At 44.0% G+C, this 105,151-nt stretch overlaps 12 protein-coding genes across 16 annotated transcripts in view; 6 read left to right on the top strand and 6 right to left on the bottom strand.

The window, feature by feature from the left end:
* Positions 1-327: 327 nt before the first annotated feature.
* On the bottom strand, positions 328-7,478 carry ostf1 (osteoclast stimulating factor 1). The gene is made up of 10 exons (XM_076149338.1): positions 7,320-7,478; positions 3,949-3,995; positions 3,539-3,589; positions 2,792-2,855; positions 2,637-2,690; positions 2,434-2,541; positions 1,992-2,041; positions 1,797-1,875; positions 1,568-1,666; positions 328-1,395 (listed from the first exon to the last, which is right to left on the bottom strand). Exons 1-10 carry the CDS (start codon positions 7,351-7,353, stop codon positions 1,337-1,339), a joined length of 645 nt encoding a protein of 214 aa, XP_076005453.1. The 5' UTR covers positions 7,354-7,478; the 3' UTR covers positions 328-1,336.
* Positions 7,479-7,758: 280 nt separating this feature from the next.
* Positions 7,759-10,666, top strand: nmrk1 (nicotinamide riboside kinase 1). Its single transcript, XM_076149360.1, has 7 exons — positions 7,759-7,928; positions 8,974-9,064; positions 9,227-9,275; positions 9,453-9,621; positions 9,872-9,943; positions 10,049-10,155; positions 10,377-10,666. Exons 1-7 carry the CDS (start codon positions 7,882-7,884, stop codon positions 10,664-10,666), a joined length of 825 nt encoding a protein of 274 aa, XP_076005475.1. The 5' UTR covers positions 7,759-7,881.
* A 730-nt stretch (positions 10,667-11,396) lies between these two features.
* Positions 11,397-14,813, top strand: LOC143000159 (gamma-glutamyl hydrolase). The gene is made up of 9 exons (XM_076149383.1): positions 11,397-11,810; positions 11,932-12,046; positions 12,293-12,343; positions 12,489-12,573; positions 12,679-12,817; positions 13,405-13,511; positions 13,679-13,772; positions 13,876-14,013; positions 14,441-14,813. Exons 1-9 carry the CDS (start codon positions 11,699-11,701, stop codon positions 14,557-14,559), a joined length of 960 nt encoding a protein of 319 aa, XP_076005498.1. The 5' UTR covers positions 11,397-11,698; the 3' UTR covers positions 14,560-14,813.
* A 656-nt stretch (positions 14,814-15,469) lies between these two features.
* On the top strand, positions 15,470-27,239 carry rnf122 (ring finger protein 122). Of its 2 annotated transcripts, none has more exons than XM_076149385.1 (6): positions 15,470-15,876; positions 19,796-19,952; positions 24,528-24,573; positions 24,671-24,712; positions 24,899-24,978; positions 25,440-27,239. In XM_076149385.1, the coding sequence occupies exons 1-6, from the start codon at positions 15,852-15,854 to the stop codon at positions 25,552-25,554; spliced, it is 465 nt and encodes a 154-aa protein (XP_076005500.1). In that variant the 5' UTR covers positions 15,470-15,851; the 3' UTR covers positions 25,555-27,239. The 2 variants fall into 2 exon arrangements, with proteins under 2 accessions (XP_076005500.1, XP_076005499.1); XM_076149384.1 differs by having other exon boundaries at positions 24,896-24,978.
* A 944-nt stretch (positions 27,240-28,183) lies between these two features.
* LOC143000262 (chondroitin sulfate N-acetylgalactosaminyltransferase 1-like) lies at positions 28,184-32,814 on the top strand. The gene is made up of 10 exons (XM_076149514.1): positions 28,184-28,292; positions 29,275-29,917; positions 30,057-30,157; positions 30,335-30,513; positions 30,598-30,814; positions 30,908-31,009; positions 31,266-31,447; positions 31,562-31,656; positions 31,743-31,824; positions 32,290-32,814. The coding sequence occupies exons 2-10, from the start codon at positions 29,555-29,557 to the stop codon at positions 32,547-32,549; spliced, it is 1,581 nt and encodes a 526-aa protein (XP_076005629.1). The 5' UTR covers positions 28,184-28,292; positions 29,275-29,554; the 3' UTR covers positions 32,550-32,814.
* Positions 32,815-33,998: 1,184 nt separating this feature from the next.
* Positions 33,999-37,806, top strand: LOC143000263 (phospholipid phosphatase 1-like). The gene is made up of 6 exons (XM_076149515.1): positions 33,999-34,487; positions 35,644-35,795; positions 35,895-36,175; positions 36,331-36,388; positions 36,645-36,821; positions 36,932-37,806. Exons 1-6 carry the CDS (start codon positions 34,430-34,432, stop codon positions 37,055-37,057), a joined length of 852 nt encoding a protein of 283 aa, XP_076005630.1. The 5' UTR covers positions 33,999-34,429; the 3' UTR covers positions 37,058-37,806.
* A 1,606-nt stretch (positions 37,807-39,412) lies between these two features.
* LOC143000214 (ATP synthase F(1) complex subunit alpha, mitochondrial-like) lies at positions 39,413-43,885 on the bottom strand. Its single transcript, XM_076149468.1, has 11 exons — positions 43,732-43,885; positions 43,191-43,266; positions 42,260-42,429; positions 41,852-42,025; positions 41,591-41,757; positions 41,157-41,457; positions 40,830-41,054; positions 40,616-40,723; positions 40,343-40,487; positions 40,071-40,221; positions 39,413-39,982 (listed from the first exon to the last, which is right to left on the bottom strand). The coding sequence occupies exons 1-11, from the start codon at positions 43,789-43,791 to the stop codon at positions 39,904-39,906; spliced, it is 1,656 nt and encodes a 551-aa protein (XP_076005583.1). The 5' UTR covers positions 43,792-43,885; the 3' UTR covers positions 39,413-39,903.
* A 1,837-nt stretch (positions 43,886-45,722) lies between these two features.
* ark2cb (arkadia (RNF111) C-terminal like ring finger ubiquitin ligase 2Cb) lies at positions 45,723-57,055 on the top strand. Of its 2 annotated transcripts, XM_076149418.1 has the most exons (8): positions 45,723-45,951; positions 49,577-49,910; positions 50,026-50,154; positions 50,312-50,441; positions 50,604-50,708; positions 51,245-51,340; positions 51,866-51,969; positions 53,647-57,055. In XM_076149418.1, exons 1-8 carry the CDS (start codon positions 45,891-45,893, stop codon positions 53,762-53,764), a joined length of 1,077 nt encoding a protein of 358 aa, XP_076005533.1. In that variant the 5' UTR covers positions 45,723-45,890; the 3' UTR covers positions 53,765-57,055. The 2 variants fall into 2 exon arrangements, with proteins under 2 accessions (XP_076005533.1, XP_076005534.1); XM_076149419.1 differs by lacking the exon at positions 50,604-50,708.
* Positions 57,056-58,593: 1,538 nt separating this feature from the next.
* loxhd1b (lipoxygenase homology PLAT domains 1b) lies at positions 58,594-77,650 on the bottom strand. Its single transcript, XM_076149496.1, has 43 exons — positions 76,987-77,650; positions 76,129-76,243; positions 76,011-76,022; positions 75,651-75,731; positions 75,317-75,501; positions 75,123-75,221; positions 74,833-74,981; positions 73,951-74,074; positions 73,402-73,511; positions 72,899-73,039; positions 72,675-72,810; positions 72,341-72,501; positions 72,173-72,259; positions 71,860-71,995; positions 71,612-71,766; positions 70,262-70,422; positions 70,072-70,148; positions 69,786-69,982; positions 69,410-69,602; positions 69,000-69,160; positions 68,576-68,894; positions 68,227-68,378; positions 67,055-67,188; positions 66,785-66,930; positions 66,535-66,639; positions 66,326-66,454; positions 66,075-66,239; positions 65,610-65,791; positions 65,386-65,502; positions 65,010-65,172; positions 62,709-62,863; positions 62,414-62,623; positions 62,167-62,293; positions 61,657-61,865; positions 61,280-61,465; positions 61,066-61,193; positions 60,840-60,957; positions 60,531-60,708; positions 60,190-60,375; positions 59,799-59,969; positions 59,545-59,677; positions 59,179-59,334; positions 58,594-59,074 (listed from the first exon to the last, which is right to left on the bottom strand). Exons 1-43 carry the CDS (start codon positions 77,648-77,650, stop codon positions 58,594-58,596), a joined length of 7,194 nt encoding a protein of 2,397 aa, XP_076005611.1.
* An 8,220-nt stretch (positions 77,651-85,870) lies between these two features.
* Positions 85,871-89,720, bottom strand: ptger4a (prostaglandin E receptor 4 (subtype EP4) a). The gene is made up of 2 exons (XM_076149544.1): positions 87,929-89,720; positions 85,871-87,722 (listed from the first exon to the last, which is right to left on the bottom strand). Exons 1-2 carry the CDS (start codon positions 88,709-88,711, stop codon positions 87,150-87,152), a joined length of 1,356 nt encoding a protein of 451 aa, XP_076005659.1. The 5' UTR covers positions 88,712-89,720; the 3' UTR covers positions 85,871-87,149.
* A 6,581-nt stretch (positions 89,721-96,301) lies between these two features.
* Positions 96,302-100,612, bottom strand: mrps27 (mitochondrial ribosomal protein S27). Its single transcript, XM_076149320.1, has 11 exons — positions 100,519-100,612; positions 100,228-100,305; positions 99,753-99,823; positions 99,597-99,655; positions 99,121-99,235; positions 98,844-98,922; positions 98,619-98,734; positions 98,371-98,473; positions 98,116-98,258; positions 97,031-97,207; positions 96,302-96,624 (listed from the first exon to the last, which is right to left on the bottom strand). Exons 1-11 carry the CDS (start codon positions 100,610-100,612, stop codon positions 96,373-96,375), a joined length of 1,287 nt encoding a protein of 428 aa, XP_076005435.1. The 3' UTR covers positions 96,302-96,372.
* A 3,243-nt stretch (positions 100,613-103,855) lies between these two features.
* The window catches only part of znf366 (zinc finger protein 366), a 6,004-nt gene continuing 4,708 nt past the window's right edge, over positions 103,856-105,151 (bottom strand). For 2 of the 3 annotated variants that reach the window (XM_076149456.1, XM_076149455.1), the window contains exons 6-7: positions 105,059-105,151; positions 103,856-104,973 (exon numbers count right to left, since the gene is read on the bottom strand). The exon at positions 105,059-105,151 is cut by the window's right edge and continues 82 nt beyond it. In XM_076149456.1, coding sequence (XP_076005571.1) covers positions 104,234-104,973; positions 105,059-105,151 — 833 coding nt within the window. In that variant the 3' untranslated portion in view covers positions 103,856-104,233. The remainder of the gene's footprint in view (positions 104,974-105,058) is intronic. The other variant, XM_076149457.1, reaches the window with a different exon arrangement.

Raw genomic sequence — 105,151 nt, 5'->3', positions numbered from 1 at the left:
CAGAGGAGAGGAAATCATTTCAAAAGTTTGTGGCCTTTTTCTACCTTTGCAGTCTTTTGTTTTTTCTCTGCTCGAGCAGATATGTAGCATGAACTTGAATCCATCATGAAAGACTCGCTGTATTTCTGTCAATGCATCTATTTTTGCCCTTTCTGCCTTCTTTGGAATGACATCCACATGCTGACTTTGTAATAAACAAATTCTTTGACTTTGGAATATGACGGGGGAAGTTTATTTTTGTTGTCTTGAGTGTTGAGAGTTTAAAGGAAGAATCAAACGGCTTCTTAAAGGTAAAACTCTTTTATTGCATAGTTTTAGGGACAAAGCAGCCTGATAGAAAAGTAGAACAAAATCCTCTTCAGAAATTGATCACATCAGGAGACGAAACATTTTCCACACTGATACAAAACCAGAGATGAGACTCACACTTCCTCTTTTACACATTTTTATAAGGCACTTATTCAGAATAGAATTGGAAATCAGTCATAACCCCCGAAACAAACAAACAAACAGGCTCCCAGGACGTAAATCAAACCCATAATGGACAAAGCAAGACGTAAAGTTCCTTCAGCACGGAGCAGTTGGAACATGATCAGTGCCGGTGGAAACATAAAAAAAACAGCTGTTAGGTGTTTAATCTCAAAAGCCTGAATGCAGAATAAGAAGAAGGGAGTTTCCTGAAAGAGAGTGTCTGCAGTCTGAGGTACTTTAGGAACCAGCGATTCTTTTGAGCACCATCACATCTACGCATGTTAGTGAAAATGTCTCAGCAGGTCCCTCGGCATTCCATTTGAAAGGGGGAAATATAAACAAAATAGATTATTTACATCATATCCCAATGAGTCTCCCATCTGTACAGCTATGGTAAGATTTAACACGTGATACATCAACTTCCCAATGTAAATAAATAGATCTGTCCGTTTATGATGGAGCTCCAGGCTGCAGAGCTGCTTTGTCGTTAAAATAGAGCTTGGAGCCTTTTTTCCAAATCTATTGAATCTATTTGAATGTACACTGGCACTTTAACGCACAGTGTAAACGGCTTAAATATAATCTGTACTTTTGGAATGTGTCGGTCCGAATCAAGGTCTCCCTGCGTGTATCTCATTCCTCGGCCCACAGTGTTACAACAGATGCTCCTTTTGTGTTAGAATGAGCTCGCAAACTCATTCGCTTCTTCTGAAATGGAGACTAAAGTAGCACAAATCACAGAAGTAGAATAGAGATACGGGAGCAGCGAATCGGCTGAAGGTCTTTACCAAAAAAAACACTGTGAGCTCTTGGCCCACCAGAACCCAATGGAAGATAGTGATGATGGTTCAGTGAGGCCCCGGGCTCAGTCCGAGTCCTCGTCGTCCAAATACTCTTCAGCGTTACTGTGTGAGCGGGTGATGTCTGAAACAGGAAGAGAGAAATTCATTTTATGGAGAAAATGCAATTGACACTGGTGCTTTGTGGATAGAATGCATTAAAGTCTAAGGAACAGGCCTGGACCCTGTGAGACTGGATGTCCTTCCTGTTATGTGTGAGTGTTGCAATGCTGCCCCCTAGTGTCCGCTAGACTTACTGCCTCCCTGTTTCCTCTTGAGGAGCGAGGCAGACTGGGCATTGGTGGCCATTTCCAGTGCCAGCTTCTTCTCCGTGTTCCTGATGTCTGTCCTGGCATCTGGAACACACACACACATTCACACACAAATACAGATTTATGCGTATGCGTGGACAGAGATAAACGGGCACTAAAACGTCTAAAATGGTCTAAAGAACATAACACAAAGAAAGAGAGGCTGGACACTCACTCTTATTCAGCAGCATCTCCACAATGTCAGAGTAACCTTTCCAGGCAGCAGCGTGCAGAGCAGTGTCTCCAAGTTTATTCTGTAACGTTTAAAGAAGAAACCATCACTCCTAATACACCAGCATAGGTATTAAGAAAAATACAATAGCATATCTAAACAATGAAAGTGATGAAATGACCACATTAAGCCTCTGACCTGCTGGTTGAGCTCCACGTTGGGCAGGCCCAGCAACAACTCCACCACATCTGGCGCGCGCACACACACACACACACACACACACACACACACACACACACACACACACACACACACACACACACACACACACACACACACACACACACACACACACACACACACACACACACACACACACACACACACACACACACACACACCAAACTGAACTTTGAATCGGACAAATATAACACAACAACCATTCAGGAACAGCAAGGGACTGAGAAATTCACAAGTTCCTGTTTTGTTTATGCGCTTCCCTTCACATTTCAATCCAAATGTAGCTTTAGGGCACAAACGCTGCAACTCTCATGTTTCTATTACGTTCAACTGAGCCTCCATAAGGATAATATTCACAATATTTACAATTTCTGACAATTCCCGGCAGGTGGTTTGTTACCTTTGTGTCCTCCGTGGCATCCCCAGTAGAGGGCAGTGTTTCCAGCCTTGTCCAGTCCGTTGATCCCCACCTTGTTTTCCACACATTCCCTCAACCAGGTAATATTGCCTGTTTTAAAAGCCAAACACACACCGTCAAATATAGTGAATAGTGGATTTTTAAACCTTACAAAGAGCGACAAAGGTCAAAAAATAACGTGGCACCTCGTTTGGCTGCTTCATGCATGGGATTGTCAATAGACTCTGCCTGCTCGGCAACTGGAAAAAAACAGTAAAGACGTGTTTGCATAAGCTCAGAGTGTTTCAGGACGCAGAGACGACACTGTTATGTTAAAACCTTCCGTGTTACTTCCACTCACCGTAGTTGCTCGGGATCAAACCTGTCCTCCCTCCGCATGTCCCCTTCCACCAGTTAGTGTCAGTCTGGAGGTGACAGACATTGTTTACTTCACTACAACCTGATCTGATACTGATAGTGATACTCATCTACAGTGCCCCTTAAAGGTCAGAGGTCACAGTGACTTTCTGCCAGCGTGTGTTCACTTGTAATAGTTTTGATTGATGACTCTGCTCCTTTAATTTGACGTGGGAGGTGCCCTACTGTGCAGTGTGGTGACAACATGAGTGTGGCTTAAGAAGTAAGGTTCTCTAATGAATGTGCAGTTTGAGGGGCGCTGTCATCTGCACGTTCATCCAAATATGAATAAGGAGCGACAAACAATAATGAGAGCAGGTCCAGAGCAGATTGGTGTGTGTGTAAGTGCTGAACTTTGGCCCGGTTTGGAAGAGAATGCAAATTGGCAACTTGAAACAACAAAATGCGTGGGAATGCAGAAGTTGTAAGAGGGAGTCAAAAGGTTTCCAAGGTGATAAATAAACATGACCTTGGAGGAGGAGGGGGGGGGGGGGGATTGGAGTTGTGCTGTGTAGCAAAAATTAAATAAAGAATGAGGAATGAAAAAGAAAAGTAATGAAACAGAAAGATGGGGAAGTGAAAGGGAGAGAGAATAAGCAGAAGGGGGGAAAAAGGCAAAAGTACAGAGCTGTGATTCTCAGAGGGAAAGAGAGAATCTGACCAGATTAGTCCTAAAACTTTGAGCTCTTACCGTGTCGGAGATGTACAGGATGTCTCCTTCTTCAAAGTACAGCTCGTCTGGCTGAAAAGACAAAACAAATCAAACTTACTCCGGGCCACGGTGGATCAGCGCCCGACTTCAAAGCTCCACCTCTGCGTCTGTGTGTGTGTGTTAGATTGTTGCTACCTAAGCTTCTCTTTCATATTCTGTTTATCTGCATAGTGGAATGGAAATGCTGGGGACGGACCAAAGCTTTGATGGAAAGGCTCCATCACGTCAAACTAGCCTGTGACATTGGTTGCCGCGGCGATATAGGCATAACAGGGAGTCCTCTACCAAAGCTTTGGTCCGGTCCTATGTCTGAACACCTGGATGACTGTGATGAAATCTTCCATTTGCATCTCTGTAGTTTGATTAATCAATACCAAAAAACAACTTACTGTTCTGGGGTCAAAGGTGAACAACGCTCTGAACACCTTGACTTGGCCTAGAGAGGACAGAGGACGGAGACGTAGGTTAGAGGGAGCGTGCTGTGGTGAGGCGGCTTCATCCCTGTGAGCAGGATGCTGAGCATGAACATGAACACAGACCGCACGTGCTTCAGCTTAGTTTCACAAGACTGAAGCTGCAGCTCAGTCCAGAATGGAACCTAAATAAGAGATTATAATAGTTTAATATAATTTTAACCCTCCAGTCAAGCGTCAGCAGCAATACAGGAAATGCAGTGAAGAGCAAAAAAAAGAAAAAAATCAAGCAAACACTTGTTGCTCATAGAAACAAGACGATTACCCTCAAGGACGACATCATCGCCCTGAAATGTAAATGATGTGTCAAAACATAGGCAAAGTACTGCAGAACTCTACCTCTATATATGTATATGTATGTGTGTGTGTGTGTGTGTGTGTGTGTGTGTGTGTGTGTGTGTGTGTTTGTGTGTGTGTGTGTGTGTGTGTGTGTGAGTGAGTGAGAGATCTTTATCATTAGTTTATCCCCCTTATCAAACCTGTGTGGGGCTTGTAGTCAAGGTTAATTCTGTCCGCTCATCAGATTCAAAACCTTTCTTCAGGTTAAACTTCAGTCCAGCTTTACAACAAAAGGCCTTATAGATGCAATAGAAGGACACAAAGCAGCTGAAGGTCACAGCCCTCAGGGCCTGAGGAACCCGACCATCAGTGCTTCTGGAATGTTACCAGAGAGGTTCAGGCTCCGGCTGGAAGCTAAACTGCTTCATGAGACCTGAAGAAGAGCCTGAAGAAGCTCGGGACTCTTTTACATTCACTCTCACTCTCACTCTCTTCAATAATACATTTACTGGAGCACAGAAACAACCAAAGGAGCAGGAAGGAATGAAGACTAGCTGTGACCATTTCTCCTGATTAAGCATGGGTCGTCTCTTAATAACAATAAGAATCATTTTGAGTTAAGTTTAAGGTAAGTTTCCATCTTGGCCTCTATAAGTGGACACAATGGATGGGCTCAAATATTTTCCAATTATTTATTTCTCAGTAATGATTCCTGATTGTAACAAAGAGTTTATGGATTAAGTTAAATTGATAGACAAATATTAAACAGCTGATCCAACACAATTCAGATTGTAAAATGCTGATTAGCTACTTTTAACACACACACACACACACACACACACACACACACACACACACACACACACACACACACACACACACACACACACACACACACACACACACACACACACACACACACACACACACACACACACACACACACACACACACACTTTCATCCTAGAAACCAAAGTGTGTGTGTGTGTAATCCCTCCTTTCTGCCCGTCTGCCTGCTTGTTGCTCTAGCCGACATGTTGTAACGCCCCTCAGCCGTTACTGTGGGTTCCTGTTAGATGGACACACACACAGTCCCAGTGTTTGAGAGGTGGAGGGGCTGAGCAGAGAGACAAAGTGGAGCAGTGTTGAGCTGAGCCCACCTCGTGTGCAGGCCCGGTCACGTCGCTGTACACACATGAAACCCTGTGCCGACTCGTTCGGGCTTCTGTCTGCATTCTAAAGCCTAGAGCACCATGACACCGATCCGTCTATCCTCACAAAGCGTCCACATGTGCAAAGCTCTCTGCGTGTGCTTTATGATGTTCACCTCACGTGGTAACACTGCAGTCATGACTCCAGCAGCACTGTTCTAAAAGAGTGTGAAGACCTGCCTGATCATGAAGACTCCTCTATTCCCCATTCCTGTTCAAAGCCCCGCCCCCCATCTCCACCTCCTACACCTCCCAAAGGCGTAGATAACACAGATCCAGACCTTTCACTCAAACATCTCAGCCAGCCCAAACACTAAAATGGTTTTGGTTATGTAAGAGCTAAAGCATGTGACTGATCTTATTCTGTAACAGAACTATAATGAGCTTTCTGTTAAGAAATGCTGACTGAAGGGGAAAAAGACGGAAGGATGGATAAACGTGAACTCACCCCCCCCCGCTGCTCTCTGTCTAAATATAAGGACATTGGTCAAAGTGATGTCATCCAGCAGCTGGACTCATTCTTTTCACCTTTTCCTTCCAAAATAACCTTTCAATAACAATAACAGTCATATTGATCTCCTCTGCAGGGGCGGTTTGTTTTGTTGTCGGCCTCAGAGGTCAGTTACATGATAGCATGCAATGCTGGCCGCCATGGCGACTGTATGAAGCACTGACTCCAGGCTCCAGCTGACCATCTGTCAGGACACAAACACACACACACACACACACACACACACACACACACACACACACACACACACACACACACCGGGCAACATAGCCAGGTGAGGTGGCTTCATGAGACTGAAGGTGACTCTTGAATAAACATGAATGATAATATGTCTATATGCTGAGCTCTGTGTTTATGTTTCCATAAGGACAAAGCCAGCAGATATATGATGATGTGAGCTCACAGCTTCACACTATGCAAATATTTAAAGTAACACAGCTAATTGTGTGCAGTTCATGGTCATATTTAGTCAAATGTGAACGTTTTTACTTGCCTTTCATTAACAATTGCCGGTTTATTAAGTGCTAAAGCCCAACAGAGACTGGGGAAGATAAAACATACAGAGTATATACTGTACATTTACACATCTTTAATTGACACAATGTATATGACAATACATGGCCAAATATGTCCCTTGTGAGTCTTTGTCAAATTCCTACATTCTCCTAAAAAGGCTTTGTGTCAGATTAAGGATGATGGCTGCAGGTATTTGCTTCCATTCATCCATAAGAGCATGAATGAGATGACATCAGAAGAAGAAGAGGGAACAGAGATGATGATGATGGGTGGGGATGAGGTGTGTGATCGGATGTGTCACCTTCACCAAAATGCTACCACAAAGTTGGAACTACAATATCACAGTGTGCTGTAGCAGAAGTCATGTTTATGTAGGGAGAGGTGCATGATGGGAGTGTGACCCCGAGCTGATCCATCGTGACCTCCACCGTGAAGAGGCTGGCAGCTCGGTCTGTCTGCCCCCCTAGAGTGCTGCTGGAAACGGGGAAGTGACAGCGCGCAGGCCCGCCGATCAAAGCTGGATCTGCTCGGTGGTCTGAGCCCCACAGCTCCGGTTCCCCCGCCCCAGCCACCCAAACACACTTGGTTCCAATTTCCTCGAACCGATTCCGACACAAATCAGTGAAGTCCTCTGAGTCAAAGCTCTCACCGCCCATCAGCTCACAACAAGCGAACCGACAAAGTGCGCTCCTCTCCCCGCAGCTGAGAGGCAGCCAGGGCACAAGTTTCAGCCGAAATACTACAACAAACCTCCGTGCAGCGCTTCTTACCTGGCTTGGCCGGCTTCGGAGGAGGCTTCGACATTTGTGAGTATCAACAATACACCACGATAAACCGGGCCGGGTCAGTATTCCACACAGAACCGAAGGTCGGTCGACTGTAAGGTACTTTTTTTTTATCAATGAGGAAGTTCAGCCTGAGCGCACTGCTTGTTATACGGAAAAGACACGCTGCGCATGCGCGAACTTCAACACGTCCCATTCTATACTAGTCTATTCTTTTGTAATGATGCCGAGTAGAATGTATCAATTTATCACAGACAGACAATTAAAGTAAAAAATAAATTAAAAGGACACTTTCTTTAATAATCAATAAGTTTATTTATTGCCACGCGTGTAGACTTTTAACTTATATTTGTCTTTTGTTTAGGTTTCTGTCGGCTTGCGTGACGTGAGTGACGTAACTGATCTAACAGCTAATCAGGTGCGGGGATTCGCGGACACGCGCACCAGTGGTCGAGGGGGACTTTGGCTGTTTCTTGGCAGTTACAAGTTACAACGGCGTGCAATTGTGTTTATGAACGTGTTATATGTCCTCCATATGTGAGAGCAGATGGCGCTACGGGCTGGAATGAAGACACTAGTTGTGGGATTAGGAGGGTAAGTGAAGAGGAGTGTTTGCCTCCATTTACAACTCATCTGTGCGGTTGTTGACCTCCTCCTTCTGCTTGCCAAATGCTTCGATATTTGACATGTTCAAGTCATATCCAAGAAAATACTGGAATAAAGGGGAAAATGTGATAATGTCTTTTTTTCTTTGTTTTTCAAATCTAACTTTCATATAAACAGCCCACATATTCATATTTTGCATCTCGTTAAGGGGTATTACAGTTGAGTGAAGTAGAAAACAGACGAAACAGTGAGGAAAGTGGGCAGAAAATAATTAGGAATAACTGAACTAATACTGATACCACAGACATATAAAAGCACAGGACATACTCAGGGACAGCAGCAGATCGATACGACATGTGACGTGCATGTGGCAGCACTGACTGATAAGTACACCTGTACACTGGTGCAATAGAGAAGAGACCGATCTGTGTGTCTGCAGTGGAGTCCAGGGCAAAGAGACAGAACTTTATATCTCACCAACTAGTCATTGGAGCGTCAAGACTTTCTTAAATGTTATCATACAATGCATACAGAGTCAACAAAGTGACTTCATTGCAACATACAGTATATACAATAATATACATACTGTCTATATAATACTGTTTTTACACTAAGAGAAAAAATGTATTAAAGTTAAAAAACTGCAAGTAAATAGATTATTAAATATTGATATTCCACATATTCTTATTCTCGAATGGTATGAAAGATAAATTATGGTTGTGCAAAGCTGATAGGTCAGTGATCGAGTCTTTCAAGGGGATCAGGTATGGGTGTTGTGATATCAGTTATTGGTTCTCAAAATGTGGTATCTGTACCACTGGTGCTACTTGAAGCGCCACCTTGTGGTCCACGAGAAGACTGCAGACAATAAAACAATAAGCTGAGTCATCAAACATACTTAGCAACTCATCCTACGTGTGCAGTTTGAAGTTAGAGAACCACTTATATACTTAACATAAACACTTTGAATCAAACTTTATAATTTAGGTAAGCAGGCTAATTTTTCTTGGTTCCTATTTGTATTTGTTTTCAGGTTGACCAATGGAGGGAAGTCTACACTTTCACACAGTCTGCACCAACAGATACCCAACAGCTGCATCATTGCACAGGATTATTTCTTTAAGGTACACAGCTCATATCACATGTGTTTTATTTTATTGTAGTAGTTTACTTGCACATTGATAACATTTCTGTAAATGTTATCAGTTAGCCAAACAGGCTATTGTGCAGAGTCATGATGGCTATCTGAAGGCCTGAGTGATCATGCTGGATGCTCTCTTTGTCAGGAGGATTCTCTGGTGCCTGTGAACAACAACGGGTTTAAGCAGTATGACGGTAAGGACTCTTTATTTACACATTTGTTTTTAAATAAGTAAGTTTCTGTAAACTGGCTTGATGGGAAGCTAAGATGGGTGATTTGAATCTGCATATTATATTTCTGTCAGTGTGATTGTTACTATAGTTGATGAAGGTCATCATTAATTTAAGGTCATTGTAATTGTACTGTTATAGTGATTGATGCTCTCCACATGGATGTGATGATGGGCGTGGTTGACTCATGGCGAAGGGATCCAGAGCGCTTCCTAGCAGAGCAAAGCCCGAGAGCAGAGCACACAGCAGCCTCAGACAAAGAGGACGTGTTTGTGCTGATAGTGGAGGGATTCCTCATTTTCAACTACAGGTAAACAAGGGCGGCTGCATTGATGATGTCAGCTGCAGGGATCATGGCCTGTATTTAGCTCATCACGAATGATGATACAATTATGTCACACACAGAATGAACTGAATGCAAAGGAATTCCATAACTTTGGAAAGCAGCAATGCATTTTTTATTTCTTGTATCTCTTGGATTTGGTACTTGTTTCTTATAGTTAAGTATTAGAGATATTGTATGTAATGTTTCTAAATTGGTCTGTTTTACCCTTTAACAGGCCTCTGATTGAGCTAATGGACAAAAGATATTTCATTGAAATCCCTTATGATGCCTGCAAGCAGAGACGAAGGTGGGGATGCATTTCACTTTGAGTTTTTCACCTCATTTTAATGGACGAACAATGAACAATGATAAACAGAAGAGTTTGTGTATTTGTTTCGTCTTTAACTGACAGCTCTAGAGTGTACACGCCTCCTGACCCACCAGGCTACTTTGACGGACATGTGTGGCCAATGTACCTAAAGAACCGCCAGGAGATGGAGAACATGGTGTCAGACATCGGTGAGCATGAACGCCTTCTGTGCCTTAGTCAGGTGAAGAAATTGATGACAATGATCAATGTTATCTTCATAACTGTGATTACACGCTGTGGGGGTTGTGATTTTAAAGTTGCTGATCGTATAAAGAGAGCAATAATAATGATACTGTTAATGCTGTTGCAAGAGTAAAAGCATCAAATAACAAAATTAAATGCTGTTATTTGTTGAATCTGTGTTTCCCAGTGTTTTTAGATGGACTAAAGTCAAAGGAGGAGCTGCTGGCTGCTGTCTATGCAGATGTTAGTCAGGAAATAAAGACACTCAAAGGTAAGACGCTGGAAACATTTCAGCCTTATGTCATTGTGATTAAGACAAATTCAGACCAAAGTTACAAGTCACAAAACCACACTGTCATTTATCCAGAATGTCATTCCGGTGTCGACACAAACATTACACAACACAAAGACGCTCTTTTTATAACAACATATTTTCCTTTTCCTATTTTGTCATCTTTTGAAGATGAAGACTGCTGATCCCACAGAAGTGGAAGCCAGGGAAGTGAAGAAGGGTCACATCATTTCTGAGAAATCAGAAATGATGTGACCTTTGTTTAAATGTTCAAATGTTCAAATGTTCAAATGTTCCTCTTTCTTCAGCTGCATACGTTCACATATGATTTGTGAAATCTGTGCTCTGAACATACGGAAGCTGTTTTCTGTTGAACAGTGCTATGAACTCATTTTATTGCACTAGTATTAATTGCTTCATGCTTTAACTACCTAATATGTGAAAGTGTATTCACATATTAAAGTAAATTTAAGACGTTATATAAACACACGTGTCATACATCAACATAAATCTCTGTGTGTCAGTGCCTCTTTCTTTTCTTCTCTACTCATGCTGGTTGCTGCGTTCTGAAAAGCAAAAGTTTTAATTTTTCTGTATTTTTATTTATATTCCTAACCAATTTGCTATGATTGGCTGTAGACATTGAGTGGGCGTGGCTAATACATCAAAAGTGCAGGTTTTCACTGAATTAATTAGTTTACTGATGGACTAGTGGCATAAAGAATCATGGACTCAGCGTGTTAGAATCTAAGGTTTATATGTTATAATTTAATCACTGATAGATTCTGAATTCGAGGGCTACTCGGCCTTGATGGAGGTCAAATATTGAACGATCAGATAGTTCAGTCCTGTGTTGTTGTCATGTAGACAGATACTCCTATGTCAGAGGCTCCTTCCTCTGCTGGACGAACCGGTTTGGCTGCTGTGAACCCATCTGACTGCATTTCCCTTCAGAATTACAAACGCTCAAACCACAAAGGACCCTTGAGACTATGATGCAAACGGTGGAAGATTTGACCAAAAGTCCGCGCAAGTCACCGGAAATCAGCGGATTTGTGGATCCGTCATGCGTATGGATAGACCACGATCACCTCATGTCAATCTGGGCTTTCCTCACTTCCCTGTCCTGCAAGTTTCTCCGCATATATAAACCCGTCCGTCACACTAACGCGAGAGCTTCATTACTCGCCGGGGATTGAACAGAAAACACGATCAACATGGGATCTGCTGCATTTTTGTGTTTGTTGGTTGTTGTCTGTTGTTGTTGTTGGAGCGACGCGTCACCGACTAAAGCCAGAGGAGAAGCTGTGAACGAGCGACCAATCATCGGTAAATCCAAATGCTCATTAGGCCACATTTGGTTCCATTCAAGAAGATGAACATGAAGGGAAAATGTCTTCTGCTTCTAAAACCAGATGGTGAACTTGTTGTTTTTTGTTTTGTTCTGTAGGAATTCTGACTCAGATAATTTCAGATAAACCCATGAAACCATTTGGATCGACCTACATACCTGCTTCCTATGTGAAGTACATCGAGTCTGGAGGGAGCAGAGTGATGCCTGTGCGGTAGGTTGGATGTGATGAAGATGCACAGAGACTGAAGGTTTCACACACTGCACAAGCTGATTAACACACTTTTAGTCTTCAAAGGAAAACACCATTTCAATATATCCTCTTTTTACAAATCCATTCTGTTCATTTTGTGGAGGAAGTTGAGTTTTTGTACCTTTTTTTTAAGAGTTACAGGAAGTTTTAAGAACATTGTGTCAACATGTATTATTGTTGTTTATTTGTTTGGTTGTTTTCTCTCAGGCTGACTCTTACAAATGCTGAGTATGCAAACATCTTCAGATCCATAAATGGGTGAGCTCTGCAACTGTAACGTCACACAAAACAATGTGACGCACAATACATGACGCACAACCTGTAAATGTAATAGTTTACATGCCAACCAAGTTCGATTTTAAATGTATTCTGTCCTCTCTGTGCGGTGTTTGTGTTTGTTCAGCCTCCTCCTCATCGGTGGCGCGGTGGATTTGGAGACATCAGACTTTGCTAGGGTGGCGAACATCTTCTACAGACTGGCCTTAAAGGTCAGTACAGCACAATGTGATTCATGTTTAGGTTTCTTTTCTTTCTATTGCAAGTACATTCCTCTTATCACAAACACCTTCTTTCTTTCCGTGTGTGTGTTTCAGGCCAATGAAGGGGGCGACTACTTCCCTATCTGGGGCACGTGCATGGGCATGCAGCTCCTGACTGTGATGGTAGCTGGTCAGAATCTGCTGACCAGCACCCCGGCACAGAACATCGCAATGCCCCTGAACCTCACTGCAGGTAACAGCTTCATGCCTCACTGTCTTTGTGTTGATATCTACCGTGTTTTCTTATATCTCACAGTGTCACTTAACATTTGATCAGTCAATCAAAGTGGATTCACATATTCATTTCCGTTCCTTCTGGGATTTTCTTCTGTTAAATGCATGTGCTACATTTTACCACTTGGTGACAGTAGAAGCAAGTCATAAAAAAGCAAGCGAGTCCCACCAACATCATTTCTACGCGGAAACCTTCAATCATTAATCATATACATCTGTTCAATCTTCAATGGTAGCATCGTCATCTAAAACTGTTATGATCCAAACATCTTGGATAGTGAAACTTTCCAATGTTCATTGTTCTGATTGATTTGGAGGCGTCTGCACACTGAAAGTACAGATTTTACTCACCGTGCTTTAACTCAGTTAGACCATCATGAGAGAGTCTGGAGTAGGTTGATCTCCCTTAAAGCTCATTCAGTGAATCCAGGAAATGGAGACTTTTGCATTCAGTCACTAGACTGTCACGTGTGTGTGTCTGATAGTGATACTCATATGTGTCTGTGTCAAAATATGGTTTGCATGATCAGACTTCTCTTCCCACAGGAGCTGTTTCTAGTCGGATGTTCGGGGGTTTCCCATCTGAGGTCATGACTGCTTTGACCCAAGAACCACTTACAGGCAATTTTCACCACTATGGGGTCCAAGTGGAGGTAAGTCCCTGTATCACTGTGTTTCACTTCCCCTGCAGAGGTTTCCTCCTGTTGTGCTTTAGACAATAGACGAAAACTAAACAGGGCTTCACTGAAACAAACAGCGGAGACATATATGTGTATGCATCAGGGCTCTAATATTGATAAATCCTAAAATTTCCTTATAGACGTTCCTGCAAAATGAGTATCTGAAGAGTTTCTACACCATCCTGTCTACAAACATTGCTGAGAATGGAGTACATTTCGTCTCAACCATTGAAGGTTACAAAGAGATTTGAATGAACTTGTTTTCAGGGAGAAATTCTTTTTAAAACTGAATATCTGCTAACAGAGTTGCACATGTACTGTATTTCCTCCGAGGCAGGCAGGACATACCCCTTCTACGGAGTCCAGTGGCACCCAGAGGTGAATCGCTTTCAGTGGGACAGCAAACTTCACTTCCCTCACTCCCGACACGCTGTCCAAGTGTCTTCACTGCTGGCTGATTTCTTTGGCAATGAAGGTAAACTGGTCAATAAACACATGAGGATGTTATTATTATTATTCAGTCTAATTATAGACCAAACATCCTCAAAATAATAGAGTCTTTGCTGTTTGACCGGTTTTCCCCATGGCAACATGAGTCAAGAGTCGATTGACAAGTTCTGAGCTTGACACATAAGGAAGTAATGTGCTTGTTGGCTGCTTCTTTACACACCTGATTTGCAGATTCACACCTAAACATGAATATGGTTTTTAGCAGGAATCTGTTTTACCTCAGTTGATGATGTGACATCAGCTGTGGAGAATTGCTTTGGACAGCTTAGGAAAGCGTGTCAAGTTAGATGTTTCCATGTTCAGGCTCAGAACTTATCAACCATTCCAACCAAACAATTCTATTCAGTTTGCTTCTTTTGTCCTCATCTATGCTCCTCCTCTGCTTTGTTTAGGAAGGAAAAGTTTACATCACTTTGACAATCCTGAGAAAGAGGCCTCAGCGCTGATTTACAACTACACGCCAATGTACGCTGGAAACTTCACAGGATATGAGCAGATCTATTTTTTCTGAGTTCTTCCAGACGCTCTTTGCATGAAGCTGCAGTCTGAGCTCAGAGAAGCACATCTGTTGTTTTTAACAAAGGCCTCGAACAACGGTTGATCTTAACCATGTGTGTGATTACTCAGAGAGCATATTTGTGACGTTGTGTCAACACTGAGAAGCTGTTTCTGCTCCAGTTTCTGTATTGTATTACACTTGCATACACTGTTACTGTACATGGTATTGATATTATTATTTAATATGAATAAATGTAGTTTGTTGTACTTCTCTCTCTGGTGGTTTGTTGTGCTTTATGTTGAACATATATATGGAGTTTCTCACTGATAGTCTCATCTGTGACCTATTCACTTCAAATGGCAAATGCCTGAACGACGTCTCTATGCTGCCTGAACTGACACAGTTCTGGTTTTGTTGTTGTGGAAATTGATTGACAGATATGATGCGTTTCAGTACCTCTGCCAAAGAGACGGTGTTCTTAGTCATTTGTCATACAATCAAAATGCTTGTGTGTAAAACATCTGAACCAAACTGGACAAAACTTAAATCTTTGTTTATTGATATCCCGCGTGGTTTTGTTATAATTGTTTTGTTGTAGTTTGTCATGAGATAACTGAGAGACAAAAGTAAGGAATGTCACTCTACTCTTTGGGTGTAAAAAGCACTATTTTCTTTGTTTACCTTGATGATGATCAAAATCACGACTGTCTTACTTTACAGGCCGTGCTTGTGTGTGTGTGTCTGTGGGGGGTGGGGTCGTTTTGTCACTTGAACAATCATCCCTCATGTGCATAAATAAACAGCAGCAGAAATACATGCAGTCCGTCATCGCAGCGGGGCTCTGAACTGATTGGCTCTCCCGGCTGTCAGTCACGGTGCGGGGGGGCGGGGCCAGTCAGATCCAGCCACTGCTCCACTTCTCGTCTTTGCACAGATGCTGCTGCTGGGTCACTGCTATTCCGTCTAACTGAGCGAGGAGGCGGAGGGAGACACACACAGACACACACGCATACACACCGCCGCTTCTCTAAGGATGATCCTGCTGGCGTGACGCGGCTTCAGCTCTCGACCTTTTTTGTTTTATTGTATTGTTTTTGTTTTTGTTGTTGTTGTTATTGCCTCCCGCAGCCTCACGCTGACAGCTAAACGTCACTGGCTTTACTTGTGCACTTTCCTGCCTGCGGTCATCGTCCCTGCGTCCGTCCGTCCGTCCTCCCGTCCTTCCGTCCCTCCGTGCAGACCGCCGCGGCGTGTTGGTAAACAGGATTCGGATCCCGGCGGTGAGGACCCCCTGTGGCGCATTGATGCACCCGTTTCAGTGGTGTAACGGTGAGAGCCCGTTTCTATTCCGCCTGTCAGGCCTCCTGCATGCGAGCAACAGCCTGTTTATACAACAGCGATGCTGAGAAAGAGCGTTTGCTGCAGCTAATACTAAAGGTCCTAAAAGTTGAAGGCTCTCAAGCTGTGGTACGAGGACCACTGGTGGTACATAAGGCTCCCCCTGGTGGTCCTCAAGATGACTGACGAAATTTCTGCAGAGAATCAAAACAATTTGGACTTTAACTGTGCCAATTTCCTAACTCGACTAAAGAAATACTGTAAAGATTGATTATTGACCTTAAGAACGACATGTTATTTAGTTGGACATTGCCTCACTTGTTACATTTGTACACTATGTGCTGTTCTTTGATACGAGTGGTTTAGTTTGCTCTGTTGCAAAACTTTGAGGACCTCTGATTCAGTACATGAAAGGTTGAAGGCCCAGTTCATGTGTGTGTGTGTGTGTGTGTGTGTGTGTGTGTGTGTGTGTGTGTGTGTGTGTGTGTGTGTGTGTGTGTGGCTCAGCACAAACTTAATTCCGCTGTGCTGAATGTGTTTATCTGTGTGATTCCATCATTAAATATGTAGTTCCAAACGTTCTGCACCTAAATGTACTTTGTAGATATTTAAAGAGAAAGGAACTATCATTGTATCTTTAGCGTCATCAAATGGTGAGCATTGTAAACTAAAGTCTACTCTTTCCTCTTTAGCGGGTCAGTGTGTTTACGAATTGATTGATTTACTAAGCAGACTAATTGATAGATTAGAACTTAGTCGCATTCTGGTTGGGCACAGCTCCGTTCAGTCTGCTCTACATTCTGCATGCCTAGCTGCTCTAGTTCAGACGCTCTATATCCTTGGAAGTTGTTCACGCACACACTGGGCCATAACCAATTATCTCCAAAAGGCAAACGGATGAACGACGTCTGCGCCATGCTGATTGAACTGCTGTTAGTGTCACTGTACACAAAACAAATCCCTTTCATTGCAATGTGTCTGTGTGTGTGTCAGTGTGTCAGTGTCAGGGTGAAACCTGGGGAGGATGATGGATTAGTGGCCTCTCCTCTGACTGGCCTGTATGAGTGCAGCAGCCTCCGTCTCCTCAGTGGACTGTTGGTGGTGCTCAGACAAGAACAATCGCTCCCTTTGTTCGAACACAACTCCCCGGCTATTCATAGGGGAAATAGTACACACACACACGCGTACATACACACTAAAGACCCACACATAGTATCAAGGAGCAACATTCTACTTAAAAAGCAAATGCAGAGTCAGCTTGCCTCAGTTTCGGCTCTATTTGTCCGTATATCTATGATCCGTCTGTGTGTTGCCGTGTTCTCTGCCTGACACATGCAACGCTTTGTGCATACGAGGAGGTGTTATGAGCTCAACCTACTTTCTTTGTGAAAAACAGCCGTCAGCGCTGGCTTGAGTGTTTCCCTCATGTGAACCGCTGAATATTTGATGGGATGCTCCGCCTGTAGTGCGAGCAGCTGCGTCGTCTTTGTGTGAAATATAGGACAAAACCCCACCAGGCATCTGATGGGAGCCGTCAGATGAGCTGCTGCAGTCACAGCCTTTTATAGCTGCGAGGGATTCTCCTGCTCGTAGGATAACAACATTACGCCCCGGCTGACTCAAATTAACTCTCAATAACTTATTCAGGGGTCTTTGCACAAAACTTTCATCCGTTTCTGCATCTGCTAGTGTTGGTGCCATGGCAACGGGGCGCCTCCTGAGCGTGCCAATATAGGTCAGTGGTCGCACAGGGGCTCCACAAAAGGCAAAATACAACATATAGGGTTGTATAGTATGAATGCTTTCTATGCATTCGGGGACGGGAGGGAGCGGATGTGAGGGACCGTCCTTAACATGAGCAGAGATAAACACACACACACACACCCACACACACACAAAGGCTTTCATGCATATGACCCAGATTGGGAGTCAGAGTCTGCATCAGCGTCACAGGTGATCTGTGCCATCAGCTGTGCACTGGCATGAATATGCAGACATGAGTGTGACGCATGCTGCCCCCATGATCTGGGATCTGAGTCGTGAGCTATTTGCGGAGAATGAAAATGATAATGGAGAAAATGAGGCTTGTGTTTCTGTTCAAATATCATTGTCAGAACCGTCTGCGTGGTATGTACACAGTGATATGCCTGCTCGTTTGCATATCCCTGCCGGTATGTTTATCTTTGACTTTACACTCCCATTGACAGTGTTGTTGTTGGAGGTTTAGCTGGACGTCCATGTGTCCGGCCATCGATCGCTTCTTGGGGAGTGAAGTCGTTTTGTGGTGGAATTGAACACGGATCACTTTACATTCACAAAGAATGGTGAGGCGGGAAAGTATTGATCCTCTCATAGAGCTGTTTCCACTCGGAGGTGGTCAAATGTCAAATAGAAATGTCAGCGGGTTACTTTTGCAGCAGAGAGTTACTAGAATCACAGGAATCAATAAGAAAATATGACCCAAGTGTACAATATTCATCACTGTGAGATGAATCTGTAAAGGTCTGAGCGCTGTCATTTAAATAGCTCTGTGTGTGTTTCTCTGACCGAGGGGAGGCTGTGAGTGAGGCTGTCTGAATTAAGTTGTTATGATCCCTGGAACCATTTTCTGCGGTGTGTGTGTGTGTGTGTGTGTGTGTGTGTGTGTGTGTGTGTGTGTGTGTGTGTGTGTGTGTGTGTGTGTGTGTGTGTGTGTGTGTGTGTGTGTGTGTGTGTGTGTGTGTGTGATCAAAATCTGCCTGTTCCCCTTCTTAATCTAGATAAGTTCATATTGGGACACTGTGGTGAATCCAGGTCCTTCTATAGCTGCGGTTCTTATTGGGTCAGTGTGACCCAGCTCTCTCACAATGCCTCCGCTCACAGGCAGACACTGACCTCACGTCACCCACACACCCACACACACACACACACACACAAACGCCTGTCTGCTGTCTTGCGTGCCTCCTTTTCCCTCCATCCTATTGCTGTTCAAACTGCCGCTATCGCATGTTTGATGTCAGTAATCTGAGAATTCACGAGTAATTTGAATGTTCCCAAAACAAACGCACACACACACAAACACACAGGCACACACACCTCGTCACATTCTTTTAACAGCAGCCTAAAGCGTAAACACAGCCTGTATTATTTTGACGGCATGTTGGTTTCTGACCCTCCCCCACCTCCCTGGCTGTGACCTTGACTGCAGACGGCGACGCTACACAGATTATCTATTTCGCGATAAAACAAACGCACAAAGGCAAGAATGAAGAGACAAAGAGGACTGGGGGGGTTGTGCAGCTTTGATAGGGAAACCATCTGTTTCAGTCAGCCAGAGTGCACTCCACTCCTCCATGCTCCGGCTCTGTGCATGTTTCATACAGTAAACACAAAGTAAAATGGGCTTTGAGATCTCTGAGAAATTTCAGATTTTGTCTCCGGATGAAACGGATTTTTTCAGCGCCTTCATCATTGTTTGTTAAGCAAATTCGACAGCTTTCTTCATCTGTGAGTGTTTCTTTCTCCTTCATCCATATAAATGGGGTTTAAACTAGAATATCCTGTTAGTAAACAAAGAGATGAGGATGTGGAAGCTCACAGTCATGTTACTCATACATTGGTGTCGCTCTGACATGTCTTTGTCTGCCTCCTTCCTCATCCTTTGCATTGCATTTGTGTTTGTGAAGCTCCAGTGTCCGACGCAGCTGCGGACTCGACCCCCCAGCTGAACACTGGAGTCTTTTCCCCCTCAAAACACGTGTCCAAGTTTTGCATTCGGTCGTGTGTCAGGGACAGATTCAGCCTCTGTATTGTGGATTGTCGGATCTCTTTTGTGCTTTTCCTGGCCTTCCTCTTCTGGCTATGCTCTCATATCCTCCTAATGGGTCCTCGCAGTGAGTGTGTTCTAAGGGTTCCCTCTGTCTCGACGCAGGGTGCTTCTGTGGTCTGGGCCTGGTTTACTCCAACAAGTCGTGCACCATGCCTCCCATCACCTTCCAGGACCTGCCCCTCAACATTTACATGGTCATCTTCGGCACGGGCATCTTCGTCTTCATCCTGAGCCTCATCTTCTGCTGTTACTTCATCAGGTGAGGTGCAAACTGGGTAACTGAAGGGGTGTGAGTGTTTCTGATTGTTGCCATTATATGATGCTCTGTTCAGACAACGGGGACATAGACACATAACATGTATTTAAGTGTGTGTGTGTTAAAGTGTGTGTGTGTGTGTGGGGAGGAGAACCACAGTGAGACAGGGAAGAGGCCAGGGGAAAAGAGGAAGAAGGTGACCTCTCCTTCTGTTGACTGTGAACTCCCTGATGAGCTGAGGGGACGTTCGTGTGTGAAGGTCAGGATATGAGGCAACAGGAAGTAGCCTGCCACAATGTGTGAGGACAGGCATCGTCACGTCAGCGCCCGAGGGAAGCTGCTGAGAAACACTGCTCACAATAGCACTGCCTGCTGAGAGCACACACACACACACACACACACACACACACACACACACACACATGGCCAATCTTGCAGGCAGGATTTTTGGATACCTCATGTCTCCTAAAAGCCTAAAATACAAACATCAGGAGCTTTTATTGGTGGGATTTAAGTGTCTGGAAGTCTGGAACGGATATTTGATGGTGTGGTTTGCTCTTATTTGTGTAACAGAAGCGTTTCAATCACAACATACAGAGACAAAGTCAGTCACACCACACACACACACACACACACACACACACAAACGCACAAACGCAAACCAGAACCCTCTTCCTGTGAGGGGACAGTTTATTATTACTCAACTGAACATCAAAATATATATTCAGCTTGTCAAGTTATTACCAATCATGTTCCTTCATGATAAATCCTTACATTTCATTTGACAGAACATTGCTATGGCAACCAAAACCTCTGTAGGTGGCATGATCCTGCACTTTGGTATTCATTTCCTGTTTTATTTTGTATTATCTCCTGTTCTTGTTTCCTTAACTTTTACTTCCTGCCCCTTCTGTTGGCTCATTGGTTTCACCTGCGTCTGATTAGCTCTCCTTTGTTCCAAGTTCCCTTCACCTCCTGGTCCTCACTCCCTCCTCATTCAAAGTCTATTTATACTCCTTGTGTTTGGGCGCTCTCCTCCTCATGTTAGGTCGTCATGTTCCTGTGTTCCCTTGTTGCCTTGTCGTCCCCTTGGCTCTTATTTCCATGTTTCCTGGACTTCCTGTCATGTTCCTTCTTCCCTGTGTCTCCCTGGTTTCTCATTTTTGCTCCTTGTTCCCTTAATGGATTCCTGATGCTCCTCTGTTGTGTTCCTCTTCTCCACGTTGGTTCTTGATGTTTCTCCAGTGTTTTGTGAGTACTTTTGTTTTTTTTTACCTTTTGGATTATTTGTTTAGACATTTTCTTTTAGTTTTAAACCATCTATGCCCCGCCGTTCGTATCTGATTGCTTATATTTTGCGTTACCTCCCTGGACAATTGTATTCTCTATTAATTCCTGCTTTTACTTTACGTTTGGTGGCCTGCAGTTGAGTCCTCACCTTTGCCCTCCCTGTCTCCATGACAGCAGGATCTACTTCACTCCTGTCATGTGTTTGGTGACGTTGGACACTTTGTAATCAGACTGTTTTGTGTCTTTTGGACTCATTGACCACTACGGGCCTCAGAGAAGCTTGAATCCTTTCCCGTCTCTCATGAGGCGCTTGGCTATGAATCATAACAATGACTCATTTCCTTCGGCCCCATTTAAATGCTGAAGATAGTCTTGGGTAGGAGGAGTGTGATTGTGAATACATTGAGGCAGCGCTGTGATTCATCAGACGAATGCTGAGTGATCAGTGTCCCTCTATGTTGGGGGCAGGTCACCGTGTCGTTCCCCTCAGATTGGCTCTCCGTGTTTGTTTGGATATGTATTTAAAAAGTACATGCCAGAAATAAACCTCTGTCTGTCTGTGTGTCTGTCTGGATGCACTTTAAGGGACAGATGAGCTCAGGGGGACATTTTGTCACAGTGGCAGATAATGGAGACCACTTGGGAAGGAACAGGAAGTTGACTCACTATGGATCAGGATGGAAGATGTGGGCGTGCTTTATAAATCTTATCAATACACACTTTGATATGTGATATAGGTTTGACGAGGCGGCCTAGAAGCCTTTGCAAATTACGTTAAATCACTCGATGTCAGGCTGGACTCGGATATCAGGCTGTGTCGCCATAAATCTGTCCAGAAATGAGTGGAGATCCGATCCAATGCAGAGTAAACAAACCTGCATCTCCTCTTTCTATCTAATTGGGCAAAGTGAAGTTTGACTGAGGCCATCTTCACCTGAAAACAAAGTCTGTTCAGTCATAATCTGTTTTTGTAGATCCATTACAAACTAGGAGGACACTGATCAGAGCTCGTACTGCGTCTGCCAACAGCCCTTTCCCCCCGTACACACAGTGCTTGTGCTGGTGCCGGTGCCTGGTAGCACAGATTTCCATAACAATGAGCCTGGCTCTCACTGGCTGCTGTATTGGCTTCAAGTAGCTTGTCTAGTACTAAGGAACCAAATCAAACACCACCTTGATTTGTTTAAGATCGCCTTTTACAAATCCGTAGGAGGCAAAATAGGATCAGACTTGTAATCGTTCCTTCAAAAACAAAATGAGTGAAACCAGCAGAGGAGACAAACAGGCTTTAGTGGGGTTTTTTTTTTTTTTCCATTGAGGGAAATTTGGATAAATGAGAAAAATCTTCCATATCCTGTTACGAAACCGTTCCACTCAAACTAGTGTAAATGTGATCTTATAAAGGTTCAGGGCTAGAACTTTCTTTCCTTCCTTCCTTCTGCTTACCACTCGTGTCTATGGAAAGAGATGACGAGAGGCTGAACAGTCAGTGTTCATCAGGAGTGTTTTTCAGTGTCACTGGAGAATGGAGGTTTTGGAGAAATGAGCTCATATCATGTAAGATGAGAGGAGCTGAGTGAGAGCAGAGACGTTCCAGAGACGTTCATACCGGCTCTAATGCTTCGTACTGTTAGTGTTCATACTGGCGTTGTCATATATGATTCACAGCTCCATGAAAGCGTGTGAATGATCATATAGATTCTATCACGGACGCTGGACAGGATCAGACGGAAGAGAAAGAGCTGCAGAGAGCGCAGTGACAGTTTATTCCCCAATGCTATAGAAAGCGATAAGGACAAGCTGGGGATCATCTTTAATATGTCAGACTTGGCAACAGAGCGGAGACGCTTATCAGGATAGAGACATCGATTACACTCGCTCCAGTCTGTGAAAATGTAATTCTGTCAGGAGGGAGACGAGCCGCTTCTGTTACTGGAGTGATGTCGGCAGTTTAACCGGAGAGCGTTTTGTCATTTAAAAACTGTGTGTGCGTGTGGGGAAATCATTGCCATCATCTAAATGTGTTCAGCTGCATTGTTTGTCTGTCCAGTTACTAGCAGCTATGTTAGGATTTGTTACAATAGCTGAATTCAATCAACAAACAGAATCTCATAGCATCATGGCACCTTTCACCCACTTCACATGCTCCTGCAGTGCGTGTGGAACCTTACACACATGCTAAACGTGTATCCTTACATTGTTCCACACGGGAGACCGTCTGCAGCAAACAATAAACCAAATGACAGAAACAAAGCTTACTGTCATTTCCCCACTTTAAGCAGTGACTCAGTGCCACGTGATTCTCCTCAGCTTCAGAAATGACACTCGGCTTTCAGCTCCGATGCTCCCGCTGCTGCATTTTGTGACAGACTGTGATTTGCCTTTAGAGTCTAGTCTATGTTTAGTCATGTAAGCAGGAGCAGGGGTCTGAAAATAACCCACCAACAGACAAAGATTAGGATCTGCGGGCCATTGTTGTGTTGTTGGGTGGTGCAGGGATCCAGAGAGGTAACAACATGCTCATTAGACGGAGCTGTGTGTGTGCTTGTGCATTCAAATGAAGTTACTGTGTATGTGTGTGTGTCTGCCTATAGAAGCACAATAAGATAAGGTGCGTTTTGTGATAAATGTGTGTATTTGTGCACATGTGGCTTAAAATTATCACCCCATGACCGACAATGACGCACAGTCACACAGTTCCATCATTTATTCATGAGAAATCTCCAGTCCAATTACCCGTTGTTGCATTCAGTTCAGAGTGTTTATACACACACACACACACACACACACATGCTGTATCTCACACACAGACAGGCCCCCATCAGATTTAATCCCCTTTTCCTGTTAGGTGACGGTGTTAACAAGCAGTGTTTGTCACAATTGTGTCAGAAATGTCTTCAGCTCATCACCGTTAACTTTCTGCTGGATGTCTCTGGTGAAATTGTGTGACGTCATTATGATCAGGGTCTGTCTGCCATTTTGCTGAATAATGAGTGAAGCACATAATTGTGGTCGGTGAAAGAGGCTCTGCGTTCTTTTTGGGTTATTTTCGGATTTCTCAAATTTATGGGTTTAATATTTGAATAGTTCAAAAGTTGGAACAGTTCTGCGAGTTTGAGTGGCAAAACTTTAACGTCGTATTCCTTAACAGGTCTGGCGGACAGATTGGACCTCACAATACTAAAGGTCACGATCTGTGGGCTGGTTTACAGATGAGCTAAACAGATGGGACTGAATGTAGAACTTCCAGTAAAATATGTGTGTGTGTTTGTGTGTGTTCATCCACAGCAAACTGCGGCACCAAGCCCAGAGTGAGCGCTTTGGATACAGAGAGGTGAGCAAGGACGGAATAGTTTGGTTTGTTTTGCACATTTTAAGCTCTCACATTGATCAGAAACATTGATCAGACATGTTTGATGTTTCTCTTACAGGTCATTCTAAAAGGGGATCCAAAGAAGTTGAATCTTTACGGGGTAAGAGAAGGATTTAACTGCACATTTGTTCCATTTTCTGTCCATATTATCTATAGGATCAACATTCTGCTTCCTGTTCCTGCTGCAGCCACGTTAAACAAATAATGTATGACGTGTTTATCTGATGCCCCCCTGCCTGTCACCTGTCTCTCACGCTGTCCTGTCTGTCTCACACACACACAGCAGACGTGTGCGGTCTGTCTGGAGGACTTCAAAGTGAAAGATGAGCTGGGAGTGTTGCCATGCCAACACGCGTTCCATAGGAAGTGAGTGCGCTCCTTCTGTTTTCACTCCTTCAGTCTGTTTACCAGATCAATAATGTGACTCTTACAGGTTGAGGTTCGTCTGACTGCAGCTTCATGTGTGCAACGTTCATTTTAACCCTTTAAAGTCTTTATAGGATTATATGTAAAGTTATAGCACAGAGCCCAAAGAGACCAACCTGTATGGGCATATTTGTGTTATTATGTCATAGATCACAGTTATACTACTTTGATATTTGTCGCTTCAGTCAAATGTTGGAGAAACGAGGTCCAGACTGTCAATTAGAATGTTTAATTGTCAAATCGAGACTCTGTGATGCTAAATGTCCAGATTAATATAGGAGCAGTTTCTCTCTGGTGACAGCTGTGTGGGGTGGGGTGACTGTGTGGGTGCTTTGGGAGTGAGTGTGTGTCTGAGTGTGATCCCTTTGATTCCTCTAACCTCTCTGCGTCTGCTTGAACAGGTGTTTGGTGAAGTGGCTGGAGGTTCGCTGCGTCTGCCCCATGTGCAACAAACCCATAAGTGGTCCGTCTGAGCAGCATCACAGCATAGGGACTCTACTGGATGAACTGGTGTAACCTAGCAACCCCCTGCCAGGCCGGGCGGGATGCTGCCTGGCCAAACCCGACTGGTTCAAGTTAGCAACCAGGAGGAAGAGGACACAGTTTTGGTCTGAGAATACAGCAAAGCGCCAACAGATGATAGTGAGTTGGGGTAACCTAGTTACCACCCGCAGGAAGACTCTGAAGGATGCTGTTGCCTAGCAACCTTCCATGAGAAGGCGACACGACACCTTGTGGTGTCTGAGGGATTATCTTCAGCCACCCACACATCGCACCACCACTCTTCTTTCAACATCCCCCTCTCCACCTGTCCCTCCACGTCATCCCTGTGTGCCTCCAGCGAGGTTAATGGCTCCACTGAAGAGGAGGACAAACAGCTGCATGCTTCAGAGTAAAGTAGACAAATGAGAGTGGAGGCAAGACACAGTGATCCTCTCTGAGCAATTATGTCTGATGATGCCGGTGGGCGTCAGAATGAAAATATTGTCTGAGGTTGCTCAGACATAATGTGGAACACGAATACAGACAAATTAAATCTCTTCCAACCTTTCTAGCAGGAAGGTTTGAGAGCGAGCAGACGAATCAAAGGGTTCCTGCTGAAGGGGCGGCACCCTGTCAGCCGTACTGTCAGAGAGAGAGAGATAGAGAGAGAGACGCAGGCAAATCAAAATGGCTGAAGCTGGCTAAATTGTAATGAAGGAGAGGGTTCATGTGAAGGCAAACGAGTCCTACGAGCTGACGAAAGGAACCAAAATCTAGAATGAACGCAGACAAATGACATCCAAACGATTCTCGCCCCAGATCAAAGCGACAGAAAGGAAGTTTCTCAGAGTCATGACTCATCAGCAGCAGATACTAAATTATTGATATTACTTTGACTTTGCCTCCGACTGTGTGTGACCACGTGTAGCAAGTTCTGTTAACCAGTGTGTCCATGGAACCGCAGCTTTCACCCCCACTGATTCCGAGTGGAGACTTGATCCTGGTCGGTGCCTCTAACGTCTTCTACGCTCTCACATGTTTGTCGGCTTTATCGTTCAGAGATGATCGTTCTTACAGTTGTAACCTAGATGGCAAGAACCTCACACCATAACCATTTAGTTCTTTGTTTGAAACGTGTTGAAAGGTTTTCATGTATTTGCACTTTTGAACTCACAACTTTTGTCATTCCTTGGTTTGTTTGAAGATGTTTGTCGTGGGTTTGGTTGTCGTCAGGGCCGGTAAATCTATTCTAGAGTCCGTCTGAGATGCTTCTTTGTGTGAAGAGCAGCAGAAGCGCCGATCTGCAATGTCGTCTTGTGAAATCACCCGGAAGCAACTTTTCATTTCACTTGGAAACTCAGCATTTGGTTGCGTTGTTGCCAGGGTTTCTGTTCTACATTCCTTGGTTGTAGGTTTATGTGATTTATAATTGAGAAAACTTAAGCGAAACACTGCCCACATTGAGCACAAAACTCACAAAGCACACTACCCTAGACACAGCAGCACCTGCACATTACTTCAGACCAGTCACACACACACACACACAGACACTCACACAAACAAACACATGAAGCTGCTGTGTCCACGTGCCAAGAAAAGGAAATGCTGATCTATTCCGCAAGAGAAATGTTTTCTCGGATTCTGGCCACATTCCACATTTTGTAATACAACAGATGTAAATATGTTGAAATCACAATAAATCCAGTTGTCTGTTTTGCGCAGCATCGCTTGTCTGTTTGCATGATCACGTATCTGGCGCCATCATCAGGTGTAAAAGTGTATGGAACTCTGTGTTTGATTATGATATGCAGCAGATGAACACCGTGTCTATTGATTTGGAAACTGATTGAAGTCTTGTTTTTAGGCGACAGTTTAATGTTTTATGTTTCACAATTAGTCAAACGTTTGCTTGATTGCATTGCTATTAGCATTTGAAGATCTGGATTTGGGGGTCTGAATCTGGCGCATCGCCGCATCTATTCAAGCTTTGAATGTCGACTGAATCAGTTTGATCTATTTAAAGTAAAGGTTTGTCTTTTCTTTGGAACACCATGGATCTAAAATAGCCACTGTGAAAGGTTAGAACATTCTCTGTTCTGCAGAGCTAAACAAAAGAGTGAGATACTTAAAAGATACGACTGAAACCTGATTCGCTGTTTGAGCCACAGATTTGTGTGATATTTGCCTGTTTAATCATTGTTGCCTGCAGCTTTTGATCCAAATTTTAGAACATAAAGCTTCACTTCACGTTGTGCTGTGAAGAAGTATTTATTCTAAATTTACAAGTTTCAATAAGCAAATTAAAACAAGATCCATCTGTATGGTGACTCATTAGATGCTGGTGGGATCCGTCTGGTACCTTGCTGTCTCCCCACAAGATTGCAGGTGGCAGAGCATCAGATTCTGAAGGCCATTTCCTACTCCCAGAGCCTTCTAATTAGACTTAAGGGTAAAAGCGGCGCCTCTGAGGACTTGGGAGGGAAGTCACGATTAAGGCAGATGGCCTGAAAACCTTGCAGGGATGTCGGCAAACACTGGCCCCTAATAGAGAGTGAGAGAGGGAGAGAGAGAGTGAAAGAGAGAGAGAGAGAGAGAGGGAGGTGCTGGGAAAAGGTGGAGACTGAGAGGAGAGGATGGGAGAGAGGACAACATTCCGAATGCTCCTGAAGGCCACCTCAGGTTTGTAGATGTCAGCAGGCAGCAGAGAAGAGTTTGTATAACATCAACACATCTCCACCAACAGAACTGTCCTGTGAGAGTCCCAGCTGCGGGTGAGTAGAATTTCTTGTTCTTGTATTGCTTTCGCTTAATTAGTGTGGCAGCGGGTAAAGTGCATGCTGGGAGATGACAATTGTTTGTTGCAGCTTAGTTTCATCATGTGAGCATGTACGTAGATCTGATGTTCTTGTTGCGAGGAACGCTGGGATGATGAAAGCTTTGCGAGGATTTCAAACAGAGCCAAAGTGTTTCAGTGAGGCTCAATTCTCCAAACACGAGTGTACGATTCAGTGTGAGAGCAGGAATCCTCGCTTAACGCCTCATTAGCATGCATGGTACAAAGACCTGATGGTTAAAAGGATTTAAATTACTTCAGTTAATGGTGGAATACTTTCCAAGCGTCTGCATGTTATGAACACATGCACACATGCATCTGAAATCACCAACACACACACACACACACACACACACACACACACACTCTGTCAGGGTGGACCTGGAAACATAAGCAAGTCTTTCATGAGATCAGCCTCTACCTGAGCAATAAAGAGCCAACTGTGCTGTGAATAAACTCTGACGATGGCAAAAACACACACACACACACGTACACACACACATGCACACACACAGTGGAGAGACGCACAGAGACATGCTTGTTTCTGTCACTTCCCACCTTCAGCATCGTGGCATTCAGAGTGAATGTGAGGTCAGGGTGCAGACCAACAGCTGTGTGGAGCCCCAGAGTGCTGCTACTGACGGTCTGAATGGTCTCAATACTGACTGATGGGGTACAAATCAGAAGAAGAAATGATTAATAAAGTAGTAAATACTGTACGTGACTGGACAGACAGTACATTAGATCATTGTGTTGGTTGCTTGTGGTTACAAATGGTGACAAACAGTAACCACAGGCAACCAAATGTAACTGTTTGAGATACAAAATGCTGTTTCTTTGATTATGTGTCGAGGTGTTTGTGATGTTTGTGGACTAAAATTGAATTTCTCATTTTAAATGTTATATTTTTGTCATCATAGGTGATTTCAGTGGTGAAGATTTCTGCAGCAATGTGAGACAAACCCATGGGTCCCTCATCTAAAGGACATTTGAGACACTTGTGGATGTGACTGAGGATTAGATATGGATCACATGAACAAGCAGGACCAACTTTACTTTCAAACCTATATTTTGTAAGTTATGGGATCAGATCCAGAATGGGTCACCTATCCATTTGTGGGTGCATCTCCACGTGACAGAAGCACAATAATGTTTTGATGATCTCTGAGTTTTTAAGAAGCCGTGAGTCCAGAAGAAAATATGTTCAAACGGTGGCTGCTGGCCATGGTGGCCCGCGTCGGCCTCATTCTGCTGGTCCTCTGCTGCTGTCTGTCTCTCCTCTACTTCTTGGCCTGTAAACCAGCCTCTCGCACCAGCCGGCACGCCCTGCTGTGGTCTGGAGGGGTCACCAGTAAGGAGGGATACATGGCCTTACTGCAGGAGAGGGAGGACACTCACAGACATTACATCAACAGCCTGACCAAGCAGATAGCACAGCTGAAGGAGGCTCTCCAGGAGAGGACGCAGCAGCTCCAACAGTCTCTAGGAAAGGCCAAGGACAAAGGGGTTCTGCCTCTGGGCCTGGACAGTCTGCACAAATCCCCAGCAGAGACAGACCTCAAGGTTGGACAACAGATTAAACACAAAGAAACATATACATTTGGAGTAAAGAATGTACGGTCGCCATGTCGTCCTTAATGGCAGTTCCCATATATGAAGTAGAACTCCTGACGTAGCAGTGACGTTATATTATCTCCTGCAGGAATTCTTCCGCTCCCAGCTGAGCAAGGCTGAGGTGAACTCGGGTGCAAAGCTGCCCAGTGAATATGCAGTGATTCCTTTTGACACCTTCACTCTGCGCAGGTGAGTCGGACAGAAGGATTGATGATGATTCTTTTTTAATAGAATATTTTGCCTTTGCTCGCCTAAAATAATCTGTAAAAACAGAATCAGGCTAACAGATAACAAAGACGTAAACAAAGGGGCGGAGGCCCGCCAGGTGAGAGACCCTACAGAGTGGATGCTTGTTTTGTTGGTCAGGGTGTACCAGCTAGAGACGGGACTTACCAAACACCCGGAGGAGAGACCAGCGAGGAAGGACCGCAGAGATGAGCTGATAGGAACCCTGGAGACGGCTTTGCACGTCCTCAACGGACCTCACCAGCACCACGACAACACGAGGAGGAAGCGCACCTTCTCCCCGGCAGACTTCCTAGAGGGTGAGGGGGATGAACAAATACTGAGTGCAGGCCACCTCATGTCAGCCCTTTGACCTCTGTGACCTTCTCCATTTCCTGCCACAGGGCTGACTCGGACAGAGAGGGACAGAGGGACGGCGTACGAGCTAACGTTTAAAGGTGACGGCCCTCGGGACTTCACACAGCTGGTGTTCTTCCGCCCCTTTGGCCCCATGGTGAAGGTGAAAAACGAGAGAGTGGACACACGCAGCATGCTCATCAACATCATCGTGCCTCTGTCCAGGAGGGCCGACGCCTTCCAACACTTCATCAGCAACTTCAGGTAACACTGACACAAGCTCTAACAGTGATGATCCACTTCAAATGTGCGTCTTCATCAGCGAGTAACGCCTCCCTCTGTGTTTGTGCACCTAAGGGAAGTTTGCATCCACCAGGACGGCAGGGTTCATCTCACTGTGGTCTACTTTGGTCGAGATGAGATAGACCAGGTGAAGGCCATGCTGGATCAGACAACCAGGTAAATGACATTGACAGTTATGGACCCCCACACTAAAACTCTGATCGGGCTTCATCAATGATGTATCAACATTTGTGTTGTCAGGTAAAGGAAAGTATTTGTATCTCTTTAAGCACTATATTCTAATCTGAAAGACAATTCCAATTGAAAGTTATGCTGCGTTCAAGTTCTCAAGTGTTTCAGAAAAAAAAAAAGACATCAAAGTAAAGTCCACAGTAAATCATCATCATCATCAACATCTTCATCCCTCCATCAGGGAGACCAGGTTCAGAAGCTTCACACTGATCCAGCTGAATGAGGAGTTTTCCAGGGGGCGTGGCTTAGAGATTGGCGCCCGGGCTTGGAGGCGGAGCCAGAATGTTTTGCTCTTCTTCTGCGATGTCGACATCCACTTCACTGCAGACTTCCTGACATCCTGTCGCCTGAACGCAGAGCCTGGTGAGAGAGAGGAACTGCACAGTGTTTCCTCTCTGATCTCTCCCACGCATGTTCTTCACTCTGTACTGTGAGAAAGACTGTAACTGTAATGGGTGGACTTGTTTTGGTGTGTAGGTAAGAAAGTGTACTATCCTGTGCTCTTCAGCCAGTACAACCCGTCTGTGGTCTACAGTAATCGGACACATCCTCCCTCTGGTCAGGAGCTGCTGGTAGGTTAGAACGTATAAACGTTTACAGTCAAATATGACACAATGATGATGATGAGACTTAATTGTCTGGACCTTGTTGTCCACAGGTCACAACCAAGGAATCGGGCTTCTGGAGAGACTTTGGCTTTGGCATGACGTGCCAGTATCGATCTGATTTCATCAACATAGGTAAAGCCAATGCAAGCACACACACACACACATACACACACACACACACACACACACACACACACACACACACACACACACACACACACACACACACACACACACACACACACACACACACACACACACACACACACTTTAATGTTCAACAAATGTGTCTTTCTACCCACAACTGATATGGAATGAGTTACCAAATCGAAATCGATCTGCCGAGTCCCTCGCTGTCTTCACAAAACATTTAAGAACCAACTCCTTCCGGACCACCTAATGTCTACAAACCACCTCTATCTATCTATACCTCCTCCAGGCTCTGCCTCTTGTCACCTAGATCCTGTTGTTTTACTAGAACTTTTGATCTCTCCAGACTAGACCTTTGCTTGTGTTGTATTCAAATCTCCTATGTATGTCGCTTTGGATTAAAGCATCTTCCAAATGACTAAATGTAGATATAAATGTTGTTGACAGGTGGTTTCGACCGCAGCATCAAAGGCTGGGGGCTGGAGGACGTGCACCTGTACAGGAAGTACCTCCACAGTAAGCTGATGGTGATCCGTGCTCCTTCTCGTGGGCTTTTCCACTTGTGGCATGAGAAGCACTGTGCGGATGAGCTCCCCCCGGACAAGTACAAGATGTGCATGCAGACCAAAGCCATGAGCGAAGCCTCACACGGCCACCTGGGGGAGCTCTTCTTCAAAAAAGACATTGAGGCCCATATGAACTCTTAGACTCAGGGGAGCAGAGGAACCTTAGGAGAAATTAGCTCCATCAGCTCCTTTGTTCTAGTTTTGAGGATAATTTATGTTTACTTGTATTAACTTATTGTATGTCCCAGAACAGTGTATTTAGGGATTGTAAGAAAAAGAAAATATGACTCAGTCAGTCCTCTGTGGAGGCACATCACACACACATTCTTTATTGGATTAAACAATTTTTATTATTATTATTATTTGAAAATGCATTTGTTGTTTGGATGCTCCTCATTTTCTGTCTCCCTCCTGATAAATAAAGGTTCAATAATATTGGCTGAAGCTGATTTATCTGGCAAGGCTCTAAAAAATGTGTGCGTGAGAGAGAGTGGTTTAAAGTGTGCGAGTGTGTGTGGCGTCCAACTAAAACCTCACACAATGGTTTCCTGTTTTCTAGACTGTCTCCAATTTTGTGACCATAATGTGACTGTGGTGTAACATAGAAGCCTCTGTTTCACAATGACACCAAGACTAGTTTCATTAGGTGTGTGTAGGAAATGTCTGATTGATGCATTAAATAATCACACAAACGCTTTCAAGAAAAAAAATCAAACATTTAAAAAGGTATATTAGCAAAGCGTTGGATACAATGGTTTATCAGTATGATGGATGTGTTAGATATGTTGTGCCTAATTAACTGATGTCAGTGCTAGTTTACACGACTAAAACATTTATTTATGTATGTATATATAGATTTATACTGATTAGATACATATATAACTATCTAATCAGTCTGGAACATTGATGAAGAGTCGATAATCTCTGTACTATTTATACAGGTTTAAATGGTGTAATCTGATTACACAGGGTGTGGCAGCTCGGTATCGGCAGACAGCTGTCGTAACGTCCAAGCAGCCACGTGATTGGTCCGAAGGCCGCTGCTTCAACTTCCCTATAGTATGAATATGCTGCCTTCAGGTACACCCGTGTAATTATCTGCGTTTGTATTATCGGGTTGCTGTTGCAGTAATTAATGGGTCGTTACAGTACAAACTATATATTTTTTTTTTAGTATAAATGGGTTTGATGATTAACATTGTGTACTTTATGTGATGATATGTACTTTCAGCTATTTTTTTTAATTGTTTTTAAAGATGTAAACAAGTGCAGTCCCTAAGATTAAGATATTATTATCCATATTATCATCACGGACAATCGCTGTATATTCGGATTATGATTCACGTCAAGTCATAATCATTTTGTAAGTTGCGATGATAAATAATTACACAAAGTAATTCTTGTGTACCCTCCCTTTAAGCACGTTTACTCGTGTAGATCAGCCAAAGATTGTTCAATTCTAATTCAAATTCTTTTCAAGCACCCGTGTTGTAATGCTCCTATCAGACTGAAGTGGTGGTGTGGTCACAACTGGCAACTCGAGTATCACGGAAACTAACTCCAACCCCACAGGTTCCTCTTGATTGAAATCCGACGGTCCCTGAAGGCAGCAACAGCCTTAACGGGACAGCGACATTTACTTTTACCGGCCGGTCTAACTTCACTCCAGCCGGGGATCGAACGCAGTACCGCAGTATCGCAGTATCACCGTACACTGGGCGAGCAGAAGAGGCGGTGTTATGATGGTTTGCGTGACGTTTAAAGGGTGAGAGCGTGTCCACGTCCGTGCGGGTGTTAGATTAGACGTAGAGCCTATAGCGGAGTGTTTGATTTGTTCATCATTAGTTCATCATTCTCGCCCCGGTAGTTCTAGTTTGTGGTGACAGCGCGATGATCCGCGTGTGCTTTAATTTGTCACACACATAGTGAGACAGACAGGCTGTCTCTCTCTCGTCTCTCACAAAGACAGCCGGGGACAGCATAGATCTTACGCGAAGACAGAGACCCGCAGAAGACGCAACATGTTCCAAGCCGCCGGGATCCCGCTCATCCTGCTGGACGTTACCTGCCTCTTCCTCGGTATGTATCACATGCATCCCACCGCTCTGTCCGCTACAGGGACCGTTAGTATGTGTCTGTAAGGAGTATTATGGTCTAGACTGGGTTTATTTTACATGTCTACTTTGATTATAACCCCTAGGCGCATACAGTGGGTGAAATTGTCCAATCAAGCGTGTCCCAGCGTATAAACATCAGATGAATCCCCATAGGAAGGCTGCAGGCTGGGAGATGGAAAATAAGGCAACAAAGTCCCACCCTGTCTGTCTTTTTTCTTCCAGGCAAACTGTATATTTAGCTCACTGTAATGGAAACAGACCACAGATCGCTGCTGGAGTGGAGCTCAACAAATTGCTGTGGCACCTAAGTGAAATAGTGAAATAGTCACATCAATTTAACACAAGTTTAGAGATTAGATGAGAAAGGCTGAGACTGTGTTTGTGGTTTTCCCTCTTGGTGCTGACGGCGTGTTCTGTGTTTCCACTTACACACTCATTTTCTGCGTTTTTTACAGCCTTTAGGCAACATAAACCTGAGACACTTCAGCGTCACAGCGTTAATGTGATGCGTCCTAATTCATCAGCCCAGTCCAGAATTTAAAGCCATTTCAGCAGAATGTGTGTTTTCTCCGCAGCAGTTTCTAATGCAGGCCTATAACCAAAGGCCTGTGACTGAGATAATGCGTTTAGCCCACAGACACCAGTGCCAATGTGTAACATAATACTGATCTAATCTATTCAGTTGTATTTGAATGACACAAACAATGAATGCGTGTGTATTTTCAGAGTTCCTCCTCCTCCTTTAGGTCCATCCTGCAGTAAATGACCCTGCATTCCTCCGTAGCTGACTCATTTAATTATAAGTCTGATGACTGGTAACTATGTCATTAAGCCAAGAGACTATTCAGCTTTGCAACGCAGAGGAGGTGGAATGTGAATCAAGTATGAACATGTTTTCATAATGAGTCTCTATAGCACAACATCCTGTATTGCAATCTTTTTGGTTTGTTTTGTTTTTGCAATACTCCAGTTACAGCAACACTGTGGTCTTGCTTTGGTACAAACTGTGTGTTTTGGTGAAACCAAAAGGAACTCTTTGATGCGGTACAGAAGTGAAACGTTTGGGAAAGATTTAAGCAGAAACACATCTCTAATCTCTCCTGTGTTTTGTTTACCAGTTGGACTTCCATTTTTTATCCTCACTTCTCAACACAATCCATTCAAACGGGGTATCTTCTGTAATGATGAGTCCATCAGATACCCCCTCAAAGACGACACCATATCCTACCAGCTGCTGGCAGGAGTGATGATCCCATTCACACTGATTGCGGCAAGTGAAGACTGTGTTCTTCTTCCATCTTCGATTGCTTTGTTTGTCATCTTAGGCTCTCACTGTTTGCCCGAATAACAGTTCCATCTGTTCTTATAGATCATCTGTGGCGAGTGCCTTTCCGTCTACATGTCTCGCATAAGGAACCACTCGCTGGGGACCGGCTATGTCGCGTGTGTCTACAAAGCTGTGGGAAGCTACCTGTTTGGAGCTGCGTCCAGCCAGTCTCTGACAGACATCGCCAAGTACTCCATCGGCCGTCCGCGCCCGCACTTCTTGGCCGTGTGCAAACCAGTCTGGGACCGAATCAACTGCAAGGCCGGAGGCTACATAGACAACTTCACCTGCACTGGAGACAGGTTCCTGGTGGATGAGGCGAGGTAATGATTTTCAAGTAGTGTCTTAATGTTATAGCACCAAGTTAGAGACACTTTACAGATGTTAGGCTTCATCCTGTGTAGCAACACCAACCGTTTCAGTGATTCATGTGACATCCTGATTGATTTTTCATCCAGTGTCTCTGTCTCTTTCATAGGCTGTCCTTCTATTCTGGCCATTCCTCCTTCTCTATGTATTGCATGCTGTTCCTTGTAGTAAGTACATAGTTAACATTTTTGGTAAATGTTTGATAAGTGACCTTGTCTGACTCCAGTGTGTACAGTTTAGTGAAATACCTGCACATTATCTTATACAGTGTGTATATGTTTGACATATTTTCTATACTGTCTATCATGTCAATATTGGCTCAGACTGTAAATGTGAAACTGTAAAGTGCAAGTATGTGTGTGTGTGACTCCTCAGCCACATTGTTTGCATCATCTGCTCCCTTCCTCCCTCTGTTCACTGTAGCTGTATATTCAAGCCAGACTGAAATCGGAGTGGGCGAGGCTTCTGCGTCCAACCATCCAATTCTTCCTGATTTCCACGTCTCTGTATGTGGGATTGTCCCGGGTGTCCGACTACAAACACCACTGGAGTGACGTGCTGGCCGGCCTCCTCCAGGGTGCGGTCGTAGCTGTTGTCACTGTAGGTTTCATCCTTAAATCATTCAAACTATTATCATCACAGTTGATAATAGAAGAAATATTTACTTCTGTATGTGGTCTGATTTTGCTTGGTCTTCCTTTTTTCTGCAGGTGTTCTTTGTGTCCAATTTCTTTAAGCAGCCGGTACAACCAGTGGTGTTTCAGGAGGAGGAAGCTCCACATGCCAGTTTACAGGAAAACCCTTCAAATGGGAACCACTATGGCAGCACAGGCTGAACGTGAGGCCTTTTAGCTCAGTATAAGGCCACTTTCCTTTAAGCGGTCACAGAGAAGTGAAACGGTTTTAGCTTCAGGTTTTACCTGTTACTTTTGGGATTGATCAGGAAACTTTCAGATGGATAAAAGTGCACTAAGGTGTACTACGCTTGCACTGAGATTAAAAAAAGTGATTCAAAAAAAAAAGAAGATGGTAAATCTAGTGTTATACTGCTTAATGTGTGACAAAGTTTCACATGTTGGATTTACCTAAAAAGTAAAATAGTATTGTATTTACAGTGTGAGGTTGTTGAAACGTGGTTACCTGTATATTTTGGTCCGATGTTGCCACAGTGGATGAATGAGATTCCATTGGCCCAGAGTATAATGAGCGTCTGTGTGCACTACAAGCAGGCTTGTAGAACGCCTGGCACCTGTGAACAAGAAAACCTGGACTGTCCTTAAACCTGAACGCCAGCCTGGACTCAGAAACGATATTTTATTTTATTAATGGTTTCTTTTTGCCTTAGTCAAAATGTCGCTGCTACCTGCTGTGAAATCCACCCCTAATGTCACGCAATGTACATAAATGTGAGTGTGAGAGTCAGGATGGAAATGAATTTTTTTTTTTACAGTTTGTATGAAGCTCCTTGTTTTCGTCCATCAAATAATGTGGAGGCTTGACACAATGTTGTTTAGAGCTGTAATAGCAAAAGGGGACAAGTAAGAAGAGCTGCATTTTGCTACTTTATTAAATGTAATTGTGTTTATTCTGTCTAAAATTTATTGAAAGCTTGCTGGTGGATTAAACCATTTCCCCCACCTCCCTTTATACTGCAGAGGAAGGATTGGCTCTATGACAAACTGCCTCAGAAAGGCAAACTTGTGACAACTTCAAACAAGTTCTCAGAATGCCTGAACTGGTTTGGATGGGTCACTCATGGTCTGTATAGATAGACCACGGAAAGCATGCAAATATAAACAAAGCTCTTCTATTGTAACCTGGAAAAACACCGCAGTTGGTTCACCCAGTCGGGGGCCTGTCAGGACAGCTCTGGGTCTCAATGAGAAGTGTGTCAGTGAGTAACTCTGAGGGAGAATAAGCAGGAAGTTTTTCATTAGAGGTTGGTGTGTTTGGCTCATTGCTCATTGAAGGCAGCAGTTTTTGAAAAGTACAAACACGTGATGTGAAGCTGAGCACTGGTGGGAAAATCTACAATAGAAAGAAACTCTCCTCTGTGAACACAACAAACAAATGTGCAGAGTTGCAGAATAAGGAAACACCAAGCATTCATCAGCAACTCGCTTACTTCCCTTTTTCTCAAGATGCATATTTAGAAATCAATGCAGAAGAGGGTGTGGATTTTTATGAGGAACATTAATGTGGCCTGGATACTGGAAAGTCATAATGAGTGTTTTTGTGGCGAGTGTGAGTTACTTTCATGGCACTTTCAGATTATACAATGCATTGTCATTCAACACAGGTTTATAGCCCAATACATACAATGTCTCAAAGAGTTTTGGGCCCACTGATCGAGCCCAGGCACTCTGACAGGGAAGGCATCAGTGTCTGGCTCACAGTGCATTACAGCTATGTCCATTTTCCACCTCCCCCATGTATGAAGTGTGAGCATTCATGTTCTCTGTTGTTCTACAGAGCAATTGTTGTCACGCTGAACTGGTCAGCACAGCAGCTCCATTCACTGTGTGTCACATGTCACCAGGCACCGATGGTGTTTGTGATACAATCAGCAGAAAATGCAGTAGTTTGCAATTCAAATCAGGCAAAGGAATTTAAAAAGGTTAAACAATGAATTCTCATTATCCCACAATATAACACACACACACACAGCCTGTTTATCCTGTTACACCTGCATGTTTGCTCTCAACAAGCCTGCAATTGTACAATGAACACAAGTAGGACTGTAGCTCAACCTTTCCCTATGTGATTATGGCAGAAATATCACCTTTACAATTTCACTTGTTTGTGATTTCCAATACATTCTTTCATAATACAGCAAAATTGTAATTTTAGAAATTCAATTCCAAGTCCAATCAATTAAATTGTTTCTTGTGCTGTCAACTTCTGACATCTCCCAAGGTGGAATCATATTTGTGAATCTTCCTGTGCTCATTTATGGACTGTTGGACTGATAGTGTGTATGAGTGAGTGTGTAGCCAGTTGAGTGATGATGTCACTTTGTATCAAGTGTGTGTCTGCTGAGGCATGGCCATCACCTCTGGAGGGTGACTGGGTACTTCAGCTGTGAGCCATAGTGGAGGTTATTGAAGGCTGTGTCAGTCTGCTGTCTCCACCTATTGGACAACTGAGGTCAAGTGCAGGCTTTCAGTAGGACAGAACTAAAGGAGACAGGCTTCGAGTTGTGACAGGTCACATTTATTACCACAGTATCAAACATTTGACCTTCAACATTTCTATCAAAGTCGAGACGAGACAAACTCCACTGCAGTGAGACTGTGATGAGTCAGTCAAGTTGTTTACCTTCTATAATCCATTACATTGATAAGAACTCCGTGTCCATTATGCATTGGTTGTTTCCTGCATTTGTGATTGAATTCCTCAGCATGACAAAAATGCAAACACCCCCAGAGTGTTGAAACTAATAATTTATCACACAGGACTATTATCACGCCTCTTCATCCGATGAAACGCCAACATACCAACTATTTTAAGTTAAGCCCAGCATTTAAAGAATTTTACAACACAATAGGGTTGTAAAGTTTTATTTTTTTGGGGGGGGAGAAATCTGTACATGGCTGTTTTGGTCTTCAGTGAGTTCACATACACAAGCATAATGGAGACACAGACAGGTAAGCGCACTGAAGATCCAAAGAAGTGCTATCCTTTACTCAAAACTGGACAGGAAGGTCAGGACAATCTGCTTCAGTTTAGCATCCGCTGCCTCTGAGATCATGCCGTCAGCCCTGGAAGATGAAATCACTCAGGTCAGGTGAAAGAAGATACTTAACGGTTGTCAATAAAATGAAAAAATGCTGCCGCTGTAAATCTGACCTGATTGTGCCGAGCAGCTCCTGGTGCTGGCTGAGGACGTGCTGCAGGAAAGCCTTCTCAAACCGTGTGATCTTGCTGGGCTCCATCTTGTCCAAGTGACCTCTGACACCGGCATAGATGACCGTAACCTGCTCTTCAATGGCCATGGGACCTGGATGAAGGCAGGAGACAGTTGTGACTCATTTGGCATGCATCTTTAAACTTAATGCCTACATGTTTGGAGATCAAGTGTACACATTTCGGACTACAAACATGGTTGGGGTGACACTCACAATACTGTCCCTGCTTGAGCAGCTCAGTCAGCCTGACGCCCCTGTTGAGGAGCTGCTGGGTGGCAGCATCCAGATCAGAGCCAAACTGGGCGAAGGCAGCCACCTCACGATACTGAGCCAGCTCCAGCTTCATGGTACCAGCCACCTGCCAGGGACACGGAGAATACACAGGTGTGCATTTAGAACACTTGATTGTTCTTTGATAGGTAGAAACGTAAATCAAGATTTTAAATGGCTTCTTTACAAAAACAACTACGATGAGACAGAACTGACCTGCTTCATGGCTTTGGTCTGGGCAGCAGATCCCACTCTGGACACAGACAGACCCACGTTGATGGCTGGGCGGATACCTTTGTAGAACAACTCAGTCTCCAAGAAGATCTACAGCAAACAGGAGAGAAAGAAAGCAAAGAGCAGATTTATTGCATTTCCATGCCTGTGGGGGAAGTGTTACTTGAATGAAACGGTTGGCTGATTTGAGACTCACCTGTCCATCGGTGATGGAGATGACGTTGGTGGGGATGTAGGCGGACACGTCACCGGCCTGGGTCTCAATGACTGGCAGGGCGGTGAGAGAGCCACCGCCGAAGTTTTCGTTCATCTTGGCCGCTCTCTCCAACAGACGGGAGTGCAGGTAGAACACGTCGCCGGGGTAAGCCTCACGACCGGGGGGACGACGCAGCAGCAGGGACATCTGGCGGTAGGCGACGGCCTGACAAGCGAGACAAAATGGATTCATAATGGAATAATGTCAGTAAGATTCTTGAGCCTTAGCAGCTCGGTGTTTCTGGTTGTCAGGGGCCGCAGCTCTCACCTGCTTGGACAGATCGTCATAGATGATCAGAGCGTGCTTCCCGTTGTCTCTGAAGTACTCTCCCATGGAGCAGCCAGAGTATGGGGCGAGGTACTGCAGGGGCGCAGCGTCGGAGGCTGTGGCAGAGACCACGATGGTGTACTTCATGGCGTCGGCATCAGTCAGCCTCTTCACCAGCTGAGCCACGGTGGACCTCTTCTGGCCGATGGCGACGTAGATGCAGTACAGCTTCTTCTTCTCGTCGGTTCCATCATTGAAGCGCTTCTGGTTGATGATTGTGTCAACGGCGATGGCGGTTTTGCTGGAGAAGGGAGAAGAAAAGTTTGCTTCTGTGTTCACCTACTTTACTTCCATCTCTCAAACTCCAGCTATACTGCAGTTCCCTCAGAGGTGCACCTGCGACTGTATGATCAAACATCTCTGCCTGTTCTCACCCAGTCTGCCTGTCTCCAATGATCAGCTCTCTCTGGCCTCTGCCAATGGGCACAAGACTGTCAACAGCCTTGATTCCAGTCTGCATGGGCTCCCTCACAGAGATACGAGGGATGATTCCAGGAGCCTTCAGACCCACACGCCTACGGGTGCTGGCGCCCAGGGGTCCCTGAGAACAGAGATGAGTGGCATTGAAACGTTGAACCAATTTATGCGTTTACAGGTAAATGAAGACGATAGATTAAGGAGTGGCTGAGGCGAACCTTTCCATCGATGGCGTTTCCCAGAGCATCCACCACGCGGCCAAGCAGCTCCACGCCGACGGGCACATCTACAATGGCACCGGTCCTCTTCACCACATCGCCCTCCTTGATCAGCTTGTCGTTACCGAACACCACCACACCAACGTTGTCGGGCTCCAAGTTCAAAGACATTCCCTGTAGGAAGAAGGCCACAGCATGTTGACGTCTTAAAACCATCCTTTGTTCAAGTTCACAGGCAAGAACACAATGTTCTTTATTAGTCTAGCTTACTATTGTACAGTAGAATAGAGTGAATGTGAACTGTAACTAATGCATTTATCTCTATATTTAGTTTTTTCTTATGTTTAACAGTCAGCCTGGTGTCTACTCGTGTTCTGTCGAGTCTGAAGGTTGGAGCAGACGCTGTACCTTCAGTCCGGAGGAGAACTCCACCATCTCCTCTGCCTGTACATTCCTCAGCCCGTACACCCTGGCAATACCATCACCAATGGACAGCACACGGCCCGTCTCCTCCAGGTCAGCAGAGGTGTCTGCTCCCAGAATCTTCTCCTCCAGGATGGAAGACACCTCAGCGGTGCCTGTCAAAGGTCACAAATCCACACGGTGAGCACAACGTTCGAATTACAATACACCACATATTTTATACTAATACTAAAAAACGTTCAGCAACACAGAATAGCAATGAATCCCCTTTTCAAATAAACAATTAGGCTATTTTTAACTGCACAGCGAGTCCACTTCCTGTCGTGTATTAACGTTGAGATGACATCAGTGAAACTCACCACCTGCTAAGCTCTCACACATCAGACTTCCTAAGATTCTGTTTTCTGCACAGCTGGAGGCCTTTTACTGTCAAAGTGTCCAGAAAGGGTTTGGAATACTGAGCAGGCCGAACCACCGGCTATTATTAGACACAAGCATTACACAAATTCCCCTTAAGTGCTGGTCAAATAAACTTTGAGTTGTTGCAGTATCCTCATGTTAGTTCACCTTTAATTACAATAGACAGCAAATATCTCCAACCTGGTTTGTTTATTTTGATCATTTAATTTAAATACACAACTTTCAAAATTGAGACAAATGCCAAGCACAAGTCCCCACAAGCAGGAAATATTTTTACCATGACAGATGACTTATATGGAATAAGAGATCGGATATTTAATTCGTTGTCGATAAAGTCTCTTCGATCAATTTACTGTTTTGAGTGGAAACTGTCTCAAAAAGATGCAACGAGAGCTTCATGACGCCATCATATGAAAACGGCGTTATGTTCCGTTAAGTGTCGCTTGTGTTCTGAGGAGTAAAGTAGTAAAGTACAGTATGAACTTGATGTCCTCACCGGTCTTCTGCAGCCATGGTCTGTGAGTGTGGAGGTGACTGACTCCAATGCAGGCGGCCGGAAGAGCTTTTGAGACCTAGGATCAACAACACTCAGCATAATGAATTCGGATTAAAATTAAAACATCCCTTAAGTATTAAACTGCAGGATAAATGTGCAGTTTAACGCCGCCCCATTCGTGCGGAGCGGGGACGCGAACCTGGGCTGTCAGGCTTCCTGACCTTCACAGCGTGGCTCAATGAGCGCCTAGCTGCTAGCTCGCCTGCTAACTTTAGCTCCGCTTGCTGCAGGGCAAAGGCGGCGCTGTGACAAGGACAACTTTACAAAACGTGTTCAACTTGACGTTCTCGGCGTTACCGTCACAACAATTTCGCATGAACGGCTTTTTATGCCCCCTAAAGATGCATTTACGGGCCGGCAACAAGTGAGGCATTAGCGGCCTGCAGCAGCGTTAACGTTACCCTTCACACTCACAAGGTTCTCGGTGTCATTCAATACATTTGCACCGTCACGATGCAGATTAGTTGAGTAAAATACTTACGAATCCGGCTCTCTTTGGCAGGGATCGAGCCAAAGCTGCTGCGACTCGTACGGATAACATGTTGTCTTGTTGCTTGTGACCTGCTGTCCTCCACAATCAGCGGCTGCGACCTGCCTGTGTCAGTCACAGTGTAATGGCTGTCTGAATGAACTCTTCTTCTTTTTATCCCACAGCGCGGTGGATATCCTGCCTACCTCCCGATGCTGCCACCTCCCGGCACGGAGGCGTTACTGACAGCGGCACTGCTTCAGTACGTCTCATTGTGATCAAGGCCGAACGTCGCTGGTACGTTTATAACATGAAATCAAATGGCTCGCATTTAAGACACACATTGAATCAAATATTATAAATACTAAAAGGGGTTAATATGACACTTTATAGTTATAGTTCAAATTAACTGCACGCAAGTATTTCTTGCAATTGATGAATATTTAAAGATTTTTTGTAAGAATGCAAATTCAATAGTCCATGCATTGAAGACGCATTGAGATTTGGACAATTTGTATATTTGGGTGAGGAATTCACCAAAAAACACATTGTTAATTATTTGTTAGTGCCAAAACATTGTCACCATTTAATCCTTCACTAATCAGCACTTTGCTGTGACCTCGTGATGTAATGGACATTTCTCAATGAGGAGTTAATTGGTCGTTATTTATTGTTCTACAAGTACTTAGAGTTCTGCCATGTCATGTGGTACTAACTATAGACACACTATACCCTCCATGCTTAACAACTGTCTGTGACATTCTGTGACATTCTAACCAACCTCTTTGAGGACACACAGATTACTAGCAATGTTGAATTCTGTCTTCCCGTACTCATCATAGAATTCTCCATGAAGAAAACAAGTGTCTGTGCCAACTTTATAAGGCAAATTGATATGTGGCATGTGGTAAATGGTGGACGTTCTGGATGTTTGGACAATGCAAAGTCCATCTTTATGAAAGATAAATTAATGTACAGTGTGTCCAGAGATGACACAGTGGTCACATGAAAACACCATTACTCAAAGGCCCTCAGAGGGCTCATAACTCTGCCAAGGTCAAGTCGTCCTCTAATTATAACTATGTCTCTCTCCTTCTCTCCAAGAATACTTTTTGGCCGAACTGTCCTCATGAGTCATAGAGGCACCCACGAGGAGACCAGGTAAAGTTTCATTTAATATATATTCAAATTCAATAATGAATTTAATGCAATCTTAAAACAGAGTACAAGTAAACCGAGCTGGTGCCGGAAGCAACATGAGTGGGCTCAGTCCAACACCGGCATTTATTTAATTTAATATCCCCTCCTGTTGTGGGCCTTAAGGTAACACACCTCCTTCTCCTCTTCTGTTTACACCATTATTCATTGCTTTCACTGAACATTTGGCATTCCTGTACCTACTGGTGCATCTCTCCAAAGGTTGGCACCGCACCTCAAAAATGGAGCCGGCACACACTTCTCTCTATTCCTCCAAATACTCTTTAACCCTATACACTATTATAATGTGCAGTGTATATGGAATAAATATAGGATAGGATAGGATAAGATGGGATATATATAAAGGTTTATTGATCTCACGGTTGAGAAATTCAGTCATCACAGTAGCAAAGGTACAGTAGAAGAAATACACAATAAATACACACAAGAAACAATAAACACAATATACACACAATATACACAATATACACCTTTTGTATGTGTGAGGAAAAAAAAACAAAACAAGACTGTATTATATTGTTATTATTATATAGTATATAATATATAGTATATTATATATCGTCGAATATTATATATATATATATATATATATATATATATATATATATATATATACAACACAATATATATATACAAACCCAGCGTTTTTGTTCAGTAATGAACTATTTTCCACATATCCATGTAATTACCAGATAATATATAAAGTAATAAACATGTAATTGCGTTTGCTGTTTTATAACAAATACAAAATCCTTTTAATATCGCTCCCTAGTGTTCAGAGCACGTAGTGACATGTCTGGCTGTGAACGCCAGCGGAGCAGCCAGCCAGCCAGTCAGTCAGTCAGTCAGTCGCTTGGTTTGGTAGGTTTGTCTGTGGTGCTAAACCAGCAACAGCCGCCTGAATGTAGATCTCAGCAAAGCCGCCAGCGGACACACGAGACACGGACCCCAGGATGGTGTTAGTGCATGTGGGCTACCTGGTTCTTCCTGTGTTCGGCTCAGTGAGAAACAGAGGTACAGTATGAACATCCATCGATCCTAAACATGAGCCCTGTTTATCTTAATATGCACTGCAGCTGCTGGCTAGCTAGCTCGCATTAGCTACCTTCCTCAAACCGCTCGCTCGACTTAAAAACGCCAAACCGCCTGTAAACGCCCGTCTTTACATTTTATTCACTAACTAGAAAATGTAAACTACGGAATAACTTGGTTTGCCTTGGGGAATTATGTTTCACGGTGAGGTAAATGTCGAACGCTAAAGATAAGCTAACTGGCTAGCTGACACGGGCTATTTCTCGGAGCGAGAGATATTTTCCACAAAAGATTCCACATGCACAGGGCGTGTGGTTCAACATACGCGCCGTGGAAACATGAACCCCGCAGACACGGAGTCGCGTCGCAGACATACTGGCCTGTTCGCGTCTATCATTCGCGTGTTTTACTACAAAATCCTTCGGTTGCTGCATGCTTCTTTTTTTTAATACACTGTCTTTATTTTCATCGTTAAAACGCCGCAAAATAGACGGAGCCCGTGTAGCCACTCAGCTTATCTGTGTCTGGGTGATGTCATTTGAAGATCATCTGCTTTCTGCTAGCGGTCACCCGTTTTCCACTCCCGATTTCTCTGTTATCCCTCCCGTGAAATAGTCAATAACTCAATCGAGACGTGACAAAATTTTCCTATTGTTGGGAATTTCCAACATTCCCAATTCGGCAGCTGTTGGTTTTTTTTTTTTAAAGCTGCCGAATTCCACCCCAAAAAAATCCGCGTTGTTTCCGTCATAGTTGAAGCATTCTGAAGCTACAGTGTAACATTAATTTCATAACAGAGGCATCATTGATTTCATTGTGCTTTTATTTCTGTTCTTATTTCCCTGTTTCATAGTATGGAGGCTGGCTCTACATTCTGCATTTATCAGATCTTTGTCGTCCCCCCCATTGTGTAGCTAATGATCATCTGCTGCTGTGTGGTGTGGCGTGGCCTCTGCCTGTTCTCTGCATTTAGCTGTATTGTGAATCCCTTCTTCATTTCCTCTTTCCATCAGAAGACGACATTGGTATTAAAAAAGCACCCCCCTCCCCCTTTTCCTCCCCTGAGATGTATCAGCCTTAGATCTTCCATGTAAAAACTAAAAAAGAACCAAAATATAGCAATAACACTTAGATCACAGCACCTTTGTGTCTTTTTTCTGTCAAATTGCTGTAGCACTGAGTGAACATTTTTAGCTCCTTTATTTTTTTTAGATCTCAGTTGAATGTCATTGTGTACCTCCCATCCAGTCTTTGATAGACAACATGCTGTAAATTCCTGTAAAGTGGATACATTTTGCATGATCTCAAACACTCGCACTGCATTGTTGAACACCAGAATTCGGCTCATCCTTTTTCTTCTCTTCACACGAGGTGCAAATGTACACATTGATTAAAGCAGGGTTCTAATTTTCAAAAAGAAGAAAAAGGAATTAAAAAGCATGCAGTTTGTATGCATATGCATGCCGTTAGCGTTTTGGCTCACTCCAGTCACGTGATAGCTGGAGTTGACTGAAGGTACACTGCAACTGCACACAACAACAACAACAACAACGACAACCTGCCATAACTGTCTCCATTTTTGTGTAATCCTTTGTTCCCTTTGCAAAAAAAAAAAATTCAAGCTTTGAAACACACTGAATTGTCAGGGCTGTTTGCCAACTACAAAGCAAAACCAAAGATAAAGCAAGCCAAACATTCTCACTGGTGGTTCATCACTTCCCCCGATTTTCCCCCCACTAACATACGGCCAAAATGCTATCCATTTCACAGGGATGCCTATTTTCCTGCACTGCTAAAAAAAACCAGAGATCCTCTTTATTAGTAATAACGTCTTTATTGTTTGGTTGTGGTCTCTCTTTACCTTTTGTTCTGGTAATAGTACTCTCAATGCATGGTCACATTTATGATTCATACTTTTTGGTTTTTGTTTTTCTACATTGACTAGTGACAAATCCAATGTAATCTTTCTGTAGTAAAGATGTACCCTGCTGTACTGGAATCATGTGCTGTAGCCAACACGTCTGCTCATTGGATGCTGCTTTTGTTCTTTTTAACCCTATATGGAGCATGGTGGGCCTTGCCTTCAGTCTATGTTGTTTATTTTTGTTGCATGGATTTATACTATTATTACAAACAAACAAGAAAGAAAACACAAATTCCACATATACTAATATTTTTCAATAAAGAATATAGTGTTTTTCCTAACCTTCAGTGTGCTTCTTGCTGATTTCCATTTATTGTCCTCCCTTTACCTTGTCCCTACCTGCCCCCCCACCCCCCTTCCTCTTCCTCCTCCTCCTCCACCCCCCCCACCCACCTTCTCTCCCGCTGTGACAAAGATAGACGATTTCCACGCTTCTTTCATCACAGGGCCTGAATGAGTCTATCTGCTGTCATTCATGGTGATCGTTTTCACTGAGACGCTTGAAAACGCAGTGTGCCGCTCGCAGTCTAGACTTGGGCCCTTGACCCCAAGGCAGCAAGGTCACCTCTTGTCTGCCCCCCAGCTACAGTGACTGGTTGTAAAACATATTGTTTATATCCTCCTGGGTATGTTCAAGAACAAGAATGCTGCATTTTTCAAGCGTACTCTTTAGTAAATGCAATGTAGACTTTGCCTATTTTCCTCATGATTTTTTGAAGACTTCCACTGTTTCCATCAGAACTCCTCACGTGTTTTAACACATTCAAGCAGATTAAAGTCAAAGTGCACTGGAGTTTCTCCTCTTCCACAGGGACTCCAGAGTTTTAAAGTCAGAACCTCAAGGCTTCTTTAAAATTCACAGCTAATGTTTGCCAGATGTACATAAAACAGCACGGTAAATTAAATCTCTGCCTAATACGGCTTTAAAATAACCTAATCAAAGCTAAATGAGTTACTGCATGTGCCCTTTCTCCCTCAGAAAGGTCTTTGCATTCTCTTGTTCCTGCTAATCCTCAGCGTAGCATCAAAACCATATTGCAGTCTTTGTCCCTGTTGAGCAGTCGCTTTCCTGCTGTTGCCAAATAGCTGTGGTTAGGGAGAGCAAAAAAAGGATGGAAATGGCATGAAATGCATTCAAGCTATTTCCTCTCGACTCCCGGCTGAGCGTATGAGAGAGAATGGAGTACAGTTAAACGTCTAAGGAAGATTTGTAGACTCCAGTAAAGCACAGATAGAATCAGAGTATCGTAGTAAACAATCTCCTTTCCCTTTTTCTCAGTGTTGCCTCAGAGTTGTTCTACAAAGTCATAAACTAAGTAGTAAGTACTTAGAGATGTTTCACTTTAATAGCAGAGCTAGTGACCTGGTCTGTGTTAGTAGTTAAAGAACTCGTCTGCTCAGGCCCAGTTATGAGTCGAGACGACCACGAGTGAAACTAGAGGGCGGAAATGAAAGCTCGCATTTTATTAAAGCGGTGTTCATTTTCATGGTTTCTTGTGGTAACCATCATTTTCCACCCCACAGAAGTATTTTTCACCATAGGTAAGAGATAGGGCTTCATTAACATGCTATATAACACACACACACTTACACATGCACACACTGACACCACATTTCACCCACAATTAATTCCAGCTAATCTCTCCCCTCAGCTGCCTGACCAGCTCTCCTTATGCTCCACAGGATCCCATTTCAACCGGCAACAGCAGCAGCAGCAGCAGCAGCAGCACAGCCATGCTACCTCTTGCCGGCACTTCCAGTTAGGTCCTCAGGCCCCACTGCCCATGGACTTCCCCATGCCCCACCCAGGGCAGCCCCAGTCAGGCATTAACCCCCACCTGGCCCCCCCTGGCCACCAGCATGGCCCTCCACTCCACGCGCCCCTCAATCCCCTGCCCACTCCCCAGTTCCAGGACATCCCCGCCCCTCCCTTCCTACCTCAGGCATTACACCAGCAATACCTCCTCCAGCAACAGATCCTCGAGGCCCAGCACCGACACATCCTGCCACCCTCCAGGTATAGACGATGATCATTTCAGGGGACTTAAAGTATTGGACCAAGAGCCATTTCTGTTCCAAGCTCTTATTTCCAGGATATTTTCCAAATCCTCCTCTTATTTGTCTTCACACAGACGGACCCCAGAGAGAGTTCCTCACCAGCCCCACAGACTGAGGCCAGGCTACGAGTTCGCTCCCCCTCTCCACGTCCCTCCTCAGCCCGTGGTACAGCAGCCTCGCTACCTGGCCGAGGGCACAGACTGGTAAGCTGCGACTCTGTGATAACACCTGCTGTCAACATGGACTGCTTCCAAAAGGACAATGATGAACTCTGTATTTTAAGAAGTTCATTATCATCAAGCAAGTTAATTTAGTTAAGTTTGCTGAAACCAGTGTGTCTTCCTTTCCCCTTCTGTCCAGGGATCTAAGTGTAGATGCTGGGCTGCCCCCCCACCCATACCACATCCACCCGCTGCCGCAGCACTATCAGCACTACCTGACCTCTCCCAGGATGCACCACTTCCCCAGAAACAATGCCTCAACTCAAGTGGTGAGTCCCCACCTCGGCACAAGTCCCGATCAACTCCCATCCCAGTGTTTCCCCTCTCTCTGGGCTCCTGCACTCATCTCCTCATGCATCACCCTGGAGTGGATGACTTGTGTTGCTGTTTGGCAGCTCTGATGCTAAAGTCTTTTATCTGTCATCTCCCAGGTTGTCCATGAGATCAGAAACTACCCGTACCCTCAGCTGCACTTGCTCGCTCTGCAGAGTCTCAACCCCTCCCGCCACGCATCTGCTGTTAGAGAGAGCTACGAGGTTCGTCCAGCCACACCTCTCTCTCTCTGTCTCTGTCGTTCTCTCTCTGTCTCTCTCTCTCTCTCTCTCTCTCTCTCTCTCTCTCTCTCTCTCTCTCTCTTTCTCTCTCTCTGCCTCTGTCTCTCTCTGTCTGTCTCTCGCTCTGTCTCTCTCTCCCCCCACACCAGTCTGCTCCAATTTGTCATTGTTTCTCTGTGACGAATCCCCTCGGCAGGCTTGAGTGTGTAACTGATTTTCTTATTTCCAATTACTCTGGTTTCCAGATGCCTCTAATGGCGCAGCTGTCTTTAATCTCCTGACATTTGTTTTCACTTAAACAAGATCCATTGCTTTCCTCAGACGCTGCCTTTCCTCATCTTTGAACCGCCGATTTAATTGTCGGATTTCAAAGTATTCCACGCTCTTATTCATTTCGAGCGTTTGCTCATGAAGACCTTATTATTTATTCTTTTTATTGCAGCAGGTTATTTACATGTACACACTTTGATGGAGTTGACACAGGTGAAAGACGTGTCCCTGTGTTGTTCCCTTCATAGGAGCTCCTGCAGCTGGAGGACAGACTTGGCAGTGTGAACCGGGGTGCAGTCCAAACAACCATAGAGAGATTCACCTTCCCCCATAAGTACAAGAAGGTAGGACGGCAGGAGTATTACTCACAAGTCACCACTTATAACGAGTCAAATCTGAGGAACTTGACTGGAAAAGGAGGGGAAAAAAAGGGGTGGAGTCTATCTGAGAGGCAAGACGGTCACGACTCTCACTGTAGATCAAAGGTCAAACTCATTTCCATAAGAGATTGGCAAGACAAGTCTGCCTTCTGCGCAATTCTAAGCAGAGGATGACTCACCCGGCTTTGTGCAGATAAGTGTGCGGAATTCATTTCAGATGTGTTTATGGTGAATATGACCCAGATACTTTAGAACGCGTGTGTGTGCTCATTCACCGCACTGTAAAGGAGACGATGTTATTGAGTCTAAGTCTTTTTTATCCTCTAAGAACCCTGATAAGGAGACTCTTTCATCCCGCCCGGGTCTGACTTATTGATACCCGTGGCGTAAACATAACAGCTCCTAACAGGCAGCTGCAGGACATCCTTTAATAATTCATATCTGCTCTCTCTCTCTCTCTCTCTCTCTCTGGGTGATTCTTCTCTGCAGAGGATACCGCAGGACCTGAAGATGTGTCTGGATGATGAGGAACTGGATACAGACGAGAAGTGCACCATCTGTCTGTCCATGCTGGAGGACGGAGAGGATGTCAGGTGGGGACATACGTTAGTCCAGTTTGGGGGCGAGCAGGCAGAGGGGAGGGGAAATGGAGTTTCATAGCTCTGTGTGGTATTTGTTGTCTCCCGGGGGACGGCTTTGTTTTCCTCCTCCTGTCCTTCGTTACATGTCGATCCTCAAACGAGAGTTATCTTTGTCCGTCCGTTGGTCGATGAAGGGAGAGATCTCACTGCCTTCGAGTTGCTTTCACAACCAACTGCCGTCCCGTTCTACGTGTAATGCAGTGGATGTTTGGGTCGAGCTGATGTTGCGTCTCTCTCTCCGCCCCCACACTTCCCCTGCTGATGTCTGGATTCATATTCGCAGCATCGACGCAGCTCCTGACCTCAAGTTGCATCTGCCGACTTCAAAGCAGCGGGCCAGAACATCTTGTCTGAGGGTTTCTTCCAGCATCTCATCTTTAAAAATGTTTGATGCGAGGAAATATTCGCATTTCACAAAATCTCATGAAGTGTGTCGAGTGTTCAGATCTGCCCGACCGGCAAAGTTACACAAGTTAAGCACAGATGAAAGGAGATGCGTAACAAACACTTTTCTGGAGTCGTATCTGCGTTAATGTGTCGCACACCATCTCCGGGTTAAACCGCATACAGACACAGAGATGCGACGCTATTAAACATCTTTGTAGATATCTTTGTTTCTATTTCTGGTGCAGCTTGTTGTGGCAGGAATCCACAGGGTTGCTTCAGCAGTCTCTCTCTTCCCACTGTTTGGCCTAGTTAGGCTTTTTGAAGTACAGGTTTTGAAGAAGATGATAGGATGTATCTATGGCTTTGTTCACAATACTATTGTTGTCGGTCGAAATCCAGATGTAACTGAACCCATAATGCACTGGGCATGGATGCGAACCCACATTTAAAGGAGGTGTAGGGTGTAGCACCTCCTAGCTTCTGTGTTATCTGAGGTGAAGCACCAACTTGCCACTGACATCTCTTTCTTAAACTGTATTATTGAGTACAAATGTGGATTGTGTTCTGTTTGGCGGTGGTCATAGTTTCCCCACAGATACAATCGAGTGGGAAATCGGATCACAGTTGTTCACTTGAGATGGTTTCTAAAGCGAGGTGTGACACTGGACACTAGGCCATCCAACATTTAAGGGCCTTTAACCTGGAATAACTGAGACGGGTAACCACAGTTGTGACATCACTGCGCTCCGGGGTTGATTGATGGGTTTGGATGAAAGCAGAGCGAACCTCTTAACTTGGAAGGGTTGGAGATAGTTGACTGTATTTTCACATAAGCTGCTTTTTTAACGCTCCAAAAATCCACCCCTGCAGAATTTGTGTCGTTATCTGAAGCTAAAAGGTTCAGACACACCTTCTCTGGGTTTGAGAGGAGGCGAAAGTGTGAGGAGGCCAAGACACTTGAGTAGTGTGGGTGCTGAACGACTGTAGCTCAAAGCACAACCAGTTTATACAACTCATAGACTCCTGGTTACTTTTTGAAACTGTACATTATGAGAATGTTGTTCAAATGACTGCAGTTAAAGTGGAAAACGCACAAGAAATGAACTCTTTCCAAGCAGCCCGGCGCTCTCTTACAGACTGTACACTTAACAAAACCCATAATTAGGAGACTAAGAGATTTTCTTGGTGCCAAGCTCAACATGAATTGTAAAATCCCTCCTTTTCCCTTTTTTTTCTTTTCAGGAGATTACCCTGCATGCACCTCTTCCACCAGGCATGTGTGGACCAATGGCTGGCCACCAGCAGAAAATGCCCCATATGCAGAGTGGACATTGAGACCCAACTGACCCCGGACAGTTGATACCGCCTGTCAAATCCCGCAGCTTTGGATCTGGTCTTGTGATTCTCCATTGCCTTCCCTGGGGAAGCTCTGCCAAACACCCCTCTTCCCCTCTGCACCACTTTAGGAGCCCGCTGACCTTCTGACACCGCCTCAGAAGACAGCCGGCGTGACAGAGGGACCAACAAAGCACACTCACGCAACACAACAAAGAATGGGTTTGATGCAAAGATAGGTAGCTGGAATGAAGGTTGGTGGCATGGATTTGATGGGGAAGAAGTAGGAGAAGGAGGAAACATGTGGACAGATGTGCTGAGGATTCCATGGTTCTGTCACATTGGGTACTCTGTGTGGGTCTCTGCACACTGCAGACTGACACACTAACTACCAACCTCCCCAGCTTGTGTGTATGTGTGTGTGTGTGTGTTTGTGTGTGAGTGAGATACATGAATGCCATTTCTCTGCCACTACATCTAATCCTCTTCCCAGGCCTGTGAAAAATCCTTTAAGCTGCACTCTGCCCAAACCCTCAGCACATCTGTACAGACAACATTATCAAAATGATTAGCATGAGGCTGTTTGGTGTGAACTCTTGTAGCTGAACGCTTGTGGTGTCATGGAATGTAGTACTGAACAAGTATTTACAGAGTAACAGTGTTGTGTAGCAAGCAAAAAGCCTTTGCGTTGAGAAATATGTGTGTGTGAAAAATAAAACCGGTTGGAGATGGCAGACGCAGCTCTAAATGGAGAAGATTTGGTTTGGCCAATGATGAAGGAGCTAATTGTGTAAAAAGGCCAAAAATCCCTCGATCTCGTCTCACGTGGTTTTGGATTTACAGTTAGAAGACTGACATCAGAGTTGATGCTAAACCCGCTAACTGCAGGCATGGCTTCCAGTGATCTGTGTAGTGTCGTAGTTGGGCCTCTATAATCTAGAGCAGAGGCCTCAGATGTGCATGCTGTATGGCAGGCTTGGGCTATGTTGTTGTTGTGGAGCAGTAGAAACAGGGATTGTGTCTGTGCATGTGAACCACCGTATACTATGACTCTGTTGATCCCACTCATTCATAGAGGAGGACGAGAATGCACCCAATACCCTTCCTCCCCCCCCCCCCCCCCCCCACACGTCCCCCCCGTCCCGCTCATCCCGAGTAGACCAAAGTTGCCCTCAGACGCAGATCTAAGACCCAAGTCCGTAGCATTTCTCTCCTAAAGGTGGAGGTTAGGATTCAAAGAGCTGCTCCTAGGTCTGCGTCTAACAGCAACTCCTCTGTGTTGCCTCATTCGTGGCATGATCATGGGCTTGAGGACGCGGTGCCTGACTCAATGCCATGAGCGTGACTCAAATCGGACATATGTATGACCTATTACCAGAACCTTATTGCCTATCAAACAAGCACACGTGATTTCTCTATCAAGTCAATTGCCGCTGTTGTGTATTGGTACCGTTCATTTCAATCTAAGTTGCTCCCGCTGTTTGATTCAAGACTGTGTGGTGTTACAGGGACTGACATGTGCTAGAATGTGTGTGTGATTGTCCCCCCCCCCCCCCGCCATCCCTCCATGGTAGTAGTGTATGGTATTGCTAGAACAACTGTGATTCTTTGGGTGGTAGAAGCTGTTTTCTCCGTATCATGCATGAACCATGTTGGCATAGTTCACTTGAAGGAGGGTGACAGGGAGAAAAAGCCATTCATTATGAAAAATACCAAACGATTCTTCTTCTTAACATTTGAGTTTGAATTTGATTTCCGATTGTCTTTTTCTGCCATTTGTTGTCTCGTTTTGTTTTTCTGTTTTTTTTTTTTTTACTTGTCGTTTGATTTTTTGCTCACATGCCAATTTGGACATGGCACTAATATGCAGAGTCATTGTCCATTTGAACCATATTGAAGAAAAAGCTGCAATGCTGCAAAAACATATTTATTGCTGTTCTGATGTAGCTTGTGTTTTGTAAATGCACTATAATATGGAGTTGCCTGATTTTTTGGTTTGGTGGTGTGGGGTCTTCTTCTTGTCCTAGATTCTGTGTTTCTATTCAGTTCAAAGTATTTTCATGCTTCCTTGTGTAATATTGGAGGGTAACTTGACTGTTTGCGTTGCGTTATTTCTTTCCTTTTGTATGAAACCTCCATCCAAAAAAAACTACAGATGGATGAAAATGGAGGGTTGCTAGTTCACATAGAATGCTGTGATTAAAGATGCCTTAAGTATTTAACAATCATTATTTATTACTAACTGTAGCTAGCTAGCTATTGTGGTGGAATATTTAATGTCTCTATCTCATAACTTTGCAATTTAATCAATATATTTATTTAAAATAACACAAAATATAAAAAAAAAAGAATACCTCATTATGCATTGGTCGGTGGGGATGCTTCTGCATGCCGTCTGTGTTTTCTTTTTCAAAGGAGAAAAAAAGAACCTGGGGTGTTTCCCGACACCTTCTCTAGCCAGCATGGTGCTGTTGATCTGGATGACATTCCATTCACATCATTTCTTTGATTTTTAGTTACATTTGCTTTAAAAATAAAAAAATAAAAAATACAACCCCTGCTTCGGTTTGGAGGGTAAACCCCCATCAATCAAACAGCTGATTGGGTCCGTCCCCCTTTGTCTCAGTATAATTCTACATTTACTTTGGTGATATGATGAGGCTTTATTTCCTATAACCAATCGTATGTTACTCTGAGTATTTTTTATTTGCCGTTTTTGTTAACCACGTGCATGATATCCCATCATACCTGGATCTCAATTTATCGCTATTTTAGGACCCACATAATGAGCTGTATTATTTGAGTGTTACGTATTGCTGGCGATTGCTTTGTGTGGGGATTGGGAGGTATCTAACATGCTAACTTGAGCCATTGATCTTATTGAGCAAAATTTCTGGTGTACCGTGGTTATACAATATAGATAGTGTGTTCCACACCTGGGTATAATAAGCTAACCACATTTTCGGTGTGCATTTCTTATTAATAATCTACTAATCCTGCAATTTATGGTAACACTTATTGGATTGGAATGAAGCTGGCTGGTCTTATTATTCTTTCATTTCGTGCTCTCACTAGCCTTACCCCATGTGTGTACCCCATTACTCCAGAGCGAACTGGACAGTAGCCATAGTATTAACTCAAAGCTGGTGAACCGGAATGAACAGTAGAACTTAAAGCACAAGCTTTTTAATGCATGTCCTTCTCAGGTTTTCCTATGTGTATGTGGGAGTAGCTCTGTAGACGTGTTTAATATGATGCTGTACCTTCTTGAATATTTCAGATGTTTCTTTGCTGCTGAAAAAATGTTGATTATTAACCTGCCAGTGAAAAAGGGAAGTGGCCATCTTTGTACAACACACTGCTGTTTTGCTGTAACCGCGCAATGTTTTATGATCTTGAGTATTTTATAGAAAAGTAGAAGTATGTATCAATAATATGAAAGCAATAGCTAAATCATAATGAAGAATAACATGATCAGTGAATATTGTGGAAAATCTTTAGATTCACTCTGGGTGGATTTTGTACTGTATTTATTACTAATGATGCAAAAAGTTGCATAGCTTAACCCAAACTGTTCTGTCTCCTTTTTTATTTATTGTCTTGTATATGATCTTTTTGTATGTGTTTTTCAAATAAACTGCCTAAAATGCTGAGAGCAAACCTAAATAACGGTTTTTGTTGCCTTAATTTACCTTTTTAATATACAAAATGGCCAAAATTCGTGCAGGGTCACACAGGATTGGAATAATGTCTCGGAGAAAGCTTTGCTGCCCCCAAACTACTGAACACTTGATTGACTCCACTATAAATGTCTCAACTTTATTAGAGAACCACCCACTTGTTCAATGAGCTAAACAAAATGTGTGACAAATGTGTTAATGTTTGTCTAAAAGGGTTCATAGGTCATCTGACATCGTTATCTTACAAACGTGTGTTCCAATCAATATTGAAATCAACTGCAGTCAAAGCAAATAAAAGGGTCCCAAACAGGACTGTGATGAGGTTGGAGAGGCCACGTGCTGCTGTGGCTTCTTCTCTGGTGTCACACCGATGAAGCAGCAGGAAACGTAACATGTGCGCTGATATTGACATATATGACTTGGACACAAATATCAACAAAGCACAAGCAGAACAATTTTAAACCACTTTCATGTATTTTCAGGTCAGTGGGGGATTTTTTTTTTGTCATACAAGAAAGAGGGCAGGAAATGGCTTTTTCTGTAAAAGAAGGAAATCAAACCCTCAGCCCTGATATCTTGAACTACACTCACGTGCAGATGCCACCTGGAGAAAGGCAATCTAGACAATTGGCACAATCTTCAACCAGCATTGAATCAAATGACTCTAGGTAATGAGAGTCACATGTCCTGTTGAACCCAATGAACACCCAAGTCTGCATGTACGTGTGGCTTTGACCCGAAAACCAAAGGTAGCTGTTTCTAGTAAACCAGCACAGACAAGGTGAGTGTCTGCTACTAATGCAGCAGATGGCCGCAGTAAACATGTGTGGAGAGGAGAACTGAGCATTGAGCAGCAGCTAGTAGACTAAACCTGAGGCAAAAGGCAGGTGTGGACTTGCATCCATTACACAACAACACAACTCCAGTGGGTTGCTCATGGTAAACTGTGTCTGCTTCATGTGTAAATTCTTGTATTTATGAAACTGATCATATGACAGTGTCTTAGGTTTGGAGTGTTTTTCCTTCTAGTGGCCAAAAATGGCTTTATACATCTTTAACCTGAGACGAAGCTGCATCCACTTAAATTTCCTTGTAAATTTCACCAAACAGTTCTTAAAAAACATTGACAAAAAGGTCTTTGGGGGTCGGGTACATTCACACATTGTTTGCTCCCCTAATACCTGGGGTAGAGCACTCGCTGGATCTGCTTGTCGGCCTTAAAAGCGTCAAGCCATTTTCCGCAGAGGAAGATAGTGGTCACTGAGGTGGCGGTGTTGGTCACTTCAACACACTCCAAAAACCACCCACAGCTGGAGCTACTGCTGTCATGCTCCATTCTGGCCCGCAGCAGCTCCCCGAGATCCAGCATCTCCAGAACAAAGCGGTCCGTGCGCCCTCGTTCAAACAGGTTGCGGAACTTTTGCCGTAGAGGGCGCTTGCCTGAGTCGCCGTTGACGCCATACAGGGTAATGAAAACATTGGCATCTGTGCCCGCTCCTTTGATATCACCAGTGATGACGATGATCTCGTACTTGACAGGGACCAGGTTGCGGACTTTGCTTGCGAAGCTCTCAATGGACCTATTGCACTCAAATGTCTGGAACTGGTCTTTTTTGGCTGCCAGGGGAATCTCTGCATCACAGTGGAAGAAATACCTAAACAGGAGCGAAGGCAGAGGAATGCAGAGTAGGTGTAAACATTAGTTACATCAATACCATCAATACAATTGAAAGAAGACAATTGGGATTTCTTCACTCACTTGTTTCCCAGCTCCTTTTCTGTCACCACCACCTCCATAACATGCCAGGAGGATGCATGCTTCACTTTCTTACCATCTTTAGTTATGTGGCCGATGCACATGCCAGCGATTTCACCCACGTGCTTTGATGAAAACTCAAATGTGTCAGTGGCACCACTGTGGAAAAGGCAAAAATGAGTATTCACAGGAACAGATTGTTAGTGAACTGTTAAATTTGCTTTTATCAGAGTTTTTCTTGTATTTCTCATGGGATTAAACCTGCTGAGATTTCAGATTCAGAAAACAGACACTGAAGCTCCGAGATCAAGGACGGTAGAAAAACTAAACGTGAAAGACAGGCGTGATCTTCTCTCTTTGAAGACCTACCATAAGAACTTCTTTTTCTTATTCTCCAGTACCAACTCCTTGGATCGGGATTTCCTTCCTTCTAGCACGATCCAGACATTCTCCGTGGTGGAAGCATCATCTGTATCAGCAGTTGTTGTGGCAATTTCATATTCTGCAGAGGGAGAGATTGTTGTAGGGCGATTATTTCACAACAGGCAAATAGTCTTAATTAGCTACAAGCAGCCATCGCTGATGATGATGAAAAGCTTATAATCATGTCTGAGTTTCCTCACTGGTTTTGTCACTGAGGTCTATAGAGTCGTTGTTGGCACAGGCCAGCTCTCTTATGATCTGCCCGTCGTCTGCATTCTTAGCCAACCAGCGGTCACAGGGGAACCTAAAGGTCTCATCCATGCTCTCATCTTTCACATCAATGTAATCAAGGTGCCAGCCAGGAGCAGGGCCTGTTTACAGGAGGGCCGACAGATGCATTACGATTGTTATTTAATACATCTATGAGGTTCACTTTTCTCTTTTGCTTTTTACATATCTGACAGTAAGACAGAAATACTAGTGCTATATATATTCTTACATTTAAATCATCTGTGTACAGGTTTATGAAAACATCACATTGTTTTTGTATCAGTACAGCCCATTGCTTGTATTCATGTTTATCTTCTTTACCTTTGTTGTCGTGCCACACTCGAATTTTGGACAGCTCGCCCAGACTGAGCATGTCGGGAAATTTGAACACGTCTTTCGCTTTGCGCTCAAACTTGTTCCTGTTGGTGCTCTCTTTCAGAGCCAGTGTGCCAGTGTCTCCAAACTCCCCAAACAAGATTAAACATACATTGGCATCAGTACCGGCACCTGGAACGTAAGAGGCAGATCTTTGGGTTACCTGTTAAAGCTGAATGGGTGTAAGCTGCTGCTGAAAAGAAGACTTCTATTGATTCTGTTGCATATTCTTTGATGGCTGAGGTCATTATTCAAACAAATATCTTGTAAGAAACTTCATGTCCAACCTCCAACATCACTGGTCTGGACTTGAATGAAGTAGGTTGTTTTCTCCACCATCTCCTCCTCGTCCACCACAGCTGCCAGCTCACACACGTTGGTCCTCTTTGGCCCTTTGGTTTTTGACAGCCAGTTCTCGTAGGTGAACTCATACACGTCCTCATTCATCGGGTTCCGCATCACAATCTAAAGCATTTATTGGAGACAGTTTCCCATATCTGAGTTGGAACATCGATTGAAATGATCAAATGGAATCTAAGTAGAGTCTATTAGTCTGTTTAGCCACAGCAGAAAGAAAGACTGAAGCTGCCTTTTACCGTGTCAAAATACCAGTCAGGGCGACTCCCAATGCCGTCAATACGAAGTCGGATCTTCTTCAGAGGAGCAATGTCGTCTATCTCTAGGGTGAATGTGTCTTCTTGGGCCCTTTCAAACCTAGATATGAATATATAATATATCATATGTATCTAATATTGCATTTGCATAAAACATGCACATGAGAGGGCTTGGCTATGATTCATAATTAGGGTCAAGCGAACTGACCTGTCCTCGTTCTTGGCCAGCAACATTTCCTCTGTGCTCCCATTGGCTCCATACACAGTCAGGAAAATGTTTGCATCGGTCCCTGCGTATTGAACATCACCTGTGGCGATGCTGATCTCATAGACGACCTAAAGACGCAGCAAAAATGTGCATATTTATCAGGAACACCAGCATCACAACAAAGACCGCCTTCTAGTTGCTTTCAGTGGCTCACTTTGCGGCTTATGTTGATCGTGCTGGCGTCCAGAACATTGAACAGCCGAGTCGTGAGCCCATCACCTCGGTCTTTAGCCAGCCAGCACTTAACCGGAAAGATGTACTTGATACCTCTGGTTGGCACGGCAACCGCCAGCTCATCCACCAACCAGCAGCTTTCTGGCGTGACACCATTATGACCAAGCTGAGGGAGACACAAAGGCAGGGGGGTAAGGTAAAACTGAGAAATGATATTTGATTTGAGATTGAGAAGGCATTGCTGGGATAACAACTGAGCCTAAATGGCTTTATTGAAAAATGTAGCAGCATAAAGGAGACTATTACACACAAATTTAGATTCCTATTCCTATTTTGGAGACAGTCACAGATTCTCACTTCCACCCTCTTGATCTCTCCAACGTCAGTTCCATAACAAACAAAGTGCTCCATGGTGCCGAGGTCGTAGCACGTCTTTCCCTCAGGGAGAGTTAACCACAGTCGCTCCGTCTCAGTGTCAGTGGCTCCGATGATGATGACGTAGACGCGGGCTGTGGTGCTGGAGTCTCGCTCATCCGATGTGGACAATGTGAAGTGATAGGGGATGACTGAGTAGAACAGAAGGGTTGGGTAAAAAGTGATTAGATGTTTTTAAATATAAGTAGAATCATATCTGTGTCTGCTGCAGTATTTGCATAACCAAGCACAAAGCTGTGAAGTGGTCATTTATTCTAAAACAAAAGGGTACAGTTGCTTTAGATGTTCAAGGAAGTTACTATTTGTTTTCCATGAGGTCTGTAACACCGTTTGAGATATGATACTGGATGTGATAACATTGCCATAATACAGTATATAAGTCGGAACAATGGGTGACATAAACTGATATGCAGCGCCCCGTTCCTCTCTTACTTGGACCCTCTTCAACCACTGCAGCCTTTTTCTTCTTCTTCTTCTTGTTGGCATTTCTGTCCAGCCCCAGTTTGGCCTCAGCCAACTTCTTGGCATACGGATCACTGTTTCTTTCTCCCTCATAGCCCTGAGTCAGACATGGAACAAATCAACACATTTGCTGCTAATGCATCCTTGAGCCGCAGCAGCTGGTTGAACTAACAGTGAGTAACACGGAACTCTCTCCACAACATAAACTCTTACAAACCTGAACAAAGAAGTTCCTTTCTATACGTTTGTCCTCTTTCTTTTTGGAAAGCCAGCGCTCACACATGAACATGTACACCTCCTCTGTGTCCTCATCCAGCACCTCCACCTGGTCTAGGTTCCAGCAAGGAGATATCATAGAGTTGTCATGGCGAATACGTATCTTATACACTTGGCCCAGGTCCACAGCCTCAATTGTGAAATTATCCACCTGAGAGAATGTGACATATTTTGTAACAATGGAAAAATAATCTCAGTTTAAAAGAATAATCAGAATCACAGCGATGGTAACATACCGCTCCTCTCTCAAACTTGTTCTTGTTGGTGTCAGACTTGGCGAGTTTACGCTCACCAGTATCCCCCAGGTCTCCATAGATGGTGAGAAAGACATTGGCATCAGTTCCTGCTCCATGCATGTCACCTGTCCGCACGGACACCTTGTATCCGTGAACTGTGGCAGAAAGAGAAAAAAGGTAATCATCAATGAAACAGCTTTTAATCCAACAGCCTGTTTGTAGAGCATAATAACTCTATGTATGAACTGTATGTGTGGGGATGGTTAATCAACTATCCACTTCTCCTTTCACATAACAAAATATCAGTCTAATGAGACACATTAAAAGATGAGTGAAATATAGATAGATATTAAGTTCACGGTCTGTGAAAATGTTACATTCTGTAATGAGGTTAAAAAGATCATACATTCAGGAGTAACAGTTAATTAAAACGGTATAGTTGATAAAAACAGTTAAAATATGTCACATACTTGAAAATGGTTTGAATGTAATGTTAAGATGTATTTATATCGTATTGTTTACTTCTTTCGTTCGTTCGCATAAAAGTGTTTATCTGTGATCGACAAAGTGGTCTTAATCTGATCGATTGCTTGAGTCTCCGCCCACAGTCCTGCTGGGGCAGTGACGGTGTTCCCTCATTAGAGTGAATAGCTAATTGAGGAAATGTAACAATAACTGCTGTCATGATTATGACTCCCCGTTCTCAGGTATGTTATCAATGGGAAGCAGAGCAGTTCGCCTGTTATTATGTGCCAACATCAGAGAATGTTTAACCCTCGTAATGTCCTCGGGGTCAAATTGACCCAAAGGACCATACAATACTAAAAAGTTGATAAACTGTGTTTTCTTTCATGAAATAAATGCTGTGTTTTCTTTGAAGTCATTTGATTGAATTTTGGGTGTTTTATTGAATTTTTAACTCCTTTGCTCCTGGGGTCAAAATGGTGCCGAAGCACAAAGTGATGTAATGGGGCAAAAAGTCACACCCTACTGCTCTCCAACACATTTTTTATTTTGTATGTTTGATGTGTGTGGTCAAGCAATGGTTATTTAATAATGGCATAACAACAGGAGGTATGGACAGCATGCAATGCCAGGTCCAAAAACGTGCATTTTTTGGGTGTGGCAGAAGCCCAAACCCCTGCCTTCTAAAATTAAGAGAAATTTTTGTGGTAATGGGTTGGACTGGAGTTAGACTAGAGGTGTAAATATAATTGAAAATTTATACTTTATGCTTCAAATAACAGTCAAACCATTTTGGGGTCAATTTGACCCCAGAGGACAATAGGTGTTAGTATTTGCTCTCATTCAAAAAATTCAAAAAATTCAAAAACGGCACCCTCACTAAACCTTGACAAATTCCACTCCGGTTCATGTCAAATAGTCAAGATCATATCAAATATTTCAAAAGAAAATTTGCCCATTTTTTAAACTAAAAAATAGGGTATATCGAATGTAAACAAGGCCTTTTGGCCCTAAATTCCAAAATAAATGGAAAAATGTGTGGTGATGCGTTGGACTGGAGTCAGACTAAAGCTGTGACACAAAAATAATTGAAAATTTACACTTTATGGTTTAGATAACAGTCAAACAATTTGGGGTCAATTTGACCCCAGAGGGCCTTAGGTGTATGTAACACGGGAGGACATTACAAAACATTTTGAGTACGATGGAGTTATATTTTGTGGATTGTAGCAAAGTGTGTGAGCTAAATCCCTGCTGGGCACCATGGACCAACCCGTAGCTGTGTGCAGCCGCCATTTTGTGTTCATTGACATGTACACAGTTGATAATAATGATAATAATAATAATAATAATATAACTGTCATTAATGTGTCTCCACCTCTGCGAGTTTGTTGAATTTTGTGGGAGTTTACTGAGCGCAAGCTAATTTGTGCTTGACTGTAATATTTGAGAAAGTGAAAAGTATGTTCCAGTGAACCACTGTATGTTGTTGTAACTTGAATTGTACTTGTTTTCTGTACATCTGTAAAGTTAGAAAATGTATTGTTTTTGTAAAATTCATTAAAGTAAAGCACTGATTGAGGAAACATCGCTCTTGTTTCCTGGGGTCTAACACTAATACAATGAATACGCCACAAATAAACAAATGAAATGCAAAATAAATTAAATGAAATAATAAAGATCTTATATGTAATGTCACAGCCTCTTCTTTACCTCACTTTAAGTTGCGTTGGCTAAAGCTGTACATGTCAATATAAATCTATAAGTAAATACAGTAACTGTGCTAATTCATGTCCTCCTTTCACCCTGGCAGCGGTGCAAACAGGGTGAACCTACCCTCCAGGGGGTCCTCCACCTCTACTTCAGTCTGCTTCAGCTTTCCGTCCCTGAGGAGCTTCTCTGTGAGGATTTCAGAGGGGACGAGCTCCCTCACCGTCTCCCCGTCTTCCTCAGACTTGGCCAGCCAGCACTCGCATGGGAAAATGGTCGTCTCTGAACCCTGCCATTAAACACAGACAATGTTTTAGACTGGGCCTGGCTTGGTCTTTCCTTCTAAAGCTGGCTGAAAGTGTACCAGACTCTTGATGTGAGCAGAAATGTGCTGAATTATTCATCTGTTAAAGATTTGATAAGGGCACGGATAACGAAACTCTTGACATGATGTGCTTGTAAATGCAATCTGAACTGGCTGTGAGTCAGTGAATTTTGGCACCTTTCCTTTCCTGAGCTGTCGTCTGATCTCCACTCTATCCAGGTGCCATCCCGGGTTGGTGCCCCTGTTGTCGTGTCCTATCCTTATCTTCTCTATGACATCACCGACATCCTCCAACTGGGGCAAGGTAACTCACAGTTTACAGACCATTATGCCAAGATCGTGAAAGTGCTTGGATGTTCTTTCCCAACCAATACCCACACCTCCCAAAATCACAAACTCACCTCCACAATGAACATGTCCTCTGCTGCCCTCTCAAAGTACAGCAGTCTCTCTCTTTTGTTGACACACAGGGATTTCTGCTGCGTGCAAATGCCTTTCTGGCCATACAAAGCAATAAACACGTCTGCATCTGTCCCCGCAGCAAAGACATCGCTGGTGAAAATCTTTATCTCATAAGGAACAACTGAAAAGACAAGTAGCATGTCGGTTGTTAAATGTAAAAGCGCATTACTAATTGCAGACTTTTGAGACATTTTGTGTGTCAAAACACAAAGAGAAGGTGTCATGATCCTGCATTGTCTGTTTCCTGTTTTATTTTGTGGTATCCTGTGTTTTTGTGTTTCTGTCAATTTACTTTTTGGTTTCTGAATCATTCGTGCACCCTTTCAGGATTTTCTTTACTTCAACCAAAGATCATTGCATTGTTATTTTCAATTACCTAACCAATTCAAATGTTTTTCACTCACATGGCGTGTAGAATTCAGTCTGTAAATCAGAGGGATAGAGATCCCTGATGAGGGCTCCATCATCCTCGCCTTTATCCAACCACCGGCCACAAGGGAAACATAGTTTCTGACCTTGAGAGGGGGCATCGATCTCTACCCAGTCCAAGAACCAACCAGGTGACCCTCCTGAAAGACATTTATGTTATTCGCTTTCATGCAGTTTTCTATTGAACCTTCTGTTTTTTTGTTCTCCCCTTCCTCTAAAGTTGTACCTGCGTTGTCATGACCAATTCGAATCTTTTCCAGGTCTCCCAGGTCCACCGCCTCCACAATGAACTCATTGATCATCCCCTTCTCAAATTTGTTTTTGTAGTTCTTACAAGACGTCAGATTAATGAACCCTGTGTGTAATTAAAATTTAATTTAGAGACATTATCGCAAGGCTGCCACAATGTCTCCTAATGGTGGTGAATTATCTTACCTGTGTCGTCGTTCTCACCAAACAAAATGGCAAAGACGTTGGCATCAGTTCCAGCATTCTTCTTCTCCCCAGTTTTTAGTTTCAGAGAATATGTTGTTGACATGGCTGTAAAATAGATTAGAGAAGTCATTTGTTTAATAATGTTCCTTCTTGCTCCTCGTTACACCAGCAGTTAGCTCAATACTTGAGCAGGGCTCCTTTTTGTCTTGTTCCTATGCTAAGACGTGTTAGTATTTCTGAACTATATTACATTTCTGTTCAAGCCCCAGAGCTGATCCCCCTCCCTCATCATCGTCATCTCTCCTCATGAAGGCCTCGTCCACAGACACCAGCTCCCTCACTATCTGCCCGTCATCTTCATCCACTGCCAGCCAGCGATTACATGGGAAGTAGTACCTACAACCAGACGAAATGCACTTTCATTTATAAACAGGTCATCCCGTAACCCTATGCATAATCTCCACATGCTGCTGAGGCTTGATGAATGACTAGAAAAAGACAATTCACACATTAGACCCACGTCATGTCTTCCTGTGTGTCCACTATCTCCACCCGGTCCAGGTACCACGCTGAATTGCATTTTGAGTTGTCATGGCGGATCCGCAGCTTCTTCAGAGCACCCAGATCAATGGCTGTCAAAGTGAAATTATCCTCCTGGAAAACGGAGCAAAGCGAGATACGGTTTGGTTTTTTAGAATATTTTTAGTGCGACTCTAAAGAGACGATGTCCATCTGTCTGTCTGTCCTGTGAAATATCTCCACAAATATTGGGGAAATCCTTGTGAAGTACCCTTTTAAACTTTAATGATTCAGTATGCTTCTAGTGCCATGAGCAGGATGACATTTCTACTTATAAGCAAGAACCCCCTCACTTAATCACAATGGCCCGTTGCTGCTCAAAGTAAAGAAATTGCCTGTGGACACGAGTTTGCTGTTCCTACAGAGCCAGGTGTAATGCCAGATGAATAATGCAAAGCTAATGAGTATTGAGTAAAATAGCACAGTTTCAATGACACAGAGGACTCCACACAGGTGGCTTGCCTGCAGGAGAGCTTCTACTCCTACCTAAACACACTCCCACACACACCTTGGTGGGTGGCTCATGTTGCATGGATGTGCTCGAGACTTTGACTAACTGCAGGCTAAAGGGATACACTTCAAAATGTTACAGCATGAGACTTAAAAAAGGATCCAGACTGAAAAGGGGGAAATGTCCAAAGGTTTCTGGATGTTTTTCTCCTGGTTTATGTTCACATTTCTGATCTGAGACAACTTGACTGTAAAATATCTTAATTACATGTTCTTCTTGTAAAATGTGTTTTCTTCTTTCTTCCTTCTTAGATATTGAATAGATTTTGACAGTTTGATTAAAACATCAAAATGACCAAAACATCACTTTTGAACTTCAGTATGACATTTTTCACACTTTATATAGAGAATGAGGATTCAATGAGCTAAAGAAATAATATTCAACTTAATTCACAATGAAAATAACTAATTTGACATGTATGTTTTTATGACACATAATCATGTCTTTATTTTTCCGATTGGTGTTTCCACTTCTTAAAAATTGTATCTACTGGATCCCTGTTTAGTTTTTACAATGTATTTAATGTAGTAAAATTGAAATGTAGTAATGAGCAATTATTTACTCTGTAGTCTTCACCTCTATCTCTGTTGAACCTGTCTTACCTGTTCTGCCTCAAACTTGTTCATGTTGTCAGACTTCTTGAGGTAGCGTTCCCCAGTGTCTCCATTCTCTCCATAAATATTAACGTAGACGTTGGCGTCGGTCCCTGCTCCCAGCATCTTACCAGTGAAGACCGTCACTTCATAGGTGTTCACTGTACAACAGTAGAAGCCATGAATTACTAATGCCTCTTTAACCTTAATCCTATACAGTATGTAGGTCGGAACATGAGGGAATTGTGTCAAGTCAACATTAACTGATAAACTGAATACATCACCACATCACCTTGAGATTCACACCTCTGACATTACATCACCTCACTACGTATGTCACCCATGATTTCATTTGTACCTTCCAGGTCCTCTGCCTCTTCAGGCAGCAGCTCCACGACCAGTTCCCCATCCTCCTCTCCCGCAGCCAGCCAACGATTGCATGGGAAATGGTAATTCAGCACCACTTCTTGCATCACCTCTCCTTCCTCGTCCTCCTCATCCTCATCTTTCTTCTTCTTTTTCTTCTTTTTCTTGTCCTCTTTTTTCTTCTCCTTGGGCACCATGGCTAAGATCAGATGCTTGACGTCCACTGTCTCCAGGAACCACCCGGAACCAACCCCTGACCCGTCATGACCGATGCGGACCTTGAAGATCTTTCCTACATCTCTAGCCTCTACCTGGGGAACAGTGCAGAGAAGTAGGATACCTTCCTTACTGTGGTATACAATCTCATTCCAGTGTCTGTATGATGGATAGAAAAAAACAAATCTAAGCTTTCATACCTTGAATATTTCGGTGAAGTCGCGCTCGTAGTTGTTGGATCTGCTCTCCAGGGTGATGCACTCGGTTTTTCCCTTTTCCCCATAGATCTGGATGAACACTCTGGCATTTGTGCCCGCAAATGTCACATCTCCAGTAACTACTGTTATTTCAAAGTTCATCACTGAAAAAGAAAGAGTGTGTGCATGAGTGATGTTGTTGTTTGCGTACAAAATGTAGGATTATAATATATTATGTAGGATTTTTCAGTACATTACAAGCATAAAGAGACACAATAGGAGGGAAGTATGAATAATAACACTGATTAAGACGTACAGTCCGGTCCCAATACAAGACCCTCTACACATCAACATTTATCTGTTGGTATTTGTGCATTTTTACATTCATATTTCTATGTGTGTGTGTTGCCTACATTGTTCCATGTCCAAGATCTCACTGGGGTAAAGCTCCACTTCTGTCTTGCCATCAGCTTCATCCTCGGACAGCCAGCGGTGACTTGGGAACATGTAGTTCTTACCATGGACTGGAACATAAATTTGAACGCTGTCCAGAAACCAACCGGCACGCATTCCCTCATTGGTATGGCCAATTATCAGACGATTGATCTGGAGTAAGAAATTAATAACACCTAACATGTAAACAATTGTCAGTCATCTGTGTAGATATTAATGTTTTGGTCTGGGTCAATGACAGGAAACACTGTTAGAAACTGTTGCTGAAGCTTCCTCACAGACAACTACTTTCACCAGATCTCAATCCATGCATTTGCCTACACGTTGTCAGCACACCTGTCCGATATCAAAGGTGTCCACGATGAAGACATCAACACGAGCCGTCTCAAAGTAGTTCCCCAGGTTGTTGTGTGAGACCAGCAGCATCATCTTACTGGTGGCACCTTTCTCCCCATAGAGCTTGACGAACACGTTAGAGTCTGAGCTGCTCCCTGGGATGCTCCCCGTCTTCACAGAGATGTGATAGCCAGTGTCTGAAAAAGACGCATACACACAAGAGCATCAACATCTACAGAAGGCTAAGTGTTTAAATGAAAGTTAGAAGTTAACAGTCCTAACTTACTGTATAGACGCTGCCCCTCTGTGTTTGGCACTAACTCTCGAACAATCTGCCCATCATCCTCATTGCGGTCAAGCCACCTAGTACATTCAGCAAACATACACACACCTGTTACACACACACACGCGCGCGCACACGTCTGTAAAGCCGATCAGCACAAGCTTGACTTTCGTGAGTGTTGGCCTCATCTCACCTGTTACAGGGGAAATCTATGGATTGGCTGTCAGCCTGGCCCTCCTCCCTTACTTTGACTTTATCAAGGAACCAGCCACAGCCTCCACCGCGGCCATCATGTCCAATCCTCACCCTTAGGACCTGCCCGATGGTCACGGCCTCAACTATAAACTCATCCATCTGAGGAGACCAAAGGTAGACCACTCACTCTGCTGGTCTCTCTGGTCCAGAGAGAAATAGCTCACAGTTTCTAGGAATTTAACTTAGAAACAATTACCCGACTTCCATTATTCTGAGTTGTACTTTGAGCTTAATATAATGTGCAGAAGATGCGTGCATGTGGAGTTTTTGTGTAAATAGGCCCCATTTAATTCTCTCCCTCTTAACAGCTTAACGCAGCTGTTTGGAGCGTTAAACATGCAACCTTTTGGTTATTTATTATGCTTTGGTTTTCATCACCCATTAGTCATTGTTGGACTGCAGCTGTGTTGCTGTTTAGGCTTTGAGCTAAATGTCAGACCTAATTAGCAACATTCCAGGAAATGTGGCATGCAGACCAAACTAGCCACTAATGTGACGTTTTCATTCTACATGAGAACATAATAAAACTTGAGAGGTAGCAGCAAAACCAGTATTATTTGGATGACTAATCTTTATAGTAATTCATCAATATTAACCCCTTGTGTACTGTGTCTTTGTGCCCAGGCTGGCAAATGATGAAGACAAACAATCCATTCAACTGTTGATGAAAGACCGAAAGACTAAACATCTATAGGCAGACTCTTGCTCAACTTTCATTGACTTGATGAAAGTTGAGCCAAAGTGTGCCTATAGATGTTTAGTGTTTAAGTTGCAATAAATTATTTACTCTGTGCTTCCTGTATTAGTGCTGGTGATATGGTCAGGGGTGAAAGTACACCAGCATGGTCCGGTACGCACTACCACTAAAAGATTCAGTGCCGTTCCACAGTAGAGGAGGGGACAGCATAGCAGAAAGCGAGGGGTCGTGGCCACGCTGACCATTCAGCCACATGAGAGAAAGACACAAAGACAGTGACGCAACCTCACCATACGCCATGAGTGCCTGCCTGGTTTTTCTTCTCAGAGACAGAACATAAATATTAGTGAAAACCCAATAAGTGTCATGGCAGCTGTTCAATTCTTGATTAATTGAGTTGTAATTACCAGACGTTTCTAATATCAACCCCATACTGGCTTTAAAAACTCAATGTGTGTTCATTGAAGTATGAAGCTGAGAACCATCTGAAGCCATGAAGGTTGGTGTAGTAGCATCGGCAAGAACTTCAATCTACTTTCACCCCTGGAGAAGGTATGAGATGACATACATCTATCCTGTGGTTGTACTCACGTTTGCTTTCTCAAACTTGTTGATGTTGTTTTTGCAGTTAACCAGCTCTCGCTCCCCTGTGTCCCCTTGGCTTCCAATCAGGTTGATGTACACAGATGCATCTGTGCCACTGCCGCCAATCGTCCCCGTGCAAACAGTCACTCTGTACTTTATTACTGTTGATCAAAATAACATTATTAATTAGCATTTTTGGTTGAGTGTGGTGAATGCAGGGAGGCCACAGGTTGGCAGGTAGTTCATGTACATACTGGGCAGTGGCTCAGAGATGTGATCACCCATGGCAGGAAGCTCCCTCACAACTTCATTATCATCTTCATTAGTGTCCAGCCAGCGCTCACAGGGAAAATTATACTTTTCCTTTGTCAATGTCTTCATCATAGTTGCCTGATTGGAGAAATGAAAGCATAATTCAAGGGAAATCAATGTGCATGAATATTCCAGGACATAAAGCATCTTTACATTGGTTAGAATGATTTTTATAAGGCTTAAAGCAAATCAAGTCATGCATTGCCAGTATAACATTTGATTTAAATAAAGTTATATTAAAGGGTATTTGCTCACTTTGCTCAGATGCCATCCAGCGAAGGGATTTCTCTTCTCATGCCAGACACGAACTTTTGTCAGTTTTCCCAAATCAGGCAGCTCAATCTGTGAAATAACATTAAAAGGACAGTTATCACCTAACTTTGTAAACTGATCATTGACATTAGTTCATTAAAGGATACTTACCATAAATTTGTCCACCTGTCCCTGTTCAAAATTGTCTGTCTTGTTGTCCAGTCTCATCTCGTCTGACTTTCCTTTCTCTCCATACACCTGGAAGGAAATCTCTGCATCGGTTCCTGCACCAGCAATGTCTGATGTCCACATCCACAAGGACCACGGGTACCCTGAGGAGGAAAAGGTGAACAGACAGAGGACGGACACACACACACACACACAACTTGGGTCATATTTTGTCTGGTTGGTTATAATTTTTGGCAGAGTGATCAAGGATATTCTCATTCTGCTAATATAACTACATATTATTGATTATTAACTTTGATTATAGATGTTGACTTACTCTTCTGTTTCTTCAGCCTGAGTGAGACCATCTCATAGAGCTCTCTCTCTATCAGCCCGTCTCCCTCCTTCTCATCCAGCCATTTACCACACGGGAAGGTCTGTTCAACCCCAGTGAACGGGCAGTAAACCACAACCTGCAAGGACAAAGACAGCTAAGCAACTTTCATATGGAGCGTTTTACAATCACTTGTGGCGTTTGAGTGTGTGTGTGAATATATGCACCTTGTCGCAGTACCAGCCGGCGCTGACTCCATCGTTATCGTGTCCAACCGTGACTCTGCTGAGGGGGCTGAGTAGAGCAGCGATCTCCACGTTGAAGATGTCTGTCAGCCCTCGCTCAAACTTTCCGCCCTCTAAAAACACCTACAAGCAGGCACAGTGAGGAAATGTTGAAATCATCCACGTCCTCATGTTGAAACCGATGCACCCACAAGATATTCAATCATGTTCATGCTCAGATGGCCTGAATTCACAAGAACAGACTGAGAATTTTACTCAAACAATGTATGGATTTTAGTCATTGACCCTCAGTAATAATGATATACTAAAATTGTGTCTTCTCTGCTTTGCGATGATCTAACAATGATCTTTGGTACAAGGTAGTACATGGTCATCTTATTGTAACATTAATATACAGTTTATGTTGTGAAAGCTACTGTAACAGCCATAACCTGGGCGAGGTAAGTGGTCTGTGTCTGCTCTCTGTGATCCTGACAGCATCTTACCCTGCCGCTGTTCTTCATGCCCTTGGATCCGTGCATCACCACGTGGATCTTGGAGTTGGTCCCAGCACCACGGATGTTCCCTGTTACAATCTGGACGTTGTACACAATACCTGGGGGGTAGGGTTACAAATCAATCACAAACTCTGCCAGCTGGCTGGTACGGTTCACAGCAACGGATGAACAGGAACAGGAACCAGAACAAACTGAAACATTGACAGTCTGACCTTCAAATTAATCACCACATGGCAGGAATTTGGCTAGAAAAACGCACACACACACACACACACACACAGATTCTCTCCAGCTGCTATGAGGAGGAATGAAATGACAAATTCTGTTTTTTGTGAAGGGTTATTCTCTTCTTACCATCAACACACTATTTGCCATTTAAAGCAAATGGTCCATTACTATGTCTACTTAATCAGAATTCACAATCGTGTTATTATATGCAAATGCCAGTTCATTTCCATTGTAGTCCCCATTACTTGATGGCTCATTGTAACCTATGTGGATGTCTTTTCTAGGCATATTGTCCTTGTTCATCCTCACCTGTGGGCTGAGTCGCCCCCACCAAAATGTCCCTCTGGATCTTCCCGTCGTCTTCATCAATGGCAAACCAGCGATTAACTGGAAATTCGTACACCATTTTATTTCCCAGATCATCCAAAGTCACCTGTATAAAAATGAAGAACTGTCAGGTGAACTCACTCAGGCTGCTGATGTTATGTAAGAGGTTTCAATACAAATACGCTTTTATAAACAACCAAGACAGCCTCTGGAGCTTAAAAGTACGATGGCAAACAAGTGATTACAAATAAATTGATTGACAGGTCTTGGAATAGCACAATCAACACAAGATAGCAACTAATTGATTAAGTATAATTGTCAACAATATAACCCATCAATGATGCAGGGAAACACTTTTTTTTCCACCATTGTAACAAATTCCAGGTGGATTAGTGTCATAATTAATAAACACTCTTCAGCCTCTTGTGAACTTGATCTTTGGTGTTCTTCTTGGAGCCTCCAGCAAATCCTCTGACTCGCCTGTCTGTTTGTTGTAAGTCAATCTGTTAATGGGTTTCCCTTTACAGACAGCATAGGGTGACAGCGTGTATGTGTGTGTGTGTGTGTGTCCGTGTGTGTGTGTTTGAATGAACTCATGTCTCGCTGTCGCACACGGTACGTGTTGGATCAGGGACAGTAGGCTCAAATGAGTGCTGGGAGGAACTCGGAGGATCACATGTCTTAAGTACCACTGCAGAGGTACACACTCGGTTTAGTTCCACGGAAAGACCAAATATGTGAGTCACTGCAGCTCATTTAAGTAAGAGATTGATTGATTTAGATTAAGGTGACAGTGTAAAGCAATATTTACACAATATAAGTACTGCATTGCTGTAAGTTCTGTATTTTCTTGTCAGATGTTACCTTGTCCAGAAACCATCCTGCTGAGGCGCCTCTGTTGTTGTGACCGATGGTGATCTTCCTCACTTTGCCCATGTTCGGAGCATCAAAGGTGAACTTGTCCTCAGAGCCCTTTTCAAAATTGTCTTTGTCATTATCGAGACGTCTCTCCCCTAAAAAACAGGAAACCAATGTGTCAGAGCGTTCTGGTCTAAATGCAGGCGGAAAATATGTAATTGCATGAAATTGGTGTTTTGGAAGAATGTTCCCTGCGGCGTCATACATGTGAGAAACACACTTGCTTTGTTATTTACCTGAGTCTCCAAACTCCCCAAAGATATTGATGAAGACATCTGCATCTGTTCCACTGCCTTTTTCATCAGCAGTGAAAACTGTCACAACGTACTTATTGTCTAGAAAATGAAGAACACAAGTTTTTTATTATAGTTTTTTTTACTGGAGGATGTGTGAGGCAAATCTTCTTTTAATAAGAGGTTGATAAACGTACATTTGGGTATGTCCATGGGGTCGGTAGTGCCCAGCAGGTCTCTGACATACAGCCCATCTCCATCCTCCTTACTCAGCCAGTTGTTACAAGCAAAGTAGAACCTGAAGTGAGGCCTGATGACGTCTGTCACCACCAATCTGTCCAGGAACCAGCCGGCATTCATACCAGTGTTGTCATGCTCAATTCTGGAGCAACAGAAGAAGAGAATTGAAATAATTTAGAATCCCAGGCAGTCAGACTCACACAAGCGAGTCTTAAGGTCAACCGTGTTTAGTGTGAGAGGAGAGATGAGTCTGGGTGTAAGTGTAAGTGTAAGAGAGATGATGTCATGTACCTTATTTTCTTAAGCGGTCCCACATTGTGAGTTCTTATTCTGAATACGTCAGTTTTGCCACGTTCAAATGCAGTCCGACTCCTGGAATAACAAATGGGGAAAGACGTTTAAATGTGTGAGATCAGGTCAACAGAGTAATCCAGAGCAGAGTGAGAGAAAGAGAGAAAGGCAATGTAAAGCAATATTTATACAATTTAAGCACCATATAAACTTTATCGTTTAAAATCACAGGTATAGAAAGTCAGAGAAATGTTGAACACGTGCATTATGAAATGTGAAAGCTTGGTACAAAATAATTCAACTCCAAACCCCAGCACACATAAACTCTCTCACCACCGCCGTCATCACCATGAACCGTACCTTTTCTCTGTGCTGTGGAAGCAGAGACAAAAACACAAGGTTGTAGTCGACACAATGGAATTTATTACGAGTGATTAATGTCTGATCAGTTTTCTGCTCCTCTCTGAGGGAGACTCACTTGCTGGCCAGGTGCAGTTTGGGAGAGATGCCGTGGTCTCCAAACAGAGTGACGAACACGTTGGCGTCGGTGCCGGCGCCTCTTTCATCACCGGTGATGGTCACAACCTCATAAACTACAGAGAGGGGCGACGACACAGTAAGACATGCTGACTGAACAGAACTGGAGAAAGTGTGTATGTGTGCGTGTATGTGTTGTAGTTTTATTTGTCGGAATCCAGAATCTTTATCCGCCTTTTAAGCTTCAGTACAAGGGAAATGTTTAGCAACGTGGGTTTGGTATTTCAGCTTATGGCAAAATGTTAAAGGTAAAAATGAGCAATCAGACATAACACACTGTGACGGTCATAACAGACTGGTGACTAGGTTTTATTTAGAGGAGCCTGTGTGTGTGTGTGTGTGTGTGTGTGTGTGTGTGTGTGTGTGTGTGCGCGTGCGTGTTTACATGTAAGCAACACTGCAGATGAGATCAGATGTTTGGTTTGGTTTTACATTGGATATTTAACATTTGAATACCATGCGAGCCAAGATGGAACACTAGAGGCCCGCACAGGTCCAATCATGATATGAAAGCCCCATCTGACTGAGGAGGGGCCCTATAGATGCTGGTTAGAGGAACAACCTGGATACCGCTTCACTTCACGTGGTGTAACGTTACCGTGAAATGACATTAAAGCACGAGTCCATTACACAGGAGCCTCTCAGTATCCACTAATATCAATCGGGCTGTATTCACTCGCCTCTCTGGTGTTCAATGTCTTTGCTCAAACAGGAGAACAACTATTTGTTTGTATGAAGCGTTTCATTCTGTACCCTCTCCCTTCCCGCACTCAGAGGATTGGGTGAGCGTGTGTGTTACCTTTCTTTTTGTGGTACTCGTCCTCGTAGTCCTCCACCTGTTCAGGCTTGTAGGACCGCAGCTCTTTCTCGTAGATTTCCACGTAGTTCTCTACCTTCTTCTTCTTGCCTTTTGTCTTCTTGGTGTCCTCGTCGCTGTCCGCTGAAGCTTTCTTCTTTTTATCTTTCTTTTTCTTTTTCTTTTCTCCTTCATCTTCATCAGACTGATCTGATTCTTCCACCTTCTTGGATTTTTTGTCCTTTCCCATGTTTTCTTCGACTGAGGACTTCTTTCTTCCTCTCTCGATCACATCAGGGAGGTTTTCTGCTCCGTCTCCACGTCTGGACTCATTGTTGTTGTCCTCCTTATCTGTGCTTTCGTCGCTCAGCTCATCCTCGCTCTCCTTTTTTCCTTTCTTCTTCCTCTTGACGTTTTCTTTATCTCGTCCCTTTTTCTTGCCGCTCTTTACTTCGGGCTCTGATGTATCTGAATTGTATCCCTCTTCATCACTGTCTTCTAGCTTCTTCTTCTTCTTCTTCTTTTTCAATCTTCTGCTATCTTCTGCCTCACTTATCTGCTTGCTCTTCTTCTTTGACTGCAGCTCCTGATCCTCTGAGTCCTCGTCCTCTACGGCTTTGGTTTCCTCCTCTGCACTCTGTCTTGTTTTTTTGTTTTTTGTGGGCATCTTTAATTTATTTACTACCTTGTAACCGTAACCAATTCCTGTGTGTTCCGGTGAAACCCGATTAAACCGACCTGTGACTTCGCAGGAGTGACCTGCTGACAGGACAGGTTCTGTCTCAGAGCTGCAGACGGTGGAGGTGAGATCACACACTGCTCTTTGACTGGGGAAGACCCTCTCAGCAGCAGCAGATGCTCCGACCTCATTAGAATGACAATGACAGCTTGTCACCTGAGCACAGGACAGGGGGAAGAGAGCTGCCAGAACAATCTAAAGACATAGTGTGTAATGATCAGGGTGACATAAGCATAAGCACCATCATGCAGATATACGGTCTATACATGCTTTACTACAGGAAACATTTAAACAGGAGACTGAGTGTTTATGCTCTAGGGATAGAAACATAAATGAGCCCTAATTTTGGCTGATCAATGATCAATTTATTGATGTCCTATCTCTGTCCTGTGTTGTAATTTTTGGTATATTTCAGCTGACAAAGTGTGTGTGTGTGGCTGCTAAAAGAAGGTGAAGTACTATCACCATAAAGACACAAATGTTTTGTGAAATGAGGATAATTTTGCAAATGAGACAGAGGCTGCAGGTTCCAGTTGTTTCTGAGAGAGGTTAATTTCAACCAGCAGAGGGAGACAATCTCATTTGCATGAGGTTTCTGTTCAAACTCCTCTGTTTGCACCATCAGACGGCAGTGGCTCCATCATTCAGATTATGGTGAGAGCAGTGAGAGTGGAGAGTTGTTTCTCACTATAGATCTCAAACACTTGAATCCTGATCCTGTCAGACAATATCAATTCGACATGAATGTGATCAACACATTTTTATGGATCTGGTACCCACTGCCCTGCACTGTGAGCTCTCTGTGGGCCGGGCGGTGAGCTACAGGAAGACAAATTCATGAAGATACTGTAGGTTTGATACAGCATCATAGCACCTAACATGCTTATCACAACCATCATGACACAAACTTTTATTCTGTGTTCTGAAGCTATGAAACCATGAAAGCAAGGAAGAGTTTCAGACTTCAGAGCAGCAGCAGCTCCACAGCGTCTATGCAGATGCAATACACACCTAGACTGCACAGCTCAGCGCACTTTGTTTGCTGTAGGTCATAATTGTAATCACTTCCAGGATCTCACTCTTTTATTTACTCATCTCCCAGAATTCACCGGGTAGAATTCAGGCAGGCAGCTGATCATGTTCCAGTTGATGATGCAAACAGATGGTAGTTAATGCTTAAATCCAAAGTATCTAACCACTTGTCTGCTGTGGAAAATAAAATACAGCACATTTACACTAAAAAATGAAGTGAGTTGAATTCATGTTCATCACTTTAATTCTGATCTCCAGAGCCTTTAGTTTATCTATTTTAGTTTGATTTAATTCCTAAAGCCACCCATGTTTGTTTTCTAGGAAGGGCTTTTTGTGATAACATGGCCTCATATCTGAACACAGAAGACACCCAAAACAAACACAAGTGGGAGTCTCACAGTTTGAGCAGGATGTAGTGGAGGAAATGAAGGGGAGATAGACTGTCACAGCAGGACACATGAGGGACACATGAGGGACATATGAGGGACACATGGGGGACATATGAGGGACACCAGAGGGACACATGGGGGGACACATGAGGGACACCAGAGGGACACATGGGGGACACCAGAGGGACACATGGGGGACACATGAGGGACACCAGAGGGACACATGGGGGACACATGAGGGACACATGAGGGACACCAGAGGCACACATGGGGGACACATGAGGGACACATGGGGGTTAGAGAGGGACACATGGGGGACACATGAGGGACACATGAGGGACACCAGAGGCACACATGGGGGACACATGAGGGACACATGGGGGTTAACAGAGGGACACATGGGGGACACATGAGGGACACATGGGGGACACATGAGGGACACCAGAGGGAAAAGGAGGGACACCAGAGGGACACATGATGGACACATGGGGGACACCCGAGGGACACATGAGGGACACATGGGGGACAAAGGAGGGCCACTAGAGAGACACATGGGGGACACACTCCTGGTCACATCGCTGAGCCGCGTTCTCACATTTCAGAATGGACGATGACTGAAGACAAATGATGTTATTACAAACGTATCAGACCGTGGATGAGATGAGACAGAGATGGATTTTTATAAGCCCAACAATGTCTTGCCCCGTTTCTGTGGAATTAGTCGGTGTGGTAGTTTCGTTGACAATATCCTCACTGGAGCGCCCATGAGCAAAACAACAAGGGAGTGGATCTGGTAGACCGTGCAAGTACCAAGAGTAACACCCAAGTCTGCTCGAAATGACAACATCCAGTGCCGCTGTTACTGTTTATGACATCTAATCGATCAATCAAGCTATTTGTTTATGCTCATTAAAGCTGCTCAGGCATGAAATTAGCATTGCAATCGTTCACTGAAATCCCCTGTGACACATCCTCAGGTGCACAGCATGAGCGTGCGTGTGTGTGTGTGTAGTAGAATATGTAAAAACTGAATTATAATGGCAGAGTGAGATAAAAATGTTGTCTTCTGTTCTGGAAATGAAAATCATGTTATCAAGCAGAGACTTTCTATCATATGACATGAATACACAAAGTAATTTCCTGCAATCTGATCCTCCATCTCTGCAGATTGGAGTGTTATCACCTCGGCCAAACAGCAGCATCCATCATTTTGCATTGAGGTTAAAGGTCAAGATGAGCTTCCTCTTATCCACTCATGTATGTTTGGGTGTAAAAAAACATTAAGAGGAATTATTTTATGGCTCATTTAGTTTTGAACAGTGTGTCATTTCTCCTGCCTTTAGTTCTACGTGCTTTAAGAAACATAAATCATGACATCATGGACGAGCGTAACCATGTGAACATCATCCAACCTCAGTAACAATCACATTATCGCCTTATAGCTGTGATAGAAACGTATAACAGATCCTACCTTTGATGTGAACTTCCTGTTTGTTAGTGTGTTTGAAGTGTTTATAGTTTCAAGCATAAAGTTTGGTGCTTTTAGATCTCTTTTATTTATTTGTATGGATTCTGCCCTGAGGTTCTGGTTCTATCCCAGAGGATGAATATGGATGAACCTAAGGATTGATTTTTATATTCAGCAGTAATATCACACTCTCCTACTCTAAGCAAACAGTGACGGTTACAAAGCCACGAGTCACTGTTCTACCAGTAAAGTCACAATTACATGACTGAGCTACTCACACTGCACATCTCAGCATAACAGCTGGAAAAGGAAGTTTGAGGTTTGGACTGAAGTTAACGACAGAAGCAGGTTGTCAAAGGTGAGGCTGGGGTTGAAAACAGAGTCCCAGCTGCTGTAAAGATATTAAATGCTTTCATTCGTTACTGCTTAACTCTCCACCGGTGCTGTAGTGTCGTAATGTCAGAACAAGGTGCCATCAGGACCTCTCCACAGTTATTACTCAGCTTCTTTATGAAACAGAGAGAGATCTGAGCAGGCAGGACGAGACTCTCTGCTCAGCTTGTTTGTGTCATACGTCTCTCCGCTGGGAGGAGATCAGTACTTTATCCGTTTTAGTGTCACAGCCAACCCCTGGGGACTTGAGTCGACGTGCTTGGCTCGTGAAGCCTGTTACAGCTCATCTGAGGGAACATTACGCTGACAGTAAACACAGAGAATTTATAAGTGTTTCTGTCCTGATTACACCTGCATCGCTGCTGTTTAGCTGTAATAATAGAAAACAGAAATAGAATAACACTTAATGGTTATAAACTCTTTATTTGAGGCTGAGGAATGTTGTTGAACTCATTTGACAGCCACAGACAGAGTCGACCACAAAGTGACAGTTTAGTGTCTGAACACACACACACACACACACACACACACACACACACACACACACACACACACACACACACTACTGACGTAATAGTGCAGCTTGCAACAATGTGTTCATAACTGGATGTGTCTTTGTCGTGCAAGACGAGAGGAGAGCAACCAAGGAAGCTAAACTTTCCGCTGCTGCACCTCCATATAGGACATTGTTTGCGGACATACATAAATATATATATGTACAGGGTTGATGGGTTTAGAAGGAGAGAGAGAGAGTGGGTAGAGAGAGAGGGAGAGAGAGATTGATTCTCCTTTGTGATTCCACGACTTTGCGCCACGTCTGCACTTCTTCAGACTCTGACATCTTTGCTTCTTTTTCTTCCCGAAAACACACTTAAAAGTGACATTTGATACGGCGTGTGTGTGTGTGTGTGTGTGTGTGTGTGTGTGTGTGTGTGTGCGCGCTCGTCCTCTATTCCCATCGCTGCTAAAACGCTTACATCCGTGTTGATCCACAGGACTGATAATTAGTGGAAAGGAGGCAGACGGGGGGGCGGAGGACTCAAAAAGTGGCCGTAACCTGAGACCAGAGAGGCACTGAGCAGACAAATACACACATTTATTATGATTAATAGCACGCATAATATTCAGTGTTGTGATAATAAAGTGCTCATTAGTTGCTCAGACACACTGTTTAAGTCACTGAGTTCACATGAAGCCTTTCATAAATTCAGGTTATCTCCTATCAGCTGATTTATGGTCTGTGGTTGACCTTTATGTTTATACTATATTGTATGTTTCAGGAGTGCACTAAGGTTCCCATGCAGGCCATTGGCTCTCTCTCTCACACACACACACACACACACACACACACACACACACACACACACACACACACACACACACACACACACATAAACATACACACACACACACACCTGCTAACACACGGGCTGCTTTGGCTTTGATCAGTCAGCCCTGGATGGACCCCTACCTCTCACCCAGTGCCTGCTGGGATACGCTCCAGCCCAGCACAACAGACACACACACACACACACAATGCACACACATGCATATAGACGACGTACGTGTGTGTTTTCAACAAACAGTGATTCACAGCCGCTTTACATCTCCAGCCCAGCTTTGATTCATGAATGACTTCAATGCCTGAGTCCTGCTGCTGTTTACACATAAAGCAGCAGGATTTTAATTACGCATGGTGCTGAAAACGCATCACCATCATGAAAGACGTCAGCAAAGTTTGAGAGAACCATTGGTTTAATCCCTCAGCGTATGTGTGTGTGTGTGTGTGATGCGGTAATCTGATTCCCGGGCAAAGCGGCACATGGATGATTAATGCTGCAGGGACACAGAGGGGAGAAACTCTGCTCAGGGGGTTCATTGGTAATCACAGGGGGGAGGATTATTGGAGAGATTGGAGCGAGTTATGTACTTTGCCTGAAAATGACTGAACGAGTGAGGAGAAAGAGTTGGCAGACGCAGCAATGCAACTTGGGAAAATGATGATTTGCTTCCAGTTGGTGCGGACACATGACTTTCCGTAGGAGTGACTCTCCGAGGAGCGCCAAGGAGTTCTGCTGAAATCTGATAAACAGCTGCTTTAGAATCAGAGACATAAATTGAGATTAACAGTGAGATTAGAATCCTTAATGTTGAGAAAGGTTGAGGCTCAGAGTCAGACCTCAAATGGATTGTGTTATGTAAATGTATTGTTTTTGAATGGGTGAAGATCTCTCACAAACTGTCGCTGAGTCACTGTCAATCGGCTCTTTCCCATCAAACATCGGGCCTGGTAAAGCAATAAACACATTCTCGGGAGGTCAGAGGTCAATAGAAGTGGACATTTATGAATATTCCACAGTCAGTGAACCATTTGAAAATAACTTGATCTATGTCTCCCTCCTGAATACATCCAGAGAAACACACACCCACATACAAACACACACAAGCCAATGGATTATGGAGACAATGCTTATTTTTGTGAATTTATGTGGCCGACAGGTTTATAGTCACAGCTTGTCCTGTTTGCTTGAATATTAAGCCAAGTCAGTGAGGATCAAAGTCCAGCTGGTGAACATAATTCTGCTTTGCATGAACACACTCTGCATGCTGGAGCCAAATCTGGGCCTGGAGCTGTCTTCTTATCAGGCTGAAGACACACACCACACACACACACACACACACACACACACACACACACACACAGGCTGCACACATCATATGCTTCAGAATACAAATGACGGACTGAAAGTTTTAAAGCGGAATCAGTTCAAATGAGGGTGAAAGTCAGGTGCGCTTCCTGTTGTGGCGACCTTTACACTCGGATGGAGGGAGAAGTTGCGTTGCTTTGCTGGAAATGTGACAAGCTTAGCATCAAAGTGTGAGAAAGGAAATGTTCTGAACACACAGCGACCTCATGTTTCCTGAGACAAACACAGAGAGCTGATGAATGATTCTTCAGCCCCATAGAAGCAGCAGGAACATACATGTACATTACTGACATACATGCATTCTTTATTACAAACTGTTTCAGATGATCGCACTTGTGTGTTTTGTCTTTTTAAGTTATTCTGGTTTTCAGTTGATTTGAAAGTAAACCCTCAGTGATAGAGAGGAGAATGAAACAAGGTGACTTTGTACTATTTTTCCAAGCAAATATACATTCAGTATGTAAATTGAATAGCTTTGTTGCTTGTATGAGGTTGGATTTCTGGTTTTAAGGTCAAACAGTGTTTAGTTGTGGCTATTAATTAATGAAAAGTTGTTTATTAACTGGATTTTAGTACCAGAAACTTTAAAGCCTATAACTCTCCCCTTTTTTTCCATTAGTTAGTACTGTAGATCCTTAAGAACAGCACTTTTTGAATGAAACTATGAAACTACTGAGACTTCTGTCCATCCTTTGTTGTGATGTTTGTTTGTGTTTCTTATTATGGGGTTTGTGTGCAATTTGTGATGGAAGCTGCTGTAAGTTTAATTCCTCTCACATGGATAAATGGAGTTGAAGTCTGGATTGAACCAAATCAAATAGAATCAAACCAAATGTCCCTTTATGACAGAATGTGGTGCTTGTTTGTTCTGTCAGTGTGAGGACAGAAGCTCCGGCTTTGATCCCTTCGTCATCATCATCATCACTTCCTGTCTCAGTTCTGGTCCATGTCCACAGTGGGGTTGTGTGACAGCAGACCTGGTGGAGCAGCAGGTGCTCTCTGCTGTTTATCAGAGCTCAGCGGGTGACAGAGTGCAGGGTGACACTGGAGCAGGGAGCAGGGCTGCTGATGGAGGGCAGCTTGACTTCACTCTTACCTCTGCTGTTATACCACACACACACACACACACACACACACACACACACACACACACAAACACACACACACCCCAACCCCTCCTTTTGTATACGCTGTTACTGACTGATGAGGTTAGTCTGCAGTGGATTGTAGCGGATGAGAGTGGACACCTGTTCACACACACTGTAAACGTTGCCTCATTGCTCCTTCATTTATACATTTAATAAGGTACAGCTGAGAGCGAAGAGGTTTGATCACTGAGAGGAGGAACTTTGTCACGTTTCACACTTTAAATCCACTCATGGCTGTTTTTCCCAAAATCTGGAAGCTTCTCTGATGTTCCTGTGATGTTTGTCTGAGCTGCTGCTCCGTTTCTTCATTTGCTGAATTTCAGTGAACCGGAGTGAACATGGATTTGGTTTATTGTCTCTGGGAAAAAGCTTTTAGAAGAATCTGCTCTCTCTCTCTCTCTCTCTCTCTCTCTCTCTCTCTGTCTCTCACTCTCTTCCCCTCTCTCCCTCTCCCTCGCTCTCTGTCTCTCTTCTTCCTTCTCTCTCGCCCTCCCTCTCTCCCCCTCTCACTCTCTCTTTCTCTCCCTCACTCCTTGCTCTCCCTCTCTCTCTTTCTCTCCTTCCTCCTCTCTCCCGTATTCCCTCTCTCTCTCCCTTGCTCTCCCTCTCCCTCCTCCCCCCCTCCCTCTCTCCCTCTCTTTCTCACCCCCCCTTTCACTTGTGGTCATCTTTACAGCCTTCAGTACAGCAGCTCTTCCTCTCTGGTTCGCTCGTCTGTGCTAATGAGGGTCAAATGTTTTTTTTGCAAGAATTTTGCAAGAAAACAGTGAGTGTGAGAAACTTCCGCTTCGTGTTGACAGCATACGATGACACGTCAAGGGCCATGTTTGTGGTGCTGCTTGTGCGTACTGCTTGTGCGTACTGATCGTGCGGTCGCTGCATTTTTAGACGCATCGTAAAACATACGCACACCTTTGTACTCCTGCCCACACACACACACATGCACACCACAAACTGTTTTAAATTACGTTCACACAGACTTTGAAAGGAACGCTGCACTGTTTCTTTATGAGTGATGAAGAAACTCCACCATTTTATTCAACAATGCAAGAAAATAAAGTGCATGAATCAAAGACATGACACAAGAAATGTTCAATCGCAAACTCCACCTATCAACTACTGCATGTTTACACACAAACAAAGCCTCTGTAACCTGAACGACATCAAGAGGAACCAGACAGGCGAGTGTGTGAAGTAAGCAACGAACTTGTGTGTGTGACTCAGACTGTCACCTTTATAACTTTAAAGACATTATATAGTTTTCATCCAAACGGACACAAAATAAATATGAAATGATTCACGAGACAGTATTGAAAATATCAAAGGAAGAAAAGTTACAAAAAACATTTAAGAAACCGATTCCTCTAAATTTTAGAGATGTAGAATGAACCACAATCGCTTAAATGAGCTTTTAAATGTTTGAGTCCTTATTTTCTGGTAACTGGAGCTCAGAAACAAGGACTCCTGCTGAAATATGGATTCAACTACACAACTAAGATCACTGAATTAAAGCCTGATCACTTCTTTAGGAGGCATTTTCCCTTTACAGATGTACAAGAACCTTCTCCTAGAGAAGAATAGACAGCCCCACAAACATTCCGAGCTGTCAGGTGTAAACAGTTTGGTATCAGAGGTGTGCCATCATCATCACTGATGCCTCCATGAAGGAATGGAAAAGTGAGGGTTTCTCCTTGAAGGCATCTGTGTGAATCCAAAGGCTCAGGAGCAAATATGTGGTTTCAGCCTGAACATAATACTGCTCTGTACATTCATCGTGGAACTAACAGCTCCTTTACCACACGTGAAACGACTTGACTCTTCACTTAGCGATACATTAGAAGCACACCAGCTTTTGGTTTCTCATCAGGATTATATTTAACTCTGCTTCTATTTTCTTCGTTAACCACAAGCATCTGAAATTACTGCTCTCATCTAGTTTCCATCACGAGCGACGTCAAGTCTCAATCTGGAGAATCTCTGCCAACTTTGACACTTCAGTCATGTAGAAGTGGGTCATCGCCATAGCAGCAACACTTGCTTTGGGCAAAGTGTCAAACGTGAGAGTCGTCTTAATCGTCCTGAGACATCAAAGCTGCTTCACTCTCTCTCTCTTCTGTTTCCTGCTGTGCTCCATTTCACACACTCATTCTTTCGTTTTCTATTTATATACATCCTTCCTCATTTTTTCACAAGTTTAAAAGTTCAGTAAAGTTCAATTAGGGAAAATGCATTCTTATAGAGTCAAGAATGTTCTGGTAATTGTGAGTTTGAAAGACTTCACACTGTCAGTCAGATGCATTTCTCATCTGCTGTCTCTGAGCTCAGCCACACCTGAAGCGCTGAGTCTTTCCTACGGGGGATCGCATGTGGGACGTCCCGGTTCAGATCCGTCTCCTCTTTGTTCAGCACTTCAACGCTGTCCTGATCAGATGAGTAAGAAGCTCGTGAACCTCCGACAGACGGAGGCCCGGGAGCAGAGAGCGACTCTGCCCGTGTGCAGCTGCCCGTGTACACCTCACTTCCCTCTGGCAGGTAGAGGAAGGTCTGAGACGTGCTGGAGACGTCTCGCAGGTCACGGGACACCAGGGAGCGAGAGTCTCGATGGGAGATGACAGAGGAGAGCTGATGTGCGTCTATACAGTGAAAGTTCCTTTGTCTCTGTCGTCTCCCGACTCCGATCTTACAAAACAGGCACTTGATTCTCTCCAGGAGCTTGAAGAGCACAGCCTTGCGGAGCAGGATGTAGATCCAGGGGTCCAGGATGGGGTTAAAGGAGGCAAAGCGAATTGCTCGTAGATCAGGGTTCTTATCCAAACGCTGCTCCACTGGAGTCTTATACAGCTGGTTGAGAAACACCTGTGCCTGCAGGGAGAGAGGGAGAGGATGATGATGAAGGAGCTGTGGGTGCTGAGACCAATAAGAGCATGAATGAAACAGTGTGGCAGCTTCACAACGTTTCACTACTATCTATGATAAATTAGCTTGTGATTTGTCAGCTGTGTGACCAAAAATTGTACAGAAAACGTCCGTGTTTGTGCGAAAAAGTGCCGTGCGTAAAGCGAACTTACAACAAGCGGGATGGAGCAGACGAGCACCACTGCCGACGTGCCTATGAGCAGAATAACCATCTGAATCTCGGCACCGGCGAGTCTCCCAAAGCTGCGTCCTCTCCTCCGCGGGTCCACGACGCGCCCCGCATCGGCTCCCAGCGACATCCGGCGGACGAAGCGCCGGTGCATCTGCATCAGCGCGCCGCACACCAGCACGTTGCAGATGACGGTGGCGAGGATGAGCACGGAGCTGAAGCCGGCGTAGATGTAGGAGAAGGCGGCGTCGCTGCTCCGGTTGCTCCTCCACTCGATGAAGCACCACGTCTGCGGGTACTGCTTCCTCACCCGGCCGAAGCCCATGATGGGCAGCGCGCAGAACAACGCGTTGGAGACGTAGATCGCCATCAGAGTCAAACCCGCCAGCTTCTGATCCACGTAGTCGTTGTAGAAATACGCGTGGTTGATGGCGATGTATCTCTCCACCGACATGGCGCAGATGATGCTCAGACCCGCCAGGGAGAAGAACAGCAGCGTGAAGCCGAAGTACTCACACAGCGCGTCCCCTCCGGGCCACGACCCCTTCACGTACGTGGCGATGGTGACCGGACTGGCGAGCAGCGTCCCGAGCAGGTCCGTGACCGCCAGACCGCACACCAGCGTGTAGAACGTGGTTTCCTTCTGCTCTTTGCGGGATTTACACAGAACCACAATGGCGATCACGTTCCCAACCACGCCGAAGATGAACATGACGGACGGGATCGTGGGCACCATAGTTCTCACGCTCACCGTGTGGTTGCTCATGGTTGAGTCCTTGAACGCAACACCAGATGCAGGGAGGTTCTCTTCTATCGCCAGTATTTCCAATCCAGGACAGGTGCCGTGTTCCCACTTGAAGGAGGTATGACAGACATTGTGGGAAAGGAGAGAAAGAAGATTTACTTTTCTCAAAATCAAACTTTCAGGAAACTTTCAGCAACTTTGCTCAGATTCACACAGGGAAGTGGGCAGGGACCCGTCCACGGACACCAGTGGCTCCTCTCTCCCTGTGTGTGTGAGTGTGAGTGTGTGTGTGTGTGTGTGTGTGTGTGGCTTCAGTCCCGCCCATTCACTCCATCTCACCCCGAGGCATCAACGGTTCATTTGGTTCATGAAGCTCCTCAGTCACGTTTCAGCCCACACAGAATCAATATTGCACAATAATTACAAGGTTAATTGTTGTGAAACCTTCAACGTGTCAAACATCCAACATGTTGCTCATTTGAGAGCAATTTAAACATCACTGCATGTCATTCTAGGGAATTACTGTTTATATTTGACCTCTGACCTCTGACCCCTGTGTTTTAAGCTAAAACGATGCATAATTCTCACATTGGCTGTGACACTCAAAGGAAACATTTCAAAGTTCATGTGAAGTTGATTGATCTTGATATCTTCTGCTCTCTATCTCTGTTAGTTCTGCAGATATGGATAGTAAATCAGAAAAGACAACATTTATGAATAAGTTATCACTGAATTGAATCATAACTCCCCTCGGTGGAAATAAACAAGAATTTCCTGCTAATGAAGGATTTTATTTAGAGGAAAATCATTTATGTTTATCAGCCTCTGAATCAGTTAATGTGTGTTAGCTTGTGTTATGTTGAGTCAGATTCTTATACTCTTATAGGTGTGTTATTCCAAATATTTTAATGATTTTTTATCTTTGCCTAAGTAAAATTCTACATTTTCATTCCATTTCGGCCATCATCATTTCTTTGGAGCACACAAACACACAGTGATGTCCTGCAGGGACACCGGTGTCCCTGGCATGAATACTGACACTGTGTCTGTTTATGTCTGAGCAGGAAACATCAGCTGATCATATACTCCTCTATCTGTGTCCTGTGGGATCGTTTAACAGGAACACAGGAACCAGAATACTCATCATTTTACCTGAATCACACGTTGAAAGAAGATTTTAGGGTAACTTTGATCATATTTATATACTTGTAGATAACATTCAAAGCCTTTATTTTTGCTCCGCATGTCTCCCCTCAGTCTGCTTTGGTCCCGTTCCCCTGGACACTGGGTTGCTTTTGAACTGGGCGGCCCTGAGACCTTGAATCTGCTGCCTGACGTCATCCCCTCCTCTGACCCTCTGCTCCCTCCAGCCCAGATCTGCTTATTTACTTATTTCAAAGGGGGAAACACTTGGTGATTGCAGCCATTGTATAACCTGGAAAAAATCATGTTGTTTTAAGCCTGAAATTGGCCTTAACATGTCACACCTCGGAAAAACACCCAAAAAACTCCACCGGTACACGGATGTTACGCAATATGTGTGTGTGAGTGCGCCTGTACCACCACGTGTGTGTGTGTGTGTCTGCCTGTTCCTCCACGTGTGTGTGTGTGTGTGTGTCCGGCTGTGCCACCACGTGCGTGTGTGTACAGTTTGTGATTTCTCTTGTGTTGTGTGTCTGAGCCTTTAGCAGAATGTTGTGTAAGTAGATTTAACAGATTAGTTTCCTCATGAATGCACTTTTCCTGGATTTGTTTCATTCAACTCTAGTGGGACCCAGAGAATCAATGAGACTTTGGACAGAGGCCAGCGAGTGTTTTTGTTTCTCAGGCAGTCACTCAGCACATTGTGTGTCTGGAAAAGATTTCTCTGCTCTGTACTTATGAACCTTTTTTGTATTGGAAGGAAACAGCCGCATTGTTTCCTCCCCATTTGTAGCTGTTAGGATTTAACCTCTCAGAACAGGAGAGGTGTTGATACAAGAGTCCTCCAGCTCCTCCAGCTATGAGACACATCCATCACACTGGCTGCAGGGTTTAGATGCTTTCACTTGTAACAATATGTGCGTGATTTGCTTTAATAGCAGGGTTGGATCTTTGATTTGTGATCTGATATCATGGTTTATTCACCACAGGCCTTTTGTTGTTGAGTTTCTACACCGTAAGAGTGAAACATGACCACAGCTGCTCCTGTGGACGCGTACAGACACATCAAGACGGGATGAGAGAGAGTTTCTGTCCTTGTTCCAAATGCAAAGCAAACCTCAGCAGATCCACAATTAAGATCTGTAACCTGTGGTGTAGATATTGTTTGGCTTTAAGCTTACAGAAGTGGAATCTGAGTGACAGCAACTTCCAGTGACTTTGATCGGCTCTATCGACTATCACCGGGGGAGTTTCCCTCTTTTCTGCCTGAGGAACTCCTGCTGTCTATGAGAATGATCAGGGAAGAAGACATGTTGTCCTTGAGGACTCTCTCTGTGCAGCTTTATAAAGTTTACAAAGCATTTGGATGTGTTTACTCTGGGCTCTGCTGGATTTGTAGATAACATCCGTCCGCTAACTCACGCAGTATAACAAAGCTGCAGTGCTGAGACTTAGAGGTAAACTGTTTGTAGTTGAAATGAACAGTTTGACACATGATGCCGACATGAGAAGAGAAACTATCATAAAGAGATTGGACTTTTTAACCCATTGTGAATTGTATTTGTAAGTATTTGACCTATCTTAATGTGACCTTTAGTGACCACATACATCAAACATTACATTACGACCATTTGGCAGACGCTTTTATCCAAAGCGACTTACATTACATTTACCACCCTTCGCAGAGGGGAGAGCAATTGAGGGTTTGTTGCCTTGCTCAGGGGCGCTTCGGCAGGGGTTCGAACCGGCAACCCTCCTGTTCGCAAGCAGAAGCTCTACCCACTGAGCCACTGCCTCCCACACTGCCTCAAACCACTGCCTCAAAACTATACTTAATGTGTCCAAACCCATTCACAATCGGCTTTATGGCCCATAACAAAGCCAGACAGGCCAGTTGATCCATCAGGGTGTATAACTGTTACTCTATTATAATACAGATTTTGGCTCAAGCCTTTGAGATCAAATGGACAAAGAGCAGTCGTTTTCTTTGATTTCCAACTGAATTTGTGCAGACTTTCCAAAGAATCATTGAGGACAGTTTATCCCTGATGAGGGTGTGATCAGATCTTGGCAGCACTCAAATAGCAAAGTTTTTTTGGGAAGTCAATGAGGAAGTGTTCATCCATTCAAGCAAAACATCACACCATCGCACCAAAGCCCCAGCACTGTAAGATTGTGAAGAGGGCAGAATCCTAGATCAAATCAGTTTGACTCCATCCTACCTGCTACCTGCTGCACCCAAGCCCCGCCTCCATAACTCCTCCAATCAGGGAATAGCAGACACGGTTATAATGTCTACTGAGCTGGGAGGACGAGGCGAGGTGGTGGTGTTGTTGGCGTTTGATTTTATGAGCGAGTCAGCTGGACCGATGACATATTTACACCTGCTTCTGTACGCGTGACTGACAGACGATGACATCAGCATGTGCTCCACCTGGTTGGATTGCATTCTGATCGCAATTCCTCCTGCGCACATTTTCCCATTACGTCACCTGCATTTCTCCTTATCTGGATATTGTGTTTTAATGTAAAACCTAGAAATCATTAACACACGAGGGGCGTTTGTAGCTCAGCCTAACACGACTGGATGACTTTGGCTGCCCGTGACTGCACAGTGGAAACACCATGTAGGGTGTTGGGGCTGATGATGCATTAATTAGAGGGCGAACCAAACTTCCTCTCATCTAATCACCTCATTTACATGTGGATGCAGTGTTTTGGACACACGCGATGCTGTTTGCGAAGTCCTGCCGTGCTTTTCATTGAAAGGCATGCAAATGAATGAGCGCCCACAGCTTCATTCAGACTGCTGCCTCACATGCTGAGGAGAAGAAGAGATGCCAGAGTTAGATTTTCATTTCCTCTAACCTAAGCGTTATTAAAAGGCCGCATAACGAGCATTCTGTCAGCATGAATGTCCTTTTTGTCAGTGACAGAAAGCAGCGACTCTGCTAACAGCCTGTGCTCGGTTCATGACTCACATGGAGATCAGAGGAGACGACAATCTGCACAAACAAAATTCAATTAATTTGCATCTTGTGGGGCTCTGTAACCAGGAGTGATTAAAGTGATAACTGATGGAATAACTTTCCTTTCATGACATATCTGAGCAATCACAGGTGATCCATTTTTCTGCTGATGTAATTAGTCCTGGCGTATCTTTTGTCTGGTTGCTCCGCTGTCACCTACAGTATGAAACCTTTACCAGCAATCTCTCACCAGCCTTCAACACCAGAATGAATCAGCTGCTCTGGGTAATGTATATATATATGGTGAAGTCTTTAGAGTGGGTGGATTTATAGGGAATGTACATTTTGCTCTGTGAAGCAGCTGTGCTATGTCGCTTCATCATCTCACAGCACTTAGTCGTGTTGCCTCGGGACTCTTCCTCATCTTTGAGGGGTCAGATGGGAAACAGAGTGGAGTCGCCTCTCATTAGTGAGGGTCGTTTGTTATATAAGACGTGTGTGTGTTAAACAAATCCTGATATGTGTAGAAGATGATTTATCAACAATGAGACAGTGGAAGAAGATGGTGGACGACCGAATATTCACATTCCACTGAAGGGAAAACTAGAAGGGCGCTCATTAGTGTGCATACCTCCACCAAGGCCAACGAAGCCCGGACATAACTTGCCTCTTTCTGTATCAACCTAAGGAATCCCGCTCATTCTTGGCGTCTAGTTTGATGTCAGGAGGCTGATGGTAACTCAGTAGCATCGAAGATTAAAGTGTTGATTTCCCCCAAATCCCTTTCAGTTCTTGAGGAAGGTTGACCTTGTATAGTCCCAGGCATTCCAGGATCGGTGGCTGCTGTGGCACAGAGCTTTGTTTTAGTTAATCCAGGCTGCATGTGCTCAGATTAGTCTGTCTGGACTGCAGTCTAGGGTGAATGCTCTGTGTTTTGAGCCTGGGCTGGTATTTACAACCCCCCTCTGGACTGCGTTCATGTATTGGTCCAGTGGGTCTATTTATTTATTCATTTATTTATGTTCCCATGTGGTTTTGTGTCCTGAATTTGAGTCCAGACCCAGGCTGCAGTCCCTATATTGATGATGGGGGACTGCAGTGTTTGTGACCATTTGTCCTGCAGCTTTCCCGTAATCACAGTCAGAATCACTGGCTGGGTGCAGAGACACACAACACACCTCCGTCCCACTCAGTTCCACTCTGGCTCATAAATCAACAAACATGTCAAATGTAGTGAGATTGTTTCCCCGTCAAGAATGCAGCTTACTGAAACTAAAAGGGAGAAATAATCAGAAATGTAATTGAAATTGTTTCTGCAAGGTGATAGCAGGAAAAGGTTAGGATGACAAAATAACAGGCAAATAAATCAGACAGCAAACAAAATCTCATTTCTAATTATGTCTGCTTTATTTATTTTTCTTTAATATCGGAGCAAACTGCAGTCAGCACTCATAAAATCTATGCATGATCTTTAACTAATGCACAAACAAATTAAACATTATTTGTTTTCACTTGTCTCTTTAAAATGTTAAATATGAAGCCGCTGATCTTGATGAAGGATGAAAGATTGATAAATACGTTTCTCTAGAGATGCAGAGAGAGCCAAGAGCAACACGACAGCAGCGTCTCCTCCTGTAATCTGAGACGCTGCCACCTCCCATAACACTCTAACATACAGAAAAGAATCCTGTTTAACTTATATGAAAGTATATTATAGGAAAGAATATGCCAAACAATCAGATTCCATTCCTCTCCCTGTATAACCACGTTGAGATCAAATGTTCTGTATATAGTTAAAGATCAACCAACATGAGCATTAATGCATTAGTAGAACACACAGAATGTTCACAACACAAACCTAATCTACAGCTCCATGTCCCTGGTGCAGTAGCAGCTGGTCTCCATCCAGGTTCAGCTCAGTTGCTGTCATGTCTAATGCACGTCTGCTCCCCTGCTGAGTTTGTCATATTTACATCCTCTCAAATAAACCATGACTCAGTCGTCACCTCGCCGGGCCTCTGCATCTCTGTCCCCTCACTAAGAACACACACACACACACACGCACACACACACACACACACACACACACACGTACGCACAGGCCTTTCAGAACACTTAAAAGGGTGCGAGCGTCAGATAAGCACTGATGTGGACGCTCAACTTCCTGATGTTTTCTCCGAACATCTCACCTGACTGACCTGCAAACACTCCTGTTACTTTTAAATCACTGATTCTGCCTGGAGCTCATGGAGGTGAAACACACTGAAGAAGAAGCTGAGGGTGGCACCTTTTAACCCTTTCATTAGAGCTATAGTGAAATTCACTGTTTAAACCATTTACACTCTTTATCATTGGGAGATGAGCTTCACACTGTAAGTCTGCTCGGCCTGTGGAGCAAAGCTGAGATCCTTCATTGCCAGGAGACGGAGGAGATAACTCTGCACTTCTCTGCAGTTATCACACATTAAAGTGTCTATAGCTGTATGCTGAGCTCTACCTGATCAATTATGTCATTAATGTAGCTATGACAACAATGGGGATGATAACAAAAGGCCACCAGAGGAAAATTATCTAAGTGAAAACATCGACATTTGACACAATGAAGCATTATTTAAATTCTTTTGTTATCAAGCAAGCCGCACTATTGGAAATATATGTTAATATAATGTTTAGTATCATTGGATAATATTTGTTATTTGAGGATGTGTGTAAGCATATTGAGAGCAGAATAAGTGTGCGTCAGGCTGGTTGTTGTTTTTCAGTCAGCCGTGTGTGTGTGTGTGTGTGTGTGTGTGTGTATTCTGATGTTTCCCAGTATTCCTGGTCTGAATGCTGAATAGCTGCAGTGTGATGTGGCAGGAACACATCGCGTCGTTCACCACAGCAGCGTTTGTGTCCAAACATCTGTTTATCTCTCCGTGCAGAGTAACAGATTCTAACTCATCTGTGTCGTTGCTCCTGGTGCATAACGCTGATGCTGCACCTTCATGTTGATACTTAGAGGTGGTGATGATTCAAACACTGAAATGTTTTCAGGGCCGCGCGATTCCACAGAAGAACTTCAGGTCATAAACACATAAATCCATATTCAAATCCAATCCAATTTTACTACAGATTGTATCAGCAATAATCCTTTATCCCGTGTGAGAAAACACACACACACACACACACACACACACATCACATACACACACTACACACACACATACAAACAACTGCAGGCAGAGGAAAAGGAAGTGGGAGGATGCGATGCTGAGATCTTTCCCAGCTTTCTTCTCTTTCTGCTTACATGAGCTCATTCCACAATCTGGCTTCACACAGTTTGTGCTCGTTTGCAGAGAAGTGTGACGCTCCAGTGATGCCAGTAACACACACACACACCTAAGAGAGCGTTCCAGTTGTGCCAGTGACGCTTCACATCAAGAAGAGAGAATAATGAACACTACAGTTAGTTTACACAAATGTTTTTATTTGTCTACAATTCATTTTCACATAAGCACAAACGAGCTGGTATATACAAACAGAGGAACAGATTGTGACACAGCGATCTCCTGATGCGCTGATGAAGCATCACTGCTGTGCCGCCGCTGCAGCCCTTGCAGCTAACCGCTCCTCTCTCTCCTTCTCCGCCTCGGCCTTGGCCTCCTTCTCCCTCTGGATGAGGTACTTCCTCTCCGTCTCCCACTCCGGCACGCTGCTCTCGTACTGCTGCAGGTCGGATTGTTCGGCGGCGGGCAGATTCTGCTGAGCCAGGGTCGACACCAAGGCGTGGAAGGAGGCGGCGTCCACTTTCCCCTCAGACTCTAGCTGGATCCTCAGCTCCTGCAGGAGGAAGAGGAGGAGGAGGAGGAGGAGAGAGGGAGGGGGAGTAAGGAGAAGTGACCTCATCGCTCCATGTAAACGGCTGCTGCCATTGTTTGGCTCCACGCAGACTAATGATCACAGATCCAGTCAATTTCAACACGACCAAGATCTTCCCCAAAGACTTCAATCTGACATATCAGGGTTTCATCTCACGTCCAGGCAAACTACTGGCTATCAGGGATTTAGGGGAAACATCTAATTGGGGTGATTGTAATTTACATACAGGTTTATTCAGTGATGCTTATCCACACATTTGTTCACTTCTTGAGTAACAGCTTGTTTGTGTTCGTCTCCAGACAGAATGAAATCAAACTGAAGAGATGTGAGACTTGTGTCCAGATGAAGTGACGCCTTCAGCCCTCACCTTGAACCTGCTGGCGTACTGAGGCAGCTTTGCTCGCTCGGCGGCGTCCTCCTCATCCACCGCGTCCAACTTCCTCTTATCCTTCTCTTCCTCCTCTCCCCCCGACTCCTCTCCCCCGGAGGAGTCGCTGTCGGAGGTGGAGGACAGATCCTGCAGGGCGTCGCTCAGGAGGTCCAGCTGGAGAAGAGAGAGGGACGAGACGGGAAGACAAACTGAGACCAGGGTCATCAAAGTTCAGCTCAGTTGCTGGATATTAAACTGCTTTCATTAAAATATTCCCGTCTGTAAGCAGCAGGAAGTCTCTATATATATAGAGAGAAGAAGAAGATGAGCCTGGACACTTATAGAGCGTTTGCCTTAAATCTGAAGCAGAGTTAATATCAGCGCTGGCCTGAGGCAGCGGCGCTCTGATGCAGGCTGTAATAATTCCTGTGTCCTGAGGTGTCACCTGCACCGCCAACATTCATTACGTGCAGCTGACTGACACCGGTTGTTGCCGTGGTTCTCTCAGGCGTCCACAGGCTCGGCTCCAGGCTCAGCAAATCTCATTACATGTGGACGGAGCTGAGCTATTGGACCAGACAGCAGAGGCCGGATCAGACGTGTGTGTGTGTGTGTGTGTGTGTGTGTGTGTGTGTGTGTGTGTGTGTGTGTGTGTGTGTGTGTGTGTGTGTGTGTGTGTGTGTGTGTGTGTGTGTGTGTGTGTGTGTGTGGGTGGGTGGGTGGGTGGGTGACTGCACGTACGCACAAATAACACAAATGGTAGCAAGTGTGTTCTGTGACGTGTTTGTATCTTAATTCCAACCTGGAAAGTAACGCTGGTCTGCCTCTGCGTGCGCGCGCGTGCGTGCGCGTGCGCGCGTGCGTGCCTGTAAAATTGTGGGAGCTTTGTGGAATTCTGTTGAAAGTCACATCATTCAAACGTTGTTTCTTTTCAGCTTGTAACAAATGATGCAGACCTGGCAACCCAATGATAAACTCAGGACTCTAAGAGCCCAAACACACAGACAACAATGTCTCTCTTCTTATTTCTACTTCACGTGTGTATCTGTGGTGTCTGTCTCTTGAATCTGTCCCGTCCTTACTGAGTCTTTAGACAGCTTGACGTCAGCCGGAGCAGCAGCCACTCTGTCCATGACATCCAGAGCTCGGTCCAGATACCCGTACGTCCACATGAGAGGCATCCCTCTGAACACAGCATGGATGCCCTTTGACAGCTCCAGCTTCCCTGCACGGGGAGGGAGAGGGAGGAAGAGGGGGAGGAGAAGGGGGTGAGCACCACAGGCAGCACTGGATAGAATCAAACATGGACGCAGGGAGAGTTAGAGAGACACACACACCTAAGAGAGCGTTCCCCATGAGCTGAGCACTGAGGCCCAGTGTGCCGTCTTGTTTCAGTCCAGAGAGGAGCAGGGAGGCGCCCAACGCTCGCTGCTCAGACTCCTGGAGGACACACAGAGGACACACAGGAGACAGACACAGGACACACAGAGGACACACACAGGAGACAGACAAATATTTAATGGATTTCATGAGATTTCCCACAGATCAGACACATTTCCAGTGATGCCCCTGAATATTCCCTCACAGTGAGTTGTGGCCTGGTTGCTAGGTAACTGCCCATCACGTAGAGAGACAGGATCAGGGTGGAGGGACGGTCGAAGGCCTCCTGAAGCATCACCTCCTCCACCACAGAGAAGGCACCTGCACACGCACCACAAAGACACAACTCTCATTTCACACACAAACACATGTGACCTAGTTACCTCATACACAAGACGTTCGGTCAGTCGTGTTGGAAGACGTCTCTTACTTTTAAAGTCTCCATCCTTAATGTAAGAATCTAGGAGCAGGTTAAACGTGAAGTCATCTGGGAATATTCCATACTGAACCTACACACACACACACACACACACACACACACACACACACACACACACACACACACACACACACACACACACACACACACACACACACACACACACACACACACACACACACACACGTTTAATTGGACATCCTCAAAGTCTTGTTTAAACTATCAGCAGAATGTAGATGTGTGTGTGTGTGTGTGAGATGTTCCCCACCTTGTTCTTCAGCGTGTAGAGAGCTTTCTCTCTGGCTTCGTACTTCAGACACTTCCTGATCCAGCTGTGAACTGTCCAAACTCTCAGGTACCAACAGTTTGGACTGTGACGAAACCTGGAAGCAACAAAACAGAAAGCACAACAGTTCCCATCAAATCTCCTATTTTTTAAACGAAATGTGGAATGATGGGAAAGTGAAGTCTCACAAAGGCAAAGCTGGACGTAAACAGACGGGGTGAGATGGGAATAAAGTGACTAAAGCTCGTTGATTCCAGTAAACAGGAAAGATCCGGAGTTTCACAGAACAGAAGAGAAGCGACCGAACGTAAACGAAACGACGTAAACACAAAGTCTGCCAAGACAAACAAAGACGCTACAGCACAACAAAGAGGAAACCTGATGAGTGTGTTTCCTCTTTGAGTGTGTGTATGCGTGTGTGTGCACGTGTGTGTGTGTGTGTGTGTGTGTGTCCTCACTTATAAAGGTAATACTCCGCTTGATCTACTTCCACTCGAGATGATATGTTGTCGACAAACTGAAAGGCAAAAAGAAAATAATGATTGCAGATTTATCAAACGTATTGATAAGATTGTGATCAGTCTCTGCTGCGGTCGTATTGATCTGCAGCTCACCCGTGACATCACCAGAGAGCTGACAGGGAGGTTGTTCTCGTACGTTCTGTCCATAAAGTTGGCCAGCAAAGCTAAAAGACAAAAACAAGAATATTAATCTTTAAAAACCTCTGCGACAAGATATGATTATTATTAATATGATTTGTTTAGTTTGTATCCGCATCCTAACGTGTTTCAGCTCTAATCTATCACAGGAAAGTGAATCATCAGAGCTCTGTCATGTTGTGGTGAAACAATGCCCCCTTGTGTTGAGTAGATGAACTACAGAACGTGTAGCTCCTCGTCTCAAGGTTAATTGATAAGTTCTGATCCTAGAATCGGAAGCTCTGAGATGCTTCGCACTTATTTATGATCCAACATCAAGCAGGCAGAAAGACTAGAATAAATGACATCATAATAATAATGATAATAATGCACGCAGGTCTTATTACTGCATTAGTGAGAGTGTTAGCACTGATAGCATTAGCTGTGGTACCCAGGTTCTGAGGCTCCTTCTCTCTGGACTCCCACAGCTTGGTGTCGGAGTAGGCGGAGGACAGCAGCCATCGTCTCGCTGCAAACACAAATAAACAAACACTGAAGGTTAACAGACAGTTTATAGGCTTTACTGACTGTGTTGCTATCTAGCTGACTTAGCTTAGCATCCTACAGACACGTGAAAGGGGGATATTTAAGTTATTCCCAAACACACACAACGGACCGAAGGGATCGAGGTGTAAATATAAACCAAACTACAAAGGCGTTGTTGTCAAATGTTGAAATCTACCTGCAAAAGTGGGCGATGAGCCTTTAACTTTGACAGCTGCAGTCACACAGCGCTTCAACACGGAGGCTGCCATTTTAGGACCGTACCATTGCATTTCCTGGAGCGGGGGGTTTCTGGAGTTCCTGGAGTTTTCTCGAAACAAGCGTAAATAAAATATCACGCTTTGTTGTCATTATTCAAATGCATAGAAAAAAATATTTCACAACATTTTGTAATTTGATTAAATTACAAAACCGCCACGAAAGGGCTTATCAAAGAAATGAGGGAGGATAGGCTGCATTGGATGGCAGGTATTTAGTAGTAACAGTAGAGAGCGCTGTTTACGTGAGAACGAGGCCGAGGCGGTGTGGCAGAAATGTTTCCATGCGTTAGTGAAACCGAATCACAGGAGCATTTGAAAGTGTATCGCGTGATTGACTGATTAATTGACTGATTGTATACATAGTCTTTCCACATTTGGGGTAAATACATAGTTGAAGCTACACTGGTTTACTTTCATATGACATACAGGTTGTTAGTTGTTTGTTGTGTTTGTGTGTCCCATGACAGGACGGCCCTATAATCCCCTGCATGATCTCTGGCCTGGACTCGGAGGAGGTGACGGGTTGAGTCTGTGTTGTTGTTCAACAAAACCTGGAAGAATTTTAATACCCTTTAGTTTTCTCACTGACCTGCAAAACAGGAAGTCCTTACCTGTGTTACACTGAAGAGAACTCAGGAAGCACTCGCACAACTGAGGAAACACACAAATTAATAGATTAGGATTGAATCCAACATTGTATTCTATTCACAACAACGTGCTAATTAATGGGATCCTTTGTCTTATATAGGATATTAGGCGCTGGGTAAATAGAAACTGACACAAAACTACAGAATAAATGATGACATCGATTTATACTCCAGAGTAAGAGCTTTGGGTGATCAGTCATGTCGTCCTTTTTTCCAGCAGTAACAACTACAAAATTACCAACACTATGTTTACCTCATCATCAATATCATCACCAGATTTTACTTCTCTGACCTGTAAATGTGATTTACGGGTGATTTACGAAGATTTAGAATATTGGCTATAAGATTAATTTGGATTTTTTTTTAACTAATGTAATTCAGAAAAGTAAAAATAAAGAATCATTCTCCTGGGCTAAATTTGCTTGGTGGGTCTAAACAAGTGATAAAGTAACATAATATATCTGCTCTGGCCTTTTCTCCAACAACCATCAGGAAAGGTTCTAGCCCCCTGAACAGGATAGACGGGTTTAGAGGTTGGATGGATGGATGGGGTTTGTTTTGAAGATCTTGTTTTGAAGGAATATAATTAAAGAATTCACAATTAAGACGTTTGTTGTTGGTTCCAATAATGAAATAATAATGCACCTCTAGATTTGTATTTATTCTTATTTCTAATTCTGAAGCTATGTTCTCACAGAAATTCTAACAGAACTTCCCCTCACTCCCTCTCGCCTGGGTTATAAAAAGCGTTTGTCAGCCTTACACCTTTTCTCCCCTCACATTTTCCCATCAAAACATTCACCTAGAGTGAAGTCTGAAACCTGCTCTGTCAAGTTTCATTTCACTAAACATGCACATGACTGACAGGGATGAGTGTGCATCAGCCTGGGGTCTGTGTTTTCTCTTTTATTTTGAAAGATCATAGCTCACCATGCTGGTAGACCCACCAAGCAAGTATGACTCTGGATCTGTCCCACTTCCACATTCTGATCTCCCCTTTGACAGTAAAGAACCTGTGGTCGGGATTGAAATGTGTAGGTGAGAAAAGGAAAGGTGAGGAGGATGTGAGAACTTCCTCAAACTGTTTGCAGTTTCACCCTAGGATACGGTGGTCGTTTCTCCTGGTAGGAATAGAGAAGCTGCTGTTCTGCATTTCATTTGAGAAGAAATGCCCCATTGTTTATATTGTTTACCTGAACTGGCCTGACACATGCTTCAATACTGTCTACATTTCTGTCAATTGTTGTAATCCATGCTAGATTATCAATATGTGTGATTTGCTCTGAATCAGACTGAGATGCACTGAGAGATTAAAGGATAGAAGCTGAATGGAACGTGGCTACAAACATCTCAGCTCAAAATGCATTTCAAAATACATTTACTGAGGAGAATGGGTCTAGAAAAATCAGATGTTTTCCATAAGCAACGTGTTATTAGAGTGAGACCACTTGGCATTGGTGGCGGTATGTTCAACCTTTGCAGATGTCGATTCAGCTTGATTGTCATTTTTCTGAATGGGTGTTGCACTGGATTCAAAACAATGGAGAGGATCTTCAATATTCTGTCTTACACACATACACACATACACACACACACACACACACACACACACACACACACACACACACATGCATGAATGACAATGAACAATTAAAACACATTGCACCATAACATACAACAGTTAGAGTTCGATAGCATCTGTTCCTAGTAAAGTGGCGATTCTATGTATTTGAGGTATTTCACTGTGATAATGACGTTATGATGAAGTTATGTTGTGCTTTTTGTTGGTTGCCTTCACTGCAGCAGCTCTGGAGCTTTCAGCGGGGAGACAATGCTTTATCTGGAGTGATACAGACATATGGAAGCCTTTGTCTGGGACACCCACTGTGTCCGTCACAGCTGTTTGATCACAAGCTAAAAGAGAGAAGGTGTTTTCTCTTCCTCTTCCTCTGCTTTGAAAGAGAAGCACAGGGAGAATGGCAGGCTTTGTCAAACGCACAGCAATCACTGCTCTGGTTTTGGTAAAGTGTGTCAGGTAGCCAAGAATAAAGTGAAATATCTGGGTTTGTAATCTTCAAATGGATATGATGGTGGTTTGATAAGGAAGCTGGAGACTCTGCAAATCTGTGTAGCTCTGTGCAGCTCTGTGTAGCTCTGCATGTGTAGCCCTGTGTCTTTAAGATTAAGATACCTTATTCTTGTCATGTTGCATGCAATTCACGGCAATCACATGCATTATTTAGTAGTCAGATTCAGGTGACCACACTCACTCACTCACACACACACACACACACACACACACACACACACTCACACTCACTTTTGAACTGTTTCTGTAAAAAGATGACAGATGATACAGTCACAGTTTATTTCACTTAATCACTCAAGCTTTCCCATATTTACACTTTAACAGTTACTCCGATACAAAGTCATACAAACAAAAACAAAGATGACGTAATCAAAAGCAAATATCTGATTTGAATACCACAGATTCACAATTCTGAAAGCAAAAGGACACTGAACTAATCTGTAATCACACAAACAGAAGCTTCAGTTACACAATCATTCATAAAAAGGGAAATTATTAAATACTTTTATTTTGAAATCATTTACATTTTATATACAGTAAGTTCTTGCATTCTAAATTTATTTCCTGTTTGCATCACAGCTTTACACTCTGCTGACTTTCTCTGCTCTGTTCTATAATGTGCTATGTTGTTCTAATGTACTATAATAAGCTGTGGCGTCCATTTTGTAACATTACAATCAGAGAGGTTCTCTCTCTCTCTCTCTCTCTCTCTCTCTCTCTCTCTCTCTCTCTCTCTCTCTCTCTCTCTCTCTCTCTCTCTCTCTCTCTCTCTCTCTCTCTCTCTCTCTCTCTCTCTCTCTCTCTCTCTCTCTCTCTCTCTGAGGGAGTGTCTCCTTCACTTCCTCTGCATTTCCCTGTCAAAACATGGTCGGCATTCCTCAATCCTGCATCTTCTCCTCATTCCTCTTCCCTCTCATTCTCCCTAACCTCTTGTCCCTTATCTATTTCTTCTTCTTCTTCTTCTTCTTTATATTCATCTTCTTCTTCTTCTTCTTCACCCCGGGGGTCAGGCGAGCGTTGCAGCATCTCACCTGGTTGTAACCTGCTTCTTTTCTTCTCCTCAGGAAAGTCTCCCAGCTCCTCTTTGTCTGCCTCAGGCTCGTCTGACTCTGGGTGCGGAACGTCGTCTCCCAGTTCTGAATCATAGTCGTAAGCATACATCTGTCTGTGTCCCGTCTCAAACATCTGCTCGCCTGCCTCTGAGTCAGACTCATACAGCTGCTGTGGCATCACCTGGTTACCTGTAGGACTTGGAGACCCTCGCCCCTCTGCCGCCGCCGCCTCGCTCTCGTATCTTCGCTCCCGGCGGAGGTGCGTCTGATCATGTGACTTACGCTGGTGTTTCCTCTTCCCTGTCTCTTCTGGCCGTCCCTCCTCCAGAGCTGGACTGTACCGGTCTTCACCCGCCGCCTCGTGTTGGTCCACCTCGGGGCTGTACTGGCTCCGTCTGTACAAGCTCTCCTCATCCTCCTCCTCCTGACACGAGCTCCCTGGGACACTCTCGCCGTCAGACTGGGACAGGCGGAGGCTGGGAAGGCCCGGGGGCTTCTGGGAAAGGTCAAAGGGCTCCTCTTGGCTGAAACGCCTCAAGAAGCCCATTGGAGCGGACAGACAGAATCGTCCTCTTCGCCTAAACACTGCGATGAGAGACACAAGCATTACAACAAAACAATAAGTGTTTACGTTCCTGACTTGTTTTGCTGCGTTGCCCGGCGTCCTTACGTCTCTCGTCCAGCCCTCTGTCCATGACCCCGTGTTTGACCTTCATGTGTCTGGTGAGGTTTCCCTTCAGGGTGAACTTGCTGGGACAGTAGA

This window comes from Genypterus blacodes, unplaced genomic scaffold, assembly GCF_046128005.1.
Source record: "Genypterus blacodes isolate CSIRO-AG114 ecotype Tasmania unplaced genomic scaffold, CSIRO-AGI_Gbla_v1 ptg000045l_1, whole genome shotgun sequence".
In the NCBI taxonomy this organism is placed as follows: Eukaryota; Metazoa; Chordata; class Actinopteri; order Ophidiiformes; family Ophidiidae; genus Genypterus; species Genypterus blacodes.
This window is presented reverse-complemented; position numbering and strand designations above follow the sequence as displayed.

Bases quoted from the DNA above. Each gene is read 5' to 3' on its own strand.
- ostf1 (XM_076149338.1), bottom strand. From the start codon at position 7,353: ATGTCGAAGCCTCCTCCGAAGCCGGCCAAGCCAG. The intron at 3,590-3,948 runs GTAAGTTGTTTT...TTGTCTTTTCAG, and splicing joins TCACCTTTGACCCCAGAACA to CCAGACGAGCTGTACTTTGA. The intron at 1,396-1,567 runs GTAAGTCTAGCG...TTCCTGTTTCAG, and splicing joins CAAGAGGAAACAGGGAGGCA to ACATCACCCGCTCACACAGT.
- nmrk1 (XM_076149360.1), top strand. From the start codon at position 7,882: ATGGCGCTACGGGCTGGAATGAAGACACTAGTTGTGGGATTAGGAGG. The intron at 9,065-9,226 runs GTACACAGCTCA...TCTCTTTGTCAG, and splicing joins CACAGGATTATTTCTTTAAG to GAGGATTCTCTGGTGCCTGT. The intron at 10,156-10,376 runs GTGAGCATGAAC...TGTGTTTCCCAG, and splicing joins GAACATGGTGTCAGACATCG to TGTTTTTAGATGGACTAAAG.
- LOC143000159 (XM_076149383.1), top strand. From the start codon at position 11,699: ATGGGATCTGCTGCATTTTTGTGTTTGTTGGTTGTTGTCTGTTGTTGT. The intron at 12,818-13,404 runs GTAACAGCTTCA...CTCTTCCCACAG, and splicing joins GCCCCTGAACCTCACTGCAG to GAGCTGTTTCTAGTCGGATG. The intron at 13,512-13,678 runs GTAAGTCCCTGT...ATTTCCTTATAG, and splicing joins ACTATGGGGTCCAAGTGGAG to ACGTTCCTGCAAAATGAGTA.
- rnf122 (XM_076149384.1), top strand. From the start codon at position 15,852: ATGCACCCGTTTCAGTGGTGTAACG. The intron at 24,574-24,670 runs GTGAGCAAGGAC...TTTCTCTTACAG, and splicing joins AGCGCTTTGGATACAGAGAG to GTCATTCTAAAAGGGGATCC. The intron at 24,713-24,895 runs GTAAGAGAAGGA...ACACACACACAG, and splicing joins AGAAGTTGAATCTTTACGGG to CAGACGTGTGCGGTCTGTCT.
- LOC143000262 (XM_076149514.1), top strand. From the start codon at position 29,555: ATGTTCAAACGGTGGCTGCTGGCCATGGTGGCCCGCGTCGGCCTCATT. The intron at 30,514-30,597 runs GTGAGGGGGATG...TTCCTGCCACAG, and splicing joins CCCGGCAGACTTCCTAGAGG to GGCTGACTCGGACAGAGAGG. The intron at 31,825-32,289 runs GTAAAGCCAATG...TGTTGTTGACAG, and splicing joins ATCTGATTTCATCAACATAG to GTGGTTTCGACCGCAGCATC.
- LOC143000263 (XM_076149515.1), top strand. From the start codon at position 34,430: ATGTTCCAAGCCGCCGGGATCCCGCTCATCCTGCTGGACGTTACCTGC. The intron at 34,488-35,643 runs GTATGTATCACA...TTTGTTTACCAG, and splicing joins CGTTACCTGCCTCTTCCTCG to TTGGACTTCCATTTTTTATC. The intron at 36,822-36,931 runs GTAGGTTTCATC...TTTTTTCTGCAG, and splicing joins CGGTCGTAGCTGTTGTCACT to GTGTTCTTTGTGTCCAATTT.
- LOC143000214 (XM_076149468.1), bottom strand. From the start codon at position 43,791: ATGTTATCCGTACGAGTCGCAGCAGCTTTGGCTCGATCCCTGCCAAAG. The intron at 42,430-43,190 runs GTGAGGACATCA...GACCTTTGACAG, and splicing joins ACCATGGCTGCAGAAGACCG to GCACCGCTGAGGTGTCTTCC. The intron at 41,758-41,851 runs GTTCGCCTCAGC...CTCTGTTCTCAG, and splicing joins GAAACGCCATCGATGGAAAG to GGACCCCTGGGCGCCAGCAC.
- ark2cb (XM_076149418.1), top strand. From the start codon at position 45,891: ATGGTGTTAGTGCATGTGGGCTACCTGGTTCTTCCTGTGTTCGGCTCA. The intron at 45,952-49,576 runs GTACAGTATGAA...TATGCTCCACAG, and splicing joins CGGCTCAGTGAGAAACAGAG to GATCCCATTTCAACCGGCAA. The intron at 51,341-51,865 runs GTAGGACGGCAG...TCTTCTCTGCAG, and splicing joins TCCCCCATAAGTACAAGAAG to AGGATACCGCAGGACCTGAA.
- loxhd1b (XM_076149496.1), bottom strand. From the start codon at position 77,650: ATGCCCACAAAAAACAAAAAAACAAGACAGAGTGCAGAGGAGGAAACC. The intron at 73,040-73,401 runs GTAAGATGCTGT...GCCTGCTTGTAG, and splicing joins GCATGAAGAACAGCGGCAGG to GTGTTTTTAGAGGGCGGAAA. The intron at 66,931-67,054 runs GTGGGTCTAATG...GTCTGGTTGTAG, and splicing joins GACACACAGGAAGACATGAC to GTACTACTTCCCATGTAATC.
- ptger4a (XM_076149544.1), bottom strand. From the start codon at position 88,711: ATGAGCAACCACACGGTGAGCGTGAGAACTATGGTGCCCACGATCCCG. The intron at 87,723-87,928 runs GTAAGTTCGCTT...CTCTCCCTGCAG, and splicing joins TCTGCTCCATCCCGCTTGTT to GCACAGGTGTTTCTCAACCA.
- mrps27 (XM_076149320.1), bottom strand. From the start codon at position 100,612: ATGCAATGGTACGGTCCTAAAATGGCAGCCTCCGTGTTGAAGCGCTGT. The intron at 99,236-99,596 runs GTGAGGACACAC...TGTTGCTTCCAG, and splicing joins GCGGAGTATTACCTTTATAA to GTTTCGTCACAGTCCAAACT. The intron at 98,735-98,843 runs GTAAGAGACGTC...GTGCGTGTGCAG, and splicing joins TAAGGATGGAGACTTTAAAA to GTGCCTTCTCTGTGGTGGAG.